The sequence below is a fragment of the Nesoenas mayeri genome, assembly GCF_963082525.1.
Source record: "Nesoenas mayeri genome assembly, chromosome: Z".
Classification (NCBI taxonomy): Eukaryota; Metazoa; Chordata; class Aves; order Columbiformes; family Columbidae; genus Nesoenas; species Nesoenas mayeri.
This window is the reverse complement of record NC_137542.1, coordinates 65,151,499-65,295,677: the sequence shown is the minus strand read 5'-3', so window position 1 is coordinate 65,295,677 and position 144,179 is coordinate 65,151,499. Positions and strand designations below refer to the sequence as shown.

General features: G+C 40.0%; 3 protein-coding genes across 5 annotated transcripts; 2 read left to right on the top strand and 1 right to left on the bottom strand.

Annotated features, from left to right (window-relative positions):
- Positions 1 to 5,645: 5,645 nt before the first annotated feature.
- On the top strand, positions 5,646 to 30,970 carry LOC308051760 (zinc-regulated GTPase metalloprotein activator 1A-like). 3 transcript variants are annotated; one of them, XR_013923528.1, is made up of 16 exons: positions 5,646 to 5,709; positions 5,844 to 5,990; positions 8,076 to 8,162; positions 8,993 to 9,089; positions 10,287 to 10,378; positions 13,661 to 13,720; positions 14,792 to 14,829; positions 17,167 to 17,213; positions 18,022 to 18,108; positions 18,931 to 18,975; positions 20,637 to 20,693; positions 23,243 to 23,294; positions 26,791 to 26,859; positions 26,959 to 27,024; positions 27,966 to 28,040; positions 28,878 to 28,891. XR_013923528.1 is itself a non-coding variant. In XM_080362387.1 (16 exons), exons 2-16 carry the CDS (start codon positions 5,879 to 5,881, stop codon positions 30,153 to 30,155), a joined length of 1,077 nt encoding a protein of 358 aa, XP_080218513.1. In that variant the 5' UTR covers positions 5,646 to 5,709; positions 5,844 to 5,878; the 3' UTR covers positions 30,156 to 30,970. The 3 variants fall into 3 exon arrangements, 2 of the variants coding, with proteins under 2 accessions (XP_080218513.1, XP_080218512.1); XM_080362387.1 differs by lacking the exon at positions 27,966 to 28,040 and adding an exon at positions 30,118 to 30,970 and having other exon boundaries at positions 28,878 to 29,007; XM_080362386.1 differs by lacking the exon at positions 27,966 to 28,040 and adding an exon at positions 30,114 to 30,970 and having other exon boundaries at positions 28,878 to 29,007.
- Positions 30,971 to 46,823: 15,853 nt separating this feature from the next.
- PGM5 (phosphoglucomutase 5) lies at positions 46,824 to 116,394 on the top strand (the record flags this gene model as incomplete). Its single annotated transcript, XM_080362791.1, has 11 exons — positions 46,824 to 47,084; positions 53,698 to 53,860; positions 56,389 to 56,535; positions 58,650 to 58,775; positions 61,624 to 61,814; positions 62,721 to 62,875; positions 86,773 to 86,888; positions 97,518 to 97,653; positions 98,653 to 98,836; positions 105,057 to 105,191; positions 116,305 to 116,394. 11 exons carry the CDS (start codon positions 46,824 to 46,826, stop codon positions 116,392 to 116,394), a joined length of 1,704 nt encoding a protein of 567 aa, XP_080218917.1.
- A 6,506-nt stretch (positions 116,395 to 122,900) lies between these two features.
- Positions 122,901 to 124,673, bottom strand: TMEM252 (transmembrane protein 252; the record flags this gene model as incomplete). The annotated part of the gene is made up of 2 exons (XM_080362667.1): positions 124,345 to 124,673; positions 122,901 to 123,261 (listed from the first exon to the last, which is right to left on the bottom strand). Exons 1-2 carry the CDS (start codon positions 124,617 to 124,619, stop codon positions 122,901 to 122,903), a joined length of 636 nt encoding a protein of 211 aa, XP_080218793.1. The 5' UTR covers positions 124,620 to 124,673.
- Positions 124,674 to 144,179: the final 19,506 nt, after the last annotated feature.

Sequence of the window (144,179 nt, the reverse complement as noted above, 5' to 3'; positions counted from 1 at the left end):
CAACAAGAAACTGGTGACCAAGAAACTGACCAACTGTGTATAACATTCCATTCACATGAATACTTCATATAAAAGTGGGAGATCACGAGGATCTCGTCCCTTTTCCCTTCTGCTTATGGCCGACATTAGGAGAGGACCTTGCTAGTCGTCCCTGCAAACTGAGGCCTAGTGACAGACTGAATCCAGCTCCGGTTGGCTGCAGAATCCAATCCAGGACTTTGGGTGCCCGCTCTGCAGTTGCTGAGACTTTCAAGATTGGTTTTGTATATTTTCTATTATTTTCTCTATTCTTATTAGTAGCATTAGTAAAACATCTTTAATTTTTCCAACTCTCTTCTCTCTGTCCTTCTTTTCCTCCTGATTGCCTGTCCTTAGTGGGAAGGGGGAGAGGGAGGGGCAAAAGGGGGAAGTGGTGGGAAGAGGAGGTTAACAATACATCTGCCAGGGTTTTATTGTCACCCCGCAATCTAAACCCTCGACACCACCAATACGTTGTTCAAGCACCCTTAGGATTCACAAGAGATGGAATTTAACAGGAATCCAAAGAATTAATGATAGCATAGGAAAACCAGATTCAGACAGTAACACAGAGAGTGGCAGGAATACAGAGGCTGGCCTGAGGTCAGGAGGCAGGAGCTGCAAAATCAGGAGAGAGGCTACAGTACAAAATGCAATTGTTTTAGGGCCCTACAGAAGGATACAAGAGAAGGAAAAATGTCATGTGTAAGAACAGAGAGAAGTTAGAGGAATTATTAGGTTGGTGCAAAAGGAACTGCGAGTTTTGCATTGTTGAAATTTGCTCTTTGATATTGGAATATATTCTTAAATAAATGTGGTTACTTTACACATCATTTTAATGCACTTTTCTGACTTTATGGGGTTCTGCTACTGACTTATAACTTGTTCTTGAATCCAGCTCCGGTTGGCTGCAGAGTCCAATCCAGGACTTTGGGTGCCAGCTCCGCAGTTGCTGAGACTTTCAAGATTGGTTTTGTATATTTTGTATATTTTCTCTATTCTTATTAGTAGCATTAGTAAAACATTGTTAATTTTTCCAACTCTCTTCTCTCTGTCCTTCTTTTCCTCCTGATCGCCTGTCCTGAGTGGGAAGCGAGGAGAGGGAGGGGAAAAAGGGGGAAGTGTGAGGGGGAGGTTAACAATATATCTGCCAGGGTTTTATTGTCACCCCGTAATCTAAACCCTTGACAACATATCTATATGCCACCTACTGGGGCACTTTTTTCTGTTAAGATACACATTTCCAAACATCCTTTTTCTTAGAAGAGTAGATTAGCAGTCACTTCTCCACTAGCAGTGGTATCCCTGCAAAGAACACTATTGCATGATGGAGGATTATGGCATCACGCTCATCATGTAAACACAATTTTGTATCCTACTATAGTAATGGATGACAAAGCTTTGTTGAATCTTTAAGTGTCACCTGCTTAGTTGTAGAGGATCTACCTTTGATGCTCGACCAGCAACTGAGTGAAGTCCATGGGAGATTTTTCAACATCTTTTATAATAGTAAATTTGCATCCATGGCAAAATACGCCAGCAGTACCTTGGTACAGTAATGAGTAAGTGTTATTTGATTACCTTGTAAAAATACTCAGAGGTTCACACCAACAGGAAGACTGTGATGATCTCAGTACCTGCCAGCAACACACAATGGCTGTTAAAGGTTGCTCATATTCCACCTTCCTACAACATCACTGGCTAGAATAGTACAACATAGCCAGTGCAACTAGATACTCTCTCCTTAAAGGAAGCTGACATGCCATCAACTTCAGTGCTCTCACTGGCATAGATCTCTACTGTATCCAATAAAATTTAAATTATTTATTCAAGATTGCTTTAAATAAAACACATTATATGAAGTTTAGTAGGCTAAATCTCAGAAAAATAAGTGCAATTTTCCATTAGTCTTACTGATGTATTAAATAGATAAGCAATGGAATACTGAACCTTCCTTAAAAAAAAGACGAAAGTCACTCCTAGGTTTGAGTTTCATTTCTGTATTGGTGAAATAGCAGAAAGGGAACTTAGATCATATTGCAGCCTTGTTTTTTCACAAAACAAACTTGACTCTAAAAAACACAAAAAAGGCTATGTGAGAGCATATCTTCTTATTCCATTTGCCTGTGAAAATTCTTCTGGAGAAATAAAAATGTTACTGGTCAGATCCTCAGCCAAGTGTTTATCAAAGAGAAACATTTATTTGCTCACCTTCACAGTAAACAGAAATGAACATCACTGACTGATAGAATTTTTCTTTACTGTCACCACCTTCCTACATAGAATTACACAACTTTTTGGATGATGTATGTTAATATTTAAATCCTGACTGTATGGCATGTCATTATTCTAATGTTCTCAGTTTCACCAAGTTTCACATTGTAACAGCATATTGAGCATGTAAGTCATAAAAAGCAGCAGTGTTAAAAGCAGGTGTGCTGGCTGAGGTAGGATCTTCCTTCTCTTACATGACATGTGAATAACCCTTCTTCTTCAAAGAAAAATCAAGTCCAGTTGTCAGGAGAAACTGTCAGTCCAAGTACAGATCAGGAGATAGAGAGAATTTAATATAGAAATAGGTAAACACAGATAACAGACAAAAAAATAAGTAAATGTACCCAGGGGAATATGCAAGTCATACTGAAGTTATGCCTCTGCTTACCAGCTTATATTCTGAGATATTCATGGACCTGCTCGGAAGCTACTGAGCTGATCACAACTTAATTTGTTTCCACACTCTTTTGCAGGTTAACTACCATTCAAAAAATCTGGCATCACTGTATGAATTTGCAGCAGCTCCTTCCTCTGTGATGCTGAATTACATTGTACTATACAGACTAGTAGCAAAGCAACTTCCTTCTCCAGCAGCCATGATGCTTTAAGACTGTTACATTCGGCATAATCTTAAAATGACATTGATTTTATTTTCCTAGTGTATCAATCAGATCATGTCTCCCCTCACAACTGTATCAGGAATCAGTAAGTTGCAATGCTTTTCAGTGCATTCTCTTTCTCATTTTTATGGCTCTTAAAGTCTTCTTCCCCAACTCTCCTCAAAGAATCTTAAACTCTTTTGTCTGTCATCCAAATTAGTCCAAAACAAACGCCTGTGCTTGCACTGAGATCTTCAGTATTTGGGAAAGGACTAGGTTATTTCCATTGCAGCCACCTAAAGTGATAATTAAATAAGAGTTCCTGGCACACATCAACACTTCACTGCTTTCTGTTGTATGTCTAATCTACAGATACCTTAGAATAAAACACTACAACTGTGCCACCCAGATTCAGGTTCACTATGCTCATTTTAGCTGCCACCACAATAAAATACGCAGGTTTTGCATTTATCTTTAAATGTAGGCTTTATGACACAGTTCAGTAGAAATGCAAAGATAGTTAAAACTTACAGCAAAATTCTAATGTTTGAATATAAACTTTAAAGAAACCAAAAGGAAACCCAGAAACCACAGTATTTTTTTAGGTATTTTTTGTTCAAAAGAAAAATAATGAGCTGTATCATGTGAACTGATGAAAAGCAGAACAGCTTAAAGAACCAGGACACTGGTTTCATCACCTTTTTCTTCCCTCAGACCAGATGTCTCACTGACATGTAAATGAAATTTCAGTATTAGAAACAGTCTCATTTTTGAAAGACAACTTATAGCCTTTTATATGCTCTGTGATGCTAAGCTGCTAGTTCCCAAGACCTGATTTTTTCTTCCTTTACTCCACAGCTTTCTTGCAGTGAAAAACCTAAATGTTTTCTTAATCAATCCCTTAATAACTATGTAAAGTTGAGCAGTCTCAGGCCAGCAAAGACATGTATCATCAGTTAGGGTTCAACAGATGAAGCTTTGAAACACTCATCAGGTTTTTCCTTTAAAACAGGATGTGTCATATAAGGGGATGACCTGAGTAGCCGAAATAAAAATGCAAAAAGATGCATTTTAACATGTGTTAGTCCTAAAACTTTACAAATCAACAGACAATATACTGATGCTCTGTAATGGATGAATTTAGTGCCTTCCACAGTTAAGGAAGTGATTCTTGTCAGCTACCCTTATTTGCAAAAGATACCTAAGCCTATGGTGTTGCTAAACTCAAAAGTTTCACGCTAGTGCCACTGCTGACATTCCACAGAGCTGGCAGAAGATTTGTAGTGTAGGACAACACAAGTTATTTTAACTACAACCAAAGGAAAAAAACCACATTTCTCTCACAAATCAAATTTTAATAATTTGCTTTTGAACTTTTTATCTGGACTATCATGTAGCTATTGATATTTCTGTTGGAATAAGTACAGTTGTATCTCCAAGGACAAGCCAAATTAATTGATTATGTAAGTTACTTGATAATTATTTTGCATGGGACTTTTACAGGCAGACTTTTTACATTCTGTTATAATCAGAATGACTGAAAGCAAACCATTTAGAGTGGAATATCATTCAGTATCATTGGTATTAAAGGAATGTTTTAACCTACGAAAGTATAAAAAGATTCAAGGATAAATACAAGCCAACAAACATACAAACAAGTTGAAGCTCAACATACTTCAATAGTCTGTGCTCAAACCTGTGTTATTGGATCTTCTATTGAGTGCAGAGGACCACACCTGAGTTTTGAGGAGTACGCATACATACATACATACGTAAGTATGCATCAGGCAAATCTCCATGCCTCCCCCAACACTACATCTGCACCTTTTGACGTGAAAAAATGGAACGTTTTACCAGTTTGCTAAACCTATGTTCCACAAGCTAGACAGTCTGTCGTGATTAGGATGGGCAAATGTCATAGACAAAGTTCTTCTTACGTACAAACAGCATTCTCCATTTATTGCCACAGACACCTTTTTATATAGTCTTTACCAGCTCAAGTGTCTTTTTGCGATTGGTTACAGGCTGCACATCATTGGATAATTTTGCTATCATCAATGTTACTCTTTTACTCTCTTCTTTCTCACGCATACATCTTAGTATCTCCAGATACTCCTTTACTCCATTCTTCCTCATGGGTACACCTTAATATCTTCAAGGTCAATGTCTGTCCCCACACCTTCCCCGTCAGGGAATCCACAGACCCACCGTGGATTCCCCACAACAATTCACACCACTTTTACAATTAACCACAGATACGTCTTACACACATACCTGCCTCCTCATAACATCTAACAGATAGATGGAGAAAGCTAACATTCAATCTGTAGCTTAATTTTATTTGACTTTAAATAAGAGCGCATCCACTCCGCACAAGGCTTGCTGACTGGACCGGGATGTCTTTAGCCTTCTCCGCGGATCGGAACCGACATTTTTGAGGAGGCGGAGCAGGCGGGAGGACGTGTCCCCTGAAGTCGCGTCTGATGGGAGCGGCGCCACCGCCATGACCCGCCCCGGGCCGCCCCATGGCCAGCCGTTAACGGACGGCTGACAGCTAACTGACTGACTGACAGCTAACGGACAGCCCACCACCAGCCAACGTGCCCGGCCCCGCCTCCCTTCCTGCTGCGCCTGCGCGTCAGAGCGCGGCGCGCGGCTGCCGTCAGGGGCAAGGCGCAGGCTCCGTGGGGCGGGGCTGTGGGCGGGGCGCGTGCCAGCGGTGCGTCGGGGGCGCCCGGTGTTTCGTGATGTGTTTGACGTGACGTGACGTGACGTGACGTGACGTGACGTGACGTGACGTGACGCGAGGCGGGCACAGGTAAGGGGCCGCTGGGGCTGGGCCGCGGGGGCCTGTGGGGAGCGGGCAGCTGGCAGTAGCGCGGGAACGCGGCTGAGGGGAGGACGGCGCCGCATCGCCCGCACTATGCCTGTCTCTCTTCCCCGCCGGGGCAGGCTGAGCTGCGCAGAGCGGTGGGGCCCGCGCTCCCATGGAGGACGAAGACTGCCCCGACCTGGTCCCCATAGACGCCATCGGCGCTGAGGAGACTGAGTCCAGCCCCGGCGGGAAGATCCCCGTGACCATCATTACGGGCTACCTAGGTGAGAGCGGCCCGCTGCCCTTCCGTGCCCGCGGCACGCCGCGCTTCCCGGCGCCGGGCGGAGTCGTGTGGGGCTCAGGGCTTCGGCTTGGGGGCGTCGGGGAGCGCCGATCTGAGAGGCCGCAGGACGGCTCGCACTCCTGTCCTGGCAGATCTGGCGTCGGTGCCCGCGAGTTGCGTGGGTGAGCCGGATCCAGCGTCGCTGGCGCTGCACATGCAGCGCTTCACCGCGTTTCCGGCGCGGTGTTCTTGCAGCGCTCCCACAAAGTGCTGTTCCAGTGAGATTTGCAGAAGCGTTTTGAACAGCTGTACAGGCTTTTGTTGCTGCTTTTACCAGCCTGTTTTCAGGGCCTCATTTTTGTGGTCGTGTTTCACAAATCGATTAGCATAAAATGTTTGCCTCAGTTAAATGCAGACTGAATTGCAGTCTTACAAATGTGAGGTTTGGCCTTTCTCCCTTAAACCAACATAGTTGTTTGGAGCTTCACAGAATCACAGAATCGACTGGGTTGGAAAAGACCTCAGAGATCATCGAGTCCGACCCTTGGTCCAACTCTAGTCTGTTTACTAGATCATGGCACTAAGTGCCATGTCCAACCTCACTTTAAAAACCTCCAGGGACAGTGAGTCCACCACCTCTCTGGGCAGCCATTCCAATGCCTGATCACTCTCTTGGTAAAGAATTTCTTTCTAATATCCAGCCTAAATTTCCCCTGGCAGAGTTTAAGCCCATGCTCCCTTGTCCTATTGCTGACTGCCTGGGAGAAGAGACCAATCCCCACCTGGCTATAACTTCCCTTCAGGTAGTTATAGAGAGTGATGAGCTCACCTCTAAGCCTCCTCTTCTCCAGACTAAACAACCCCAGCTCCCTCAGCCTCTCCCCATAGGTCTTGTGTTCAAGTCCCTTCACCAGTCTTGTTGCTCTTCTCTGGACCAGCTCCAGCACTTCAATGTCTTTCCTGAACTGAGGGGCCCAGAACTGAACACAATACTCCAGGTGTGGCCTCACCAATGCAGAGTACAGGGGAAGGATCACTTCCCTTGTCCTGCTGACCACGCTATTTTTGATACAGGACAGGATACCATTGGCCTTCTTGGCCACCTGGGCACACTGATGGCTCATGTTGAGCTTCCTGTCAATTAGTACCCCCAGGTCCCTTTCTGTCTGACTGCTCTCCAGCCACTCTGTGCCCAGCCTGTAGCGCTGCAGGGGGTTGTTGTGACCAAAGTGCAGCACCCGGCACTTGGCCTTATTGAACTTCATCCCATTGGAATCAGCCCATTTTTCCAGTCTATCCAGATCCCTCTGCAGAGCCCTCCTGCCTTCCAGCAGGTTGACACTCCTTCCCAACTTGGTGTCATCAGCAAATTTGCTGATGATGGTCTCAATCCCCTCATCTAAATCGTCAATAAAGATGTTAAACAGGACTGGACCCAACACTGACCCCTGGGGAACACCACCAGTGACTGGCCGCCCAAAGATCAAGTGAAATTTAGGATGGCTAACACTGTTCTAGGAGTTTTAACTTTGTACTGCATCATACTCTCTCAAAAAACCCTAAGGGCAGGGAAGGAATGTTACTCTTCCAAATTTCCCTAGTTGTGATCTTGTGCATGGGATGAAACCATAATGTGGTATTACAGAAATTCCGAACACCTTGCTTAACAATGCCTCATCTAATGCACATCAGTGATTACTGATGACAAAAGAGCTGGTCAGAAAAGGCAGTGGGAGGGAAAAGAATAAGTACTGCTTTTGTTAAGAGAGCCATAATGAGTGTTCTAGGAAAGGACTGCCTAGCTGGTAGGGGACTTGTAAGTTTATCAAGCCCTGAGACTTACTTGCTGGAAAACTGTGGGTCTTTTAATGCTGAGATTTAATGTTCTGATAGTTCCATGGAGTCAAATATCTATACAAATTGATTTTTACAGTGTTATAACAGAATACAGGATACTAGAATGGAAACATGTATTTCAGAAGAGAACAGGTTTGTCTGAAGTGTGCATGTACACAGTAGTATTTGCTTTTTATTTGAAAATTTAAGCTTTTAAAACATTTTAATAGAGATATGATCTGTGTTCTAGGAGCTGGAAAAACAACTCTTCTAAACTACATACTGACAGAACAGCATAATAAACGAATAGCAGTTATTCTGAATGAGTTTGGAGAAGGTATGTAAACCTGCAGAAACATTTTTTAACTGTAAAATGACAAGTATGTAAAACTCCTGGAAATCAAGAACATTGTAGTTTTAAATCCATTACTGAAATTATTGAAATACATCATAGTCTTTAGAAGGGCAAAACGTTCTTTGGCTGTTGTTCATGAAATAATTCTGTGCATTAATCTGTTTTGTACATAAATTCAGTCCCTCAGAATCAAGTAAATGAATATATCACCATGTTAGAAATGCTACACTTCTGTTCGTCCTATTCAGTTTCAAGCAAATGGAAATTAAAATAACACGTTCCTGGATATTTTATTTCATTTCCTCACAGACACTTACGGATCAAAAATTATCTTAGACCAAGAGAATGGGGAGGTGTGTGCTTGCTGTCTGTTTTTCTTTGAACTCTTTGCTTTTCTTCTCAGGATTTTTAACTGTTATGGCTGTAATTTCATATCTGTACCATAATCAGCATACTTAGAGTTTGCACTTTGTTGTTGGTGATTTCTTTTTGTTTGATTTCATCAACAAAGATGCCTGTAATTTTTCTGGTCATGGAGCCTAAAATAAAATGTGTAGACAGAGACTTTATGTGATATGGAGGTAAAGGCCGGCTTCCTTTTGTTTTAGCAAAGTTTATGGAACTTATGCTGTACTTACATCCTCTGAGTTTTGGTCTTTGTAGAACCAACTTGACTTTGTCTTTTAACTTTCCCATAAAATGGAACAAGATAATTTCTGAAGAACATATCAGCTTGAACCTTTCATATATCTTTTGCAGGCATTGTCATGTAAATTTTTAGATTAAAATTATAGTACTACTTATATTTCCAGGAAGTGCCTTGGAGAAGTCCCTGGCAATCAGTCAAGGAGGAGAACTCTATGAAGAATGGCTGGAGCTCAGAAATGGCTGCCTGTGCTGTTCAGTAAAGTAAGAAAAGACTATTGTACAAGTTCTTACAGTGGGTTTGTGGGGAACTGATGAAAGGAAAAGACTACATGGGTTTGATTCCTAAAACTGATAGTGGTATTGATGACTTCTTTTGTCAGATATAACAAGAAATGGAATTTGGGAGATGTAAATTTGTTTCCTTGTGCTGCCTTATTGCATTTGGACTTAATGTCTTTTAGAAAAATGGTCTAAGTGCCACCATATACAACACTGGGGTATTGTAGGGTAAGGAGCTCTCCCTCTTCTGTTGGTATTATATGCTTTTATGTAGATAGCCTAAGATTCAAGGAGGCTGGAACTAGGACTCACGTTTCCTAATTTCCACATTGAATACTTACTCTGTGGTTGTTTTTTTTTTCCTCTGTATGTTGATTAATACTTGAATATTGTATACCTCAGAAAGGATGGAGGGAGAACCTTTTGGTGACTTAATGAAACACAATATTCCGAATTGTAAGCTGATGGTCATGTTAAAAAGCAGGAATGTATTTGTTTCTTCTTCCTGTTTGTTAGAATGCTGGATAGTTTATGCTAAGTTTATAATAAAGGTGATGGCCTGTTTGTCCTGAAAAATTGGAAGAACTAGTTCTGTGCCTTTAATTGGGATAGTAAGTGGTAAACTGAAGACTATTGCATGGTGTCTTACGGGGATGTAAGGAATGCTGCCATTGCTGCTATGTTTTCTTTATGTCAGTTTCCTATAAGAGGTGCCATATTTCTGCTTCAGGCTGACTTCATCAGCTGAGGTTTGAGTAAATGGCACATCTTAATTTTGTTGTAGGGGACATGGAAAGGCAGGAGAACGTGGTTCAGTTCCGTCACCTCCCTCCACCCCATCCTTTCTTTTTGTAATCTCAACTGCCAAACCAAATAGTTACATATTTACACAAACTGACAGGGTTTTCAGTGTTTGAGAACAAATCATCATTTAACTCACCTTTTTTTATGCCTGTGAGGAGTAAGCAAATACTATTTTTCAGACTAAAATTAAAGAGAAAACTACAATTTGCCCAATATTAGAGCAGCAGCTTGATAACTGAGTTTCCTTTGCAGACTCTAAGTTCTGACTCAGGCTGTTGCTTTGATGATATGGCCACTGTGTTCTGTGTCAGAAGATACATGTTTCTATGTGTTGTAGCTTGTTTTCTCTGTTCTCAGGTTTGTTTCTTCTTACAGGGACAGTGGTGTGAAGGCTATTGAGAACCTGATGCAAAAGAGAGGAAAATTTGACTATATATTGTTAGAAACAACTGGTTTGGCAGATCCAGGTAGTTCACGTTACTGTTTTCATAACCATGATCATTATTCTGTTTTTATGAAGTGCTTATTTGCTCACCAGTCAGCTCACTGTGCAAAATGTGTTACAAAGTGGTGACCTGTCAGGCACATGCTTTAATTGCTATGTAGACTAAAACTGAATTAGACAAGGTGCAAAAGCAAGGTTATGGGCTTGGTTGTTTGATTGTGTGTTGTGATTTTTTTTTTGTTTTGTTTCAACTTGCTCTAAATTGACTCTAGAGCTTTAAAGTAATCCAGTTAAAATATATTTGTATCAAGAGAAGACACTGGGCTTGGAGCAGAGGAGCACACTCTAAACCGAGTAGTTTTCAGTAGCCTTTTGCTGTTCTACATTACTCCTTCGAAGTTATTAGCATCTGATGTATTGTTATATTTGTTGTGATTGCCCTTATATTTTGTGAAGTCATAAAATACTCTGTGAAACAGACCAATACATTCATCTGGTATGTACAGGACAATAATAGATCTTACAAATTCTATTCATGCCCTTTAATGATATTTATTATAAATAGATGTTTAAACTTGAGCTCATGTTAGTAATAGCTATCTAAAACAATTTTCTCTGAACCATCTCAGTTAAAAATGCGGTGTTGATTGTGAGTGAATAAAATTAAGTTGTATCCCATTTAGGAGATTGCAACTTTCCAGCTCCAAGCTAAATAGTTGTCATAGTAAAGTAGTTTAATTCAAAATAAAGGACATTGATTTGGCCTGTGTTACACACAAATTCTATTTGAGTGTAATTGGAAAACGATGAAGCTTTTTGATAAAAAAATCAGTAGTTACCAGAAAACTTAGTTGTTATGGCCCTTGCTGTATCTTGCATGAGTAAGCACTGTGAACAACTGACAGGTATTTGGTGTTGATACCAAGTGATGTTTCGAGGACTGCATCTTGTTTCTTCAGGTGGGCAGTTTTAGGTGTTAGAATGAGCTTAGTTACCTGTCTTAGATAGCCTGCCAGTAACTAAGGTTTTGATAACTAGAACAAAAACGTACTGTTGTTGCTGTCAGCTCCTCTTGTCCTTCATAATGTTGCACTCATTTATATTAAGTTGGTTTTATTTCATAACAAATTATGATTTCTTAAAAATAACAGTCACAGCACATCCTGCAGTTGCTAGAAACTGTTTTACAGGGCCATTTTAGCAGAAAACAGGAGTAGCGTACTCCTAGGCCATATGTAGTATGCTGGTGTTGGGTTGCAGATTCCAAGTTCTTGATAGAATGTGGTCCCAGTTGTCCAAATACTTGCTAATTCTTTTTGCTCAAGACTCATCCGTTTAGTATGTACTGTTTTACATTCTGAAGAAATAGAAAAGACTATGCAAAGAGAGATTGCTATGCATTTCATTGTTCCAGAAACTCCTTATTTGGATAGAAGTTCTGTCGATAATGAGGCCTAGCGTGTAACAAATACTAGAATCGCCTAAGCATAGAATGATTCAGTTTGGAAGGGATGTTAGAACACCTTAGGTCCAACCTTCTGCCTCAAGCAGCTATAAGACAAGACCAGGTTGTTTGCCATATGCAGTCATATGTTTCTGTTGTCTGAGCATAAACATGACACAGCCTCTCCAGCAACCTGTTTTGTGCCTACCTTTTCATGGTGGGAAAAAAAAGAATTCTGATACATGTGGTCTGAACCTCACTTCACAGTTGTCTGCCATCCTTCTGCCACAACCTGCCTCAGTCTTCTCAACGACTCACCAGGGAGGTTGCTGTTTGATTCTGCAAAAGCTGTCCCATCTCCTGGCTGAACAAATGCAGTTCACCCACCTCTCCTTGTAGGGCCTATGCTCTGGCATCACCTGTCTTTGTGATCCTGCACTGATGTCTTTCCTGTATGGGGGGGTGCTGGCCACATGTGGGCTTAAAGTGCTAAATAAAGGAAAGCAACCTGCCTCAGCCATGCTTCTGTTCCAACAGCCAGGAGTGTTTTTGGCTTTCTCTGATCCCGGGGCACACTGCTTGCTCAGCTTGCTGCCTGCCAGGACCCCCAAGGCCTTCTCTCTAGACCTGCTCCCTGGCCAGTCCATATAATTGTCAGGGCTTCTTTGTTCTCAAGTGTATTTCTCAATGCTCTTTCTTGCTGAATGTCATTGGGTTCTTGTTGATCATTCCTTCCTGCCTGGCCAAGTCCCTCTCGAAGATAGCTTTGCCCATAGATATGTCAACTGTTCTTTTCTGAATTTGATGTTCTCTGCAAACTCTTCCATGCCCTTCTGGGTTCATGCTAGAGGTGCTGAACAGGACAGGTCTCAGGATAGACCCCTGCAGTACCCTTCTTACTGCTGCCTTCCGGGTAGGATAATGCCCTGTTAACTTCAGCCTTTAGAGATTAACTATCCAACCAGGTTTACATGGTTGTCTTTCCTTTCAGACTGGTAACGTCCCAGTTTGGTTACTAGAATATCTTCAAAGACTGTGTTGAAAAATTTGCTAAAGGTGATGTAAACGGCATAAAGTGCTTTCTCCTTGTCCACAAATAAAAGTATCTTTTCTCATAAGGCAAAGTACAATGTTCACAGATTGATTAGGCATGATTTACCTTTGTAAACTTGCTTTCCATGTATAACATCTGTTTGCAGATTGAACCTGCATTAGATACTTCTTAATCTATTTTAAAATTATCTAAAGCCAGACTTTTTCCTGTGTGGACCTGAGATAAATAAGGAAACGTTCTTTTCTATATGCAGTTATTCTTAACTTTATTTGTCCTATTGATTTATGATGGAAGAAACTGCATAGGAGAGTTTGTAGAAGCCAGTGTAGAAGAGAAAGTCCCTAGGAGGGAGCTGATTTCTCCCAAATGTCACAGTTCCACTTTTCTTTAACTGTTTTATCTCCTTTTTTAATGTCCTTTTTGTGTATACCATGAACTAGAAACAGTGTCTGAAAGGCGAAGAGGGGCAGTCTAGAATGTTTTAGAAATTAGGGACCCTTAGAGTATAGTAATGGCAGGTAGTTGATATTACTGATTAGAAGTAATTTAGACAACTTACATGCATCTGGAATAGTGAGATTTTGAAAGCTTTTTATAGTCATAACTGTGGATGTGCACACAAGCATAATACTCTGGTAGCTGTGGTTAGGTCAAACGTGTGGTTGGGTATTTGACATCTATGATGCTTTCTGATTTGGAATGTAGGAGTTTCAAGTACAGCACTACAAACAGTTTTCTTATGACATGTCTGAATATTGATTACTGGAAAATGTCAGTTTTGCAACTAAATGTACTGCACGTCTTAGGAGCTGTGGCCTCCATGTTCTGGGTTGACTTGGAGCTGGGAAGTGACATCTATCTTGATGGTAAGAAGTGCAAGCTTGTTTTCCAGTATATTGGCATTCCGTATCTGGATTCAGTGTGATGTTTTCTTATCATATAAGGCAAGGTTTCAGAAAGTGTTTGAAATGTATAATCTTGGTTCTCACATCCCCAGATTTGACCACAGAGATCCACTTGCTTTTTCTAATGCTTCTTTATCTTGCTGGTGAGCTGTTCCAGGTTGCTAAATCCAGTGAAAGTTGTGAAATGCTTTATTCGGGTATCAGATATGAGGAGCACTTGATTGTGGTGTAAGGAGGGGACGAAAAAACCTTGTTAGTTAGGTGTTGTAAAACGTTATTTAGGAGTTATGATACAGCTCTTATTGTTTTTTCTTCCTAATGCAGTGTTCCCTAAATTGTTTCTTTTTTTCTGAACTCTTAACATCTGGACTCTCCTGCCTTGCCTTTTGTTTTCTGCCTTCATTGCCTTTGTACTATTGTTAGCTCTAGTATTTGCTCTGTTCCAATAAAAATCTGAATTTACTGTAATATAAATCATCACAATATGTATTTAAGAGTGTGGTGAATGCTGATTTATTTTTATTTTTTTTTTTTAATATAAGGCAAAACCTTACGTTTTGACTTTAAAAATTACCCTACTGACACTTTGGTCAGTGAGTCAGATGCCCATCTAGCCAAGGAAACATTCAGTTGAATAAGTAATGCTTCCTGAATCTCTGTGAGAGAATTGTAGATTGCTGGTCACGTAGAATCACAATAACTGCATACCTCAGTCAGTCCCCTTAATTTGTTTTTATAACCTTTAAAAGTATACCTCTGTCAATTTGACATTTCAGAAGAAGGAGGAGAGGCATTCTCCTTGTGATAATTTCTCTCACCTGGGTCCGTAGACATTTTTTTACCACAGTTAAAATTTACAAATAAGAAAATCGTTAGGTGATGAGTTTAATGTTCTGATGCCCTGGAAGCACTGAAAGTATTATAACCAGTTGTAAATGTGTTTTACTTTAGTAGTTGTACAAGAAGTTTACAAGTTGTTAAATTGTTAGCTTCTTCAGCATATTGCTATTCCATTGTAATATTCTCTTTTAGGTATTGTATCTGTTGTTGATGCAAAGCATGGACTGCAAGTAAGTTACTGGCTTTGTTATGTGGTTTAAAACTGCAAATTAGAACAGCTGTAGCAATAATGTTCATGTGGATGAATTACATTTTTACAATAGTTTTAACTCTTACAGTGGATGAGAATATATTTCAGTTTCTGTGGTCATTAGTGCTATATTTTGCATAGGAACAAGGAAGTACAGATATTCATAGGAATTGAGATTCTTACTAACACAGCAGCATGTCTCCTCAGAGTTGTCAGGTTGCTAGATTCCTTCTAGTTCCATCACTTCACTCAGGAATCTTGGTCATATTCCAAATTGGCATTTGGATTACTGTGAAAACAGTGGAGAAGTTTGTCTGACAGAGTGTAATTGGTCCATGTTACTTGAAAAGAGAGGAGTAAGAACAAACCTTTGTAAGATTTTGTTTGGTTTGGACAATTTAAGTTTCTTGTTTCAGTTGAGCTGATCTAATAGCTGATTTACTGAAATGGGACAGTCCTGTCCTCTTCTGAATTTGTGTTGCACTGGGATGGAACTAGTCTAACCCCATAGCGAGCCAGTTTGGCAAGTTAGGCCATTATGTTTTGCAAGGACTTCTGTGGAGGAGTTGGTAGAAGAATGAGGACAAAGGGCTGAGAGCTGTTTTGCTGTTTTGAGCAGGAACCAACTTCTAAATCAGCTCAACTATCACAAGAAACCATAGCGTGTCTTAAGTCAACCCCTTTTTCAGCTGAGTGCCCTCAAACTAATTCAGAGGGCTTTTATTGCTTGCAAAAACGTTGTTCTGTTTCTCTTAATGCAATGCAGGTTATTGGCTTCAGCCAGACATAATTGTGTTGCAAGTAGTATTTCAGAAACAACACAAGGAGGTTTTGAAACGTTCAGCTTTTCTGTCAATCATTATTTTCGGCAGCTCACTGAAAACTCTTATTTAATCAGTAAGCTTATACAAAACTGACATCCACTCAGAATATTAGAAACTTCAGACTTTCTCAATTATATGCCAAGTAAACAACTTTTGCTTCGTATAAGGGACTTGTTAACTTGTGCAGTTCCTCTGGTTGCAGAGTTTGACCTCAACAACTTTTTGTGATTCAAAGAATTTTGAAAGCAATACAGATAATGACATTGAGATAATAGGCAGCAATTTAAGGGCGTCATGCTTCAAAGAACCAACCAATCATAAGAAAAGCTGACAAATAGTACCCTGTGGCCAGTCAGCCCAAGTGAAACTTAAGTTACAATTGAAATAATGGGTTATCACTGTAATGGATTTGTCACCCATCTGAAATACCTTCTTTTTTTTTTTTAATCAAGGGCAAACATTTGGACAATTTGAAGTGACAGTTCTCTACTTTCAGAACTTGACATCTGGACTAATGACATTTTTTTTTCAGGGCAACAGATCTGACAACATTTAGTTCAGTAGAATCAATACAGAGAGCATTATAAACAGTGGGAGAGGTTGTCTCCCATCATCCTGTTGTATGCTGTTTATGTTGTACAGAAACAGGAAATAGTTTCGGGGTTTTCTTTTTTTTTCCTTTTTTTTTTTTTCTTTTTTTCTTTTTTTAGGATGACAAACTGACAGTATGCAATAATCTACTTTTGTTTTTCAAGTCAAATAAAGTTAGATGCCTGATACTTCCACTTGAAGAAACAAATCAGTTTTATTTTTAATTTATGTATTTCCCATGACATTTAATTCCACTTTCATTTGGTATTCCTTTGTCTTGAAAACCAAGTTTCAAAGTAGTCTTGGTACATTTAGACCTGATGAAGGAGTTCACAGGACTTTCTATTCTACCCGAAGATGTAAGGCGTAAGTGATGAGTTCTTAATAATATTACAACATCAGTTTGAAGTTTTACTGCCTCCAGGTGTCTGCGATGCTTCTGCCCTGGAGATTTCTGCCTTCATGGCAGAGTAGACAGAAAATTATTTATAGCTGAGCCTTTGCTGCTTCAGTGTAGTCTGTTGCTCTGCCTAAATTAAGTAAAGCTCTCTGTTTCCCTTTCATTAATTCTTCTGTGAGGACATGAGCTTGGGCGGATAGATGCAGCACAAAGCTGCAGATGATACTGAACTACTGCAGCATGACCAGAAGCTGCTGCTTTTGTCAGTGCTGACTGACTCTTCTGCCCAGTTACAGCTTGAATAGGCTGCAAACACTGATATTGTTGAATGTGTAAATGGACTTTTTCACCATCATTTTACAGAAAAATCCTAGATGCCATCTTCCTCAATACCATGTTGAGAAACATACCTCAGCTGAATTGGTTTTGACTTCCTCTAATTGCAAATGAATTTAAATGCCATTTAAATATATTTAATTCAATTGTTTTAATTTTTGTCTAGCACTTGACAGAAGAAAAGCCAGAAGGCCTTGTCAATGAAGCTTGTCGGTATGTATATATAAATTATTTTTGTATATCATAGTTAGGGACGGCGCTGTATAGAAGGTCATTAGAAATGGCTTCTTTTTTAAGTGTTTTTTTCTCCTGCTTTGCTTTTAAACCAAGTTAGATTGGTGTAAAGAGGATAAAAATAGAAAAATGACTTCATGCTCTATTTGGTCTTTTTGCCAATATCTGACTTTTCTAATACATATTTTAAGAGGAATGGGATTTTACATAAGTGAAGGAGAGCCACCTGTGCTGGAGGGAAGAAAGAATCGGGTGCTAGAATCTATCAGATGCTCAAAGTAGAACTGGAGACAGAGCAATATTTTTTTCTAGATGTGAAGCCACAATGATTAGAAGTGATTATAACAACAGAAGTCTTCGTTAAGCAAAGAGACTTCAAGTATGGCTTTAGAAATACCACATGCAAGAGAAATAGGAGCTTGTGAAGTTCATAATCACCAAACACTTCAGATTGGATGACGTGTGAAAACAAACCAAAACCTCACAAACAAGCAAAACAAACAAACAAAACAACCAGTCACCACTAGGCCCACCAAATGAACAAAAAAACAACTGGCAAGCCTTTGTAGCTTGGTAGACTCCTTATGGCATAGGAGAGCACCTCAAGGAGAAGGCATTAGTACTTTAGTGATACTCCATGATGTTCTAGTTTCATTAATGTTTGCCTTTCTGTACTTACAGTGGTCATACTATTTTTTTGGTGCTATGGGAAAGATTGTGTTTCTGCCTTACAAAAAAAGTAATTTTTTTTCATGTTGTCTTTTTTTTTTTTCCTCTTAATGCATAGGCAGGTTGCATTAGCTGATCTTGTAATCATCAATAAAACAGATTTGGTTTCAGAGGAAGAATTGAATAAAGTCAGAACATCTGTCAGGTATGAAATTTTTGGCATAACTGTGACACTGTACTGGTTCAAAGTATTAATTTAAACATAGCTCCTTCTTGCTGTTAATAAAGAAATTAGATTTCACGATTACATTGACAAAAATCGTTAGTTTAGAGTGGAAAAGAGACTGCCCCTTCTAAAGGCATATCAATACTTTTATGTGCTTACACAGTCTTTGCAGTTTGCTTATCTAGGTAAGATTTGATGTTGCCCACTAAGGACAGGCCTTTGTCTTAAATGTCTGTACTCTTACATTTTTTGGGTAGCTGTTCCCATTTTTCAGAATTGGCACCAGGGAAAAAAAAGTCTGCTGGTAGATGTGAGTTCACTAGCAAATGCAAAGATAAATGAAGGAAGTCCCAAATAATGGTCATGGGTGTAGGACAGCCAATGATCTGGATCAAATCAGTGATTAAAGACATGCCCCATCTTTTTCTATCAATACCATGAAAACCGAAATGAAATATGAAAATTTTTAAATAGTTTACAACTCTATTAGTATTTTGAATTCTAAAAGTAAAAATACTTAGACCCAACAGAGTGTGTCTTGAGTAGTCTTGGATAGGAAAATACAATTCTTGCAGGTAGTATTTTGTTGTTGGATCTTGTAAAGTTCCCCAACCCTTACTTAGGAGATGAAAAGTCAAAAAAATGAAATCTGGTGGGATGTCTATTGGTTTGTTCAAGCTGGCAACAGAGTTGGGGTTGTTGTGGTACTGTTTTTCATGCTGCTTTCCGTGGATAACTTGTTCAAGCAATATATTACAGTTGCATTTTCATCTAACTTCTGTTTTTTCTATTTGATTTTAGGTCAATAAATGGACTTGTTAAAATTCTAGAGACGCAAAGATCAAGGTATTAAATGGCCACTGTTAATAGGTATCACATCCTGCTTCTTTTGTGACAGATTTAAGTATGCTGTTAGACTAGTTTGCTTAGAGGAAAGCTTTTGAAGTAGAAATATTTAACTCAGGATTTATTTTACTAATAAACATTTAGATTAAAGTTTTTTTTAAAGAAGTAAGCATTTTTCTGTTCTTTGTTACTGTTCACATTCTATACTCTAGTGTATAAGTATTTTTAAAAAATGACTGTTTAGATGTAGCTTAGTTTACAGAGCTTACCACTGGTGGGTTTTGCTGGACTTTGCAATTTAAATATAACTATTGCTTAGTGGTTTTTACAAAAGCTTGGGCAATATTTTTCAAAACCTGCATTTTGTTCAAAGTTTAATAAGAATACGGCTTTTAATTACTGAAGTTGTATTGTAGTCATGTTGCCATTTGTGGAGTAATAGCCTTTGGAGAGTTTCCGAAAAATGCTAATACAGATGTAGTTTAATCGACTTCAGCATATTACAGAAATGTAGCAGATTTTTAAGGGAGTGTTACAGGTAGAAATGTGAAGTTTCTTGTAATTTGTGGACCAGATCTTGCAACTGAAGAGTAAATTGCAAGGCCTAGTTGTCTCTAATCTAATTATTGCTTACATGCACTATAATGTTTTCTTTCTGTTCTGTCAGCTTAAAGATTTTTCTCACTTGTGATGACTGCTGCAAATAAGTTGTTACTGTAAAATTACTTTGAGAGCATTGTAAGGAAGGTTATAGGAAGAAAATGTAATTGCATTGTACTTGCTATTTTTTATTGAAATTCTGACTCAGATTTCTTCTTTAATAAGCAGCTAAATGAAAATGGTAATCCCAGGTGTTAGGAGAGCAGTGTATCTTTTGGGCCGCTGGGACTGATTTGTGTACTGTTACATCAATTATTTGACTATATTATGACAAGTGTTCCTATAATAAAGGTTTATGTTTTAAGCAATTTTTGAAGGGAAAATAGTAGACTTGGCTTTTCGAAGTTACTGTCAAATGTAATTGGAAAGTGTAGTCTATATTGCTTTGATTGTAAAAAATGTTTCTAGTGCAAGTATGTAGCTAGTGGTTCTTACAAGTAAATATGATCAGTGCTGTCTGTTCTGTATTACATTTTTCATTTGTTTGTTTCAGTTGTTAGAAACCAAATTCTTCGTAGTAGCAGTTACCCAGTAGTGTATTTCAGTTTCTTTTGCTAACATTATGTCAGTGTAAGCTACGAGGTTTGTATGATCTTCCAGGGGATGTGTGTGTGTATGTTGAGAGTTTATACTAAGGGTGCCAAATAGTTGCTGGGAAGAACTTCAGGGTTCATTTTCCCATTTAGGGAAAATCAGTTATTATTCAGGCATTCAGTATGAGGTATTTTATAGTCATTCGTGGAAGTACCTTGTATTTTACTATATTTTTTTCAAGTTGTGTTTCTGTGCTTACATATTACTGTGTAAATAAACACTGTGTTCCTTGTAGAAGACAGTATCAGCCACCAACATCCAAAAATAAGGCTAAGGACTGATTACGTTAGTATGATAGACAGGAAAAAAAATAAGCTTCAGTGAACTATTTTAAAAATAATTATTTAAATATACACAGCATTTGAATATAGCAGAAGTACAAAGCTTTCTTTCTTCCCTCTGTTTAGAGTTGATCTCTCCAATGTCTTGGACCTGCATGCTTTTGACAGTTTATCTGGCATAAGGTATGGTGATAATTTTGGTGTCTTTCATTAGAAATAATGTCCATTGTATAAATACATGAACAAAATAGACAGACTGAAATCCTGGCTCAGATTTGCATCTGAGTTTCTGTTGGAAATTCTAGTTTAGTCAGTTGTTTAAAATTTTCACTTTGTAAGTGATATTCTGAGATTGCACAAATTTCAAGTAGAAAAATTCTCAACAAAAGCCTTTCGACCTTGTAAAGTTAAATAAGCCAGAGTGTGCATGGTTGGCTGGTGCTTTTTTTTTTCCCCAATATACAAGTTCACTCTTTTTTGGTGCTCTTAAAGGATTTCAAAATTTTTCTCACTTCACCTGATGATGAATTGGAGACCTCCATAGTTTTCACAGAAAACGATGAGTGACTGAGGTTCCACCACAAATGAAGCCACTGTGAATTCCGGTTACTGAGTTCCATGGTGGTTTGGTTGGTTGGTTTGTGTGGTTTTTGGTTTTGGTTTTTTTTTTTTTCCTAATACCAAATGTGTGCTTCAGCATGTAGTTGGGTGGAAAAGTAAAATGAGGTGAGGGGAGAAGGAGTTTCTGTTCACCTTGTGTGCTGAAGTTCTTCAGCAAAGACAGTAAGGAGTACTGGACCAGTCATAAAAGAAAGGAAGGAATGTGCAACTGAGGGCAGTATCAGCTTCATTTTTCTTCCTGGACACACACTGTTAACTTCAGAGAAAGGAACATAAACATTTTCTTGTTCACAGAAGGGAGAAATTGCAGAAGGTGCAAGATAGTGACCTCTAGTAGATGAGATGTGCTCATCAGATTTTGCGGAGAACTGATGCAGTACTATCCAAAGGATAACCTGCTTTTCCTGAGTCTCTGCTGCCCTTTCTTTTTGCTGGCACTGGCTTTTGTCTGATCTGCGAAGCATAGTGTTTGTTTCTTTTGAGCTGCTGGTATGTACCGATTAAATTGTACCAAAGGCAGCATCAGAGAGGTATCAGAATAGGCATTCAAAAGGAAGTTAAGGGAGGAGGAAGGCAAATATATCCTTTATGGTCAATAGATAACTATTAGGTTTATAAACCAGATCATAAACCCATGTCCTGAGTTCTGATGATGTATTAGCTAGTTAAACTGTCTCATCTTGGAGCCACACAGCAGAGAGAAAGTAGTAAGAAGATGTGAACCAAAAGGGGATTGTTCTTCATAATGGCAATCTACAGTTAGATCTGATTAGCTGTAATATTAGGTGGCATTCTGCAAGGTTTACTAAGAAGTGCTATGCTCTAACAAATTTGAAAAAGTTCTTCAGGAGCTGATCATCCCTTCCCCTTCCTTTCTCCCCATAGTGATGACTTCTGCCCTGTCATCTGTAGCAGAAAATATCTGCATCCAACACCATTTGAGCACAAATACACACCAGTGCACTAATAAAATTGCTTTTTAAACTGTATATTATAGTAAGGATTTCTGCCAGTGTAGCAGATGGACATAACATCTGATGGGTGTGACTGTACTGTTAGAACCTTGTGGTCTATACATGCCTGAAGTGACAGGAAATGCATCAAGAGTTCAGGATTCTGTGGAACACAGTATGAGAAGAAGACAACAAAACAAAGATGCAAGGAGGAGTTTGAAATATTATGCCAATAGCAGACAGTACCTTTTCCCCCTGTTAAAACCTTCTTCAAATTTACAGTCAGAGTAGAAGGAGCAATTTTGATGGGAAATCTTCTCTGAAGTAGCAGAGAGCTGTCATCATAGTGACTTTTGCTGTAGTATTCCTTTTCTGTATATTGGACATAAGACAGAATGTTCTCTGGTATAGAAACTGTATTTCAAGAAATCTTGCACTGTCTTGGTTAAAGAGATGTGGGTGTGGTATTAAATCTGCAGTAAAATTTTACATTGTCACACAAAATGTTTTGTAAACTAAGATTCAGGGTCTTACTGTATCAAGTCGCCACGTTCATTAATGAAGTAGAGGGAACCAATTTTGAATTAGCAGATACACTGCGCAGTAGGAATGAGCCGTGTGTACAGCAGAGTTGGAGTGGGAGCTGTGCATATAGTATTTCACTTAATGTTAACAGATTTTATTCTCATAAATAATGGCTTTGTACATCTTTTCTTGCTTTTCAAAGAATTCTTCCAAAGATGTGGTTTTTTTTTCTTTTTAAATGTAATAATCAACAAATTCTAGGGATTGATTTTTTCCCTTCTTGCTTTAATGATGCAATTTGCCTTTTGTTCTTACTCAAGGGACTATCAAGCGTGTTGTTCTTGAAGTATAAATATTTAAAATCCCAAAGATACTACAAATAATTTCCATAATCATGTTCATATTTTAGAAACTAACATTCTAGCACAAGTCATTAACTAGATCAAACTAAAATGATTAAACATTTCTGTTTTGAGATTAAAATTGAATTAACAGTTGAGGCTTATTTTGAGTATATAGTCTTATTTTTGTATTTTAGTTTTGCTCTGCAGTACTGAAGTTTATTTAGATTTTGAAACAATGACACTTTGTCCATTCTATTAAAATGCAACATCTAACTTCATTTATTTTCAGTTTGCAGAAGAAATTTGAGCAGATGAAGACAACACATGCACATCTAGATAAGGTAATTACCAAAACTACTGCTTCAATCTTTCTGTAGGAACAAGATTGTTCAGGGTAATTGCAAGCATTGCATGCTAATGATGTTACCTGTTCAGAAGGTTTCAGTTAGGGAATAAAGTGTTTCATGGTATTTGGAAGATTACATTGAATACATGTAGGAATGTGCTTTGTCATAGACAGATTCTAAACGGATGTAGTAAGTCTTACTTTCAAAAACAGCTTCCATGGCTCCAGATAATCACACCATTCATTGATTCACATGGACAGTGTTACTGAAACAGACAAATAGCACTACTCTTTCTCATACTTGCAGAATCAAGTTCTACTTTTGTAGCCAGTCTTTATCCTGTAGTTTTTCTGTCCAATTGTTGTCTGTATATGTAGATAATAACGAAGATGTTATTCATGACTTTGCTTTCTTTAAAGCTTTAATAAAACTTCACTGAGTAGTTAAGCAGGTGTAGATTTCTGTTCTGTGAGTGCTTCACATTGTTTTCACAAGAAATAACAATTTATGTTTTAGCAGTGAAATAGATTCAGCACTATAAACTAGGTATCAATCCTGTAAACACATGTATGCTAAAAAAAAGAAACGATTCTGTTGATATTATTTTTAGTATGTCAAATTAAACTGGAAAAAAGTATTCCTCGCCCCACCCTACACAATACTCAAATCAGTGTGTGTTTGTATCAGAGTAGAGTCTTCTCTCTCCCTGTGTACAACATACTGATGCATAATGCAGCTGCAAATAGCATTTCTGCCTTTGTGTCTCTGATGTGAGCAAATACAGTATTTTTTGTGATCAGCATATCTTTTTCCCTAAATTTGTCTCTGAAATTAGTCTGGTCCAAGATCCCTACAGAATATAAGTGGTTCTATGCTAATCACAACTTTTAAGCATCTCTGTTATCCATGATGTACAGCTTTTACTAGAAAGGCTCCCTTTTAATTTTATTTGTTTGTTTTCTAAATGTTATGATCACAGTATCATTTTCTGCTTAGGCCCTTCTCAAAAGCAGAACAGTCTTAAGTCAGGGAATTACTGAATTTATTGCCAGGCAACAAAAACTTGTAATTACTGATTTGAGTACTGAAAAATGCAAAACAATTACACAAACACTTGCATGAAATGATTGGTTTTGTAGTGTGGAGCTGTTTGACCAGTAGGAAACAATGATAATTAGTTGTTACTATCCCTGTTTAATTCAACACCCACATTTTTAAAGATGATTGTTGAGACAGATGAGGCATAAATGAGAGCAGAACACTTCAGTTGTGGTAGGCTGCCAGTCCTTGTGGGGTGATAAAGCCTGCTTATTATCTTCATGTGGAAGGTCAACATAAGCCAAACTACACTGCATGGAGCACAGTGAACTTTTGTTTGTCTTGTTTTGAAGCTGCTTGAAGTGTTATCTCTTGGTTGTTTTGCTGAGTTTACTTAGTCATTAGGTAAACATTTAGATTTGCTGCCTGTTGCTTTTGTTTTTTTTTTTCTGAAGTTAAAATAATAATCTGAAAGCAGCAGTAATTTCAAAGAATTTTAGATTGTACGAAAAGTAATTGTAAGTTCTTCTGTGCCATTGAGAGGTTATAGTGACAAAAATAAGTGTAAGACACATAAATTCCTTTATTTTTTAATAAATTAATATTTTTAAACTACACATTTATTTTCATGTTCTGGTTTGATAACTGGTTCTGAGCAGTAAGCTGGTGGTTGCTTTGGAATAAGACATTACCTCAGATGCCTTTTTTTTTTTTGAATCTGTTCCTACATAGTCTTATTTCTAAAAAGCTTTTCCTAGCATGAAAGTATGGATATGTGAAAAATATGTTGATTATTTTTTTTGTGATAGAATTGAGAAGAATATCAGAAATTGTGACAAAGATAAGTATGCCAAGAAAACAGCCTTCTTAAACATATTTGAAAGATTGAGTTTACTAACCTGTAATAATTAAAATTATTAGAATTTCTTTGAGAACAAACATCAACTACAGCAAAGAATTACACAGTAGAAATTCATGGCATTAAACTATTAAATGTACTGTGTATGTCCTTAAGTGCACATCTGTCGCGGGGGAGTGGTTTACAGTTCTGCTTACTGCAGAACAATATTTAGATTTCTCAAAGAAAAGTGAGATTTAAAAGAGTTTGATAGTTTTACTGTATTTTTTACCGCATGGAGGAAATATACGAAGCTGAATGCTGTTGACTTTTTCTCCAGGAGCCTGATACCTGTTAGCAGTGCAAACTTTCAGGTGTCTTCTCTCCCTTTTAACTGTTTGCTTCGGAGTCTGTATTTTAGAGCTGTGAAGGCAAGCTTCCAGGTGAGGCCTGATAACTGTATACAGAGCACTCTTTCATGAAACAAAATTCTCCAAAGAAAGAAAAAATTAATGGAGTAGAATAGCAGGAGGGCTGGCTCAAGCTGGGTACCTGCACAGAGATCCAACCTGAGTATAGAAAAACATAGACTTTTATATCTTTACAGACTATTCATACCATGATTCAGTTCTATAGCAATATTTCACTTTGGGGTCTTCTTGCTTCTCATTGGATCTTTTTCACTGATTTCATATGTGCTGATTTCAACTGTAGACATTGTTTATGGTCCATAGCCTTGCAGGTACTGTTTGTCTGAATAAATCCCTTTCTTTTTAGCAAAGTGAAAAACAGGCCCTGTTTCACAGATGTCTGTAATGTCTCTGCGTTAGCCTTGAAATTTATTTTTTTCCCAGTCAATTCCATTCTTACCAGGAAAGTTCAAAATTGACCTTATCTTGCAAGTGTTCAGGGTATGTTCAGGGTAGTTTACAGTTACTTTTGGTAAATATGAGCAGAATTTTACAGCTTAAGACTTCAGCAAATCCAGCTTACTAAGTAATGTGAAGCAGAGAGTATACTAAAAATCATACAACCTTACACTTCTAAATGATTTGTTGTATTTATTGTGCATTTACTTAAGCTAAATGATTAATATTAAACTTAAATTGGGCTCATCCACTGACCTATGAGTAATAAAACCATCACCATACAGCCCACTTATTTAGCAGGGAGAGCTCAAAGTGGGCTCACTTGGGCTGTCGTATTTATGGAATGAAGTGGTTGACTTTTAGTCAAATTGCATGGAGTAGGAAAAGTCTGCATGAGACTCCCTGTGCCACAAGTTACCAGTGTTCAGTGTGCCCTTCTGTGGGTTTCCCAAAAGGAGTTCTTGGCCTGGCTGTGGCTCAGGCCTTTACCTCTTCTGGAGCCTAGACCAAATGGCTGCTGGTTTGGTTGCAAGGGAGTTGAGTGCATCCACCACAACAGCCAAACAGAACCAAGAAGTGTAGCATAATATAGCAAATTAGAGTACAATAGATTTTTTTAAAAAAATTTGATAAGGGTATAAAATTGCTTTTTAATGAGGCCAAGTTATAAAGAACACTTTTTGAAATTAGTGTAATGATATGTTTATTCAGTTTGGTAATAATAAATGGGTCTTTCCACTTACAGGGTATTATTACAGTAACATTTGAAGTTCCAGGAAATATAAAAGAAGAAAACTTAAATCTCTTTATTCAGGTAAGTAATACATCACTGTGAATGGAAAAATCATTGTGGCTTTCTATAGAAAATTATCCAATGCCATTCTGTTTATCAAAACACTTTTCCTTTCCATAGAATCTTCTGTGGGAGAAGAACATTAAAGATAAGACTGGGTGCACCATGGATGTCATAAGACTGAAGGTTAGTCAGAAATTATCAACTTTTTTGTTTTGTGCTTTCTTCTGTTATACCTAAAAAACTGTAGTGTGCTGTCAGTTACAGACCTATCAAAGGCGCTGCTAGATCATGGGAGAAGAGCAGACAAAACGGAGAATTGCAATTTATTATTGTTCCATGTAGAGAGTTTGTTATCTACTGGCTGGTGGGACAACTTTAAAGGAGATAACCGTCAGAGAAGCAAAGATTGGTCCTCTTTGTTTTGAATTGAGAGGGAAGATGTGCAGTCCTAGACATCAGTGGCAAAGTTAATAATCAGGACACACTTAAATCACTTTCTTTTTTTGACCTTCATTGCTTTGGAAGATTATGTCCATCTCATTAAATGTTTCCTTATCAAGATATTGGATACTTTAGATTACGATCTGCAAATATAATTGTTGGCGTAATATGCGGAAGTTCAATTTGGCAAAACACAGTAGCACAATACTAGTTGTAGTCTATGCTTCAGACTTTTTGAAGTATTGTCAGACAGCAGTTTTAAAGCTGCAGCCCATAATTACTCATATTAATTCGCACTTCATTGGTTTTTCAGTTGCATGGTTTTGAGAGGACAATTTAGGGTATATTTTCATTCTCCTTATACCAAGCAGCCATGTAAATCATTAAAAAATGAGAATCAAGTTTGTCATTTGGTAGGCTGAAAGAAATAAAAGAAAATACGCTCTGGTTTGTTTTCCGAGAACACTTGTGCATCGTGGATAGTGACATAATTATTTTCATTTCATTGGAAGAAAGGTTGTGTTCTTGCTCCTTTGGCAACAAAACAAGAATATCCTTGTCTTCACCTTCCTGACAAATAGAATAAAGTAGCCACTGATGCATCTTATGCTGTCTGAAAACAGTACTGCTGTGCACAAGTACATTTTTGTTGTATTGAGTGTTGGAATCAAGTAATTCGTTAGGAGATCCGAGGCCTGTGATAAGCTGTGTGCTGGCCCTCAGTCATGGACAAATACACCAAAGAAAATGAGCCCCAGGTAATTATAGAATGGGTTCAGAAGTTTATTGCTTTTGTATTTATCTCTTACCTGCAGTCGTAATCCTTTTGGCAGTGATAGTCACAGAACTCCAACTAGTCTGTCAAATACAGACTTTTTCATGAAATGTCTTTAACTCTTTTTTTAAAATTTGATTTTATTTTTCCTGTGTGTAAGTGTAAGACATTTTACAGAACATGTTCCACTGAAATATTTTACAAAGTTTTATAAAAAATGAGGAAAACTCTTTTAATGTAACTTTTATTATGTGGGTTAATGGACTCACTCTGATAGTAATCCCTTCTAATTCTGTTGCTAGTCATTTTACTTCACAAATGTTTGTTCAGTCTCCAATATTCAAAGACCCTGCTTCAGAATAGTGCATATACTGAGCATGAGAGCTTAATCAGAATAATCTGAAATCAAACATTTTTGCTTATTTTACATCATCTTTGCTGACAAGCAGTCTTTCATGGACAGACACGTCATACAGCATATACATATATGATGTGTATTTATATATATTCAAAGTAGCGTAGTAGCTGCTGACATTTTATTTTTACTTGAACACACTAGATACTGAGCAAATGAGGAACAGAAGGCAGAGTATGGCAAAGTGTCATTATTAGTCTTTAACAAAAGAAACACATGTGAGAACAGATGTTATGAGTGGAAGTGATCATACTGCATGGTTATTTTGACTAACTGGTGCATAGTGGCCAGAAATACTTTTCCCTTCTTGGCCTAGTTTCAAAGTTGTTGGTTTGTTTTCTCTCACTTAGATGTTTCATTTTTAAAGGTTTGTTTATATATCCTAACAGTTATTTTTCTGATAAGGGACTGGTATCTATTCAAGGCAAATCTCATCAGGTGATAGTCCAAGGTGTCCATGAACTCTATGACCTGGAAGAGACTGCAGTAGAGTGGAAAGAAGATGAAAAGAGAACAAACAGGCTGGTCCTAATAGGTAAGAAATTATGTACCTCCTTATTTGATTTCAAGAAGCTGCTCTTTCAGCAGGCAGTCCTATGTCTTTTCCAGTGAAAAGCAACTGACCTAAGCTGGCCTGAGTAATAGCAGTGAGTATGTTCAGTATGACCTTGAGTCAAAGGTTTATCCATCAGGACCTCCTGCAGTTTTTATATTCCAGCTGAGAGGAATGTACACAGAATCACAGACTGGTTAGATATGGAATGGACCTCTGGAGATCATCTAGTCCAACCCACCTGCTAAAGCAAGTTCACTAGAGCAGATCAGACAGGATCGTGTCCAGGCGGGTTTTGAATGTCTTCAGAGAAGGAGATTCCACAGCCTCTCTGGGCAGCCTGTTCCAGGGCTCTGGTACCATCAAAGTAAAGAAGTTTATCCTCTTATTCAGATGGAACCTCCTGTGCTTCAGTCTGTGCCCATTGCCCCTCATCCTATCGTTGGGCACCACTGAAAGGAGTCTGGTTGCATCCTCTTGACACCCACCCTTGAGATATTTATAAGCATTGATAAGTTCCTCTCTCAGCCTTCTCTTCTCCAGGCTGAACAGACCTAGATCTATCAGTCTCTCCTCACAAGAAAGATGCTCCAGACCCTTTTAGGGACAATAAAGTAAACTACTAAGTATTTATAAATTATATGGGCATATTTAATGTTATTTTTAAAATTCATAATTATAAATGTGATTATGGGAATAGTTTGAGTGTTTGATCAAGTTTTCAGTAACTGTAAGGAACGGGATTATAGCCATTAAAATGTGTAAAATCTGGTTTGTTTCTGAAAAGCTTGTAATGCTGAGGTTGTATGTTTCTATTTCCTACTTGTTACTCTCTGCTTTGCAAAGTGTTTTTTATGACCCAAAAGCTTCCAGTTTTCCTCATTTCCCTTTTAGAGCTTGAAGTCTGTTGCTGCATGTAAAATCTGAAGTTACCTTGTTACTGCCAGCTTAATTTTAATATTCCTCTGCTTTCACTCATTAGCATAATAAACATTTTATTTGCAGAGAAGGCTTGCAGGTTGCTACTTGTATGCATTTTTTTGTAATACACTGTAAAATATAATTAGCTAATTTATTTCTCTTTACAGGCAGGAACTTGGACAAGGAGACCATCAAAGAAGTATTCATAGCCACTGTGAGAGAGAAACAAGGAAATGGTTGACATCAAAGTACAGAAAAGATGAAATGTCAATGCTTAACCCTGCAAACTTTTTATCATAGAAAAGGCCAAATGACATGCAGTATAGTAGTTAATTTTTCCTCTTGCATTTTACACAGCAGTTAAACCCTGAAGTCCTCCTAAGAATCTCAGCTGCCCTATTTTTTAAAGACTAGGTTTTGTGGTCTAGAATCAGACACAGGGAATTCTACTATTTTGGATTGGGCTTAAGTTATGTCAGTAACATAATTTACCTGTACAGAAATGCAAATAGGCAAAAGGCTGTTGTTTATGCTGTAAACGAAGCATGACATGTTAGAAGCCTAGTGATTTCTCCAGCTAACTGTCTTTTACTACCGGAAATGAAGCAACAGTGTTTATTGCCAGGGATGTATCACAGTATCACACAGTATCACAGTATGTTTGGGACTGGAAGGGACCTCAAAAGATCATCTAGTCCAATCCCCCTGCTGGAGCAGGAACGCCTAGGTGAGGTCGCACAGGAACATGTCCAGGCGGGTTTTGAATGTCTCCAGAGAAGGAGACTCCACAACCCCCCTGGGCAGCCTGTTCCAGTGTCTGTTACCCTCACTGAGAAGAAGTTTTTTCTCAAATTTAAGTGGAACCTCTTATGTTCCAGCTTGATCCCATTACCCCTTGTCCTATCATTGTTTGCCACCAAGAAGAGCCTGGCTCCATCCTCATGGCACTCACCCTTTATATATTTATAAACATTAATAAGGTCACCCCTCAGTCTCCTCTTCTCCAAACTAAAGAGACCCAGCTCTCTCAGCCTTTCCTCACAAGGGAGATGCTCCACTCCCTTAATCATCTTTGTTGCCCTACGCTGGACCCTCTCCAGCAGTTCCCTGTCCTTCTGGAACTGAGGGGCCCAGAACTGGACACAATATTCCAGATGTGGTCTCACCAGGGCAGAGTAGAGGGGAAGGAGGACCTCTCTCGATCTACTAACCACCCCCCTTCTAATACACCCCAGGATGCCATTGGCCTTCCTGGCCACAAGGGCACAGTGCTGGCTCATGGTCATCCTGTTGTTCACCAGGACCCCCAGGTCCCTTTCCCCTACACTGCTCTCTAATATATAATTTCCCAACCTATACTGGAACCTGGAGTTGTTCCTGCCCAGATGCAGGACTCTACACTTTCCCTTGTTAAATTTCATTAGGTTATTCCCCGCCTAACTCTCCAGCCTGTCCAGGTCTCTGGATGGCAGCACAGCCTTCTGGCGTGTCAGCCACTCCTCTCAGCGTCATCAGCAAACTTGCTGATAGTACACTCTATTCCCTCGTCTAAATCGTTAATGTATATATTGAATAATACTGGCCCCAGTACTGCCCCCTGAGGCACTCCACTAGATACTGGCCTCCAACTAGACTCTGTACCATTGACTACCACTCTCTGGCTTCTCTACTTAAGCCAGTTTGTAACCCCCCTCACTACTCTATTGTCTAGACCACACCTCCTCAACTTAGCAACTAGGATGCTGTGGGAGACTGTGTCAAAGGCTTTACTGAAGTCAAGGTAGACCACATCCACCGCTCTGCCATCATCCATCCACCTTGTTACATTCTTATAAAAGGCTATGAGGTTGGTCAAGCATGACTTACCTGTGGTAAAGCCATGCTGACTGCCCCTAATAACCCTCTCATCCCTGATATGCCTTGAGATGGCACCAAGGATAAGCTGTTCCATTACTTTCCCAGGGACAGAGGTGAGGCTGACTGGTCTATAATTACCCGGGTCCTCCTTCTTGCCCTTTTTGAAGACTGGAGTGACATTTGCTTTCCTCCAATCCTCGGGCACCTCTCCCGGTTCCCAAGACTTTGCAAAGATGGTGGAGAGCGGTCCAGCAATGACTTCAGCCAGCTCCCTCAGCACCCGCGGATGCATCCCATCTGGACCAGCTCCCTCAGCACCCGCGGATGCATCCCATCTGGACCGATGGATTTATGGATGTCCAGTCTATTTAATTGCTCCCTAACCCAGTCCTCATCGACTAAAGCAAACTCCTCCATTGACCTGGCTTCATCCGGGGTCTCAGGGGTACAGGGCTCCCCAGGACAGCCTCTGGCAGAGTAGACAGAGACAAAGAAGGCATACAGTAATTCTGCCTTCTCTGTATCTTCTGCCACCAGGGCACCCACCCCATTCATCAGTGGGCCTATATTGCCTCTGGTATTAGTTTTATCTGCTATGTATTTGAAAAAGTTCTTTTTGCTGTCCTTGATGCCTCTCGCCAGCTGTAATTCTAAGGAGGGTTTGGCTATCCTAGCTGCCTTCCTACATGTAATCACAGTGAGAAGTATTTAGTGTTTACTATTAAACTGTATTCCATCTCTTTCCACTTAGTTTGTGATTTTTGAATGTATACATCCATCCCAAGTACCACTAAACCTGTTGCATAGGTGAAACTAAAGATACATTGATAGTAGAGGCTCAAGACCACATGGAATATGTACTATCTGCATAATAACTATGAATGCATCATTTAGTCACCTGGCCAATATGTTGAAAGGTGTAGCTGACCTCACAAATCACAGAATGGTTGGGGTTGGTAGGGACCTCTGGAGATCATCTAGTCCAACCCACCTGCTAAAGCAGGTTCACCAAAAGCAGATCACACAGGAATGTGTCCAGGTGGGTTTTGAATTCAGTTATTGCTGTTACTTTAGGCTTCACTCTACAGTTCATCTCTGTTTCTAAAGTACGACGAAGCTTCCTGTCTTTGTTCTATCTTCAAGGCCATGACCCTGCCAGTTCAGGATTTAGGGGACTGGGGACAGCACATTTTCACTGTGTTGTCTAAACTGCCCTATGTGATTTGTTATGGAGCTCTCTGAAACTGTGTTTGGGTGCTGTCCTGAAAACTTTGAAGCTTTTATCTCTGTGCTTGATACTTTTACAGTTCAGAGTTGAACTTCTTGCCCTGTACCTTCTCCAGTAGTCATTGTTCACCTCTTAGCTTTAGAGGGATGTGTTAATTACAACTGAGTGAATGCAAAATGGGTGAATGCAAAAAGGTGGAATTAAAAATGTTTCAAAACATAATTCTCGGACATGCAGCAGATATTCTGAAGAATGGACTCGTAGCTACAACGCTTCATGATGCGTCTGGATAAGTAGAATTTTTTTTTTTCACTGTTAGTGGAGCGTTAACTTGTCACATACCTAGCATTTGCTTTGGGATAAAAGGTGCATCAAATTATGGGGGGAAAAAAAAAAAGTAAGGAGGATGTTCCTTTATCAACCATCTTAAAAAAATTATTTTTGTTTCTACTAAAATAAATGAAGTTGGAGTCTGTTTCCCAAGAGCTGAGGAAGAAGGCATTGTTAATCTTTCACTTACAGGAGATGATGTCTCATTTGTTTAATACATGAAGTCATGTGTCTAGTAAGATAGAGAGATCTTCTGTCTCCCAGTGGATTACCAGATACATTACCAGACACAGCTTCATTCCTCACCTTGTAAGTAGTTTTAAATAGTTTGAAGAAGTTTCCAGAAATTAAGTGTTTCTATAAACCAAAGCAGAGTTAAAAGAAAGAATGTATACTTAGAATGTTGCTTCTGTCTAGCAAAGCATTGGTGGCATTCGACTGAGGTGGGTATATTGTTGAGCAACATTTTGACAGTTTCCCATTTGTTTCTTCATTTTGAAAACCAACACCTTCTTGCACTGATACATGTTTTGGATTCACAGAATCATAGAATGTCCAGAGTTGGAAGGGAACCAAAAGGATCATTGAGTCTAACTCCTGTCCCTGCACATGACAACCCCACAGTTCACACCATGTGTCTGAGGACATTGTCCAGTCTCTTCTTGAACACTGTCAGGCTTGGGGCCGTGACACCTCACAAAGGTGGCACTGTTCCAGTGCTCCACCACCCTCTGGATGAAGAACTTTTTCTTAATGTCCAACCTGAAACCTACCCTGGCACATCTTCCTGCCATTCCTTCAGGTTCAAAGAATCACAGAATGTATGGGATTGGAAGGGACCTCAAAAGGTCATCCAGTCTAGTCCCCCTGCTGGAGCAGGAACACTTACATGAGGCTACACAGGAATGTGTCCAAGTGGGATTTGAATGTCTCCAGAGAAGGAGACTCCACAACCTCCCTGGGCAGCCTGTTCCAGTGTCTGTCACCCTCACTGAGAAGAAGTTTCTTCTCAATTTTAAGTGGAACCTCCTGTGTTCCAGTTTGAATCCATTACCCCTTGTCCTATCATTGTTTGCCACCAAGAAGAGCCTGGCTCCATCCTCATGACAGTCACCCTTTATATATTTGTAAACATTAGTGAGGTCACCCCTCAGTCTCCTCTTCTCCAAGCTAAAGAGACCCAGGGAACACCCTACAGAGAAAGAATGAGCAAGAGGACCCATACAGATTCCCAGCTGCGGATATGCCCCATTACAAAAAACAAACAACAAAAAAGCAAACAAAAAAACAACAAAAACACACACACATAAAAGCCAAAAAAACCTACAACCAAACAGACAACCCACACATCTACCATCCAAACCAGTATATATCAACAGTAATTATGGACATTTTGGAGTATGTAGTTGGTGAGCAAATACAAAAAAATAAGCACCTAAAATATGACAATAAGTGCATTAAGACTTCTATAGCTTGTTCCTTTATGACTCATGGTTTAAGTTCTTATTAAATATCTGAACTTTTTTTTTTTTTCAAATGGGAAATGAATGATCAGGTAGGCAGTTCAGAGATTAATGTTTTTAAAGATGGAAGTTCATCAGTTACGTTAGGCATTTAGAAGTGTCATGGAGGCACGCTGAAGTCAGTTTAGGCAGACAACAGGAGGGAGTCCCAGAACTGAATGCAGTACCAAGGAACTGAAGTGGGTTGAAGTCAGGTTGGGCAGGAGGCAGCAGGCAGGCCGTGCTCAGTCATGTCCCGTGGTGGTGCTGGCATGGACAGAGGGGTGGCCAAGGAATGCTCAAGGGAGCAAGAAGGGGTCTGGGAAGGAAAAGTATTAGTACATTTTGCTAGGCATGTCGCAAGAGGGGCAGAGTGGGAAGCAAGCTGCAGCTTCTCATGAGGAAGGGATGGCCATCATGGCTGTAGGGCCACCATCCATGTCTGGGCCCACTTCTGAGCCAAAATAATGCTCGAGATAATAATACTTTCCTCCCCCTGCCAGCACCTGAGATGTCCTGAGCCCTAGACAGATGCCCAGCATCAGTTGCATTGACAAAAATAACACGTTTTCTTCCTTAGCAGAGGCACAGGAGTTTCCTCCATAGAGGCAAAATTCAATGACTTGATCATCCTCCATGCCCTCACTAACTTTGAACATCTATAGAAATTGCCTTTCCAAACCAGCATTTTTTTTCCACTGTGTTCTACTTTCCCCATGTTATTATAGGCCCTGTTAAGCCTGAAAATGAACAACAGAAATTACCTCTCTCCTTGCGTGAAGCATCACACCATTCCCTTATACCACCTGTCATGTTTAATTTTCAGGAAATTATCAGTATTTACGAATCCCAGGGAGACAGAGGTTTACTTTTTCTGATTGATGGCATCCTTTAAAATTAAAGCAGTTCTGAATTTGCTAGATTTTTGGTGGATTCTTACTTTCTGATCCTTAAGTATAACAACCTTCCTCAGCGCCCTCCTGCCCCACTGGGGCAGGTGGTGGCAGTGTTCATCCGTGTCCCATCCTGTCCCCCACAGGCAGGATGTGGCCATTTGGGACAGGATAGGTCAGGTGGGGGTCCCAGCTGCCCATTGTCCCCATGAGCGCTCCTGGTTCACCGCCCTCCCCAGTCCAGCTGCCCTGCAGAGCCCACAGCAGCAGCACCTGCGTGCACCATTTTTGAGCATAATTTTTGTGTATTTGCTACCAGGCTTTGCTCTCCATCACTGCTTCGCAGCTGCACTTTGCACCCCAGTTTACTATATGTGTTTACACATGTGAGATACCGTGCATTTGTGCTCTTTATTTTACCCTTAAGCCCAGTTTTAGCCAGGTCCAGGCCTGCATTGTTTTTACTGACTGTGAGTGAATCACTATGGGGTCTCCAGTGCTAGGCCTGTGCCCCATCTCTTAACACCCCATGCCTCTTCTCCTCTATCCCACATCCTTGTCTCCACTTCTCAAGGCCACTGATAATGTATCAGGCATGTGTTTCCCTATGCTGCTTCATTGCATTACAGTCATAAATATTTCATTCTTCAAGGAATGGCACTTAGTTACTTCTAGTTGTAAAAATCTGTGGTTGCAACATACAAGGACAAAACAGTAAAACAAATCAGCAATAGATACCAGGTCAGTTAGAGAAACTGCTGTTGCAGGTAATCCAGACAACACACAGCTGCAGGAGCGTTCTGAGCTGGTGTGACAAACCTCAGCCCTGAGGGTCTCCGCACTTGCTGCAAAGCTCACAGCCTGCTGCTGGCAGAGGCAGTGCCACACTGGAGAGTAACGTTACGGTCCCATCCCAGTGCCCTGCATATGATTGTTCTGTTCTTCCTGCAATGGACACGTGGCGAGCAAAGGGAGCAGATAGGAAGTCTGAGTCTGGTTAGAGGCATCAGCTTCACAGAGGCACCAGAGCTCCAGAGCAGCTCAGTCTGAGTCCTGCATCCATAGACATCCATGGAAATTTGGGGAAAAGAACTGAGCCATAATGGATCAAGTGTCAAGCAGACTAGGAAATGTATTGCTTTTTAAGAAATGAGTAAAAGATTTGCCACTTGCATTTACTCATAAATGTTGGTCTCAAATATACATAAATGCTTCCAATCTTTGAGCATAGTGGAAAGTCTCAGTGATTTTACTGTCCTTGCTTGGGTAGTCTGAAATATCTGCTAGTTTCACATGACTCTCTTAACGGGATTTCAATCCCATCTACAAACACAGCTTGTTTTTTGTTTGTTTGTTTGTGGGAATGCGGATGTCCTATGGATGGGTTCCCAGATTGCGCTACAGCACAAGTCTTCTCCCAGTGTTTCCCCCATACAACTACAAGGTATTTTTTTTTGTGCTTTCCAAGGGAAACAGCTCAGTGGTTCAAATTGTCGGGAGTGAGTGCACAGAGCCTGATTTCCTTCCCCATGTGACCGGTTTGGGGCAGCAGTCATTCCGCACTGCCAGCAGCACTTTCCCAGAGGAAGCCCAGCCAGGATTTACAGCCAGCAATAGCAGGGCAATCCTTTTCATGGTGTCCTTCTTGTTGCTGTCATCCCTGTTGATATCCTGTACTGTAAAGTGGCAATTGAAAGGACAGGGCCCGTAGATGGATAAGTAAAAATTTAATCTTCTAAAGCACTGGATGCTTTACAATGTTTTTGTTCCCAATTCCACGCTGCTTTTTTCTTCAGCAAATCTCACAGGAATTCACACACCTGGCATGTGTGACTTCAAAGCCTGCAGGACACAGGTAAAGCCCAGAGTCCCTTCCCCTTCCCCTTTCCTTCCCCTTCCCCTTCCCCTTCCCTTTCCCCTTCCCTTTCCCCTTCCCTTTCCTCTTCCCCTTCCCCTTCCCTTTCCTCTTCCCCTTCCCCTTCCCTTCCCTTCCCTTCCCTTCCCTTCCCTTCCCTTCCCTTCCCTTCCCTTCCCTTCCCTTCCCTTCCCTTCCCTTCCCTTCCCTTCCCTTCCCTTCCCTTCCCTTCCCCTTCCCCTTCCCCTTCCCCTCCCCTCCTCTCCCCTGTGTTGATATAATATTAAATCTGTATTTTCCAGTGAGAGTCATAGAATAGTTTGGGTTGGAATGGACCTGATAAGGTCATCTAGTCCAACCACCCTGCAGTGAGCAGGGACATATTCAGGTTGCTCATAAATAGCCTGAATAAACAAACCGTAGTTGTAGTATTTTCATTCGCTTCTTTGTAAAATCACTGATTGTTCCTGACAATGTCTTGTGGTTTCAGCTTCTGCCTTACAGGAACTGAAGAATGTGAGTAAAAATCAAACTGACACAGCTTCTGGAGTTCTGGTTCAGAAACCAGAAAATCAGAAAAGCTAGTATCTCAGAGGACATCTCTTCCAAGTTATGACTATGAAGCAGCATGCTACTTGGGCTGAAACAGAATTTACAGCCCAGTAAGTGAATTTTACTCAATGAAGAATTTTGCTGTTGTCTCCAGGGGAGACTGAATTTGTTTCCAAATGGGGATTTATCCCAGTTCCTCCCCTAACACAGGATTATTATTATTATTATTATTATTTTTTTTTGCTGCCAAGTAATGGAGCTGCTCACAGACATGTCACCGAAAACGAGTATTTGCTGCCATCCAGTGATAATATTTATTTTAGCAACCGTTTGTGCTTCACAGCAATGCAGGTTTCCTTTTCTCGTAGGAACGTCTATGTTTGATTCTGGTCCTATGCTCTTTTCCAGCTAGTAAAGGAGAAGATTTATGAAGAATAGAAAACCTTTATCCTTTTACTGATGGTTCAGTCTACAATCATAGTGAGATCTATTTTTGCCAAATGCTTTACTCTTTCTTCTAAAACTAAGTATTCTGTCTTCATTTTTTTAAATGAAGAACTTTGCTGACATCATTGAAGATTGAATAATGACATCAAACATGCCTAAGAAGACAAGTGTTAGCTTCCCACCCACACAGCCATAGGAAGAGAGATAACTTTAATAATGTTCTTCAAACACAGTGGAGAGAGTATTAACTTTATAGTTATTTTTTTTTCCCCTAGGTATTCTTAGTGCTACAGGATGGACAGTGATGCATGAAATCTTGAAGTGTCACTTGCACCTGCAATATACCATGCTTGGTGTGCTGAGTTACAGCTGCTATTGCTCAGTTTAGCTCTGTAGATATCAATAAAGCTGCATCACTTTATAATCTTTGAAGAACTGTCAAATAAGGCACCCTTGCTTTGCATCGTTTAAAGGTAGTTACAGTGACAGCTGTTAGATGACACGTGCGCCGGACAGGACTGTCCAATAAAGCAGCAGAATACCAGGAAAACCATGAGTGTTAAACCTGAGATGCTGCATTCTGCCCAAGGTTTGTTGTGCAGAAAAGGATCCATCCAGCATTGCTGGGAAAGGGCAGGATGGAAGACAATTGAGGGTGTGCCATAGTGCACCTCTGGTTAAGAGATAGCACTAAGGAAAAGTGATGTGGGGTCCACTTCCAAGTTTATGTGAACCTCTTTATAACTATCTGTGTTATAAAATAGGTAGTTATTAAACTGTCATACATTTTCAAGCATGCTTCCAGCCTCTTCCACTTGAATGTGATCTTAGGAAGGCTGAAAGAGAAGCTTGTAAACTTTGGGCTGAGATCACCCCAGAATAATAATTTTGCGTTAAGGCATTGATACCTTCTACACTGGAGAAAAGCTGGAAATAAAGGTCCAGAAACCCCAGGAAATGGCTCCTTTGGTAGGGTGTTTGCTGGTTAATGTGGCCATGGAAGAGGCTGCAAGGGAAGTGGCATCATTGACATAACCTGATTCAAAGTAAAACCCAAGAGGTAAAGGCAAACAAAAGCAAGTCACACCAGCACCGTGGGTAAAAGTGATATGTAGAAACAACCCTCCACTTCTGTGCAAGGGGAGCTTCCTGGGAAAAAGAGCTTGTAATTCTGGAGTGAAGAAATGAAGTATCATGTTGCTTTTCTAAAAGCACTGTGATCTAAATAAGATGGACTTGTTCAAGCCAGTTCCACGACAGATTCAGTTCTGCAGCAGTAGGCTCTGAAAACCTCAACCTGGTTATGGACTGCACATGTAGCTACATTAACTCAATGTCTCTGGCAATCTTAAGGAAATACCCTACTTAACACCTGCAATTAATACTTTATTTTATCTAACTTTCAATTGCATCTGCCAAGTACAGCTACAGCAATTTTCCAGAGTGCAGCAAATTTTTGTTCCACTTCCACTTTCACATAATCTGAATAAGAAAATCCGAAGTTACTCCAGATTTGTCTGAGGCCAGATGAAAGGTCAGGCAAGGCCAGGAGGAGAAGACACATCAAAACTGAAAGGCTATTTTGTCTGACTACAGGTGTCTAAAGACAGCTACACATCCAAATGGATAACCCTAATTAAACACCCCTCCTGGCTTGCAGGTCGTGAGAACCGAGACCGAACTTCTCAGAGATGAGGCAAAGTATATGGTAGGTTACAGAAGGGAAAAATAAATCAGACTTTTCCGCGGACAGACTTTCAAAGAGACTTGAAGATGGACCAGCCATGCCCACAGAAGGAGGCGCTGCTCGACCACTTTCCACAGGTAGCACCTGCAGTTGGGTGAGGTTCTCAGCCACAAACAGGACTTGAGGCATCCTGAAATTACACCTTTGGCTTACTTTGTCTTATTTTCTTTCTGGATTATTTTTATCCATATACAGTACTGCTTTTATGTCTATCTAACCTCCTTGGCAGCCAAAGAAACAATCAGAGCCACTCCAATATGGAGAGGCTGTTTAGCAGGCATTTTTCTTTTCTCCATCAACTATAGCCAGAAGACAAAATAAGTTTCCTGTCAAAATCAATTTGTCAGCTAGAATTTAAAGTATGCACGCTGAAAAATTGCTTGACCCTTGGTATGAGAGGGGAACTCTTAAATAGTGTTCCCTAACTCGCGGAGCCAGAAAGAGCAGATGGTGAAGGGTGAAATTAACAATGAATATTTCAGTGAGTGTGGGGAAAAAAAAAAAAGGAAACCTTTAAGCAACTATGCAAATTGATCAAAATTATGATACTTACACTAATTAGGGAATTGCTGGAATTCTGTCTGGAACCTTTTCTTAAAATAGGGCTTTTTAATGCCTGGGTCTCATACTGCTTTCTGAAAGGCCAGTGAACTTGTTTGGTGAACTGAGGGACTTAAATATATTGTGACTCTCCCAAAAACTCTGAAAGAAAATTGTTATTGAATTTCTCTCCCCACTGCCATTCCAAGGAGCTGTTTTTCCATGCTGGTTTCTTCTTCCATGCTTGTTGTATTCCTGAACAGTTTCAGTCTTGAGTCCTAGACAGAAACACTGTGACTCAGGGTCAGGGTGATGACAGTTTGCTTTTCCTACCTTGATATATAGTTGAGGAAGCTGGTATATATAAGACAAGGAATCATTGTATCATATCACACCCATATCGAGTGTGTATCTTCCTTCAGATATGTTTGTTACCAGAAGGGGTGTTGGGGAACATTTTCTGCTCTGTGTTTTTACTCTTTGCATATGCTCTGACTTAATGTCAAAAATCCCAGGCTTCTTAAATGGATGTTCAGTAGATCTGTACTATAAATTCAGTCTCTGCTTCATGTACCAATCTGTTAGTATCAGCAAGAACACCATCGTTTTCTCTGCCACCTTTACTATGTAGCATCCCTGGGGCTGGTAGATAGACAACCAGCATGTATTTGAGAATGTATGTTTCACTTCTTTATTACTACTGCCCATCTCCCAGGACCAAACCATTGTGCCGCAGCTGAGATTTTCATTTCACTCACTAATTCCACCACTGAAAAGGATAAACATACATAGACAATGTGGTAACTTATAAGGAGTGGACTTCAGCCCATGAAGTATTTTTTCTGCCAGAATTCTGCAGTACACAGCTGGGTGATCATGTGGAAGAGGCCATTTAGTCGGCAGTATCTGTAAGGCGTATTTTGTCACGGTTACGGAATGTGATGTCACCTGAACACTACAGCCTGGACAGCCTAGTCTCGTGTCACTCTCACTATGCAGTGGTAGTACCTATTTCCACGTTTTTGAGAATAAGACCTGAAATCTGCAGGACTGTGACAGTAGGACTGGTTTGTAGGTTGTGTTTTATTCTTTGCATATCATGTGCCAGAATATTAGCCATGTGGATGCACATTCCACTCTTAACTTGTGACATAATTGATAAATACCCATAAATGGAAGTATAAGGCTTCCACAGTGCATACAGAATAAGCTACTGCTAAATCAGGCCTTAACGACACGGTGCTTACTTGGCAATACAAACAGCTTCTTAAATAGAATATATCTGTCTCCATCACACAGTCTAGCAAGACTGTGGTGACTGCACACTTAATATTACATATAGTAAGATTATTAACTTACTTATTTGCAGTTAGAAAAACAGTTCCTATCTCCTGGCAGTGGGCAAAACCAAGGGTGTAATGCATCCTTCAACATCCATCACTTCCACACAGAGCTCGTGTTGGACTCAGAGAATCTGTCACTTCCTGAGCAGGAATTTAGTTAGTTAATTACAAAATGTCAATATTCAATAATGTTAGTATTTTAGATGGGTTAAATATATTTCCAGATTTTGCAAAGAAGTCACATGGGATCCAAGTCAGACATCTTTCGCTCTTTTTTTAGATTGCATCTCTGCTACATTCATTATGGGCATTAACTGTGCTGAAGAATATTTAGGGGTAGTGTGAGAGAATTGTACTGCAGAGTATCCTCTCCAAATGTGTTCTGCTCCCACGGGAGCGTCAGCCAACCACCAAGGGACCTCTTTCCGGTCCCTTGCTTTTCCCTTCCCCAGTCCCATCACCACTCTTTCCACCCTTGAATCGTGTTCTTTCCCAATGTGTAAATGACAGCAATAAGCATTGTGTATGTTGACAGTTCATCATTCTATCCCGAACTTTCTGGTATTAATTTATTTTTAATTCCCAAACAAAAAAAAAGGATAACCTCACATAACAATCCCAACATGAACTCAAGTGAAAAATACAGTTTCTTCTCAGAAGGTGCTCTCTGCAGATGTCCTAACTCCTAATATTGGTAGCCAGCGTGTGCTCAAAGAATTGTACAAATTTTACAGCTTATTTGAATGATTGAGTCTAGCAGCTGCTAAACAAGAGTTACTGAACAGTACTGGGAAAAATTAGAGTCATATATTACTTACAGTGTTTTTATCAATGCAGCATTTATTCTGCTCCCTGTTCATGCCTGTGCCAATTCAGATAGGCTGCCTAATGAGAAGTTGTTATTTATGTAGAAGCATATCCTCTGTATCCTGGATTTCAGACATCCAGCAAAAGCTGTTGCACAGCAGTGCCTCTTTTGGCTACACAGCCATTTAGCAAACCTTGCATGTGGAATAAGACTTTAACACATCTGGTTTTGTTTCCCTTAGGCTACAAGGAGTGGGTAACGGGTGACGGACCTATGAAAGCTGTGTAAAAAAGTAGAATAGTGCTCTCACTAGCGAGGTGACATACACCAAGAGGCATTGCATGCACGACTGGAGAGAGGGCTCACTTTGACTTCCAGGAATTATATTTTGTTTCCTCTCCTGTGCCGGTGAATCACATTCCAAGCTGCTGTTAAGGCTACAGGAGAACTAAAGTGTGAGCTGCTTCCCCTGCTGGTCCCAGCGCTGGCAGCGGAGCCCAGACCAGCGATGGAGCTGCTGAAGTCTGGCAGGACTGGAGCGAGGACAGGACAGCTGGTTGTGCCCATGTTCAGATGCTGCTTCTTCCTCACATTGACAAGAACCGTCATGCAATGGATCTGCTGTTCGTGCCCCCATGTACCACCTGGGCATTTCTATGGAATCGCTTGCTGAAAACAAGAGTGATGGGACTGGTCTGCCACTAACAGTGGAAAATGAAAAATTGCTAGTGATTCTCAGACATCCAAAGCACTAATTTGAGTGGGCATATTGTTAGAATTCTGAAATGCATATTTATCTCTATGTTCCCTGCTATGCACGAAACTACTTGAATAAACTTTCTGCAGATGAGTCTTTGGGCATTTGTGGGTTCATCCTTTTTACAGAAGTTGCTTTCTCTGTTAGTTTAATGACTGGTGATCTTCCGTCCTTCTTTCCTCAGTCCCTTCCTTCCTCCCTGGTTTCTCCTAATTTGATGGATAGTAACAGGCAATTTTATAAGCCAGACCTGATTTATAAAACATCACGAGTTGCTGACATAACAGTAAATCAATCGGCAATTATGAGAATTATGTTTTCGGGGATTTTTTTCCTGATTGGGCTTTGTTAATCAATTTGCATGTAGGTTTGTGCGAAAATGTTCCTTAGAGCAATCATCCTGTTTCACAGTAATTACAGACTTACAGCTGTAGTGAAATACAGCCTTTTCTGGTGATTAAGTGCAATTTCCTGAAAACAACCTCACTGAGTTCAAGTATCCACCAGATCATAAATACTACTTCTCAATAAAGCTCTGCTACGAGGGAATTAATTTTCCTATACAAGTATAAAACACACTTTCTCTACCTTTTCTAAACAGTTTATCATAAGGCTTACACAGAAAAGCTTTCATTTGTGAACTGAAAGAGAAGACAGAACAAGTCATTCAACATATTGAAAAAAAAAATCTCTTATTTTTTTAAACTCCTAAGAAATTCATGTTTTGAAACAAAGTCATCACAAGTCAAAGAAAACAAAATTTTCATGAGTAGGAAACACCTCAGTGGAGGGGCACTGGGTTTTAAAACTATTTTTGCTTTTATTAGCAAAACAATATATTAACTGAAATTAGCCATTTTCTTTGAGTAGGTTTGATAAGCCAACATTTTATTTTTAGAACATTTTGCAAAATGCTTTTTTCAATAGCTCAGGTTAACAATCGTCCTCTTATAATAACTCTACTGTACGCCATTCTTCAAATGATAACTGGCAGTTCAGTGGCAGAACAAGAATTTGAACTGCAACACGTGGCACCACGGGGAATGGCTGAAATAATTTTGAGTATCCACATTTCTATCACAAACATATATTGTATGAAACAATTGTAAAACTATGTTTCCGTCTGAAGCTCAGGTACTATACTAACACTGAATTGTGATCTTAGCAGTGCAACTGAAGGAGCAAAACTTGCTTATTTAATGGTGCTTGTACAGTTCTGCTGCCACATTTGCAAGCTGATGCGGAAGATTTTTCCTTAATAGAAGCTCCGTGGCCCAGTATACAGGCGTTCCTTCCAGGGAGCTAGAATTCCTACTAAGTGGATTACTGAATTCCTGTTAAGTGGATTAGTTTATTTAAACTAAACTGTTTGGCCTTGCCTAATGTAGTGTGTAAGGCAGCGGTCACTGTCAAAGAGATGAACAGCAGACAATTGTATCTTAAACAGTCATACTCTCTATCTGCTATGAACCACTACAGAGTCTGCAGAGACAGGGCTCAAAACCACTACAGCGTTCCTTTGGTTACTGTTCACCAGGTGACTTTCACTGACTCTTAATGAGCTCTTAGTCTATGGAACAGACTAAAGCATTTTACCCCATGTTTGCTTGGCCACCTCCCGTCATGCAGCAAACACATTGTCTTGCTGAGCCGTGACACTGTTGTGCTTTTGAGCAGTTTATGAGCAGACTCCTTTGTAGAGACCTGAAGAATGCCTTACAAAGTTATTTTTGTCTGCTCAGGTGCAGGTCTACACCAGGGATTTCTTAGGCACAAGAATGACATCTAGGTTCCACGAGTATTTTTTCCAACTCTACAGCCAACCGTTGTCCCAACAAAATATTGTTGTGTGTGCCCAGTGCAATACAAGCGTTTGGATGGAAAATTTCAGCTGATGTTTGACAGTCACAGGCATCTGTAAACACAGCCTTTATACTGGGAAATGTCAGGCATCTTTGCAGTTGCCAGTTGCAACCTCTGCAGAAGGAACTGAAGCAGAATGAACACGTATGTCAATGAATTCAGTCTCACCACATCCCTATGAAATACCTTACAGAATTTCAAAGGGAAAGACACCTTCAGAGGGTTGCTCAGCCTCACAGGGACTAAGACTGGACAGAAACGAGCACGATCAGTCAGACCAGAGCCTTCCTGCAGAACTCAGCTCCTGCTGTGAGAAAAAACCAAAACCGACCCCCCTCGGTCAGCCTACTTGCTACACAAAACCTTTGCTTTCGAGCAATATAGTAAAAAAAAAAAAACAAAACCAATCGATTCCCCTCGCTTACGGTACTAGTAGTCAAAGAACTTGTTCATTCTTTAATTGCCCGTTCTTCCGTTTTCTCGCTCGCAGAACGGGCCAGCGCCAGCACCACCTCCCGAGCTCACTCCAGCCCGGTGACTGACTCTCTGCCACCCGTGGGTGCTGCTCCCGCCTCCCGCGGGCGCTGCTGCGCCGGGCAGGGCCAGCGGCCGCTCGTCGTGCCGCCCGGCGGGGCGCGGCTGCCCAAGCACGGCGGCTGCCGTTCCGCCGGTGGCCGGCGGGGACGGGACGGGGCGGCTGCGGCTCTGACAGCGCTGATCCCCCCCGAGCAAGTGTGTCGCGCTGGCTCGCCCTCTCCCCCTGCCTCCAGTTACAGCCCTGGCAGGAGACCGCGAGTCTCGGCTTCGCTTTCCAGGGTTATTTTTGGCCGGAGCCGCCGCATGCTGATGGCAGCGGACTGGCAAGCCCCGGGCGTCCTCGCGGGCGGCAGGCGCCGGGGGGTCCCGCCGGGCGGGGGAAGGGGCGGTGCGCACCCCGCGCCCGCCCCGGCTGCCCCGCGGCGCCGGGCTCCCACCGGCGGGCCGTCGGGGGCCGAGCGAGCCCGCCTCTGGCCCCGCGGGGGGCGGCCGTGAGGGAGCCCGGCCCCGCGGCAGGGAAACGCCTCTCCGCTCCGCGCCGCCGGCCAGGCAGTCTGCCTGAGGGGCTGCCGCTCCCCAGTGGAGCCACAGCCGGGCGGGCGGCAGCGGGCCGCCGCCATGGAGCGGACCCCCATCCCGGTGCTGACGGTGCAGACGGCGCCCTACGAGGACCAGCGGCCGACGGGCGGCGGGGGGCTGCGGCGGCCCACGGCGCTATTCGAGAGCCAGCGCAACTACCTGCCCAACTTCGTGCAGAGCCTCCTCTCCTCCGTCGACCTCCGCGACCGCCAGGGCTGCACCATGGTGGTGGGCAGCGACGGCAGGTACTTCAGCAAGACGGCCATCGAGATCGTCGTGCAGATGGCCGCGGCCAACGGGGTAAGCGGACCCCCTCACGCTTCCCGCCGCCCTCACGCCGTCCCCTCGGGGCGGCCGGAGCCGGGCCCCCTCAGCCGCCCCCAGCCCCTTGGCCGGGCGTCCGCCTCCTGTCAGCGGGGTCCGCGACCTGCCCGCTCCGACGCCGGCGCTGAGGGAGCCCGGAGCAGCCCCGCAGGGAACGGGCGAGAACGGGTTTGTGTCGTGACGCGGGTAGCGCGGAATATACAAATAAAAGTCAGACGGACTTCGCGTCCCGCTGCCTGTGAGCGCTCTGCGCGCCCGGTGACCGGGCCAGCCCGGTGCCGGCTCCTGCCCGCTTTAGGCTGCACCGCCGGGCTTCGGCGCGGCTGGTTTTGTCGGTGTGTAACAGAGGTGATCGCGATGATCTCAGGAGACTGCTGACCATGCCATGCTGTTTTACACCTTATTTTAGACGGAGGCAGGAATGGGAGCTGATAAACACGGTTGACTCGGCAGGAGAAAATACAGCGTAATTAAAAAGCATATGGGAAACTTAAGGTGTCGGACATGTATATGCAGCTCAACATCTTTTAAAAATATTCAAGGAAAGTGGTATTATTGAAGCATGAGAAATTCAGCATTTTGGCTGCATCTTAAGAAAAGAGTTGTTCTTCTCCATTGTTCACTTGCAAACAAATTACAAAATGCAGGAAGACAACAGTTGCAAATACCTCTGTGATAGATGGGTTCCAGCTTCTCTTGTGTAGTTTTGAAAACAGGAAAGAACTCGGGAAGAAAACTGCTGTCATAGATACATACATATTCATGTATTAGTGTGTAGGTACAGAAAGCTGGAGATACTAGCTAATGTAGGCTTGAGGTTTCTACTTCAAATCAGAGTTGAAACAGCTGTCTCTTGTTAGGATGGCTAAATTGATTCTCCAGATCTGGCAAAAGAAGTGATTAAATTTGTAGAGGCTTTTCTAGTGCATTGTATTTACCTTTTTTTTTTCCTTCCCAAAAGCTTCATTCTTTAAATGCAGTTCTGTTTTACAACTAGATCTTCCAGTTTTTTAATATGGGTCTGAATTTTCCGTGCTGATTTACTGTCATATAGAAGCTAGATGGATTACTCAGCCTGGTATAAATAATGAGTATTTTAATTTTTTCTAAAGCATGCTCTCACCTTGCAGATACTATTGAGACACTGAGTGACACCTGCGAATTCAGAGACAGGCTGCGTTACGTATTTTTGGAAACTCACCATTCATGCAGAGGATTGGTAGAGGCCAGGGCTCATGTGGTCCAGGGTGTACAGGGGCTTTCTAGGGGACAGTGGCAATGGTGGGGATGCTGGTGAGGGTGTCCCAGTGGCGTTCCCTCCGCAGGAGCAGGGAGCAAGCACAGAGCAGCGCGAGCAGGCTGCTGTGTGGGGCGTTGAGAGCAAGGTAGGACGGCTGCTCCCTTCCCTCTTCCCCATGTAGCTTGCTGTAGGAATCCACGCTGCTGGAATCGTTCCTGTTGACCACGCAGGATGAAGCACAGCGGTGGCTGAAGTAAGAGCTTGCCTGCCGAGGCAGGCTTGCCTGCTCTTGCGCACCGGTAGGAGGTACTGAGAGGGTTAAAGCCACTGAGTGACCACAAGGACTGAGGTGCTAAAGAAGACAAGAAGTTTAGGCTTTAGGACACCAGGATCTTGTCAGCCGGGTTGTGCTGTATTCAGGACTCCTTCCTGACTAATTTTGCCTGTCAGCTTACTGCCTTCCTGCTGCTTCTGTCATGTTCACTGTTTTGCTCTATTTCCCCTGAAGATCAGGTCTTCTTGACCTCAGAAGGTTTCCAGACATGTTTCTGGCACCTTGCTGTAGCAGTGCTTCCCCTTTCTTAACTTATTGCAAGTTTCTTGGAAACACAGTTTCTCCCTCGTGTTTTCTGAAGCCAAAAACCCAAGCTTTTCTGCTCACAGTTCCCACAAATTTATGAATTCAATCATGATACTCTTACTGATGACACAGTCCTCACAAATTCAGCAGGCCAGCTGGTGGAGTGCTACTGACATTGAAAAGGCTTCCCATTTCCATGTGTTAATGCTCCATCCCCTCTCTACCGTCCTCACCCCACACACCATCACTCCTGTTTCTCTCAAGGACACTGTAAATGCATAAGCCTCACATTTACTTAATGTATACTGTTTGTATGTTTTATTCTTTGGCTGTTAAAATACACCTGCTGGGAAAATATCTAAAGCTCCCTGAAGGTGTTGTTTAGTGCTGTGCTATGGGAATTGGGGGAGAGGATGAGAATACTCTTGAGGACAAAGATCTCTGTCTGTGGATGAGGTTAATGTCACTAGAAGGCACGTAGCCATAAGTGAGCTGGCATAGGCAGGTTCAGTTGAAATGTGTGCAAGCCTTGAAGTTGCATTCACAACTTTTAGCTGCCCCAGGGTGCCAGGAGAGGGGTAGCCACATAGTGCTGCTAAAGTCAACTTGAATCTCCTTCCTGGAAGACACATACCAAGTCTTATGTTTAATTGTGCCCTCCGAGTACAAAAATAGAAGGGATTTTCTATTATCAACAGTAAGTGTATTGCCCTTTAGAGCCACTAGGTTCCCCTTGTTCTAATTCGGTGACTCACCCTGCATTCCCCCTGCGTTAACAGCGTTGCACAGTTGGCATAAGCCGCAGTACAAGGAATGAGATGAGGCCCCTGCCCGTTGAGCTGCCAGTGCTCGCCCTGCCGCCCTCTCATCTCCAGCCCCCCTGGCTCACGCCCTCCAGCTGGGGGTTGCAGGTACACACTCCGCAGCTACAGCCTGTGCAGGCGTCTGCTGGCGGCAGCAGCTACGGGCTGGTCCGTGCTGTGCAATGTCATCGGCACATGCTCCGACAAATCTTTCTGTCCAGAGCTGAAGGTGGCTGACAGGGCTCACCCCTCCATGGGTCACACAGCTGCAGCTGTAGCTAACATGTTTGGGTGAGAGACTGCATGTCATGGGAAGGTGGGGTAGTGTGCGGGAACCAGGCAGAGGTCCTGTGCTGGATTTCAACAAGCAGTTTAGCACAGTGGGGTAGGAGAGCATCTGAGGCTCTGTTTCCCTTTTCACCTGTGTCCTATCAGCAGCAGTGTCCTTGCACCTTAGTGTCTGGAAAAAACGAGGTAAAAGGTTCCATCATTTATCACACAGTTCCACTACAAATTAAATGCAAGAATTCCATTAGACCCATCAAGTGGATGTGGTCTCTCATTTCTGATGCAAAGTTTAGGATAAGTTTAAATAGGTATAAAGCTGCTATGTGTGGGTGTCAGTGACAGATCAGAAGCTGGTGGTCATGCTCTGAATATGGAGAGGCACAGCAACACCCCAGATCATGCTGTATTGCTAGCAATGCTGTAGAACTGGGAGATGACAGGGAGTTTTTCAGCTATCTTCTTTATAATACCATGTTGTTTTCATTTTCTGTGGTCTTCCATGCAAATCTTGCCCTCCATCTGTGGACCTGTGTGCCTGATATATTTGTTTCTACGTTCAGCATAGTGCTCAGTCATCTTCAGGATACTGCAGTAAAAGATAGGAAGGCACAGCCTCGTGCTGTCCAGAATCTAATCCACTTGCTTCATGCTCTTTCAAGTTTAATTGACTGAGGCATGTGAGAGATTACTGGGAAAAATGATAAATAAAAAGCATTAAGTGATTCCATGATAATCGACTGAATCGTCTGAAAATGCACAGCTGCAAGTGGTGTTGAATAAAAATGTTCTTGTAAAGCCCTTGTTAGGGTGACTATTCTTTCAGCTGTAACAGTTTGCTGAGGATCATAGTCTCTGTTTCTGCTGTTACTACTAAAAGCCGAGTGACACAGCATGACATGGGGACACAGTATTAGAAGAGACATTACATGCCTGTGATCTCATAGCCATGCAAGTTTTTGAATTCCAGTTTTTGAAATCCAAAGATAATCTTTTCACACTGTGAAACTGTCCAAGATTTCCAGAAGGTTGTTACTGGAACTTTGAGTCAGCACTTGGACATTATTTGGTTAGTATTTAAGCTCAGATTGCAAGAAATCTGTAAATGTGTGAATTCGTTACATAAAATAATTTAAATGTCAGTTTAATATTTGATTCAGAAGCAAAATGAACAGTGTCTGGGCCAAGAGAGGATGAGGGTGTGTGCTCGTCCCACCGAAACGAAGAGAACAGAGGAAGGTGGGTAGCATGTGTGCACTTCTGAGGTCTGCATTGTCCTTGGGGATTTTTGTAAAAGCACTGAAGACCTTCACATAAAGTGAAGCTCTTGGCAGTAGTCACTGTAAATAAAATACCTATGTGGCATTCAGGTAATTTCATTTTCAACATCCTTAAGTTAGAATGCTAAATATTGCAGTATTTCTAGATCATATAAATTAATGTAATAAATAGCATTGTGACGGATGTTGAAGGCAAGGCAGATTCCTCCTGTTCCTATTAATATTGAGCATCCAAAAAAAGGGAAAACTGATTTCTGCAATGTCTATTGAATGGTAAAAAATGAAGATATGGTGAAGAGGTAGTGCAAGGTGATTTGTGCATTCTGAATAATCTAAGGATTCTACTTTAAAATAAAAACAATTTTGGTATGCATAAAGGCAAAAATCTAAACCTCAGTAAGAAGAGAACATGTGCTCATTATAAGCCTGTGTGCAAGTATAAATGCATTTATACCTGAGTTCCTTGAGGTAGTTTGGGTGTTATTTTCAAGCACTTTTCAAAATGTAATTCCTGTCGTCTTCCTTGTGCTTACCCATACACAATACTGTTTTAAGAGCTGGCACTCTTCTCTGACAGCTGTATTTGGAAGATTGAGTCATTGCCCTAGCTTTCTACATGCTTCATAGTTTAAAAAAGGGAGAGACAATATTCAAAACAAACATTTTCAGTATTAATTTTCATCATGATTTTCTTTCCATAATAAAGGTACATGGACAGACTGTTGCATAGGCTGGAAGAAAGTTTTTTAAAGTCTATTTCCCAATGTTCTGTGTTTTTTCTAATGCTTCTGTACAATTGGCAACAGTGATTAAATGACAGCATTAATACAACAGCCTTGCAAGACATGGCATGTTGTCCAAAAGCTGCTTTGTGGACTGAAAATAAACCATAAAAGGACACACTCAAATTCAAAACAATTTGAAAAAAAAATCTCTATTTCTCTTTCAAATTATTTACATGGCACCGGTTTAAATTAAACAGTAAATTGTGTGGCTAATGGAGAGTTTTCTTTCTTGAGCTTGATTCTTAAAGTGTGTCAAGGCATGTGCTAGAGCTCCCAGTGATTTCAGTGCCTATCCTGATGGGTGGAGTTTTACCCTACACATTTTCTGAGGTAAAAGTGTGTCTGTTAGTTGTCAGCCCACAAAAACTAGAAATGCTTCTTCTTTAAAAAAGACTCGTCCTTGTTCCACAATGTAGGAATTGCATTTCTGTGATGAAAAGTAGGGTTATATAAAAAGTATTTTTCAAGTAGTTTGGTGTTCAAAACAGTTCAATAAATAAAGTGTAAAGGTGGCATTTTGAGATTTAAAAGAGTTTTAAAAGATGGGAGGAACATTACATAAAGCTGAAGAAATCTGATCAGTAAGAGAGATACCCATTTTGTTCTCTAATCAATGAAATAACATTTAATCACTTGCTTCACTTGGCTTGGAGCTAGGCATGAAGAAAATATATAATACCTTTATCTTTGTTCCTAAGGTCTGTAAATTATCATAAATTGAGAGATTTACAAATACGTACTGTTTCCCAGGAGCTGAAACTCTTCCATATTTCTTTGTAAATACATTTCTGGTTGGCGCCTGGATTATTTATGTTGAGCTGAAACTGTAGTATCTGTGTAGGGCATGAAGGCAAGGTTTTGAAATAGGAACCTTGCAGTGGAACTGCACATAATACCAAACACATTGAGTCAGTGTTTAATAACACCACCTGAAAGCTTTTTTTCCTTTGAGATTGGTGGAAACTTCCCCTGCTCAGCTGTGCCCAGGGAAACACACTCTCTTCATCTGGGATGGCCAAGGAGTCACCGATGGCTGAAGGAGGAGCTCTATAGTTTCTATAGGGCATGACATCCAGGGGTGTCTTAGTAACAGAGGGGTGTCTCACCAAGACCGCAGCTTGTGGTACATAGTGATGTTCGTGGCTGCCATGAAAGGCTGCTCCATGAAAGGCAATCTGGTTGCTCTTCTCTTTTATGCTAGTTAAAACCCAAATCTTGCAAACTGTATCCACACAGGCAGCCCTAAACTATATAGATATGTGAGGGGAATTTACTTGTTTGTGGGTACACCTGGAAAGGTTTGATAGCAGAATCATAGACCATTGCTATTCCTGGGGGCTTTGCAAATCACCATCATGTCTGTGCTCTTGCTTTACTGTCAGTACACAGGCCGCTGCGGTTGAATTTGCCAGGATACAATATTTTTTGTCAGCAGTCCAGATTTAGCATGCAGGCAACTCATGTACATACATTTCTCTGCAAAAGAACGGGTTCCATACTGGGAGTTTAAAATTTCTACCCAATACATGTATACCTATATATTGTGTGTGTGTTTGTTTTTTAATTTTCAAAAATTTAGTGCCATTCAGAGTACTTTGATTTCCTTTTCCACCTAGATCGGCAGATTGGTTATTGGACAGAATGGTATCTTATCCACACCAGCTGTTTCATGTATCATTCGGAAGATCAAAGCAGCTGGTGGAATTATTCTGACAGCTAGCCACAGTCCTGGGGGACCTGGAGGGGAGTTTGGAGTCAAATTTGAGGTTGCCAATGGAGGTAGGTTGTCTTTTTTTTAAATAACATATTATAACATTGCATCTTGGTGTGGTGAAAATACTATGACAAGGATAACTAGCTAACTTTAACTACTATGTTTTTAATTTATTCTGTTAAAACTATGACAAATACATGCATATCTGTGTTTTTTTTCAGTCATAGGAATGTATTTGTTTACATCGATCTGTACAGTAAGCATTAAATGTTCACTGAATACCTTGTGGTAGCTGTAACGTTTCTATAAATAAGGTTTGCCATCCCATTTTTATAGCAATTTATGTAGTCTGCCAGATCATTGTCACAGTTCTGATCCTTTTATAAAGATGCCTATGAGGGAGCTCTGTTTTGCTCATATTTCTGCGTTGCTTGTCGTGGCATTTACTTCAGAGCGCATAATTTCAGAAGTGCTGTAAGCAGTATAACTCATTGTCTTGTATGGAAGAAAGCACTTCGCATGTTTACCCAGGAAATAACTGTTCTTATCCAGGGAGAGGGTTGTGCCACTTTAACTGTTGCAATTCCGCTACTGAATAATGCAATTTGCATCTATAGCTAATGTCTTGTTTTCCAAAATTGGCAAGCTAACACGTGTAGGTATGTTATACATTATGTATGTTTCGTGTTATAGATGTGTGCATACGCATAAAATGTCATGGTGACGGTTGCTGACACCTTGTATACCTCACATGTAGAGCACTTTCCACATGAACAATCTGAAAGTGGTTTTGCAATGTTTCCTTCCACCTTTTGAAGGTGAGAAAGCTTAAGAAGGGGATGCTTCTCCCTTGTCCCTTGTTTAGCTGAAAAATGTGCATGGTGAAACCAACGTGATTTTATGAACAGAACAATCTTGAATCTCAGAGAGATTAAAGGGACTGTGTAAGGTCAGGCAGTGAGAAAGCCAGGGTCACAGCACACGCATACCAGCGACAAACCATTAAATCCATTAGCACTCTGTAAACTTTAGAACACCACATACACCTAAAATCTGTGTGATAAATGGGTAACAGTTGGTGGGACATTCTTTTTAGTGTGCTTTGCCTTTTTAAAGAAAATTCAAACAGGCTATTAAGCTTTAAAATATGAAACACTCCTCAAGCACGGGTCACAAGGTTCAACTATTTGTGATGATCTCTAGGGACAGAATGAAAAGTAGTGGGTTTAAGTTGGAGCTGAGAAAATGCGGGTTAAGTATTAGGCGAGGATTTAGAGCTAGCAGAATGGTTAGGCAGCACAACAGGCTCCTAGGGAAGGCTGCTGTTGCTGTGCATTCTTGCCCAGTCTGTTTTGCAGATCCATGTGGGTTTGTTTCTATAGCAGTAAGAGAGGATGCAGAGCGGTGCCGTGGGATCTCCTTTGCTGGGAATACCAGCAGACAATACATCCATCTGTCAAGGATGATGTGGAGCTGGTGAAACCTGTCCTCACCCCTTGGATGGGTTTGGACTAGATGAGTAAGAAGTCATTTTCTAAGCTAAATGAAGAGTTAAGTGGCTGTGACTTGTTGCACTGCCTCAGACCATCTGGTACACTGCATTTGAGATGGAACACGCTAATTCACATGGCAGAGCTCGACTGGATAGAGGAGCATTGCTAGAGGAGTGGGAAATTAGCACTGAAAAGGCAAAGGCTTTGGATTAGAAGAGAGAACAGGTAGAAGAGAATAAAGGGAGTAATTTTTCAGAGTGGAGGTGTGACTTTATTATGAACAATAAAGAGTTCAGATAAGCCAGAGAGGACTTGTTACTCAGACTTAACTCTTACACTACACATGGCATAGCTCATGTGGTAATTTTTGCATCAAGCCTGCAACTTCTATTTGATTGACAGTAAAGCTTTAAAAATAGAGCCAATCCTCAGGATTTGGCAATAAAAGTAACGCAGAAGTAAGATGCGATTTCTGTTTCTGAATGGCCTAACTGTTCTGGATCATAATTGCTTGTTAAGTAATTAAGGTATTTTGAATTCTAACAAAGGTACATTTCATTAAGCCATTGGAGAAAAACTGTAAGAAAACAACACTGGCAAACTGGTAAGACTTTTGAAAATGATAATTATGTCTATTGAAATAATGTGAAACACTGGCTATCTCAGCTTCACAGATGTGCATTTGCAGAAAACCCTATGAAACACCAGAAACTGCAGCTGAAGGACAGGCTTTCCTTTAATATATATGTTGAGATTCTGTGTAGAGTAAAAAATGACTTTGAGCAGTAAAGCCAAACAAAGATGGCTAGGGCTTTTTTCAGGTCCCTCATCTTGCTGCCCTTGAAGATGATTGATTTAAGTTCTCTCTGTGACTCAAAATGATGTGAGTAATGCACTGTATTTCCATGTTATTTTTTTTTCAAAATATGTTTTAAATCTGTCTTACACATAGGGAAAGACCTTATTTACTATAGTTCTTTGTTTGGGTTTATTCCTTAATAACGCCAATATATTCAGAAAAATGTTTGCAATAGCACTAACTTTTCAAGTAGGGAACCTTTGTTTAAAAAAATGTCCCACCACATTTGTTTTTCTTCTAGGACCTGCTCCAGATATGGTTTCAGATAAAATCTATCAGATCAGCAAAACCTTGGAGGAATATGCCATTTGTCCCGATCTCAGAGTTGATTTATCCCGCCTGGGAAGACAGGAATTTGACCTGGAGAACAAATTCAAACCTTTCCGAGGTGTCAGTCTTTGCTTTTATGCATGCTATGTCCATTGATTCTAAATATTAGAATTGCTGCAGAATGATAATGGGTAATTATTTAAACACAACTTCAGTTCTCCAAGATTTTTTCTACAAGTTCTCAAAATATCAGGCAGTATCAGTAAGTGATGCATTTGTTTTGCCCATAAGGAAGCCAAGTTAGGGACTTTAAATGCATCAGGCCTCACCATTTAGCCAACTATCTTTGCCAAGACAATATTTCAGATACTGTAAAAATTTGTGTGGTCTCAAGAACTCTTCCTCATTCTTGATGTCATAGAATTAAAGCCAGTTTATTTTCCACCAAAATATTAGTTTTTGATACAAAGTGCATTTTGGTGAGCAAAGGACGTACTTGGTGTTTTAGACAAACAAAAAGCAAGGAAAATCCAACTCTACTACCACTCTGGAATTGTAGGATTGCCACAATTTTAAATTTTGCTTTTTCAACTTTTATATCTCTCCAAATTGTGTTTTTCTAAATGAAAATGAGACACGCTCCTCCAACAGGTAGTATAAAAATAGAGGAAAAATCATTGCAATTTGTTTGAATGTTTTTCTAAGGAAAATTCATTTCCTAATCATCTCTTTCCAGAGTGCATCATCCTGGCATAGTAGAGCTGCCAAGGAACTCTACTGAAGCAATGTAATTGGCTTACAAATGCATGAATAAATAAGAGTTTACACAGGTCTGAATGCACACTGAAAGTGCAGAAAGAATGAAAGATTTTAAAACATATTTTAGGATACTATCTGATGTATATAAAACTCAGTTGTATGAACTAACACCTGTGAATCAAGGCTACAGAGATGTTGAAGCAACTGAGAGCTAGATTTGGCAGGAGCTAAAATAATTTTTAGATTTTAATTCAATGTGCATTTTATCTTAACATGTGTGAGCAGCTCCACTGAAGTTGAGGCATTTGTTCATACGTGTAAAGTTTAGAGCCTACTTCAGCTGTGTTAGGAGCAAAGCATAGAAGATATATAGTAATGTAATTTACTGAATCCTTGAAGCTTTGAACATGTACCATGGAATGAACGAATTTTCAAGTAGTTTTTATGGGCTGTTTTTCAGCCTTTATAATAGTTTTTGATTCTCCATTCAAGTGTATTTTCCCGATCTGTTCTAAGCATTTTTCTCAGGCTCAAAAAATGTCTGTGTCATCTTCATGTTATCCTAAAGAAGAGCATTAGGGTGAGGTCAGTGTTTCTGAAGAAAACTGGCTGATATTCTAAGTAATAATTTATCTCGTGACTAAAATATTTTAAGATACTAATTTAACTAGATACAAAGACGTTTGTATAACATAGGCTTTTAAAATTAATCAGGAAAAGAATACGTTCCAAGATAACTGAGAAACATGGCTTTTGACAGTTGTTTGGTAACTTCTTTCATTATGACAGACTTACTTTCATTAATTCATCTTAGTTTAATATTTTGCATCCAAAATAACTCAAAAAATTGTAGCCCTCTACTTTGATGAATTTAGAATTCAAATTAGCAAGACCTTAGCAAAAAGCAGATGTATCTGAGCCTAATTTTCCTAAGTCAGTGGGATATAAAATCCAAAATTGCAGTGGTAGATTGACAAAAAACTGGAGACAGATATTCCGTGCACCAAAAATTAGAAGAATAGGATGTATGTTTCCTGGTGGAGTGGTGCAGATGGATCCTGGTGTCAGATAGAAGATTAGAACATGTGGCTTTATCTCAGCATGGACTTATTCATTCCTCTGATAATAAACCTGCTTAAGCTTGAACAGTTTTTCAGTGATGTTGTGAGTGACAAATAAAGAATTTACTTCGATATAATGTACTCCCATGAATGTTTTCAGTGAAATAGGAGCTGTCACCTTGTCTCTCTGCAGTTCTTTTTGGGGCAGAACTGTTGATCTTTGCACGGCCTAAAGCTTGATGGGAGCCATAGTGAGATCAGTGGAAGTGTTGTACTTTGCTGCCGTGGGCTTCAGAGCAAAATCATATTATGTAGAAGTTGCATAGTCTGTGCATGGCTAGTTGAAGTATGCTGGGAGAGATATTTTCCCATGTATGACCCGTAGTGTTCTTTTTCTACTTAATTTTTCTAGTGGAAATTGTGGATTCTGTGGATATCTACCTCAGTCTCCTTCGAAGCATCTTTGACTTCAATGCGATCAGAAGTTTGCTGACTGGACCCAACCAGATTAAAATAAGGATTGATGCCATGAATGGAGGTATGAACTGAAGTTGTTATTGGGACAAAATCATAGCTACACTACAGTAGTTTCCCAATAAACACAGAACATATAAAGGTCAGACATTTTAGAAAGGTTAAGGGTAGTAAGAAAGAGTTTGAACATTATATTAGTAACAAAGGCAAGCTTAATGAGTTAGGTCCCTTATTGTGCAAAGAGGTTTATCTTTCTTGATAGAGAATAAGTGAACTGTCCAAGAAGTGTTATCTTTCTGCATTTGGAAGCAGGCAAGATGAAGTAATCTTGCAATTGGAGAGTGATGAAGTATGTTGCAGTGTGTAGTAACCAAGGAGGTTACAGTGCAGTCTCTACTAAGGGTGAATTCTAAATGGTATAAAATCAGTTAAATGTGAAGAGGTTGTAGCCAAAAGTCCTTAAAGAGTTGGCTGAGACCTCTGTCTCACTAGTGCTGTTAATGAATTTCAGTGTACTGGGGGCAAGACGAAAGAAAGTGTCACAAAAGACAGCAAGAGTACTACGTTAGTGCCAATATTAAAGAGTTAAAAGCTGTCTCGCTTGGGGAAACATAAGTCAATATGAGATCCATTTTAGGCCAAATAATGAACAAATAAATAAAGATTTCTACAGGTAATGACTTGAAGAATAGGAAGGTTAGCAATGCTGTTCAACATTATCTTACGGAAAACAAGTTCCATCAAATAAACCATGTTTCATTCTTTAATGGGATTATGAAATCAGACTGATAAAGGGAGCTGGATAGACTTAAGAAGCTTTTGTAAAGCATTTTATTTAGTACAATTTGATAATTACTGTTCAAAACATCATAGTGGGTGCACAATCAGTGTGAACACTCACTTTTGCCAGGCTGTGTCTGTGAACCATGGTGAGGAAGCAATGAGGAAGGCACTGCCTCCTGTCAGCTACAGGACTGGAGGAAATGTTACTCAAATAGTGTGTAGAGCTTTGATGTCCAGATCTATAACTGGGTGTTGAAAAATCCTACACATGGTCAAAAAGATGCGTAGTCTTGCTCAGGGTTAGAGAAACTAATGCAAGACAAAGAATTTAAAGGACAGAATTTGTTTACTTTGTTTACAAGGTGACAGAGAATTGATTTTATGACTTTGTATCTTAGTGGCGAATAGCCATAATATACATAGTAAGCGTATAGTAAGTGTATACAAGAATGATTGTACAACAAAGTAAGCTTTTTTTCTGCAGAAGAATTATTTCTCAGTCATCTCTTCCCAAAAATACAAAAAAGAATCAATAGTGAGAAGTTCAGGCCAGATAAATTCAAACTGAAAGTAGCCCATGTATTTATGGGTGACTGTGATTAAGCACTGGAACAAACTACCAAAGACAGTCGCAGTTTTTCCTTTTCTTGGTGGCATCAGATCAAAAGCTTTTCTGGGTGAGATGCATTAGGCAAAAGTGAGTTATTAGCCACAATATAGTTGTAACTATATGAACGTTAGAGAGGGCCGTGTGTATACACAGATAAACTGTGTTCCTGAGTTCTAGCTCTGCAACTCTGGAATATGCTTTTATGCCTTTGTATGTTGATAGCTTAACATTGGCATAGAAAAGAGTTAATTTGTCAGGAGTTTACTATTGATAACAATCTTAATTGTTGTTTATTGTATAATTTTACCTGAATACAAGTTTCTCACATCTGGTTACCTTGGGTTGCATTTGCTCCCGTTAGCAAGATTTGGGAGTAAAGTAGGAGAAGAGAGAGCACGAGAGAGTGAGCTGTCACTCGGTATTTTTTTACCTCTAAGTGACCTGTTCACATCTGCCTTAGGGATGCAGAGAGGTCAGTCAGTCTGTTGTTGGTGTCTGCTCAGCCACCAAGTGCACAAGTGTAAATTTCATACACAAACAGTGTTGCAGTTTCTCCACAGAAGCAAAGGGTTTAATTGTGTGATTGAACAATGTTCTGCACCGTTTGATCATGACTGCATCTCAGAGTACATGTGTGTTCAAGATCCTTTTATTTCTGTGCTGAAATGATGTAAATTTGCCATTAATTCTTATAAAGTATTCCTTACACTTATTTAAAATGAAAATTCATTGGTTGAAGGATACAAGATTATTTACTTCAGTGGTTAAAATTGGCATGGGAAATTCCTATCAGCACAGAAGGAAAAGGCCCAAGATGTCAATCTGGAATGCAGGTGAAACAAAATGCTGCACCAAAATGGACGCAAGCGATGTTTTTGGATACCCCTCACAGCATTGCATATAATAATTACAACCTATAGTATCATGAGCTGGGGTCTTAGTTGGCCGTATCTTTAACAAAGTAAAATGATTTTGGAGTTAGTTTTGAGAAAGCTTTTATTTATTATCTACATAGTAGTAACTAAAATGTGGTAAAATTATTGGCGGACAAACCTATTGTAATTTTAATATGAATTAGAAGGTTGAGGTAAGTTTATTTCCCATTTTTATTCCCCTGCTGTTTACTTTTCTTGCTAATATGTGTTAAACTTTTATTTGCATTCCAGGACACATAGAATAGCATCTTATTTTTATTCCAGTGAGGAGAACCCCTCAATGTGTATGATAATTCCTTTACTTAAAAATAGATAAACAAAAATTGCATCTTTCACAGTTCAGTGATTACTCTTTCTCTTTCACTAGTGGGGAACTTTGTTTTTAATGCTGGATTGCCAATTGATTATTTACTGAGAGGACAATCACATACTCTGCTGTGAAATAATAACTTGTCTTTTGTTGCTAGGACAGATGTGTAAAATTACTGGAAGTACGTTTTGTATCAAGACTTCACAGTGCTGTGAAAAATGTGAATATCAAGCATATGCTTTTGTGATTTCATGGCAGATTTCTGTTTTCGCAGTTATGGGACCTTATGTGAGAAGAATCCTGTGTGATGAATTGGGAGCTCCTGCAAATTCTGCCATAAACTGTATTCCTTTGGAGGATTTTGGTGGGCAGCCTCCTGATCCCAATTTAACGTATGCAACTGCCTTGCTGGAGGCTATGAGAGGTGGAGAGTATGGATTTGGAGCTGCTTTTGATGCTGACGGAGTAAGTGTTTTGATCTATCTTGAGGATTCGCCATAGTTATTTTGTCTGGGGTCAGATATGGGACATTTAATTCTAATTCATTTGCTTTTCAGTAAGCCATTGAAGCTGAAAGCAATATCACTTTCAGGTACAAATTATAGCATTTGCAGCCCATAGGTCAGACACATATGTTGTAATTTGTCTCTGCAGATGACTGCAAATTGAGCAGGAGTTGAATCCAGAATGAGTATTCTTTAAATATTAGACTGCTTTTATCTTGGTGCAACACTTTGCTTCTCTGTGTAGGGAAATACAGCCTATAGAGATAATATGGGCTTGTCACAGTAAGTAGTAAGGACGTTAAGTCCGTTTTGATTAACATCGTAATTTGAGGGATTTTTAGCTAATGCAAGCACTGAGCCATAATCTCCGTTTTAATTTTTTAATGTTGTATTATCGGCATTATAAACAGTGAAGTATTTCCGAAACAACTTTCTGTCCTGACGGAGTGGGAGAAAGATGGAAAGATTCTGAAGAACAGAGGCTGTTTTCTGTTGTCAGAAAAGACAAAACACCCTCCTACTCCCTGCATAGCTTTTGTCCTTCGCAAAAAGATTCACCTACACAAGCATTCCCTGGCAGAAACAGGCCGACTGAAGTAGCATGGAGGGGGTTGAAGCTACTATAGAGTGGTCGGGAACTTTGATTTGCAAGGCTGGGGGAGTGGTGGTGTGATAGTGTGACAGTGAGATTATGAACCTGCCAGGATGCCAATAAATTATTCTGCCCGAAGAGTGACGTGAGTGAGCAAACCCAAAGCCTGTTATTTTTTTCTTTTTCCCTGTCTACAGTAGATCTAATAAAAGAAGTTACCACTCTGCAGAATATAGGATTTAAGATGCTTTCTTGAATTTCTTGTCTTCCCAGGACCGCTACATGATCCTTGGCCAAAATGGTTTCTTTGTTAATCCGTCGGATTCTTTGGCTATAATTGCTGCCAATCTGTCTTGCATTCCATACTTCTGTCATATGGGTGTCCGAGGATTTGGCAGGAGCATGCCCACCAGCACAGCCCTGGACAAGTAAGATTAAACACGTATTTGTATCACCTTGGTCATTACATTATTTATTTCCCTGTTTTTTTTTCTTAGCAATTACAAAATTGTGAAGTCTTTTGATAAGAGCTTCTAATATCACAGTCTTTATGTGTTTCAGTGTTTCAACTAGTTTCAATGACATTTCGCTCTTACCTAGACTGATTTTACCAGCCTTTACTTGAATGAAAATAGTTTAGGTCAGCCTGGGAAAATAATCGAATAGGTTAAATCTTTTCAAGACTACAAATACTTGACTGGTAATTCCTTTTCAAAATAACTTCACTCTTTTTCTTGGTAAAATAACGCTTTACAGCCTAATGTAACAGCCCTTCTTATGAAAGTCATGGAAGTTTAAAACAGAGAAAGTACTGATTCAGCACTAAACAAGCATTAAAAAACCCAAACAAAAACTCCCTCTTATTTTAATCAGTTGAAATATATCATCTCTCATGATACAAAATTCCCCAGAGGGGACTTCAAGAAGTCGTGGTATCCATTTCCAGTTCCAGCACAGGTTAAATGTGTATCTAAGCTATTTCTGCAGGTCCAGCCTGCTCTTAAAGGATTTACTGAATGCGCATCCCGTGTTAGCTGCTGAATTTTTTCAACAGGCCTCAGCCAGGCCTTAGTGTTCGGTAAATATCAGCATAAGAGGATTAAGCTAAATGTTATTGCCTTATATATTCTATGTGGAAAGTGTATTTGCTGAGGTAACTGTGTCTCAGTGTTGGTCTGGTTGCATAGCTTTACGACCACAAGAATGATTTGCTGCCTCTGTTATACGTGTCTAATCAGGAGACAGTAGTTTCAAAGTGAAATATAGCTTGTATGAGAAGACTGATTGTTCTTTGAAAAGGAAGGATTTCAGGGTGCTTCCCTCTTCAGGAAATTTCTAAAATTTACTAAATTCAGAGTTAGCAGCTTCCTCTAATGCTTGGGAGTCTTCAGGGAAATATTCCTTACTTGTAGGTGGATGGCCTATTTTAAGGAAATATGATATGGTCAGGGTTTATTTGTTTTATTTGTTTATTTGGGTTTTGTTTGTTTATTTGTTTAAACAGAATTTGTTTATTTTGTTTAGAGATCCCAGAATCTTGTAGATTAAATGAAAGCTGCTCTTACATTGAAATACACTATAAAATAAATAGGGGTTAATTTTGGATATACAACCCAGGATGTCTGCATTCCTATAAGACTTGAAGACAGTGACATTTGAATAGGTTTGTCTGTCTTATTTTGTTAAAGTTGGATAAATATGTCAGAAAGTAGTAATGTACTGAAGTTCCCTTCAATAACACTGTGGCTATTTGAATGATGTTTACTTGACCTTCTGGAGCACAGATGGTCTTGTAGTGATTGCTGCCTTATTTAGTTCTGTGGAGCTATGTCTTATTATTAAATAAAAATGAGCAATTGATAATGGTGGAAGGATGTAATTATTTTCCCATCCATCCTTGCAAGTATTTAGTGTTATGAAGTTTGTTGTCTGTATCCAGGACACTTGATTTTTTTTTCTTTTTTCTTTTTTTTCTGTTGTCCAGAAAATTTAAAAGTTGCATGTTTTCAAAGTTGCTTGATTTTGGTTTTTGATTCACTTGTATGCATGACAATCTAAACTACCTGAATTTTAATTTTCTTTAAAAATGCTATAGTTTTAACTAGAAATTCTCATACTTTGGTGGCCAAAATTCTATAACCTGCTTAACTTATGACTGCCAGTGCTGAACTCACTCACTGAAGAGCCCAACTTAGGCTTGAAATCACATTTAGTAGTTCATCTTAAGCAAGCTGCTTTTCCTATATATTGGCTAGCTACATGGACTCGAACACAGGAGTATAAGAACCACTTCCTCAGGAGTTCACTGCATGAATTATTGAGCCATCATGTCTTCCAGGTTTCCCATTGAAGCCCACCATAAAGAACTGATGAACTTCAAGGAAAGTTGGTTGTCTATAAGAGGTATTTTTCAGTGAAATCATAGCATGTCATTGTCTAAAATCCAGTGTATTGCCCGAAGGAGTGGAAAACAGAGAGGTTGATTTTCAGTGTAGGTTTCATGTTGTACTGAATTCCAGTTTCATGTATCTGTAAACATAAGGAACAGTTTGACTAGTGTCAGTGAGATCTTACAGTGGATGTAAAAGAATATGTGTAAGGGATTTTTGATTCCATTCCCATGGACTAATTAGCGAACCTGCAAGAAAAAAAAAAGCCTTTTGGAAGGACAGGAATATTTCCATTGCAATGAAGCAAAAAGAAAAAAATCAAGATTAAGCAACTCTTTATTGAATTAGCACTCTAGTATAAGGCGTAGTATTAAACTTCTAAACTCTCAATCTGTACTTTTGCAATAGGAAGGGAAATCCCTTTTCTTCCAAAACGTGATGTCTGATACCAGACAGCATGTTGTTTAGTTTGAAGGGACAGCATCCTCTCTGTGTTTGCTGCTGCATGTCTCAGCTCCAGTATAGTAAAATAAATAAGGAAAATGTTTTGTGCTCTGAGTAGGAAATGCAGGAAAGAATGGATAACACTGCTTGCTTAAGTTCTGCAGTAGGTTTGAGGTTACTGTTTACTAGCGTATGCTTTAAATCTGTTATCCTTTCTGTTTCGTGATCTCTTTTATTCCTTTCTGATGGACTGCTCTGATGTGCTCCAGGGACAACCATCATCGAACCCGTTTGTATATCTACCTGTAAAGCTCATGCTTCAAGCTCATGCACTGGAAATAAAATGTTAAAAATTAATTTAGAACTGTACTAGGAATGTTAATTCTGGCAGAAAAGAAGGAAGTAGTCGCAGAGTGGTGATGACTAGAAGAGATGCCTAGACAACATCTAGTTCAGCACCCTGGTTCAAAGCAGGATCAACTAGAGCAGATTGCTAAGGGCCATTTCACTTGTGTTTTGAGTATCTCCAAGGATGTAGACTCCGTGGTCTTCCTGGGAAACCTGCTCCAGTATTTCACCCCTCTCACAGTAGAAACGTTTTTTGTGAGCAGAAATGTTTTTTGTGAGTAGAAACTAAATGTCCTGAATTTCAGTTTGTGCCCACTGCATCTTGTCCTGTCACTGGGCACCATTAGAAGAGTCTGGCTCTATCTTAAGTCTTCCCCCAGCCCCCCCTACATTTGATGTTTATGCACATTGATGAGATGTCCCGCCTGAACCTTCTCTCTTCAAGGCTTACCATTCCCATCTCTCTCAGCCTCTCCTAGCATGACAGGTGCTTCAATCGCGTCGTCAGCTTTGTGGCCCTTTGCCAGAACTGCTCCATGGGGTTCAAATCTTTCTGGGAAGCCCAGAACTGGACTCAGGGCCCCAGATTTTCTCACCAGTGATGAGCAGTCAGGAAGGCTCCATTTCCTTGCTACCAATTCATTACTACCAATGCTCTTCTAACGCTACCCAGGATGTTGTTGGCCTTTGATGTAAGGGCTTATTGCTGGCTTATGGTCAACTCGTGGTCCACCAGGACCTCAAGCCCTTTTCTGAAGAACTGTTATCTATTTGTCTGGCACCCGTTATGTACAGGTGCCAGGGATTATTCCTTCCCATGTGCAGGGCTTGGCATTGCCCTGTGTTGACTTCCTGAGGATCATGTTTGCCAATTTCTCTAGCCTGCTGAGGCATCTCTAAATGGCAGCACACTGATGGTGTTGTATCATCTGTAAACTTACTGAGGTTGCACTCTGTCCTATCATCCAGGTCATTAATGAAGATGTGAAACAGTACTGGCCACAGTATGGATGTATGGGGGACACCCCTGGTGTCTGATTCCCAGCTGGATTTTGTGCTGCTGATCACAACCGTTTGAGCTTTGGAATTCAGCTGAATTCCATCTCACTGTCAGCTCAACTATTCTATGATTCATTATTTTGGACATGAGGATGTTACAGGAGGGAAAGTTGAAATCCTAAGTCAAGGTAGACAATATGCGCTGCTCTCACCTCATTCAGGGAACCAGTCACCTCATTGTGGAAGGCAGTCAGGTTGGAGCTGACTGGAACTGGCTGTGTCGAGCATGGGGCAGCCCCGGCCTCTCCTCACAGAGGCCACCCCTACAGCCCCCGCTGGCAAACCATGCCATGAACACCCAGTGCAATATCTAAAAGAAATCCCTTAAATATTTCAGTATTTCTTCTCTATCTAAACCATCATGCATTCAAATTTCCATTTGGGGTGGTAGATGCACAGTAGACCTTCCTATACACAAAGATTAAATGGTAGGTTTTGTTCTTATTCATACCAGTCTACATCCATGGGCTTCTTAGACATGTCTCACCTTGCTAGATTTAATCTTGAAGTATGACAGCTTGAGTTAGTCTTAATTTGACCTTTAATGCATGTGCAGTACCGTTCTGTTCCATGGGAATGGTTGTTTAAAATACTTTGAAAAGTCTTTTTTGTTAGTGAATTAGAAGAAATAAATAAAGAAAAAGGACTTTCAGGTCAACTGTTATCTACATCATGCAACAGTATGGACAAGAATAAGGACAACACTTGATAGCAAGGCAGGGAAAGCACACTAATAAACAGAGTACTTAGAAAAAGGTTTCTGCTGTTCTATTGAGTGCTGATATTACTTATTTTCTGTATTTTTTTGTTCTAACACAAGTAATAGAGAAAAGGACATGGCAACATTTGTAATACTACTTGCAGTAAGATAGAAGAAATAGTACCTAGTAAAAGAAAATAAAGACATTCTACTTGTCAGTCTTCCTGAAGAAGTTGGGAAATCTGAACTTCAGGTACATCTAACTGGGATTTAATAAGTCACTGCTCTATAAAAAATTAAAACACTTGGAAATCTTTTCTTAACAGATGTTACCAGAGTAGGGAAACGGAGATAATGATGGTCAAATGGATCTCGTATGTGAATATTCCTTAATTTTTTTCATGACAGAAAGATGGATTGTGCAAGAAATATTTCATTGTGTTTGATGGTGTCATCACAATGTCTCTGGGATAACATATCTTCGGTTATCAGAGCCCTGCTGTTGTCTGCAAAGTGTAATTTGATTTGTGTCTACAAAATTAATCTCCTTATTGTAGTGTACTCCACTGCTTCTGGACTGCAGTAATAGGAGTAGCTCTCATGTGATAGAATTGGATCAATTCCTGTTCACTTGACTACTGTCTTCTGAGTTCGTGGGCCTCTCTCCTGAAGTCTGTGCTAGAGAGCAAGTGAAAATCATCTCTTCTTATGGTGTGTCCCTATTGTGTGGCCATAGTTTAGCCTAAGTCATTGTACTAGAGTTTTCCTTAGCTATAAGAAAAAAATCATACAGAGTACGTGCATGTTGATATGTTGTTTAATAGTTTTTCACAGTGAATTGTTAAACAGAAGGAAACAATAATCCAGAGGGCTCTAAATGCTGCTTAGGAATAGAGCATTAACAAATGGAGCAGAGGATTACAAGAGAATTCACTCAAGATGTTTAACATTTTTATGTGTTTGCTTGAAGTGACTGCTGCAATATACTAGTATGTACTGTAGGGAGAGTGTAACACTTGACAGGAAACATCTGCTTTAATATGCTCCAATATCAACAGGACTGTGGTAGTACGTCTCCAGACTTCAATTCTCTGGTGATATGTACCCTTAGGTGGGTATTCTTTTTCTTGTGGGGAATGTGAAGGAATGTGTGCCCTGTCCAACAAAGCATTATTTTTTCATATCCTTGTATTCTGATTTATCTGATGTTTGCAGAACAGCAAAGGAAATGAAATACTGTGATGTTAGCCAAGGGGCTGCAGAATGAGAATCACAAGAACAAGTAAAAATTGTTTCTGTAGGAATTATGAAGCTGAGTGTGTGTCGAAAATAGCAGTCAAGTTGGTACAGGAAAAGAGGGTTGCTGAGAGAATACTGCTGTGGCTAGCATTATCTGAGACCTTGGTTCTACAGCCAGGTAATTTCAACAGCATTTAGATGCTCTGATTATATTATTTATATACTATATATGTAAAACACATATTGTGTATCATTATATTATATACTACATATTATTATACTAATTGGTAGAAGGGTGAAGAAAGAAGGGCTGACTGTTCCTCTCCAAGTGGTTCCCAGGGCCTGGCACCAGCAAGGGTCGTGCTGTTGGGCATCAGTTGTCTAAACCTGCATCTCAACCAGGGAATGCATATCCAAGGAGACCTGCTTTTCTCGAAGCACTGGACCCTTCCTATATGCTTTTGTTGAGAAGTGTATTGTTCAGTGTAAGTGCTTCTGCTGCTTCTTCCTGTCAAGTTTAGTCTTTTCTCTGCAAACACTGGAAAAAGCTTTTGGATGAATTAATGGACAGTGCCTTTATTGCTGTTTAAGCAGTAGCAGTTAAAGAAACATATACCTCTGGCCAGGGAGAACAGCACACCACGTTCCACTTGCGCTTTTGTGATTGTTTCCTTGAATTCTTCATTTACAAATACCGCATGGATTTTTTGTCTGTCTTTTCTTGTGAATCCGTAGCTTATTATTTCTTTGCAACCATTGGCTTTTCTTCTGAATTATTGATTGTCTGTTTTAATGAAGAAGTTTGTGCCAGAAGCAGGATAGGCGCTGTGCATTTCTTTCTCTACATAGGCATCCTTTACTGTTGAGTTGTAAGGGATTCTTTATGCTGGAAGACTTCTCCAAGTTATAAATTCATCTTTCTACATAGTTGATACTGCATTCACTCTGTGACTCTGATTTGTTCAAGTTATGCCAGTTGTGACCTCGCCCTTTTTATCTTCCTTCAGTAGGGTAAGTCAGTCTCACTTTCTCTTATCTGGAATAGGCTTGCTGTGAATTTTTTAAGACACCTCTGTCAAACTAAATCCATGTCACGTACAAGCAGTTTTTAAATTAGATGGAGCAGAAGGACAAGTTCTGTTCTGGAATGCTACAGAAGGGCAACTGCATAAAGCCTTCATGAATATAATTTAATATATTTGAAACATAATACAAAGTTGTTAAGCGCTGTGGTGGGAAACTTTCTCAGGATTTTAAAATTTTGAAATAACATTGCAATATTAAAAATAGCAATATATGTCCTCTAGTATATCTAGTAAAGAATGGTAGTTTCTCTGTATCAGCTTTCAAATACTTTATGCCCCTAAATGGTTTATTTACACAGATATGACATGTTTGAAAAGATTTGTGGATAAAAAGCAACTATCATTACAAGTCATTTATGTCCATTAGCTGTGCCACTTAGTTTTATTTCTACAATGTGCTTGTAATCTAGCTTTTTGCCCTTCATCCCTGGCTGTTTTTTTAAGCACTGGAGGTGATTTATCATTGCAAATATTTTCAAGGATATCTTTAAGGATCTGTCTTTGTGTTCTTGGTATTTTCTTTGATGCGGATTTGATATGCTTTAGTATAATGTGGTATATTTGGCTGTTGCCAGCCCACCGTATTCTTAGCTATCCAGTGTTTCATTATCCCAGCCTGCAGTGATGAAAATGTGCTGCCCACTGTTGGCATAGCAGGCTAAATTTTACATATATGTAGGGTCAGTGTTTATTCTTAACACTTTTCAGGACAGCAGTAGTCGGACTGTCAGATACTTTCTCAGCCAAAGATGGGAATGAACCTCTCTCAATGTATTGAGTGCTTTTAAACTTTCCAAGAGAGGATGAATTGATACTGCATCTGATGTTCTTTAAGGGTCGCATTTCATTGCTCACGAGAAAAGGACAGAAAACACGTCGGTGTCTTGTGAAATATCAGTAGAAATCTCTGTGTTGTCCTATATGGAATAATGGCAAGAGAGGCTGGGCAGTCCTGTGGCTTACCTCCATTTACTTGACAAAAAAATCAGTTTTAGGTCTGAGAGGGATTCACTGGCCCATTGTGATTCTGCAGGCAACTGATCCCTATTAAGAATGGCAGGCTGCAGAGCAGCCTTGCACAGCATACGACTCTTATTTGTAGTTAGCTGCATGCTGCCCTGTGCCAGGAGTGGACAGCTATGGCTTCCTAGCTTAAAATGAGGAGGTTCATCAGTTGTGCAACTCGCAGCTCTCAGCACTGAGTGCGGAGAGGTGCATTGAAAGCTCTCTTGATTTAAAAGGAAAAGATGAGTTGAAAACTATGAAGTGCTCTGTTTCCAGCTTAAGCTTTGGCTGTAAGTGAGGTCATTTTGTCCACCAAAGTTAGAGAAAATGAGATTTAGTCCTTGGTGGGACATAAATATATCTTGTAAACTTGATTGTCTTATTAAGAAATAGATTTATTTGCAGTTCTCACAAATAAACATACTTTTGTCAGTGCTTAAAATGCCATGTGTGAAAAAACACCTGAGAAAAGCTTTTTGCAAAACATTCTGAGCCAGCCTTGCACTGTGCAATACACAGGTGCTGGATAACAGAAAGCCCACAGTTTTCTCAGTGCTGCACTGTCTTATAGCTCAAAAGTATACAGCTATGAATAAACAACAGGAATTCTTACAAATGTCCTGATAAAAAAGTCCAAAAGCATGAGGAAGTTTGCAGTAGTGAATTGCAGAAGACCTTGCAACTACTCAATGGAAGTTTGAAATAAAGGCCCCTTGTTTTTCAAAGGCTTATGCAGTCTTATTTTTTGCTTCAACCTAGAAAAGCTCCCATGTGCATTTGCGTGTCTGAACATGTTTTGCTTGTGCTGGACAGCACAGCTGGTGTCAGCTCAAGAGCAACCTCTCCCATCAAAGGATTTTTCTGTAAGTGGGTGACCTTCATGGAGAAGGCTTCCTGCTGATTCCAAAGAAGACATCTCTGGCATAGAATTTCAAAACAGCGTGTTTAAAATTCTACATCTTATGTGTATTAAAGTACAATCTTCTGCTACGTTACTTATATTGTTTACACATTAAGAAGACAGGAAATGGTTCTTTACATTCTGGATGTTTTGAAGATGATCTCTGACAGAGCCAGGATACTTAATATTATTTGAAGAAATTTGAGAGTTCTGTTAGAACTGTTCTTACTTTAAGTCATGTTAACTTGAATTGTCAGATTAATTTTGCAGGAGAAGAAACATTGTCTTCTCTTTTCTTTTATGGGGAAATGAAAGAGACCCAGGATCTTTCCAATCTCAACCATTCTGTGATTCTGTAGTAGCAGTCTGCTTCTGTAACATATTATATATCTTTGTTTTAATTTTCTTTGTTTCTATGAACAGTATCATAAAGCTGTGAAACTGCTTTCTTTCTTTCCCTTCACAGCCAAGTATCGCAACCACAAAGAACACTTACTAATTCTCACTCTCTGAGATCCACAGAGCAGTTTGCAAGAGAGAAAAGGCAGAACTAGCGTAAAGAAGGAAATCAGAAATCCAATTTTCTGTCAAGGAGGAGTTAACTTACTCTATAGGCATATGAATGCTGAAATAGTATTGAAAAGTGATTCTTGTGTCTCAGCCAGGAAGGGCATGAATAACCTTAGGGATTACTGCGGAACATCTGGAGAGCATGGCCACATGCTTGCCAGATGGTTGGACTTTTCTTCATTAGTATTATGAACTCTGCAATCAGACCTCAGATAGTGTGTGGATCTACAGTACATATGTGTGCAATTTGTCACTGGAGCAGGCTCCCCAGGGAAGTGATCATGGCACCAAGCCTGTCAGAGTTCAAGGAGTGTCTGGATGATGCTGTTAGTCATATGGTTTAGTTTTAGGTAGTCCTGCAAGGAGCTAGGAGTTGGACTCAATGATCCTTATGAGTCCCTTCCAACTTGAAATATTCCGTGATTCTAATTTCACCTCACAGGGACTCTGAGCACTGTGCCAGCTGGTTTTATTATGTGAAAGACAACATTCTGTTGGGGTGTGTTGCTGCCAAAGCACATCTCTCCTTCCTTGTGTACTCATAGAAACGCTTGTGTTTGCTTGTTGTCTTTAGCAGAGCAGCTTTTGTCTCTCGCTTTGTCCTTACTTTTAGCACTGCCATATCTAGGTACTGTGTATGTGAACAGCTGTTTCTAATAATTCTGTTAGAGCTCGTGTGAAAGGAACATGAAGTTTTCACAAGGAAGGGAGTCACAGGCACTCTGTCCTAAAGGTTATGCTTCCTTTGGGAGCTGACTCTTGAAACATTTACAAAAGAGGGTGCGAAGTTATGCATTTTGGATTTGAATCTCAAACTGATGACTAAAGCAACATGAGAACAGCATTTGGCGTGGAACATTATGATGAGTACACCTGTTAGCATCCCACACGCTGGAGAAAACAAACCCATAATAAGAAAGGGTTACACAGACCACATCTTGTGCAGAGCTTTCCAATACATTTGTAACCAAGAGAAACAGTTGAAAACAATGTCAGTTACTGGAATACTTTTTGTTAGAAGTTTTGAAACTTGTAAGTTTGGGTTCCTTGAAAAGTACAGTTCAAAGGTGGTGGTGGCATTTGCATATTATGCATGGGGCATGTGTGTGTTATATATATTAAACAGAAGAAAAGTAATTTCACATGTATTTCACACATATATATAGCTTGCAACTGTGATGCATGAATAGTTTTTTACCCTATCTGATTTGGCTGGGAGACCAGTGAGAATTTTCGTGTTTTCATCACTTATATCAATTATATCACTCATTTGAGTTTCTGAGAAAAACTGTGGACTTCTTGTTGATGTAACTCAGGGTTTTGCTGTCCAAGTAGTGTTTATTACCACTAAAACAACATCATGCCAAAATGTTACAGTGTGGGCTAAGCCACAGACTATAGATTTCCTTTAAGGATTTCTCTTTTTTGTATGTTTCATTTGGTAGTATGGATCTCAGGTGTGGTATGTGTAGGACTACTGCACCATTGGAACCTGTGCTCTGTCTGTATGTGCTCTAGGAGGGATTTATTTCCATTTCTAACTGCCAACGTTCAGCAATATTTTCCTGGTACTCCAGTAGGTCCTGTATTGAAATGTCATGAACATTACTGATCATTAGAGGTAGCCCAGGTTAAGAAACATCCATAATCACTGTAACTCTTACTGTTGAAGGCATTTTCAGTGCCATGACTGTTATTTGCTCCTTGTTTTCATTTTCTTAAAATTTCTCACATTTCCTTTCAACTTTTAATGTGTACTTCTCATCTACGGATAGTGAGAGAGCAACCACACGCTTTGGCTATTTCCCACCACCAAGCACTGCAATACTGTGGCAAAATTTTCTTCCCCCCTGCCCAAGACTGACAGAACTGAACTGTGTCTGTAGTTGGGGTCTTGGGTGGCATGCTAAAGGTGCCACTCCCCATCTGTTTTTCTGCAGTAACTCTTACTGTTCCTCTGACAGGTAGACTCACAGCATGCTATAAGTCTCCTGTAGTGTGCTAGAGAGATTCCTTACTTAATGTCGATTTGCCAGCCTTACAGGTGGTCTGACTGACCTGCAGAATCTTTTTGTCATCCCAGAAAGGAATAATGTAGATGTAGCAAATGTCTCCATACACTTACTGTTGGCTTGCGTTAGGAAATTAGCTTAGTCATATATTTGTTTGTAAATTGGGGAATTAAATTCTTCAGTAGCTCTTTGTGCTGAGGTAGGCTGCTGGGTTGTTTTACCTCTGCAATCATCCAGTGGCATATTTTCTCAGTATCTTTCACTGCATGTGAAGATTTCCTAGGGAACACTGGGCGTGATGTGATCACAAGGATAGGTCCTTTGTGGGCCAGACAGCATTTTTTGTCAGCCCTCATGCACTGGTCCACACCAGCTCTTGGTTCTTGAGCCTCCTAGAATCAAGAGCTAAACACCCCTCCTAGTTACCTGAATCTTGCTTAGTTCTTCAGAAACACAAGAAATTGTGGTCTACCTAAAATCATATGAGTCCGTATGTTCTCAAGAGGCCTACTGTGAGCTGACGTATCTATAAGATTACTTCCTCGTGTTCAAATCAATCAGGTCCCCATCAGATACACCTAAAGCTCTCTTAGCTTCTTTTCGTCAGAACTCTGTACAAACAGGGTTTCTTTTGCTCTTTCTCCTGTAATTTAGGAACCCTTAAGAGGCCTGATTCATGCTTGCCTTTGCCAGTTCTAGGATCTAACTGACGTAGCTACCAGTCTGTCAGCTGCGTGCTCCTCATCCAGTTTAAATGCTCCTTTGCAAAAATTGTCTTTCTGATGGGTATCAACTGGCATAATTAGAGAATGAAATTAGGTTCTTGTAACTCACTGGAATAAAGTATTGGTAGAATATCCTACTGAGTTTACTGTAATAATATCTACCTGCAGCATAAAGTAACCCATCAGACTCTTTTCTATCCTTACAGCCACAAACATGGGATAAATCAAGCTCTACATGTCATACGCTTTCAGAGCGCTTTTTTATTTGTACCAGATAAATCAATTATTTGTGGAAAGCCTGGCAATATCTTTTTGGAAATTCTTCAGCTGGATCATTCAACACATTAAAAGTTTGTTACTATAATGAATGGATGAGAGTCTTGGCAATGCTCTAGCATGCATAAGAGTATTCCCATACCTGAGACAAAATGGGCAAGGAGACTACTGAATTCCTCCTGTGCCTGTTGCTCCTACCTCAATTTAAGGAGAGCTGTTTACACACTTTATTTAACCAGCTGTCTTTAGGATCTTTCAAACATCACTCTGTGACTGAGGAGGCTGCAGGGAAGTCACCGTGAGTGACCTGAATCCATATGGGCAGACTCAGAGAAGAAAAAGGACTTCTTAACATTCAGTAGCTTTGTTTAGACGGTTTAAGAAAACCCCTGTGTGGATCTGATAACTGTCTGTCCTCCCATGAGCTTTTGAGTCTGTCTCAACTACAATTCGTTTGTAAGTGAGGACTGATAGCTGGTCAAGCTAATCTGTTTGATGGGCCTTGAGTACAAGGTTGAATAAAGTCATAAAAAGGACAGAATTTTCATATTACTACTTCTGGTTAAAGTCAAAGGAGCATCTGCAGAGGCTAGGCAGGAGGAACACATGCAATTTGTAGTCTCAGCACAGACAAACATCTCAGCTAGCTTTAGTTATACTGAAGAACTACTTGGCTTCTTTATAGGGTGTGTCTGCAACATCCTGTTTTTCTATATAGATGTACACAATGAGGAGAAATTAGAAGCAAGAGGATGAACACATCCATTTTTGCACATTGAAATTACTTCTTCCCTCCCTTTAAAATAATAAACCTTCCAACTTATCTTTATTTACACAGACCTATCCACCTTGGCATCAAGTTTTTTTCTCTTCATAAGAAACAGTATTTGTGTCTGCAGGGTACTGAATTTGTTAGCAGATTTCTTGAAAACAGGTATTACAGTGCACATTCTTGCTTTATAATGGGTGCATAATACTCAGTAAAGCAAAATAACTGACTTTTTGCCTCTTGGCACCAGTTCAGCCAAATATTTAAGCACACTAAACTTCTGAACTCATGAGAACTCCCAGAGATCTGAATAGAATTTTGAAAGCCTTTTGTATTAGTTTCTTTCAAAAAAATGAATGTAGAATATAGAAAAAAGAAATTTTGCACAAAAGTACTAATTTTTCTGTTACTTCAGTGTTTTATCTTTCCCCCCCATTTTATTATGTACTGCCCTCATTAGTTTTTGGTGCTGTGTGCCCTTGTATAAAACACTTGTTGTCCTGTAAAGGAGAAATTAAAGTTGTGCTGTGACTGAGTCAGCTTTCCCTAGCATGAACCTCCTAGGTTGCTTTTCTTCATAAATCTCAGTGTGGGTGGCATGCTGGAGCAGGGCAGAAAAGAGATAAGACATGGAAGTGGAAGAGGTAGGAGGAACACAACTTACAAGACTGTACAAGTACTGCAGTTTGAAATTGTAGAAAGCTTGTGAACATTCCGGACACTCTTGCAGGTAAGGAAAGCACACTGCAGTAATTCTGCAAAGCCTGGATCATGCATACCATGCACAGTGCAGTGTTTTTCATGGAAGCCAGGATAAACCCATATGCCTGTGTGGTACAATACAGAGCAGTACACAGGTACTATCGAGTCCCACTGCCCATGAGTTTGTGCTAGCAAAGCACCAAACCTGGCTTGTGAAAGAGACCAAAAAGCGGTGGCACAGTGCCATACCGGTGGGACCGGGCTGCTTCCTGCTCTACAGAAAGCTTCTTTGCCATGAGGTCATAGATCCCCTAATGGTGCTCAGTTGCACAATGTGGTGCGTGTTTTACCATCACTTGCACCTTTGGAGCTGCCTGGGGTCGGTTAGTGTCCAGCAGGACTTACGTCACTCTAGTCCTCTCCTCTCACAGAAATATGGGCTATGAGTTTGGTGGAGCTGCACCTGAGCAATGCTGCAGACTTGTTCGTGGTCTCCTTTCTTGGTTCTTCTTATACAATCACGCCTGTGTTTTCCCTCCCATGCAGCAGGAAAGGACACTACTATAAATACTGTACTTAGAATAAACTCTTGCTCTTAGCAAACTCAGTCCAGATACAAGCATTCAAGTTGGCAGTGTGAGTTAGTTTTAAACACAGTGGATTCATTCTGACGAGATCATTTAATGAGAGAGAAAGAAAAGCGTTGCTCATGTGAGGAGTTCAAATGGGTGAAATTATTAGTAGTTTGGAAACAGAATTTTACACTCAACTAATTCCTAGTAAAAAGTAACTGAGAAACATTTTTAGCAGTTACATGTGAATGCACATAATAACTGATTCCACTACCTATAATAAGAGCACAAATACTTTTTCTGGAATTAAAGTTTTCTCATAATGATTAACTGATTTTTTCTGTTAAAAAAAGGCAGGAAGATTTTTTTTTTTCTCTTACAGGAGAATTCCCATGTCAAAGGCAATGTCCAGAAAGTGCTTCTTAGTAGTTCTACTCATAGCAAACACTGAGTCAGTATTTATTCAATTCCATTTTGTTACTATTTTGCAAAAGTCAAGCATCTAGCAGTTGTATCCATTTTTGATTCCTTTCTGAACATCTGCTCCATGCTGAAATCGGTCAGACTCCTGAGACTTTTTAAAAGCTGACAGAGGGGATTTCATTTTTTTCTCTAGAAACTGCAAAGAATCACATGTTTTGTAGACTGAGCTCCCTTGGTTTCATGCTGACAGCACCATTCGTACCATGACAGTCTTGCTGAGCAGAAACAGATGTCATGGGCTCACTGGCCAGTTTCCTGTCTCAAGGAGGAGTTTCTGATAAGGTCCAGTTTTTCATATTGGGATTTCTTTAAGGCTGTATTCCATTGAAGAGAAGGAAAGCTCAATTAAATTGAATTAAGCACTTAGCTCTTCAGAGAACTTTTTTCTCCCATGGAGCCTCATTGCTAGGTCTCTATGTTACCATCCAGACTTCAGAGCGGAGTTTATAAGCTAAAGCTGTACTCAAAGCCTTAGAACCTAAGCCTGTGTGTGGGGTCACCTCCAGTGCAACTTCTTAACAGTCATTTTACTTCTCAAAAGAAGATTCTTTAATACCTCATAGTGCACACACATTTGGGATGGCTGTGGTAGTACATCTGTAACTTGCATGCTATTGATGGTTTTAACAGTGGCAGTAATTTTGTATCTTGATCACTACAATAACCTACTTGCAGCACCTGCAAATATGTGGTGAAAAATTCCAGCTTTGCATGCTACCTGTTTTGTGTATTTGTTAAAGGTGCATTTACTGTCCTTGTTCACCAGTGAATTCTGCATCAGTGGCAGTTCACTCCATGGTGAATTAGAGAGACTAGGCTAAAGTGCAGTGTCCACGGAAAGTGTCCTTACACCTTCTGCCCATAGTGGACAGGATTATCACATTAGTTTCGAAGGCAAAGGCAGACTCAGCAAGGAGCCGTGCTGGCTATTTTTGCTTTGCTGACTCCCTGAAGAGCAGGGAGGAGGCAGAGGCGTCTGCAGCCCTTTCTCAGAGAGCTGGAGCAGAGCTGGGCTGCAGCTGTTGGTCTGCTCACAAGTGCACGTCAACTCCGCGCTGCTCCCCTGGCTCTGTAGCTGGCTATGGAGATACACACGTTAATTTACTTTTACCCCTGCGACTGCTGAATCAGTTGCCTGTTGGGGCTGGGGCACAGATTAGTCTACCATCGTTCTGTAAGTACTTCAAAAAGTGCTGCCTTTTAGGTATGTTGCACAAGGTGCCTGTAACATTTGACAGAGGCATTGCAGAGCCTGTGTGCAGGTAAATGCCTCTGTATGGAACATGGAGCTGTGTGTTTGCACCGTGACCTACAGGTGGCAACGAGGAGTGTAAATTACAGGGCAGCACTGTATCTGTGCTCCAGAGCCAGAGTTCCCCAGTGAGTGTTGTGACTGCCCTTGAGATGGAGAAAGCCTTTACAAGTCTACTTCTACAGGAATTAGAAGAACTCCAGTGAACTTGAAGGGCCTGAAGGGAGATACAGAGTTCTTAAATTGTTTGTGTTAGGAATTTAAAGCTAAAGGGCTGACCTTCTGCACAATAGTTCATGTCCTCGGAGTATAGTGGTGATTGTGCTGAACTTGTCTGTATTCCATGTAGCTCAAGTAAGTTTCTAGTATATATGGTTGCCATGTGTTACAAGGCATGAGCAAGGTATGTTGTGTTTATAGGAACTCGCCTTTAAGCTGGGGTAATTTTTAGTTCTTGCTATTGACAGATGTCAAACATGGGGAAAAGCCAATGTGAGACCAGGAGGCAGGAGAGAATATTGGAACAGTTAGTTGGCACTACAATTGTGTCGCATGGATGCCAGGAGGTTCCATTGATAGAAAGGGAATTTGAATTGTCCTGCATAGAACTTAACAAGGAGACGATTTCCATAATCATCCTCAGAACTATTGCCAGCTAAAAAAATCCACCTGAATTACCAGTTTTCCAAACAGCAGCTACCCCTGAGCACCAGACCTTGATTCAGTGTACCTTTAGTCTGCCTGCAGAACCATTTTAGAGTTAAAACTTTGCAGCGGTGGAGAGGAAGCAAAACCAAAGAAGCCAAATGTTTTTAGAGTCTTTGTAGCTAAAGTGTCTTCAGATGCTTTTTTGTTTATTGGTTTCTGTTACTATGATCTTTTTTCTGTCAGATGTAGCATACTAGAAAGCAGAAAGAAAAGGAACTTGTTGTCTAGTAACTGTTTTTTTCCTGCCCTGTGCTCCTGACAGCCTCTCTGCTAGCCATGCCAATTTACATCTTATCTTAGAGAAATGTCCTGGTTATCTGTGTTGTGTATGAGGGCTAAGCATTCCACTGCTTTTTGCTTAATAAATTAAAGATGAGGAAGGAGTAACACTGTAATACTTGACCGTATAAGGGTGGTGACGGCTGTTTTAGTTCTGCTCCTTGCACAATATGCAGTTGAAGCCTTTTAAGGGAAGGTGGTGCAGACAGAGTGAAAACATCCAGAAGCAGAACATTCATTTCACATTATAGTTGGTGCCAGTGCTGGTGCTCTCATTGCTACTGCTGTGAATTTGTCACAGGCTGTTGGAGTTTCGTAGTTAAAAAGGAAAGATTTACAGATGAGGCTGAAGAAAAAAGTTAAAACCATTTAGTTCATGGCTCCTGTATCTTAATAAATAATAAGAATGAAGAGGGAACTGACCAAATGTGAGCTGAACTAAACTCCTAAAGTTGAGAAATGGAACAAAAAAGAGCCCTTCAGCATCAAGAAGAGACCACAGAGAGAAATGGAAACATACAGTGAGAAAAGGATAGGGACTCATTGGCTAAAAAGCCAATGTATAGTATGTCTAAATTTTAAATAAAGTTTAAAAAAAAAGTTTCTTTGCAAAAGAAATTTGAATGTTAAAGAAGGAATGAGATTGCTAATTCAAATGATTGGATGGAAACAATACTGTGGCAGCATGACATCAGTCCTGGATGTCATCTTAGTACTTCAGAAGAAAGAACCAAAATTTTAGGTCTGGTTGCAACTACACTTAGTAAGTCCATCAAGGCAATGACCATATTATATGGTTAGATAATAGCAAAAGCAGGATCTCTAATAAAGGGATGGAAAAATAAATTTAAGCAAACATAAGTCAGTTGTTTTGACCTCAGAAATGTCCAGAGTGTTACAAAAATTTTTAAGCAACTCAGGCAGTAAAATGTCAAATAAAACACATTTGTATGCCAAGGTTAGGCTGTGTAAAGACTGTTATTTTCAGCTAGAGAAATGGTTTCTTGATAAATAAGATGCAGATCTCTATGAGATACTAATTCTTTATGTCAAGAAATACTACCAAAGTGGAAAAACTAGTTTTGTTTGTCTCAGTCAAACCATAGGCTTGTCTTTAAAATAAAATATTATTCAGGCCTTAAATCAAATGAGACTTTTATCAGCTGAAGATTATATAACACAGTCTGCTTCAGTTGCATAAGTACAGATTTAGAAGACCCAGTGTGAAACCTTTTTCTTCTGTAACTAGTAAGTCTGAAAGAAACCATTACAGAGGCTTGATCTCTTGTGAAATGATGATACCACTCACTATCCTTTGGTGGCCCACATGCCTGTCCCACAAATCCCTTCAATTCCTGTTTGTTAGGGCCAGAGAATGCTTACCCTTCTGCAGAACTAGGCTTGTTGCTCTCTGAACTATGGCAGCTCAGGGCTGGCTCCACAGGGAGGAGCAGGATTGAAACAAAAAATTGTCTGTGAAACACCAGGCTGTGTTTTGAAGCCTGCTCACCCAAGTGTGAGCATCCTTCATGTATGCAGCTGATACCTACAGGTGGTGGAAGACAAGAGAGAGAAGCACAAGTGATAGCAGCAAAGAAGCTGCTAGGAAAGTCACTAAAGAAAGTGATTCTTTTGTTAGTATCTCTTTCATCCTCCAAGTTAAGGTGACAGAATGAATGTGATGCTGCAGTTCACCCTGGCCACCATTTCACCTACAATGCAGAACACCAGCAAGTCACTGACATGAAGGCTGTCAAAGGAAGCCCTTCCCCCCAGTGTCGTGACCTTTACCTTTGTGATGAACAGGCATCACAGCGTTGGCAGGATAATTTTGTTTGATTGACTGATCTGTTCTCAAAAGTCATAAAAGTTTAACCGGGCACAAGAAAGTTAGCTTGCTGCTGTCCATGTGTTGTATCTGAATGATGTGTATACATCAGAACTTTGTGGCATTGTAGAGAACAGGTTGGAGCTAACTTCCCTCTGACTTCTGCTAACGTTAAGTCAGGGTAGTTCTGCTGATGTCAGTGGTGTTTTGCTAGTGCAAAACCACAGTGACTCGGAGACACCTTCAAGGACCACTTTGCTTTATTAGCCCATCTGTGAAATATAGTCTTTGTCTCCACTGGGTGGAAAATTGAAGGAAAGATATCACAAAGATATTCCTTTAACCCTTTTAAATAAAATAACCTTTCCCCGCCTCTGTGATGGAAACTTATCTTTTTATGCAGTTTAAGCAGGATAATATTTTTATTGAAATGACAGGGAAAATCATCTGAGCTATCAGAAGTCCTGTACCTTCTGTTTTCCTAGTTAGGTGACATACATATGGCTATGAAGTGTAAGGAAGAAGATCTGGGATACTCATATGTGCAGCTATGAATTAAGTAGTCTGGTTGCCTGGTGGAGAACAAGAAGGTTTTCCACATCAGTCTGTTAAGGCTTTCAGAAGCAATTTTAGAATTAGCTGTTATATTTATTTTTTTCTGACAGGAAGTTTTCAAAAATCCTGATCTTCATTATGATTAGTGTGATCTTCATTATTACCTTTATCATTAACTGGCTGTCTCATGCTTTGATGAGACTTATTGTAGAGTTCAAGAATTGGTTTCACAGTTCTGTGTAGATACTAAACTCTCCAATAATTCTGTTTTCTATTGATGAATTAACTCAAAATGCTTCTCCTGGTCGTATTGTATGTGTTCTCCTTATGTTGCAATAAAAAATGGGTGGTCAGTTTATGTAGCGTGAGACTAGCTCTTCAAGATAGAAATGAGAGTGAAGTTGTCCAATAGGAGGGTAAACTTAGCTATATAACCTTACAGTAATTTATATTCTTATTTTAATGCAGTTTATTATCTGCCCATTTAAAACAGCTGCTCCATTTTTTTTTTAAATCACAAAATATAGTCTCAAATAATGTGTGTAATTGCAAAAAGTACAGTCCACTCTTCTTTGATTTTTTTTTTCTTTTTCCCTTTAATGAGTATTTCAGCATATTGGGAACATGAATACCTTTAGCTCTGATATGGGCATATAACTAAGGTGATTGCCCTTCAGTTTAGGTCCAAGTGTAAATACCCCATTTCCCAGTCTAGCAAGAGCTGACTAGTTCTACGCACAGACAGAAGAAACTTCACTGTGTAATCTCATTGATGTAGTGAGCGCTTACGCTGAGAGAAGGCAAGCAGGAGTACTGTTTGAAGTCAGTCCCATTAAATGTCTGTGGTGATAAGAACCAGAATGTCCATGGTTTGTTCTGTTCATTCTACATAGTTCATACTCATGGAGCATATAAACACAGGTATATCAACTGTGTGGTTAGACATAAATAGAATTCCTTTACTTCAAGCAGACTAGGAAAATGAACCTATTCATATAGCATTTTTTTTTTCCAGTTTTTAATTTGAATTACTCTGGAAGTATATTCCTTCCATCAAGTCAGGCCTTTTAACAGTTAGTACCTTCACCAAGAGAACTCAGAGACTGAGGTATTGCCCTTACAGGAGCACTACTACATCAGTATCTTGATGCTGGCGCCTTATACATATTTATGAAGACATAAAATTTACTCTGAAGAGTGAGACCTCTGCAAGATATAAACTCTTTGCAGCACCGATTCCAAAACTCACTTTCTGAGAGAAGTTGTATCCTGTCTGACCAAGAGATCTCATAGAGACAACAAAACCACTTGACTTTCCATTTCTAACTCTCCAGATTTAGGGACTTGGTGTAAACATATAGAGAGAAGAGCAAGTTAAAAAGCTGTGTATATACAGACTTGTTTGGGCTATCTTGGGAAGGTAAAAAACATCATCGCTTGTAATTAATTTATCTGTGATTTGTTATAGATAAACCAAAAAGCTTTAACATGGTTCACCAGCAATTGTTCTTGCAGAATTAAAGTTCCAGAAACCCTGATCCTAAGCATTTTCTACCTAGAATATTTCCTTAGTATCTTTCAAGCTTGTCATGAAGTCATATGCTGCATTAGGTAGTGCTGGAAATCTTCAGTGGTATATAGGAACTGATTTCTGAATTTTGGTCCACAAGTACCCTTTTGTACTCTTTTGAGTACCCTTTTACTGGCACTTTTAAAAAAGAAAAAAACCCGAACAATGTGACTACTTGGCGTAGCAGTGACTGCAGCTCTCATTTTGTCATTTTCTCTACAAGAGAGCAGACTGGCAAATGAAAAGTGAAAAAAAGAAGTTTTGATAAATGAAGATTTTTTTTCCACTTTCTCTGCACTGAAATCATACCAGTCATATTTCTTGTTTGAAAAGAAGTAGATGCATTAAAAAACCCTTCCCCTTTCCACATTTGATGTCTGTTTTCTCTGGCTTTGAAGATCTAGTAATTTCCCATTAACAGAATATTAATTTCCTTCCTCTGAGGGTATTTTCCTGTAGTTTGCATTGTTATTTGTTTGATCTGATGCAGCACATGATTTCTCTGAGTCTGCAGCTTTGAGAATTTTTTGCATCTTCCCATGGGAAAACCTCTCATGTTTCCCAGGGTGATCGTTCGCCATAAACATCAATAGGTCTCATAAAGGCACATTGTGCATTTCTTGAGACTTGTAGTAACGATTCTTTATTTCACTAAAATGACGATAAAAGAAAGAGTATGCCTTATTTTCACTGTGCTTCTGCTTACTCTGTTAAACCAAGAAAATGTTGCAAGGAGCAGTCTGTCATATTTCACTGTAAACCTTGTATTTATATGTTTATATCTATATTATGTTTGCTTATTTCTTTGAAGGGTTTAGTATAAAGTAAGCCAAGTGCCACTGGAATTAACATATGTATTTTCAGTGTATGCCTAGCGCACAGAAATCTTTAAAAACCATTAAAGCCCATAGAAGTTTTGGGGCTGGTCAAGACAGATTTGTCCGAGGCTGTTTGTCCTCAGACTCGAGGAATACAGAAAAGTGAAAGGGAAAGGATTTCCTTCTCCAAAACCAGTACAGGATGTAGGAACATTTCTGCAAGCAGAGATATTCCTGCTGTATTGTTAGGCTCCCTCAAGAGAATTGAGTTTGCTCTTCCAGCATGTTAGCCATTGTTTTCTGGTTGATTGTTTTCTGCTTTTGACAGTATGGTCCTGTTCCCAGCCTGCAGTTACTGTCACAGAGAGATTAAATCCTTTTATGTTCTTGACTTTTTGCAGAGCTAGCCAGAAACCTGTTTAGCTCTGCACTGTATAACCTCCCTTATTCAGCAGCATTTCTAAGGGCTAATAATATAGCTAGTGCTGTATAAACACAAGGACACATGAACTTGCCTCTACTTCTAAACTAGAGACATGAAAACTGAGTTTAGGATCAAACATTTTTATAATATTTCTCTCTACAGGTACCTCTTTAGATCTTTTCAAGTAAGAATTAGCAATTCTTACTCCATGTAAATTCAAACCCATTCTTTTTAGATGCCATATGTCACTACAAAAATGAACATCTGGGCTGAGTAGTAGGAGACTTGGATGGCAACCGATATTTACTACATTTTAAAAAGTGGATTTGAGGACTTAATATCACTGCTGATTAACTATTTAATTATTTCAGAGAGAGTACTTAATGGTTAAACTGTCATTTAGGTATATTTATGTACCAAGTATTGCAGGGTCAGTATTTGCATGTTTGGACAGTTCATTCTATCTACCTTACACACCTATTTTAAGACAAAGTGATGGGCTATCTGAAAATGGGTGTCTTTTGATTAGAGAGGTAACTGCTTTCGCCTTGTCATGTAACTTCTAGGTAGATTGTGTTAAGCATGTTGAATTCTGCTTTGATTGATCTGCTTTGCCTGGGCATGATTGATGTCAAAATTATGTGAATTGTCTTATATAAAGTATTCTTCTGTGGAAGTGGAATTTAGGAAGTGTTTGTCAGGTGTGATTGTTGTTGCAGCAGCTCTAGGGAGATCAGAAGGTCCTTTTTTAGTCAGATTGCTCAACTATATTTCAAGTCTTATTTTTCACATTGAAAAAAAACCAGTTTGCTCTGAAAATCCTAGCCACACCATGAAAACAAACAAATATAATTAGAAACCAGAAGAATGGTAGTATTCATTATGCATAAATCCACTTAGTAGTGGCTTCCTTCGAGAATTTGTAGTTTGTTTTTTTTTTTTTCTTTCTTCGTTTCTTCTTCTTTCTCATTTTTCGGTCCAAGAAAGGATTTTTTCTTTATAGTTTATAATAGGAAAAATGACCAGTGGGCAATCTGGGGAAGAGAAAGCACATCCAGCTTATATGGTGGTTTATTTTAGTTCTTGAAAATACTAGCAGATAAGCCAGCTGTTTGGGATTATTTCATATAGGTGCATCAGAGGAGACAGGGAAAGTAAGTTCAGACTCAGGTTGAGACTGGGAAAGCTTTTTAGGGGAGACGCTGCATGATGGAAACATTCCTGAATTGTCTTGGCTTTGAACATATGAACAGAAGCAAAAGTATCTTTCAAGCGTATCAGTGTTGGCCGCTTGGGTTTTTAAAGGAAGGTACTTCAACTTGATGCTTTAACTTTCATTAAAATATAAGAAAACTGTGTGTTTCTTCATAAGTAACAAGAGAAAGATACTGGTAAAACCTATTGGGCTGAGGTCCTACATTTTCCAAAATACCACATTTAGTGGGTTCTGGTTGAAGTCAGGTTCTGAAAAAAGGATTAGTTTTGAATACTGCTGTTGATCTGTTCAGCTGTCAGATGTAGCGAGACCTAGAATATTCCTTAGCTGATCTCAGACCATATATAAAAAAAGGACTGTCTCAATCATGTCATGTTTTACTGTGTCTTTTCCAGAGTGGCGAAAGTAATGAAGGTTCCTGTGTATGAAACACCAGCAGGATGGAGATATTTTTCCAATCTCATGGATTCTGGACGTTGCTCACTTTGTGGAGAGGAAAGCTTTGGCACTGGTAAGTAATACATAATAAAAAGTTTCCACAGACTTTTAATGGCAACTTTTAATTTTCCTGAGTGCCTCAAGTCAAAGCCAAAAGAATCAGCAAATTAACTCACTCTTGTGCTGAAACAGAGAACTGTCAGTTGTTCACATCTTAAGGTTCTTCTTGCAACTCTAGAGTCCATTACCTTGTGGTATGAAAAGTGTGGAACATAGACAGTCAGAACCCAGAGGCCGGTTTCTTACTGCTCGGACAGCTTTTGGAGGTGCCTGACACTCTCTTCTGAATTGAATATGATGCAGAAAGGTCTCACTGGTTCCACTGCAAGAGTCTTTTCACAGACTTCAGGAGCATTTGGAGGGATTTCGCCTGTATGGAAAGACCACATGGTTTTTCCTAATGTGATTCAGTGTACGAAGTATGAGGACTGGTATGTCTAATGGTATGTCAAACAGACCTGTTGCAGGCTTTCCTTTTTGGAACATCAGAATTACTCTTCATTAGAAGAAGTTCAGTTGTGTGTCAGCGTCTGTGATTTCCCTATTTCTCCCTTATCCATCCCAAGAAACAGTCAATGAGTAGAATGCAGAATGAAACACAAATTTGAGCACTCATGAATTCAGTACTGACAGGAAGCATAAGAACAAACTATTAAAAGATGTAGTCTGCAAATCTGCACAATGTGGGTTTGGTTTATGACAAAAACTGAATAAATTTCACAGTGTTTCTTTTGTTTCCTTCCTGGATTCTTTCTTCTTTTTGTTTATTATTGAGGTTATATTACAAGTGCTTTTGAATCAGCACATATCAGAATAGCTTAACCATTTGCCTGGTGAATAATTTATACTGTATTTTGATGTGAATTCCATGGAGTTCTTTATTTTGGTGTATAATTAGTTTGCTATAGCTTTTCATAGACAATAGTTTATCATCCAGTGAAACCTGGTTACAAATTTCATTTTGCTTTGATTAAGTCTAGTTTTAAGTTTGTTGGTTGAGGTTATTTAGCACAGAATGCTGCTTTTTTTAAAAAATGACGGTACCTTTAAGCCACAGACATACTGCTTTATGTGTTAGCCTGTCATTAACCTTTCTGTAACTATCTGAGTGGACTATGATGGAAGAACCAAAAATGTGTTAGATTTCTTTGGATGTGCATTTGTAAAATTCCTTCTGCTAATCCAAACCCAGATATTTCCATAAAACTTGGGTGGGTCTTGAGACATTGGTTTAACCTCATTAGCACCCAAATTATTTGGAAAAAACTCTTGCCTTCATCATGATGCTTGAGAAAAGGAAGTGTGGTTTTTGACTGGAAGGAGTTTGTAGGAGTTTGATGGTGAGTTCCCGTAGGTTGAAGGACATCTGGGTACCTTAATACACAGAGTGCAACATCTCCTAGTGCATGGAGTTTTATCTGTAGAGGTATGTAAAGCAAGCAGGGGTGACCTCTGTGTGCCATATGCTGTGACAAACCACTGCCTCAGGCCTGTTTCTAATGGAGAATTAAGGCTCCTAAACCATCTTCCTCTGGTGATGTTGAGTATGAGTCTTGCAGATGCTTTCTGCCTCAGGCAGAAGGGAAGAATGTTTGGTGGCTTCATATTAGGTTGGTGCAAAAATAATGGTGGTTTTGGACTGTGAATTTTAAATCGTTATAACTAGGCTCAAACACATCTTTATTAATCAAAATAGGAACCGTTACAGTCAACACATTTTTGCCAATGAGAAATAAGTTTGTTAATTCCTGGGGCATAAAAATCTGTGCCTTGAGATTTGACGAACTCTTGGAAACCTTTTTCTGCATCCTGCGGGTCATGGAAATGTTTTCCCTGCAAAAAGTTGTCAAGGTGCTTCAAGAAGTGGCAGTCGGTTGGCGACATGTCAGGTGAATATGGCGGATGAGGGAAAACTTTGTAGCCCAATTTGTTTAACTTTTTAAGTGTTGGTTGCGTGACGTGCGCTTGGGCATCGTCATGGAGAAGAATCTGGCCCTTTCTGTTGACCAGTGCTGGCTGCTGGCATTGCAGCTTTCAGTCCATCTCATCGGTTTGCTGAGCAGATGCTCAGATGGAATGGTTTTGCCGGGATTCAGAAAGCTGCAGTGGATCAGAGCGGCAGCAGACCACCAAACAGTGACCATGATCTATTCTTGGTGCCTGGTTGGCTTTGGGAAGTGCTTTGGAGGTTCTTCTCGGTCCACCCACTGAGCTGCTCATCACCAGTTGTCATATAAAATCCACTTATTGTCACATGTCACAATCCGATTGAGAAGTGGTTTGTTGTCATTGTGTAGAGTAAGAGACGCTGACATTTCAAAAAGACAATTTTTAAAATTTTTGTTCAGCTCATGAGGCACCCACTTATTGAGCATTTTCACCTTTCCAGTTTGCTTCAAATGCCAAATGACTGTAGAACACTTGATATTGAGTTCTTTGGCAACTTCTCATGTAGTTGTAAGAGGATCAGCTTCAATGATTAGTCTCCATTGGTCGTTGTAAGCTTCTGATACCCGGCCACTTCACTCCTGATCTTCAGGGCTCTTGTCTCCTTTGTGAAACTTTTTGCACCACCACTGCACTGTATATTCATCAACAGATCCTGGGCCAAATGGGTTGTTGATGTTAAGAGTTGTCTCTGCTGCCTTATGACCCATTTTGAACTTAACAAAGAAAATTGTTCAAATTTGCTTTGTGTCTAACATAATGTCTGTAATCTAAAATAAACAGAAAATAAAGAACAAGTTATAAGTCAGTAGCAGAACCCCATAAAGCCAGAAAAGTGCATTAAAATGATGTGTAAAGTAACCACATTTATTTAAGAATATATTCCAATATCAAAGAGCAAATTTCAACAATGCAAAACTCGCAGTTCCTTTTGCACCAACCTAATAATTCCTCTAACTTCTCTCTGTTCTTACACATGACATTTTTCCTTCTCTTGTATCCTTCTGTAGGGCCCTAAAACAATTGCATTTTGTACTGTAGCCTCTCTCCTGATTTTGCAGCTCCTGCCTCCTGACCTCAGGCCAGCCTCTGTATTCCTGCCACTCTCTATGTTACTGTCTGAATCTGGTTTTCCTATGCTATCATTAATTCTTTGGATTCCTGTTAAATTCCATCTCTTGTGAATCCTAAGGGTGCTTGAACAACGTATTGGTGGTGTTGAGGGTTTAGATTGCGGGGTGACAATCAAACCATGGCAGATGTATTCTTAACCTCCTCTTCCCACCACTTCCCCCTCTTGCCCCTCCCTCTCCCCCTTCCCACTAAGGACAGGCGATCAGGAGGAAAAGAAGGACAGAGAGAAGAGAGTTGGAAAAATTAAAGATGTTTTACTAATGCTACTAATAAGAATAGAGAAAATAATAGAAAATATACAAAACCAATCTTGAAAGTCTCAGCAACTGCAGAGCGGGCACCCAAAGTCCTGGATTGGACTCTGCAGCCAACCGGAGCTGGATTCAGTCTCTCACTGGGCCTCAGTTCGCAGGGACGACTAGCAAAGTCTTCTCCTAATGTCAGCCATGAGGAAAAGGGAAAAGGAAAAGGGATGAGATCCTCATGATCTCCCACTTTTATATGAAGTATTCACGTGAATGGAATGTTATACACAGTTGGTCAGTTTCTTGGTCACCGGTTTCTCGTTGCCCCTCTCGCGAGATGTCCATCCATGCTTATCAATAAGTTTGCATTCCATTGCTAGGTTTACCAAAACATGTGTCTGGATCTCCAGGAAAATGCAGTTAATATGAAGGCTTTAGCTGACAGGCAAATTCACTAAAAGAGAAATTTGTTTTTAACAAAACCAGGACAGGTGGGCAGCAGGGAGAGCTGCTCTGCAGCAATGTTTAATCTGTGTATCCTGGTAACTTCTGGTCAGATGAGCTTTGTTGGACCTGCAGCACTTCAATGTGGAAAGCCTCCTGACCTCCTGTTTAAGCCAATACCATCTAAAGGCTGAGCTGAACCCTCCAAGATTCAATCCTATGGGTATCCAGACAACCTGAGCACTGGGTTTAAATTCCTCAGTGCATATGTAGTTGCTGTGTAAATGAATCATGACAGTGTCTACAGGGCAATTACGCAAGGACTGTGATGCTCAAAGTTTGTTTTTCTGCCTGCCTCAGTTTCCTTATCATCTTTCAATTCAGTGCAGCTGTCTGAAAATATATTATATTCCAGGAGGCTTATTTGTAAAATGCAGTCTGTTCTGTAGATGACCAATACTTTAGCGATGTGAGCTGGTTTTAGCCATAAATATTTACCTTATTGCAAATCTTTTAGTAATGTCCCAAGCTGCATGACCCTCACAAGTTTCTGCCAGTATAGGGCATTTGAATCAACTTTACAGCTTTCCCCTCAATCGTATCTATTTAGGGAACTTCAGCTTGACGTTTCTTTAGCTTTCAGCATGTAATATTTAAAGAAATTTACCATATAGCTGATCAGAGTTGGAAACTTGCTGTTCTGTGCAGGAGAAAGGGGTTTTACCGATCCACATTCTGTTACCACACCATCTGAGCAGCACTGAAGACCAACTGCTTGTGTACCCAGGTAATCCAGCCCAGCTGGAATTTCCAAATAATACAGAGCCTTGGTTTTATAACGTAAGGGATTTTGCCCTGGCAAGTAAATAAAAGCAAGTTTTCTGCTATAAAAGGACAAAAGATTTTGAAAACATCCCATAGGGCTGTGTTTCCCAAACTTGTTTTCTGGCAGCTGATCTTGGAGCTCAACCAATGCTTTAAAAACTTCTTCCATTTTTGTAGCAGTGTGGGGAGCTTGTCAGATGAGGTTAGTAGCTTTCTGATTCTATGACTAATGTCCAGGACACAGTTCAGAGAAGGGCGTCAGCAGCGGCAATTTGTTTCTAAATTTCATCAGCAAATTATTAATCAGGATTAGAAGAGTTCTGTGGCTGATTTATCTTTATGCAGTTTAAAACACTTCAGTAATTGATACATCTTTCATAAATTTGCATGCTTCATCTCCAGATTTCCAGATGCTATTAACTCTAGCCATCTTCTCCTGCAAGATTATGTAGAAGAAAAACTAGTGGAAAATATAAAGATGTGCTGCTGCTGAAATGAATGAAAGCCTTGAAAGAGTTATTTGGTGGTACCTGTTACAGTAACACAAATCTAAAATAATCTCATTAACTTCAATAAAGGAACAGATCAGGCTGCCCCTAAGTCTCCATTTGCCTAAAATATCATCAAGTTTCAGATCGCTGGGTGATAAATTTGTAAGACTGAAAGAGCATGGTTCAAACAAAATGATTTACTGTGGGTTTGTACACTCACTGCAGTCAGATTTTTGTTTTAAAATCACATTTACAGAATGCAATACACTAGGCAGAGCTAACTTCAGTTTAAACCTGTTTAAGCTGAGTACTCCTTTATGAATGGGAACATGCTCTGAAAGGTTTTCCCAGATTGTTTACTCTGAGTCAGGCCATAGCAATTGGCTGTTGCAGTAGTAAAAAATAACTTTTGCTACTGTTGTATAGAGAAATATGTGACAAATTAAGGTAAAAATAGGCTGCAATTAAGTAGCTGCCATTATTATAACTTCCCTTACTGATGGCAAATCAAATATAATGGGATAATCAGAAGAATGTTTGTTGACTCCACTGTTCTTTTGCCTCTTTCTGCTTCAGCTCCTTAAACAGAGGCTGGAATTCATTAATGCCTTGGATGTTGCAATTAAAACTTACTGAGATTGCTGAGAGCCCTCAGCAAGCCTGTAGGACTGTTAGTATGACAATCTCAGCGATAGGTACTTGCGAGGCAGCTTTTACTGGATCCTTTTAGCACAGGGCAGCTCTGCCTCTGCAGACCTGCAGCAGCAGATGTGGCGTCTGCAAAGTGAAGGAGAATGCTGGTGGTGGAACCGGAGCAGCAGAATGAGCTCCCTCCCGAGAGGTTCTGCCGTTTGAGCTGGGCAGTAGCAATGAGCGAGGGAGAGCAAAGCCACCAGCAAAGGTACGGGAGGTGAAAACCAGAGCTGATGAACAGAATTGTGGTAATGAGTTTTAATTTGCTAAAAGAAAGGCAGGCAATAAATAGTGCAATATATATGTGCGTAAGGTAGCCCAGTTGATGGATATGCTGGTGAAATGAAAGAAGTGGGATAAACAGGTTCTGAGAAATCTCAGTTGTTAATTTTTGTCCTATTAAGAATAATGATTTGAGACACTTCTTGTGCACACAGGATTAATTGTCCCTATACTCACATTTTTAATCATCGATTTTTGATCCTGGAACAATTGGGTTGTTTCCAGCTTTTCCATCCAGACTTTTTCCTCTAGATTACTTCCTTGTAATGCTTTCGCCTTCCAGAGAAGCAACAATCTGCCTGTGCCCATGAAGGGCACACAAGGACACAGCACTTGCCAAAGCTGCTAAATGGATCAAAAGAATGATACGTGCATACACTCATCCATCTTCATAGAGATACATGAGCTTCAGTCATGCCAGAACAAGGCTCAGAGCACAACAGAGGCCCTTCCAAAAATTCTTCTGTCCGTGTTTCACTGGACCATTTTTGTTCAAAGAAACATACTCAAAGTGTGTTTTAAACCAAAATGCATCTCTCCTTTGGTGTTCATTTCAGACAACTGCCCAGTTGTCATGAAGTACAGACCATTTTGCTGATTCAGTTCTGTGCCTTTCACTGTACGATTTGATGCCTTGCGGTCTGCAGAGTGTTACAGCAAAAGGATAATAAATGATAGTTTACATTGTAACATTGCTGAAGTGCTTAGCTCAAAACCCTGTCTGCTTCTCCCTGGTGTGTCTGTTGAGTCACTTCAACAGTTCAAGTTGCTGATAGTATCACTTTTTAGGTGAAACTGAGTTTTTCAGTGGTAAGTGAAAATGGCTGAAAGGAGAGGCAGACAGGTTAAGAAGGAGAGGAACAGTCATGATGGGGGGATCTTGCTGTTTCCAGGGCTCTGCCCACCCCCACCCCAGGACTCCCTCACCCTGCCCAGGGTCCGGGACTCCATTTTCACGACGTGGGGCCATCAGCTCCTGCTCCAACGATGCCACAGCAGGGCTGGTCTCCAGCTCCCCACAGCCCTGCCCTGCCATGGGCCTCCTAAGCCAGGCATACCCACAGGCCCACCTCCTGGCCAGCCCCAGCCCAGCCACTTCCCCAGGGAGGTGCCTGACGCCCGGGCGTGGGGGCTGAGGTGGTCCCGGTGCTCACCCACCTGCCTGCTCCTGTAGCAGTAAACAATACTCTGGGACAGGCCCAGGATGGACACCGGGAGCCCCTACTGCTCCTGGTCCCCAGGGAGCCCCCAGCCCCTGTTGTGACCTAACAACTTCTGCTGCTGCTACCAGGGGAGTGATGGACGCTGGTGGGAAGTGACAGCTCTGTTCTAGAGCTCTCATTTGGTGGCCGTGGCAGAAATCTGCACCAGCGCTGTCATCTGCGAACAGATGCTTAGTCTGTGATAGCAGTGATTGTGACCCTACCATCTGCTTGGCCTACGAGCAAAGCTGACTTTATTCATAGGCTTTATTGCTGGTGTTTCTGTGGAAGGCATCCTTCAGCTGCTCTGGAGCGTTATCACAACAGCGCAGTAGAAAAGGTGAAGGCCTGATTGTCCGAAGGGCTGACTTCCTGTGGAGGGACATTTGTTTTCCATTTTTATCTGAAGCTATTTGCAAAGCTGTGATAGCTCATAAATAACCCTGCCCTTCATTTTCTGATTAGTTGACACTCTGTGCTTTGGCAGCACCGGGACTCAAGCAGGGAACAGAGTGAGCTGTTGCTCTTCCTGCAGCTGCTCCTGGAGGACCAGCCCATACCCCCAGGAACTGTAGTAGGAGACTTAGCTTGTTGCAGAGAGCTTGCAGATTACAAGTCAAGGCAGATGACAAGTGTCAGAAACAAGGTATTCTTACTATAATGACAGCTACTTTGCAGATGCAAAGGAACATTACTATCTCTCAGCTCTTAAATCCACCTACAGTATTTTATGTCCTTTTCTTCTGCATTACCTAGGTCATAGACACAAACTTAATCTTCATGTAAGGCTTTTTCCTGTTCACAAATCTTCAGTATTCATTCCTATACAACTGGCATATTGTGCCAAAATAGTAATTTGCATTTAGTTAACTCTGTGGTAGCTAATTTGCTTAATGTTAGATTCATAGTGTTGGAGGTCCACACTCCCAGGGTTGGACGTAACACAAGAAGTATAAGTGGCAGACAGAGCTGCGGCAGGCCAGCACAGTGGGCTCTTAGCAAATGTGAGCAAGTAGCAAATGCTGCTGTGACTGTATCTCTCTCCCAAGACAAGGGACTGCAAGTCCAAGGCAGCAGCAGTGACGAAAAGATGGATATCCATACTGAACTCCAGGAATTGTGGTGACTCTCTGTGCATCTTACTGTTTTCCTTATATGTCTTTAATATTTTGTTGACAGTTTCTCACAGGATAAACAGCATCAGTGCATCAGTTTATATTATGGGAACCACGTCCTCTGTCAGTAGCAAAATATGGCTGTTCAGACAGATGGCTGTGTAGACCTTGCAGGCTATTATGTAAAACCATGGCACTGCAAAGCATTCTTGCTGCCATAGGATTTGTGTGTTGGAAGAAGGAAGATATTTCATAAAACAGGTTTTCAACCTAAGACTTTTTAGCTTCCTCTCTGGAGGATTTTGCTAATTATCTTCTAAGGGCACAAATAGTTAAAGTGTTTGCCTCCCTGACTGACAGGAAAAAAACCTTATGAATTGTTGCACTTGCTTTGTATTCAGGGTTTCAATAACATGTGGCTAGGCAGAAAATAAGGAAATAAAAGAAATTTCAACCAAATCGAGTCTTATTTTGTCAACAATGGTGACATGTTTGATGTCTCTTCAAGTTTCTTGAGTCTCTTAGCTTATGTATCTGTCATCAGCATCTACTGAGTGTCAGGTATCTTGGATTTTACTCTGTGGCATGCTTCTTTGTGATTTTTTTTGGTAATCTGGGTTAGATACATATTGCCACAAAAGCTTGTTCTAAGTTATCCAAAAGGAGAGAACACTTGCTGAGATAAGCAAGAACTTTCCCATGAAACAGACTTTTGCTGGAAAAATACTGATTTCATTGAAACGTTTTGCTGATTGACATATTCCAGTTTGTCATGGTTTAAACCCAGCCAGCAACTAGGCCTCACACAGCCATTCACTCACTCCCCGCAAGTGGGATGGGGGAGAGAACTGAAAGAGTAAAAGTGAGAAAAGTCTTAGCTTGGGATAAAGCCAGTTTAATACATAAAGCAAAAGCCACGCACACAATCAAAGCAAAACAAGGAATTTATTCACTGGCTGGTGATGTTCAGCCATCTCCGGGACAGCAGGGGTTCATCACACATAACAGTGACTTGGGAAGATAAACCACATCAGTCCAAGTGTCCCCCACTTCCTTCTTCTTCCCCCAGCTTTACAAATTAAACATGACACCATATGCTATGGAATATCCCTTTGGTCAGTTGGCGTCCGCTGTCCTGGCCATGTCTCCTCCCAGCCTTTTGTGCACTGGCCACCTTCTCGCTGGCAGGCCACTGTGACAAGCTGAAAAGTCCTTGACTGCTTAGCCACAACTAAGACATGTTATCAACATTTTTCTGGAATCCAAACCACAGCATTGTACCAGCTATCAGGAGGAAAATTAACTCTATGCCAGCCAAAAGTAGGGCTCAGTTTTAACAGGCAGAGTTTAGCTCAGTAGAAATATTTCTGGTTAAGCTATGTTACAGGTCTATTGCAGAGCAGGCTGTTATCCAAGTTGGCATCTTTGCTTAGGACATTGGAAGTACAAGATCAAGTCTGCTCTTTTGAGTTCAGATGGTAAACTTGAACTTGTGTCTCCTGTATCTGAGAGTATGTACTAAATCCTGTGGGGTATTCCAAAATAGTTCTTAGTCTCCATTGTTGGATCAGTTTTTCTCTTCATAAATATAAACCCAGGAAGGTATTTAGATCTGAGCACCCAAAAGTCTTTACCACTGAGAGGAATGGAGAAATACAGAAAGGGGAAAAAGTACTATTTTCTGGTTGTGTTTGTTTTGTTTTCCAGAATAATTTTTTCAGGCTCTTGTTTTTTGTCCTTATGGTAGGTCGTGAACATTCTGGAAACCTTCATTTTTCATGGAATGGTGAAACTGTTTCTCTGCAGCTTGAAAGATGAACATCTGCAGAGATAAGGAGATGCTGTTGAACTTGACTCACATAACTCAGAACATTCTGGTTCGTGGCCAGGGTTTTGCGTATCTAGCCCAGCTCTGGGAAACAGTACCAGAGGTGTGAAAACACCCTGTGTGCTAGTGAGCAGGAATCATGACTAAAATTGTTGCAACTCTCATTTCTATTAAAGTACTGCCATTTCTATTCAAGTATTCTATTGAAATCTTTTTATTTAACCTTAGGAGTATAGACTTTGTCATATATAAATAAATAACGTTTCAAACATTAGTTCTGATTGTCCATCTGAAAGATATCAGAGTTGCTGAGGTTGGTACTGTCAGTTACTGTTATGTGACATACAAAGTTAAATGAGGCATTTGCCCAGCCCCTTTACCTTGTTTTCTGATTTGCAGTGATACCAAATAATGTGCTTTATATATGTCTCTTTAGGGTCTGATCACCTTCGGGAGAAGGATGGACTATGGGCTGTGCTAGTTTGGCTTTCAATCCTAGCAGCTCGAAGGCAGAGTGTGGAAGAGATTGTCAGGGATCACTGGGCAAAATTCGGGCGGCACTACTACTGCAGGTGAGAAAAATGAGGAAAAGGCATAGGAACTTATGCAGTTGATAGGACAATTCTGCTACAACCATGACTTGTTTAGCTGTGCTCAGCTGCATTTAGGTGTGCATTTGCTGTGTCCACAGAATGAATATCTGCCACAGATTGCCACTGTTCTGTAGGCAGTTTTTTTCTCTTGAGTAGGTGGCAGCAGAAATTATTTACTTTCTGAAGGAGCAGTGTGTATATATCATTTCTAGTACATGAGTAATTGAATTTTCTGATATCGAATGGCAAAGGATTTGGATTATTTATGTGTGGAATTTGTAGGCATAGCTCGTTACATGGTGCTGGAAAAAAAATCAATCTCAGCAAGATTTACTCCTGCATTTGTTTCTCTATGTGCTTCTGTTTGACAGTGTTTTAGTGACAACTGGATCTACACCTGCTTTTAATTCAGGAGAACTCCAAAGAGGAAAACATTTACTTATTTTTATTAAGGTCTCTAAAGAGTGACTTCTAACTTGTCTTTTACACCTTAGCTCCTGCCTCTCTCTTTCTCTCAGCATAGACATAATCCAGAGGACTTTACATATCCATAAAGTCTCCCACACACAGCTGTTCCCCACAATTTGTGGCAGCTTTCTCTATTTCACTCAGCTATTACGCACTGCACTGATTGTGTCCTTAGTCTTGGAAAGCTAGCTGTGTATTGATGATGTTTACTATGCTACTTTAGAAACTGTGTATTTTCTGTATGATTGCTGTTGACTCAGAGTCAGGTGGCCAGTGCAGAACTGTGGTGCACACACACACTGGTCAGATTGCACAGGACTTGCACGGATGTGCTGGTTTAATTTGCTATCAGTACTTCAGTGGTCTACCTCTAATTTTTGAGCTAAGCAGTAAATTGCTAATTGAAAGTATATTGAGTTCTGTGAAAGCTGAACTGTTTTCTCAGTTGTAGGGGGCTTACTTCTTCATTCTACTTTTTTCTTTTTTTTTTTTTTTTTTAATATGTGCAAGGTTTGATTACGAAGCACTGGAACCCAGAACAGCATATTTCATAATGAGAGACCTGGAAGCTTTGATCACTGACAAATCCTTCAGCCATCAGCAGTTTGCAGTGGGTAACAATATCTACAGTGTGGAAAGAACAGACAGCTTTGAGTACATAGATCCTGTGGATGGCACTGTGACCAAAAGACAGGTATGGCTGTAGTGATGGAGTAACAAAGTTTTGCAACCGTCATGTTGTCTCTAGCAGTGATGTTTGTAATGTTCGCTGGCAAGCCTCTCCATTTATTTATAGCATGGTGTTTTCTTTTCTCTGATAGATACCACATTTCCTACTTAAGGTTAGCTGGGTCTGGATAACATAATCTACCTCTGTTTTAGTCCTTGTTGACAGCAATGCACACACAGGGACGGTTCCCTTTCCTGAACAATGTAAAATGTCGTGTAGAAAGGCAGTCTTTCCTTTTTCTATTTTCTGTTCTGAAGTCTCCACTTACTTTACATTACAGAAAAAGTTAATTTTTTTTTGTTTTTGGTAACCCACAGGCTTTGCATAATTAAGGCATATTATCTGTTATAGACAATAACATGCAGAAGACTTTAGTGGATTGTACCATATGTGGGCACATTTGACTTCTCTAGCCCAAATGACCAGTTCTGTGTTCCTTCTGGTCTCTGTCCTTGATGAGACTCTGTACTATCAAGAACTGCAGTTCAAACCAAGCCGCCAGTGTTTTGAAGTTCATGATGTGCTCAAAACTAACCATGTACTTTTTCCAGGTATAAATATATATTCAAACATCTTGAATATGAGCTGACTCATATTAAAATGCGTTCTGATTTTATGCTGTTTGTTTTTATTGTCCTCGTTTCTCTGGTTTATAAATTACTTGACCTGACCAGACCCTAGCAAATGTTATTACAAGCCATTAGAACCATTGTCATGCCATTCTGCTCAGAGTCTTTATAGTTTCCATTCATCATTGCACCCAGATAATATGAGTAGCCCACCTGCCACTGAGCTACTCTCTTTGTGCATATTACTGCCGAAACAAGATACGAGGATATTGTCTTATCTAAGCCCACTGGAAAATTACAGGCATAGCAGACCTGTGGCCCTTGTACTTTTAAAAAACAGCTTGTGAATTTTCAGTGCACTTTTCTTTCCCTTGATTTTAATCCAAACCCCTTGTCCTAAATTGGAATATAATTGCTAATCATATCACCATGTAACACAGACAAGAGTAACATGACTTGGGCTGTTTTCAGATGGACTCAAAGTGAGCCCATAAAACCAGAAAGTATATCTTTTCTTAGGGAGAAGCATGTATTTATTGAGCATACAGTTCAACCAGTTCATCTTTTGGCAAGGACACATTTCTAGGTCCATGTGCCTGCAGCCTCAAAGGAATTCTCCAAGCACAACAAAATGAGAGGACATTAATCCATGCAAATGAAACAAGTCTACTGCTGCCATTTTCCTTGGGTAGCTTCCTCTTGGTGCAAATGCAGATGTTGCTTTCTGACTGTCATGAGCTTCATGCAGATTTTCCAACTATGTTTTTGGGAACCTGTTCGAAGTTTTGTTCCCCAGTAGGCAGGAGAGGGAGATTTATATTCAGTGTAACTGCACTATGTTGCATGAATGAGAAGCTGGCCGTAAGATAATTGATCAGTGTTAATAGACAGAAAACAAACACAGCACTGCGAACAGTATGCCCTGACTCTATCTTCCAATCCATTCTGACTGTTTAAACCCATTAATATTGTTCAGTAATAAGGCATAAAATTAAATTAAATGTTCTGCTGGTCCTGAAAACTGTTTTCATTTTTTAAGTCCGGTTGTGTTATCTTTTGTGCACATGAGCATATAACAGTGCTGCTCCTGAGGATCCTGAAACAGGATCAGTTGTATTTTTGTGTGAAACTTGAATTAGTAGGATGAGAAGTATGCATTGCCCATTATAATGGTTAACTTTCAGCTCTTTAATGAAGGGTTTTACATTCTGAGATTCACAGAATAAAGCTGCCGCTTTGAGATTAGAATTTTATTAATGTTTTCTTGTTGTCTCATTAGATTTGAGCTGCAAAGGAGTCTGCATGTAATCTTGGGTTTTTTGCATTTCAGTTTGAGTGAGAGGCAGGAAACAGGCATTGGAAAAGCTGGAAAAAAAGTTACTTCAGATAACTCTCCAGAGATAAAGCAAAAATCCCTCTGTGTGCAGAATGATATTTCAATCATGTATCAGCAATAAAGTATTTCCTGTCAGAGTAGTGAGTGTGGCCTGCTGTGCCTAGAAGACACTCAAAGGTCCAGTAGAGGAACAAGTGAAAATTGTGGTAATCACAGTATTTTGAAGTAAGAGTATAGCCATTTTACATGCTTCTAATTTTTGTATATGTCTCTGTGTCTGATATATTGCTGCTAGACTAGATTTTCTACTAGTGTTACTCCTCGCCATTATGCTTTTATAATGGTTTCAAAATCCTAAGATATTTTGCTCTAAGTTTGCTGCTTACTCTTGTTCATGCTACCATATTATGCTAATTTATTATTATTCATTTAATTATGAAAGTGCTAACTGAAAAAAAACCCAAACTACTGGAAAGCAAACTATGTAGTACAATGTGTAGTAGGTTCAGTTTTCTCAGTGCTTCACAGATACTAATACATTAGTAGGCTGTTTACCTGGTTTGTAGTGTAAAAGACAGAAATCCCTGTGAATCTCCATCTCTGTCACATCAGCTTCAAAGTCAGGGGGTTAACCATGGAACATAATTTTGTTTCATAGTTTTCACACAGTTCATTAAAATCCATTAAGCGGGCCCAATTTGCCTAAAATAAATATCAGCAGATGTTCAGTGTGGGAGCTGTACTGAATCTTTTCATCTGCTTCCTCCCAGGAAAAAATTATCTGTTCCCATAAGAAAACATTATTCTTGCTAGTGACAAATAAAGTGTCCTGTTTTCATAAAACAGGAAGTTATTCTGTCCTGTGTGCTTTTCTGTGTGTTACTCTTTATTCTTTTCCTTGTATGTCGTTTTACAAGTTCTGCATACAAAATTTTATGTTTCATGGAGCTGACACCTTCTATATAATAAAGAGCAAAAACATGGCTTTAAATCAATGACCTTTACGTCAGGTAAAAGAATGTCATCATGACAAACAGTTAATAGGCTGCTTGCAACTTCACCAGCTTCCTTTGACCTTGCTGGCCCCAAAAACTCAAAAACACCAAAAAGGAAAACTTTTGTATGTTAGACTGGGTATTCTGTAACAAGTGGTGAAAAACAGTTGAGTTGTGTCTTTACAAAAGATGTGGAGTCACAGGTTATTTTCCAGGCAATTCTTTTTCGTATTTGTTTGGTAACAGTGTTTTTGGCTGGGTTTTTTTGCCTTCAACAAATGTTTGTAACTCACAGCTTTTAGGTATTTCCAGAAAACAGTGAGGATATACAAATTTAATCACTCTTATTTTATTTTTGTGGCTTTTCTGAGTGAAAAGCTTTGCTAGTACTTAAATCACAGTTTCCAAGGGAGAGTCAAAAGTCTTTTTTTTTTTTTTTTTGCTGCTGGGCTCTCTGAAAAATGAGTTAAACGAAATCTCCAGGTGCAAATATCTTGACTTTAAGGTCTGATTTGACAGTCCAGCTCTAAATGCCATTGTTTCCCAAGCAGGTGATTTCTCCCTGGCACTAAGGATTATTGGTTTTAAGCAGTACAGCCACTGTGTCTCTGTAATTCCCTTTTACAGAGTATTTTCAGCTGTATGGCTGGAATCCTGGTCTTACAAACAAATATTAGCTGTCACTGCACACGTGTAATACTGTCAGTTGTGTGTCCCTGAGAAATGTAAAATGAAGAAAATAATAATCTCAGAAATAGTACAGTGAGCTGCTAGTCATGTGTCTGTATACGTTGCATAAATATCCCAAGCACTGTATCTGGCTACAGATGCTGTAGTTTGGTGGAGCATTTTTGCATCTTAAAGTTATGGGAAAAGTTCTGGGGGGTGTTTATAAATAGTTTTTTTCTGAAGATCACAATTTAATGAGTGGTGAGACTTCAGATGTGCTAAACTGAGTAGCAATGTGTTATTGTCACTATTGCTAGATAAACATGGAGTATGTAAAATGCCCATTCTGTCTTTGGAGAGGAATACACTCATGTGTTCTGATGTTAATTCTTTCATTTTGTGCAGATATGTTAGACTCCCTTTCTTCTTTCTTAAAGCTGGTTGACATTAATGTTCCATATTTCGAGCTGCTGGTCCTGGGTTTGACAACCATTGGAAACAAACTATATCCAGAACTGTGAAACTCTTCAATTTCTCTTCTTTCTTTTCACTGTTATAAATTTAAGTCAGTGAACAATCAGCAAAAGGCAGCCCCTTGCTTATGGGATCAGATCACAACAAACTGCCTGTATAATTCTAAGTGTCCAAGATGAAATCTTGATTCCATTGAAATCAATGGCACAACTCCCATCAGCATCAAGTGAACCATCACATTACAAAGTTGGCTTAATAGCAAATGTTAGAAAAACAGGCTCTAAAGCTCAATCTCACAAATGTAAACTATTTCTGTTGGTCACTTAGGCTGTACTTTTTGAGACTACTAGATAAATTTCTAGATAAATTGCCAATACATGTTTAAATTAATAGATAATAAATAGATAATAAATAGATAATAAATTAATAGATAATAGATAAATAAACTAGCAGCTTAAAAAAGTGTCAGGGTATCACCAGAGTTAAAAATGGAAAATATCTCTTAGGCAATCCAACCCTTAATCCATGTGGAATATTTTCCTCTTGTATATTTTCTAGTGTTAATGAACATTTCACAGGAAAGACATGGACCTGTTGGACAGGGTCCAGAAGAGGCCACCAAGATGATCAGAGGGCTGGAACAGCTCTCCTATGGGGACAGGTTGAGAGAGTTGGGGTTGTTCAGCCTGGAGAAGAGAAGGCTCTGGGGAGGCCTTGTTGTGGCCTTTCAGTACTTAAACGGGGCTGATAAGAAAGATGGGGACAGACTTTATAGCAGGGCCTGTTGGGATAAGACAAGGGGTGATGGTTTTAAACTAAAAAGGGGAGATTCAGATTAAATATGAGGAACACTTTTTAAACAATGAGGGTGGTGAAAACAAGTTGCCCAGAGAGGTGGTAGATGCCCCATCCCTGGAGACATCCAAGGCCAGGCTGGATGGGGCTCTGAGTGACCTGATCTAGTTGAAGATGTCCCTGCTCATTGCAGGGGGATTGGACTAGGCCTTTAAAGGTCCAACCCAAACCATTGTATGATTCTGTGATTACCAACCAAACAATGCAAACAATACAATACATGGTGCTGAAGATGTTTTGGCATATACCTGAGGAGACAAAGATTTCTAGTTAGGAATATTGGACCACTGTGCTGCTATCATCAGTGTCTTCTCAAGCTGCTGATAAACCTGGAAGAACAAAATGCTTCTCTCTTACTTCTCTCATTTTTAATGGTTTACTGCCCCTTAAACAAAAGTATCAAGGATCTCAGATTATGCGTTAGGCATTTGCCAACAGCAGGACTAAGAGGGGAAATGAAGTCCAGTGACACAGCAGAGGTGTCACTTAGCCTAAAAGTGCCATTTACAGGAAGGGAACTGTGCTGTTAGTGCAGAATTGTTAGAGTATCAATACACTACAACTATTTACACTGCACTTCAGTCCTTCAGTCTTAATGGCCTTCCTGTAAGGCAAGTCTGTTTACTGAGGATCCAGGTATACGGTCTGTGGTCTGTAAAAGAATGTATTAATGTATACAGTATGGAGGCGAGGAGGAGGAAAGAAGAGGTGAAGATGGGAGCAGAGAGAAAATTCACAGTTAATAAGAAATCATTTTTATTCTACACACAGTTAATGTACATTAATCAGTGTACATGAAATTAATTATCACTTAAAGTTAAATTTCCCAATTCATACTACAGACTCTTGTTGAAATGTTTGTAATCAGACATTGGTGCATGGTCTATGAGGGGTCACAACTGATTCTGTCTTTTGTATTCACTACTGACAACCTTTTTTTGATCCTGGGAGACTGCAGCTATTTCTTAGGCTCCTGATCCTTATTGATCTTATAACTATTTCTCTGACCATTGATTTTATGCTCTGCCACATGGAACAAGATCGAATCAGCTAAAGAAAATAAGAACAGCAGTAAGAGAGTCCTTGTTATGAGGATGGAGAGGGAATACACAAGATCATTTCTAGTCTTTAGAGGAGAAAAAAGAGTAATAATTTGTCTGAAGTTACAGGGAAAGAGGAATTGTATCCTAATGACTCTTCCTTTCACTTTTCATTTTAAGGCAGTGAACTGTGGTTTGTAAAGTTACTGCTGCCTTACATATGTGCTGTTCCTTCTTCTTCCATAGGGGCTGCGGATTATTTTTTCAGATGCTTCCAGGCTTATCTTCAGAATGAGTGCTTCTAGCCATGTGAGAGCTACTCTCCGGATCTATGCAGAGAGTTATGAAAAGGATCCCAGCCAACACAATAAGGAACCACAGGTAATGCAATAGCATTGCAATAGTCAAAGTTGATAAGTAATGCACTTCCTCTGTAATAGCAATGGCTGTAGGTTTTCATCTTTAATCAGAAGGACCACTCAGCACTTTGACCCCTGTTCTTTGTGGATGATGTTCCTAATCATGTGACTGTACACATCTTGAGGCAGGACGAGGAGTTTTAATGTATGCTTGTATAATGTCTAACACAACAGAGATGTCAAGGGCTGAGATACTGGGTGATACCTACTAAGAGAAGCCATCCTAGTTTATTTTTCACTTTTTGTTTTTTGTGTCATAGTCTGAGTTACTGAACAATATTTAAAGAAAGAGATAAATATTTTTCAAGGAGGTTATCTGAAGATCACTCAGTTATGGCAACCAGGGATTCCTCACAATGAGAGCGGAGTTAGGAAATACAGATGACAGAGTATAAACTATATAGGGATTCCTTGTAAGGGAAAGACCTGTGGCTGTCTGCGAATTATTTTGTATCATAACCAGACTCTTTCCTAGGAAGAGTGAAGTTTGAGTACAAGTTGCAGTATAGTCCAACAGATGCCTAAACCAATTCATAATATAAATCACATTTTGAACTCTCAGATTTTTCCCAGTAAAACACTTTCATGCTGTGATATACAACAAGAGACGACTAAGAATGCTTCCTGGAAGAGAGGATAAGCATTTGGCTTTTAGTAAATCAAAAACCTGTAGTTTGAAGTACCATCTAGTTGTGTATTCAAAACTGAAACACAAATGCAAATTTCCCAAAACATAAATGCTGTCAAATGCATTTGAAGCCTAGGTAAATGTTTGACATTGTTTTTTTTTTCACCAGATTTCCACCATATACTTAGCTAGTTTCTTTTTATGCTATTAAACAGTTACCTAAGTGCTTCAGTTTTTCTAGAAATGTTGCAGACTCCATCTCTGCAGATATGATCTATTGATTTTACTTGCTTTTTATTAAGTAACAGTTTTCATCCCCAGTAAGTCGTCAGAATATGTATAATGTTAAACCTCCAACAGAGTACAGAACTATTCTTTAGTGATTTTAGTATTTTTCTGTGCATCCAGGGTTAGTCAGCTAACAGGGTCATAAATACTTTTTGACTAAAGAACAACAGTGCTACAACCCCATTTGCACTTGCTACTGAATCGGTTTTATGTGGTAAGGTTTTGGTAGCAGGGGGACTGCAGAGTGGCTTCTGTAAGAAGGCACCAGAAGCTGCCCCATATTGAACAGAACCAGTTCCAACTGGCTCCTAGATGGACCCACCACTGGCCAAAGCTGAACCAGTCAGCAATGTTGGTAGCCCCTCTGTGTTAAAATACTTAATAAGGGTAAAAAGTACATCAGCAGGGAGAGAGGAGTGAGAATGTGTGGGAGAAACAACTATGCAGACACTGAGGTCAGTGAAGAATGGGGGGAGAGTGATAGAGTGGCTTGGTGGACACCTGGCAGCCACCAGCATCAACCCTCCACAGTCAACCCACCACAGCTCTGTCCCGTTTTGTTACGGCACAAATCAGTTGCAATTAAGCTGACTATTTTAAATATGGTTCTTTGTGCTATGTTGGCTAGACATAGATTAAATGAAACTAAGTCATGGTAAAAGGCAGCCTGAGAGTCAGTTTTAGAGGTTTGCAGTGGACTTACAGTAACCTTCTGATAATGTAGCACAAAAATATGATCTGAACATATTTCCTGTCTAAGGAATCCCAGCAAAAAAATACTAGAAAGCAGCATACCATATACTTGCAGCATTCATCTAGCCTAATTTTGACTATTTAATTACAAATGAGCATGTGCCTTTTATAATGAAATCCTTTTTGCATCAAAGGGTTGTTCTGCTTTTTACAAGGTATGCAATATGAGAGAAAGGATATGCTGGCAAAGTTCAGGCTTGTGGGTCTCCTGAAGTAACGTACAATCAATGTCCAGTATTTAACACTTGTTTTTTAAAATGGGTGGAAAATAGCAGATATTCTTATTGAATTTTACACTTGTGAAGAGACTAGATTGACTAGATAGACTCAGAAAACGAAGAATATGCTACTCTACTGTTCCATTTCATCCTTGTTCTGCATGGCTTTGCTTAAGAAAGGTGCATAAAGTCACCTGCAAGCTGTAGTGACCTCCCTCCCCAGAAACACAGCCTATGTCCAAGGAGCAGGAAGAACGCAGCTGCTGCACAGGTTGGTAGGAGCCAGGAACCCAGAGCAGCTACAGGACAGGCATGCCCTCCTTGTCCTGGGCACTGTCTCAAAGCAGGCCAAGTGGAGCAGGAAGATCAAGGCTCTGGTAACAAGGCAAAATGAGGCAAGCGATGGATCAGGTTCAGGGTCCATCTGGAGCAGCAGGATATGGGACAGAAGACAGGGCTGGTGACAAGGCAACAGTGTGGGTTTATCCAGGACACAGGGTAAAAGTGAGAACCAAAGACAAGCTACAATGTACATCCAAGGAGTCCTTCAGGGAGGGAGGCAACCTGTAGCACAAGTCTGGGGTCCACCCAGGCAGCTGCACCAAGGAATCTGGAGAGAAGCACCCCTAGGGCATAGAACCTGCAGACTGTTACACTTTTGGCTGCTCATCCATGGTATTCGGTAGTGAACAGATAATCGCAGGGGTAGAAATGTTGTTGCCTTGAAACTTGTTGCAGGGACTTCCCTGCATTTTTTAGTGCAGGCAGACATTTTAACATCCAGGCTGCCTCAGGAGTTACATAGTGCTGTAAAGACCCTCCTCATCTCTTGCCATGTGCACAAAATCTGGGACAAATAGCAGTTTCATCTCAATTAATGCAATAAATTCTTTCTCTGGTTTCTTATTTCACAGTATTGCACAGTTCCCACCTCTTATCTTTCCTTTCTCTGACTGAACGCGTTGCCAACAACATGAGGGCAATAGGAGCTGCAAGGTCATAGATTGTATACCGCAGGCACATGGTGCATTTCAAGGAAGTAAATAAATTTGATTTCAGGAGATCCTCATCTTAGTACAAAAATAACTAAAAATTTCTCAGGAGAACATCTGATAGTCAGTGAAATATGTGGAAGAGAGTGAATAGCAAACCCCTTTATCAGAAAACAGCATTGCTGAGAAGGGGTGGCATAGTTCTGCTGATATTGTAATTCCTTTTTTGTTTTAGTTTCCTTTGACATTCATACTGATGTGAACATCTAGAAGAGCTATGATGGATTTGGAGTTTTAAGTGCTTTGTTTCCTCTTTACTTTCAGTAGTAGGGGCATAATCAACATACTCCTAAGTGACCAGTTATTCAAAGAGTGCTGACATAAAGAAGTATGTAAAGTATACACCTTATATATAGCATTTAAGGAAACTGTTATGTTTGGGATAAATGCTTATTTTTCTTTAAGCGTAGCTGGTCTTTGTAACTGGGTAGATGACTACATGTAGCTTCTGTATTGTCGCACTTTGCCTGCAACTACTGATCAGGAAAAACTCTCTTCCATACTTTTTATATCATAAACCAAGACATAAAATTATTTTATGATTGGCTGCTTAAGTAAATATTTAGTTGCTTCTGCCTTATTGGACCACCTCCTTCCAGTACCTTGTTTTCATTTTTTACATAGACAAATGGAAGATGAATGCTTTGCATTGCTCCATGTTTTTGCCTGGTGACAATTCCAGTCAATACTTGAAATGAAAGGCAAAAGTATATTGAGACATCTTTTTGGCTCTTTTTCACAACAATTGATTCTTGTTCTGTGGAATCATTATGGTGACTAGGTTGAGTTTACCTCCTATCAGGATCCTTTGTTTTCCCTTTTCAGACAAAGCCTTTTCCGAAATTAATCAGCCAACTTTTCAGCAGTTTTCAAGTTTTTCTAGTTTGCTTGTGTTCTCTTTGACAGTGTTAACTGCTGATGGTGAATCTTCCACATATAAGCAGAAAACTAAACCACACCTTCTAATATGCATGATGAGACATGCATATTGTCCTGAAACACCAATATTACACTATAACGCCTTTTGAGTTGTGTTAACTGAGACATATTTTAAAGGCAATATATACAAGTACCTTTATTTTAAGAAGAACTGTTCACTTGAGGTGGACAGAATTAATTGTTCACATTAGAGGTGATGTACTTCTCTGGATGATGGTAACTTTATTTCCCACAAGACATTCAGCCAGATGATCTTTCAAGATCCCTTCCAACCTAGGCTGTACTATGATGAACCCTTATCCAGCATGAAATTTGGACAAAGATCTGTGTCAATGCTCAATATCATCCAGGTTCAACCACTGTAGGTAGCCGTAAGCCCTACTTTGGTTTGATACCCAGCAGAAAGCCTGAAAAGCTTGAAGCTGCTCAATGCTGCCTCTTATTTTGACCTCAGGGAGCCATTCAAGTGAGTGTTGCTCAAGTGAAGCTCTCCTCATGCTTTGTTGTGTCTCAATAGTGTGTAACTCTGCATGAGTCATACAGGAAGAGCTAACTTTCAGGCCTTATTGTCTGTATGTTTTCCTTCAGAAACATTAGAGCTTCCATAAGAGCAGAGTAAATGAAGACAACTGCGTGATTGACAACATAGTAGTCCAAGGGAAAGCAGTTAAGTACACCAGTAATTAGAAGACTGAGGTTATAGATAAATGTGAATTGGCTTCTGGCCATTGAACAATCCATTGAAGGAAACTGGCAGAAACAGCCTCGTTATCCCCTAGGAGATAAGGAGTGACTAATTTTTTTTTCTGTGAGTAGTTCAGGTCTTCCTATAAGCCAGTATCAACATGAGTGAAAATCAGGAGCAATAGAGAAAAGTGACCATCATGCTCTGTGCAAAGTATATTAAAAACAATCCAATGTAAGCACTTGAAAATTATGTAATATATAGGGGTGATGCCTTCTAGTTATAAGGAGGCTAAAACAAAGTCTTGAAAACCATGCCCAAGGCTTTTCTAAAACTGTATTGTTCCCCTTAGAATGGAAGACCACTGTTGATTCTCATTGCCACTGCTGATGCCCCTCATCACTCTGCATTCCTGGCAAAGTTGCTTTCCAGCTAACTTGGAAGATTTCTTTAAAAATATGATTTTTTTGGTTTATACTATGCAAATAGGCATTCAGGTAGCAATTTCAGAAAGTTCAGTTCTTTATAGCAAACAACAGACTTCTGCCTGAAGCTGTGGGCCTTTATGCATTAACATGTATCTTTTCCTAAGGTTAATAGAGTTATTAGCTGTGCTAAATTTAACACAGTTGGAAAAACTAGAGATATGTCCAATGAGCATGAAGTACTAAAATAAGAGTTTATTGACCTTTAGGCTCATTTGCAGCCTCATTTTATAGATCAACTCATATTTCATTATTTCCAGATCCTGATACATAGTTAATATCTTCTCATCCTTTTTCTAGCCACCTGAATATACTATTGAACTTGGATAGTATTCAAACAGGGAGTTTCATATGCGAAGACCAAGAAAGAAATGACTTGTTATGCTGAGTTGTTTTGATTGGTTTTATTTGTAAATCCAATGTGTTCTTCAACAGCAAGTTTGTGTGGCTGTTGCAGGATAACTGTCCTGGAAATAGTGTAGTAAATAATCTGGATAGCTCTGAATATGGACTAGCTAGCTCTATTTTATTTAGGATGCAGTGAATCACAAATTCTGCAATTACTTTTGCCAAAGTCTAGTGAACTACGTGCTAGTTAGCTACAGAATCATTAGATTAGCAGCAGCCAAGTGAAGGTTTCAGGGCAGTAGTTGTTTCTTTGTGGTTTTGTCCAAAAAGGCATGCCAATCTAAAAAAAAAAAAAAAAAGGTGATAAAAAAGAAAAATTGGGATAGATCGTCAAAGACTGGATTTCTGAATCAATTCTTGAATGGCAAGTAGCAGAGGAGAAAAAAAGCCAATTTTCAGGTGGACCTTGGTTGTCATATGAAAGGATAATGATTATGTATGGTTGTATATCTAGTGATTATATAAAGTGATTGTTAATGGTGTGAGTTTGTCCAAGAGGAGGGAACTGAAATCAGTAACCCAGAAGTCCTTGTGTCCAGTATCACTTAATAGAGATAAAAATTAAAGTTTTCTGTGTGATTATAGACACTCCCACAACACTAAGCACAAGTCCAGTTTGCTAGAGAATAATTACCTCTTCATTTGTTTTTGAAGCATTGGGTGTTTTAGCATGGCTCTTGTTGGCTGTTAACACATACAGTATAGTGCAGAGAAATCATGTGAAGTTTTGCCTTTACTATTAAAATCAATTAGATTTTCTTTGAGGGGGTGTGAGATATGGAGATTTCCGTCTGATCACACTCTTTACGTAACTTAATGTGTGTGTACCATTCAGGTAATTTAGCTTCTAGTTCTGCACGAAAGATGTACAGTGAACACATTTAAAATCAGCTATTACATAGGAAAAGTACTTCATGTAACAGTAATTATAAAATCTTTCAGTCATAGTGGAAATTAGTTCATTATACCTAATCTTCACTCTAAGCTTTTTGGGCACACTAGAAAGGAACTAATCTGTTACAAACGTAGAATTTTTCACACAACACTCAGTTTACGTTTTCCTCTTGTCTTTGTCACCCATCTTGTCTGACCTACTCTATTGCTAGGGTCAGAACAGCTGGCCTTTATTGTAATTTTATTTGAGTTAGCAGGCAGACCATGCACATGAGTAGAGAGGCCAGTTTCTTTTTTCCTGTGGAAGTGTGCCGCTTCATGGTAACAAAGTGAGCACCACCAGCGCTGTGGCTGTTGCAGAGCCAGCCCAGTTTGTTCCACAATGAAAACTAGGCCATCCACATTGCTTAGGTCTGCTGGAATGGGTGGCCATAGCATAAACCTTTCCAAAGCCTTCTCTTTTATGGAATGCAAGACCCAAAGAGACACGCTGAGCTGTGTGTTGAGCCGTTATGGCAGAAGCCCTGCAGGAGATCACTGCTGTGGTGCCAGCCTGTGTGGTCTTAGTGCTGACCTCACTTCGCACTTATTTCAGTCCATTCTTCATGTCTATTCCACCACTTCAGCGTTGCTTTGTAAGTGTATTGATTTGACTTGTAAAGTACACTGGAGCCAAAGCAGAAGCTCCTTCTGATAGGTAAGGCCATCAAAACATGTTTTGTGGGTACTTGCTCCTCTTTTCTGACATTCATTTCCTTTCCCTTAGTTCATGTTCTGGTGATTCTGTTGCCCAGGTTACAAAGGGCTAAGAGCAGCTTCAGATAGTCACAAAAATGACGTGGGAGCAGGAAGAAGTAAGTCCTTGTTACAGGACTTAGAGCTGTCTGTTACCCTGACATCTCAGAGCAGCCTTCTGTATAACGTTTAAATAGTAAAAATAGAACAATTGAGAATGAATTTAAGTGCCAGAAGAGAAAAGGATATCTAGCCCGTGCCTGAAACTTTTAAGGCTTATAATAGTTTTTACAATAATAATACCACCACCTAGCAGTTACAACTTTTGGTGACTTCAAAGCATTCTGCAAGCATGTTTTTCTCAAGGCAAACTTTAAGAACTGGAAAAGTGCTTTGATACTAAATCTGATAGACAGGCAGCTGAGGAAGTAGAATTTGGGGTTTGACAGCAATTTTTAGAGAGGGAAGATGCAGAGATGGAAAACATTTGACACATCTGTCTTTACAGAGCTCTAAAAATTAGGCTGTAGCTTGTCTTTGATGACTTCATGCTGTACTAACCCACTTGTTTATCTCTCTTTAATTTTGAGGCATTAATAATTGTTCCAGGGAAGTGAACTCTTCTGGAACATGTAGTACTATGCCAGCTCTGCTTAAAAATCTGTAGCAAGGTCTTGAACTTTTGTTCTGAAATAGTCACCATCCAAACTGTAATTTTGTTCATCAGTAATTCAGGTGCCTGAATGCCTGGGTGACAGTCACACAAGGTTTAGCCAGTTGATGCTGGATCTTTGATGACTGGCTAATTCAGATGGCCTTTATTTCAGTCCGTTCTTCATGCTGGATCTTTGATGACTGGCTAATTCAGATGGCTTTCCATTACCTCTCCCTGTGATCCCAGAACACAGGGAGCAAATGCTTTAGTATTTAATGTTTCCAGTTACTGACATATGTACAAATAATTGACCCTGTGTTCCTAGTGTTCCATCCTGTATGTTCGCCTGGGTATATGTAAGGCTGAGGGAGCCCCAAATAACACTGGTGGACATGATGCTGAATGAAAAATGCGGATCAGTATAGTAAGAGAAAACAGAGCAAATGTTTGTGAACTGTAAAAGGAAGCTGTAGTCATCCGTTGTTCACTAAAATGTGTGAATCCTGTTTGATGGTATTGCCATTCTCTGAGGTTTTTTTTTTCCCCCTCTTTATTTTTTCCAGATAAATTCTGCAGAATTCTTTTCACTGATGAGATTGATGGGGAAACTTATTTTTGAGACTTACACTGGGCAAAGTGAATTTGAGACCTGTGGAAAATATCCATGCTCTGACTGTGTAGAACTCAGTTACATTTGGTTTTCCTAACAAGGCTGAAATTCAGTGCAGGCTGGGGAAGAGACTGAAAGAAAAGATTCACAAGCTTTACAGTCGAACTCTGGACAGATGATTTTGCATCAGAACTGCACGAATTTTTGATGAAAGCTGGCAAGTTTTAGCTTAAATGTGACACATAGTACGTTTTCACAAGTTGTTTCTTGACATACAGATGGCATTTGTCCACCTATTCTGTGGAAAAATATTTCTAAAGCCAAACCTTAGACTCTTGCTGAGCTTTTAAGCTGCAGGCAGGTATATTTCGACCTTGCCTGAGCTTTTGATAAACCAGGTGCATCATAGTGCAAATCTTATCTGAGAACCTGACTAAAAGAACTGGAACTGTATGGATTTTTCTTGAAAGCTCACAGAGGGAAAAAATGCTACATGAGCCAAAGAGAAATGATACACCTCTGACAGCTCTGGTACAGAGTATTCCTGAGCAAAGGGCTTTTGATCTTTATTTGTACTATGTTAGATGTCTGCTTGTTTGATGTATTTCCTGGTATGAATAATCTTCCCTACCAGTTATTTCTTTAGAAGTATAGCATCTATATTATTACTAAAGCAAAATTCTGATTTAAGTTTTTTCTGTTCGTTTTCAATTCCTAAATTATATGTGTGGGATAACATGGCATATCTCCCACACATTTTGCAAGAGTTTTCTGTATTAACATTAACATACAGAATGATTGTAATTGCCATTTTGAGTTGACATGTCAATAGTAAAGTTTTACAATTTCTGAAGCAGAAGAAACCATTTGAAAAATATTTTTAAATCAAGATCTCTTTAAAATATATAACTCTTTCTAGAATTGTATAAACTGCAAATGATTGCTGGCCAGGAATCATCTTTTGCAACTGGAATGTAAACCATTCATTGCAGAAATAAAGGAGTTTCAAAAAAGGCATATACAGCTGTAGTTCCTTGTTGGTCTGCTCTGTTCTTGCCATTCCAAAGAGAATGCTTTTTTGGTGTTGTTTTTTTTGGTTTTGATGTTAGTTTTGTTTTGTTTTTCACCTGCAGGATGAAGGAAGTATACTTTAATTTAAAGTGTGAGAGGACAGAGCTAAAATAAGAGCATGATTATGACAAGCAGAATACTTAGTAGTAATTGGAACAACTTGGCAAAAGAGCGGCAGCTAAGTTGTTTATATAAATGGGTGTCACATAAACTTGTTTGATTTTGTGTTTTGTTCAAAGCATTGTATAGAGCTTTGTTTGGCCTTTTTTCCCCTTTTCTCTTCCAGGGTGCATTTGTGGTTTAAGAAAGCTGGGTCAAGTAAAGCTGGTTGGCAGGGTCGCTTGTTACATTTTCCTTTGCTTTTTCGATTAACTAGGAAAGAGGTTTCTTAGGGGAGTGCCAGAGTTCTCCTTGATCCTTCTTGTTGAAGGGAAGGAATGATATGGTCCAGACCTTATAAATTGGCACATTTTATTGTTTTCTCTTGCAATATTTGCCCACAGATGCAAGTTTGTGCTCCACATGTTAATCTCCTCTAAGCACATTTGACTCTAATGGACTTGTATTCTGCTTCAATGATTATTCAGTAGATAGATACCTACAAATATGGAGCTTTTTTGAGCAATAACGTCACACTGCTCACACTTGTGCATAACTAAATTTGACACCAGTGGCATTCAGTGTGTTACTCCCTGACTCTACTTGCACAATTAGTTTGTCTGCTCACTCTTTTAGGTGTCTGGACATTTGTATAAATAAAGCAAACACCTCATACTGACAGAACTGTTAAGTGGCTGAAAGAGATTCGAGGTATTAACTATATTAATCTCATAAAAAGATATCTAAATTTAAGCTCACCTGAATTACAGTTTTGTTTGATTTGGTTTTTAAACCTGACAGGTTTGAAGCCAGAATGTAGTTTATTTGAAACATGTGGCAGGCGAGAGTCTTGACGAATTTGAAAACCAAATAGATGATTCTCTGAAAAGAAGACTTTCACACAAAACTCAACTCTGCCAGTTTATCTTTACATGTCATTTAATTAACCGAGTGAAGGTTCAGTTTCCATTTGAAAAAATATATTTTACTTGATTTTCATGTGGTACCATCGTAGTTGTTGTCTGCACCCAGCTGTCTGTGCAGTGTTATACATATGGCCATTCAATAAGGACTGTAGCCTGAAACATGAGAGTTCATGCTGCCTCTGTTGGAATTTATCCTATTTAATATAACTATAGGTGGTACTACTCAAAACATACTTCTGTGATTTCTGTTAAGGTAATTGTTACAGTACCTTCCAGCTCTAAGCTTCACAGTTAAAGTGTGCATCTCATGTACATGGCTCCCACTCAGCAGAATAGAAATAATATTACTTTTGTGATTTCTAGGTTGTTTTCTACATTATCAGTGTAGCATACTTATTGATTTCTCTTTTCTGCATACCTTAGGTATACTCGGTGTAACACTGCACAAAACATATACTCAGCATGATACTTCATTGTATCAAGTATGACAATGTACACACTGTAGCTGTGTCAGTGTTTATTAAATGTTTTACTATTGTTATATAATACTACAGTTAAAAGGAGGATTTATATGTGAAATCTGTTGATATTTCTGCTTTATGTAATTCAATTTATTTCTTCTTCTTTAGGCTGTGCTGAGTCCTCTTATAGCAATCGCACTGAAAATATCTCAGATTCATGAGAGGACAGGGCGAAAGGGACCCACTGTCATCACCTGAAACCAGAGAAGATTGTAAAACCAGGGCCAAAAGAGGAACAGCAAGGAAGAGAGAGGACCTTGCTGAAACATGTTAGCCATTTGTGCCTTGTATGATTTTAAAAGTTGTCTTGGGGATAAATGTAGGGTGGGAAGAAACATTCAGTATAATGTTGAGCATATTCATTTGCATTGATCTCCAAATACAATAGTATATTGACTTCTTTGTTTTACCTGCAATATCTTAATTTCAGATCACAATATAGCCAAAGAAAGAGGCCTTAACCTTCACGTGTTGTCAGCAATGTGGCAGAAAAGGAAAACTCCTTGGTTTTGAATGCTCTTATAAAGGCTGGGGAAATTTCAGTTAGAGAGGGAGTTGCAAAGCAAAGACGTGCTTGGTGAATATTGTTTGAGATCTTTGTCACCTTCTTGATGGTTTACAGAGATGTATACAGAGCATGTCTGAGGCATCAGGGCTGCATAGCGACTTTTGCAAAGGGTGTATTTCCTCACCTGACACCTCTCCAGTCTCTCCCATTGCTCACATGTGCACGCTGGCAGCAGTGTTGCGTACACACTTGCACGTGCTCCCAAAGAAAGGGTTATCCCATATTTTATTTTACCCCTGCTTTTAAAGCATATCCATCTGACTTGTGCCTTTAGATTTTCCTGATTTTTTGACTCTTTGTGTTTTTTCCTCCGAAGGGAGGCTTTTGTGCTGTAGAAGCTGATTGTGTCCTTTCAACTATATGTCGGGTGTGGAATCTGGCTGTCTTTTGCAATATTTCTCATGTCAGCAGATTATATTGGTGCTTACTGCATTTGAAAGGTTATCACTGCAAATTCAGCAATTTTTTCACGAAGGAGTTATTATGGAAGTTTTTCAAGCCTTTGAAATACTCATGCTCCACTTAGCACAAAGTGGTTAATTGAAGTGTGTAGTGAAGAGGAAATAAAAACAGATGTTAATGAATTAAATAGAGATACTCCTCCTTATTCATGGGCTGAATGCAGTTTCTGTTAGGTTCTTTGTAACAGTGGATCATGGAATAAAAATCTGGTGCGTGCAAAGAGAGATGTCCCGGCATTGATCTGAAAAGGATATTGGGGATATGAAGATCAGCATTTTTCTGCTTGTGAAATGATTCTGCAGTTCTAGCTACAATCCTGTGCTCTGAAGAGGAACACAAACACTTCATGCATGTGACATGTTTGAAAGCTTTGCTTCTTTGGGAACAGTGTGGTCACTTGTATCATGTGTCAAGGTGGCTCTGTGCAACTTGCCTCTTTGCAGTGTGTTTCAACTAATTGTGGTTGTCAAATTTTAGTGCAATTTATATGATATTGCAGCAAAAGGAAAGAGTTTTGATTTCTTTCAACACTTCTGTCAAAATTGCTATGGCACTTAGTACACAATAAAGAGTAATGCTGTATTTCTGTATTAATACATGATTGTTGACAAGACACACTGCCTTTTCAAGCATCCTAATAAAACTGCCTTTAATACAATTACGTTATCTGCTTAATTGACTCTAAACAAATGAGGTAGAAATGTTTTCACACAGTATTCTACTTTGCCATTAGGTGTTTCTGTAAACCAAATGAGGTTTTAAGGATTTGGTTCTTTTTATAAAGATTTTTTTTTTAGATGACCATGGCATTCTCACACAGTTTCAACATCTACTTATGAATGTGAGAATATTAATCTTCATCCTAGGTGCAGGATAGTAAGCTTCTAAGTAGTGGATCACACATGCTCAAGCATAGACATACTCTGGATTGCGACAGTTCAAATTACGGGGCTGCATGAAAGAACATTCTAAACAGCAGGCCAGGAACTTCTAAAATCTCTTATTTGTTCTTTGACAATGAACTAGCCTAACCCCAGATCCACTCACCATCCTTTTTTTATGATACCTGGTGATATTGATAAAATCTAATAACTGGTATTTTTGACCAGTTAACTGCTTTTCTCTGCAAGAAGGTGAACAAAACTTCGTAAGCCTGAAGTACAGTGTGTATCTTTATATCTGATATGTTTGGGGAAGGACTGTAGCAACAATCTCATAAAGTGTGCTGCATTTCCTGAGGTCTTTCACTTACTAACATGAGAGATAAATACTTGGAAAAGATGTATATGTATATGAACTTAAACAAAGATGCAAGGCTTCTAAAAACAGACTATGCATCTAACACAGGGAAAACTGACACCATTTGCCTTGTCACAGTCTCTAGGTATTGTGACAGAGACCCAGACCTTTCTGTGACTGTTGTTGGTTTAGAAGCTTTATAAAATCTGCAAATTGCAAGATTCCCATGTTGTTCGGCTGTAATTGCACTAACATTTACTTGGACTTCCCAAACCCTCAAATTTTTCTGTGCCCCGCAATAGAAAGATACACTCCTAATACACTAGAGGAGAAGGAGAAAGAAGAACAGAGAGATAGCAGTGAAAGGGAGAATGATTTCAAGGTACATGAGCAGATGGTTGACCAAGACAGGGCTTGAGTGGGGCCCAGGAACAGAGAAAGAGGCAGCAGATGGTGGGGAGGATCAGGAGAAGACAAAGCGCCGGATTCAACTGGAAAGAGATGTGATAACACTAATAACCTAAAAGTGGGTTTGAGAGAGGGAAAGAGGGAAAAAGGAATTAAAGGTGGGAAGGGAGCATGGTCTAAGAATGACTTAATAATGTTCAATATTAAATAAAACTGTCTATAAATAAATTAAATAAAACTGTCTATAATCTCACCTGTTTAGTATTGTAGTAACTGCTCTCAGGATCAGAGATAAGTAGCAGTCTAAACTAGGAGGAAATAACAGTAAATTTGGAGCAGTATGAATTGGTGACTCTGACATAACATTTTACAGAAACACAGTAACTGAGACCAAATTACTAAAACTGATACAAGAGTAGTGCCAATGTGATTAGAAGCGACAGAATGTTTGGCATAGTCTCATTGGGGAGCACAGTGGTGGCTCAGAGCAGGGTCAGACAGGACTACGTCCAGTTGGGTTTTGATTATCTCCAAGGTTGGAACTCCAAAACCTCTCTGGGCAAACTGTTCAAATGTTTGACCACTCCTATAGTAAAAAACCCCCAACCACTTTCTTGAGTGTTCAGGTAGAATTTTGTACATTTCAGTTTGTGCCCATTGCCTCTTATCCTGTCACTGAGCACCACTGAGAAGAGGCCGCCTCCATCCTCTTATTTCTCTCCCATCAGGTAGTTGTAGACATCAGAAAGATCTCTCCCAAGCCTTCTCCAAGCTAAACACTCCCAGATCTCTCAGCCTCTTGTCATATGACAAGTGCTCCAGCCCCTTGAATTTTGTGGCCCTTTACTGGAGGAACTCCGGCATGTCCATGTCCCTTTCGTAATGAGGAGCCCAATCTGGACCCAGCACTCCAGGTACATCTCAGCAGTGCTGAGCACAGGGGAAGGATCACCTCCCTCCACCTGCTGGTAATGCTTTTCCTAATGCAGCCCAGGATGCCACTGGCTATCTTTGCTGTGCAGTTGAGTTGCTGGCAAATGGTCAACCTATTGTCTAGCATCTTATCCCCAGGTCCTTCTCTGTGGAGACGCTTGACAGCCCATTGGCCCTAGTATGTATTGGTGCCTGGTTTTAGTCCTCCCCAAGGGTAGGACTTTGCATTTCCCTTTTCTAAACTTCACGAGGTTCTGGTTGGCCCATTTCTCCAGCCCATTCAGGTCCATTTGAATGGCAGCAAACCTGCTGGTGTGTCAGCTGCTATTTCTAGTGTTATCTGCAAAACCAATGAATGTGCATTCTGTCCCATCATTCAGATTGTTAAAGAAGATGTTAAGCAGTATTGGCTCTAATACTGACCTCTTGGGCACACTACTGTTGACTGGCCTCCCCCTGGACTTTGTGGCAGTGATCACAACCCTGTGTGCCCAGCTGTTCAGCCACTTTTCAGTCCACCTCACTGTTGACTTACCCAAACCATATTTTGTCACCTTCTCTATAAGGATGTTATGGGAGATGGTGCCAAAAAGCCTTACTAAAGTCAAGGCAAACAACATTCATGGTTCCTTCTCATCCACCAAGCCAGTTGTCTCATTGTAGAACATCAACAAGTTTTTTGAGCGTCATTTCACCTTCATAAATCTATGCCAACTACTCACACTCACCTTCTTGTCCTTCATGGGTTTGCCAGGAGTTTCCAGGATTAGTTGGTCCATCACTTTACAAAGGACAGAGGTGAGGCTGACCAGCCTCTATCTCCCCAGATCCCCCTTCTTCTCTTGAAGACACGAGTGGCATTTGCTCTCTTCCAGTCATCAGGAACCAATCCCAGTCACCACAACCTTTCAAAGATAATGGAGGGTGGCCTTGCAATGGCATGGCCCAACTTCTTCAGCACCATGCATGAATCCCAAGTCATCCCATGGACTTGTGTGGGTGCAGTTTGTTTAAGTGGTCCTTAACCTGATCCTGCACCACCCAGGGTAAGACTTTCTTGCTACAGACTTCTCTAGTCTCAAGGACCTGGAATTCCTGAAGGCTGGTTTTACCAGTAAAGATGAAAGCAAAGAGAGCACTGAGCACCTCAGCCTTTTCCATGTCCTCTGTCACCTGATGTACATGTAGAAACTTTTCTTGTTGACCTTCACATTCCTCACCAGATTCAATTCCAGGTAGGCTTTGGCTTTCTTGATCTTATCCCTGCATGATTAGACAGTGTCTCTGTATTCCTCCTGGGTCACCTGTTCATGCTTCCACTTAGTATGAATTTCCTGCCCATATCTGAGTTTAGTCAGGAGCTCCCTGGTCATCCCTGCAGGCCTCCTACCGTCTTTGTTTGGTTTCTGCATGTCAGGATGAACCATTCCTGAGCTTGCAGGAGGTGATTCTTGAAAGTCAAACAGCTCTCCTGGACTCATCTGCTCTCCAGGGCCATAACCCATGGGGTTCTTCCACACACACCTCTAAAGAGATTAAAGTCTACTCTGCTAACTTTGGTCCCACTTTTTGCTCTTGTCCCTCCTGTCAAGATCCTGAACACCATCTCATTATCACTGCAGCAAAGACTTTCACATGCCCACTCATTTCTTCTGGTGGTGTAAGTATCAGGACACACACCTTCTTGTTGGCTCCTCAGTTGCCCATGTCATTACGTTGTTGACAATGCACTGTTGTCTTCTGAAGCCTTAGTTTGACCTGTTCATATCCTCCAGTCCAAAGAAAATTAATTTTAATCTAAAACTTCCAGCTGCTGTTCCTGGCAAAGCTAACTTCATGTTAGTAAGTTGGATCAAAAGGAAACCATTTAAAAGCTTTTATTGCTTTAAGAATGTTGAAATTTTGGAGCTAATTGCCTGTAGCTTTTTCCATTAAGCTCATAGCCAAATAGTTCATTACTTGAAAAGACAAACTAAATAAGTATAAAATAAAATATTAGATATTAACCTTAATTTTCTACTTATCTCTATAACCTTTATGTCCCAAAACTTTCTTCCAGATTGCAGGTTGAAGATGCAGTTATCTTCAGTTTCACATTTCTGGATCCACTGAGACCTCACGACATCTGCAGAAGGCTGGAGCTAAAAAGGGGCACAGCAGGACTTCCCGGGGACTGGGGGAAAGGAAGAGAGGATTAGCTCTTCCTCATTGGCTATAAACCTTGTGGAAAGAATCTCAGTGTCATTTCCTATAGCAAACTGGTCCAAAACCAACCTTCAGCAATACGCCTGCAGCACTTGCTCTCAGAGCTACCTGTGTTCTCAATCATTTCCCACTGGTGCTCTTGCTTTAATAAAAGGTTGAACTTGCACAGGAAAAGCATTTTGCCACAAGAGATCTCCTGGTTAGCCAACCTCATCCTCCTGCAATTTCTAGTTCCCTTTGAGAAGCTGTGGTATATCCAGGGCTGTCTGTTTAGCAACTTGGAACTGTATTGTGAGTATTGTATTTTGTACTTATCATGAATCACGGACACCGTGTATCATATGGGCAAGTACATGGCATTTGTTTTAAATACAAAACATAGTCATTAATTCAATAGTAAAATACCGACTATTTGTGCCCCAAAATAAAACAAGTAACTTCAGAAGTATATGATACAAAAATAATCAGTTACAACAAATAATTTACAAATTCCAAACGAAAGCTGAGTTAATAAGTTTCCCAAGTCAGCTAATGTTACAAAAGTACAAGTGAGGACTTTCAGTCAAAACTCCTTATGAGGCACAAGACATTTAAGATTGATAGCAGCATGATGCTTATCTATCTGGCAGCATAAGAAACTGCTGTTGCCAGTGATACTGACTTTTATGAGATACAGCCTGATTATTTCTATCTGTACAGAAATTCATTCTGGTTTGAAACACCAAGCACCCCGATATATATATATATATATTTATATCCCCTCCAGCTCCACTCAAACACACAAATGATCAGTGCTTCTCCTGGGCAGCTTCACCCTAAGTGATGTACTGTCAGGGATCACTGACACACGTCTTCTTACAATTTTCCCTGTTTCACAGTTGCAGGATTTTTACCCACTGCCTGTCTCAGATGTTCTGACAGGTGTTGCTCTTTCTGAGATTCCCTGGCAGTCTGTATCCTGTTGGTAACTATTTTCTTGTGTGGATGGATTAAAATTTGACTCTGTTCTTCTGAGGTTTGAGCGTTGGTCAGTTGTTTGCTGCTGCTGTAGCCACTGCACAGATAATTCGTAAGGTGGTGGCTGATCCTGCTCATCAGTGAAACTGATGAGCTCTGCACTGCTTTCACTATATGGAGGTGGAGGGGTGTTGATGATTTCTTCCTGTTTTATTGTGGAGTCAGCCGGCAGCACAGAGGACTGTTTTTCAGGATCTGTGCTGTCTTCATAGGAGGGGGGATAGAAGTCAGGCCTGAAAAAAAGCAAATTAAAAGGAAACACAAAATGTGAAATGTGATTTATCTCAGAGAGCTTGTTTAGATGCTTTTTCTGTTATATTTTCAGAGTTTAGAGGAGGCTTAAACTGTAAATGGAAACCTAAGTAGGTTTAGATCAGTGGAATATATGAATATAAAACAGCTGTCTCGGCTGGGCTCGTCACCTGTGTCTTTCTGCAAAATGTTTTATTAAAACAAAACGTTCTAAAAAGACAAGTCTTCCATATGAGAGTTCCCACCCATGGCACAGAAACATTCTCTCTTCTGAGTATTTCAAAAAGTACCTGAGAAATTTAGATTTGGAAGGAGAAAGAGATCACTGCCCAAAGTAGGTTAAATTAGTGAATTATTTATTATTACACTTCTCATTGTTTTCCACAGTTTTAAAATACATTTTGCATATTTCTTCTTATCTAACCAAAATTTGCTGAATGTTGTTTTCCTAGTGCTTTTGAAGCACCCATTGCCAGTGTTTCTAGTGTGGTTTCCACAACAGTCCGGGAAAAGTCATTTACATCCAGTGAAGCTGTTAAAGACTTTCATCAGGCATAGTGCCAATCAGTTTAAGAAACTCAAAGCATCGGACTTTGCTCAGAAATAACAGGGGTAGTTACACAAGAAAACTTTAGCAGGGACCATATAGGGAGGTGAAGCTGCCTGCATACCTCTTTGCTAATGAGTAGAACGAGCACATATGCCACAGCAGCACATATGGAATTGTCTGTTGACATGGAACCAATGATGCTCCTGCTCTGGGAAGTTGACACAGCTGCATCTGGCCCTTCCATGCATGGCTTTGGACCACTCTGTGCAACCTGCTATGTTTCCTGTAGAATACCTTTCCTTATTTATTGTTGGCACAAATTGCTGTTTACACATTGCTGCTTGCTCTAGCAAATCAAGTTTCAGACAACAGTTGTCTCCATAGAAATATAATAAAATGGCTACACGTTTTTTTATTTTGCAAAAACCTTGTGTTGCTTCTATCTTCTTACAGTACATTTACAAAACAGCATCCCTCCCTCCCAATTCGTCGTCAGCAGTACTGCAACACATACCTGTCTACGGTGCTGATACGTAGCTCCCTATGGCTGGGATTTTGAATGAAGATGGTGCTGAGAACCCTGCATTTCAAGACCTCATGGAAAGTGCTCCAGAAAATGCCAGCCACAAGGAGGAATAACCCCAAAGCTAACAGGCAATAAAGCATCAGCTCAGTTTTTCCACATCTGCAGGAGGAACTGGAGGAAACGCAGAGAACTCCCAGACAAATAACTGAGAAACCGAGTAAGAGCACAAAAAGACGAATGAAGGTGAAAACAGCTTTTGGCATCTTTCCTGGCAAACACAGCACTTGGTCACTGTCTGCTGTTTGTTTGCTGGCTGCCTCAGCTGGGCTTTTCCTCTTCATACACTGGTATTTTATACACTCCAGGATCAAGTGGCCTTTGGACAATTAAGAGAAACAGGCAGTTTTAAGATACTCATTAACTCTTTAGGATACTCATAATCTCTTTTGAGATTAATTAGTAATCTTAAACTGACTTTGAGGAAGGAAGCAGAAACTTCCTACACTATTTCTTTGCTGCTATAATCTCTGGAGTGCATATTGAAGTGCTGCATTTGTTGCATGTTACAGTTTGCAATGGTTTACACACTTTGCTAGTTTATGAATGACACTTTGTTTGTCTTGAAAAAATCCAACAAACAACAAAACACTGTTCATAACTCCCTGTTAAAAAATTTGAAAGGAAAATATACTTTCCTCTTACTTATGCATTTTCATCTGTCACTGGATTTTGGCCTACTTTTGCCTTTAAAACATTATTCAACTGTCTTGATATTTTCAACAGTCCTTTGAAAACTTGTCAATTTCTAGTTTGCAAGGTGATATAATGGGTGAATTTAGCATATAAAATGCAAGAATTAAGATTGCATAATGTCAAAAAAATGGTATAAGCATACAAGAAATCTCCTTTTTCTTCAGTTTCAATTGCACTCCAGTTCCTTTACTGTTATTCTCTCTTCCAACAATTCTTATTAACTTATTTTCAAATGGGTCAGAGCTCAAAGCTGTGCAGAAACAGCTACACTCTATTTTCCAAATATACTTAGATATCTGAAATTCAGAGATGTTTGTTGCAAATAGATTTTAGGCTTAAATATTGCTACCTCCAATGAAAAAAATAATATCTTTATAATTAGCCTGTAGATTTTGTCTTGGAGAACATACCCACTAGTTTTTGACAGGGCACAGCAAACTTCATAATCAGGACTTGATTTGTCTATTAATGCTACCTTATTTGAAACATTACTAGTTATGTTTCTGAATATTTTCAGCAATGGAGTAATTAACCAGACCCTGTCTAGGTTTGTTGTAAATTCTGCTGTCCAGGAGGAACCCCAGATCCCTTTCCACAGAGCTACTCTCTGGCCAGGTAGATCCCAGTCCATGCTGCACTACTGAATTATGTTTCTCCAGGTTCACAGTATCACAGTATCACAGTATGTTTGGAATTGGAAGGGTCCTCAAAAGATCATCTAGTCCAATCCCCCTGCTGGAGCAGGAACACCTAGGTGAGGTCTCACAGGAACATGTCCAGGTGGGTTTTGAATGTCTCCAGCGAAGGAGACTCCACAACCCCCCTGGGCAGCCTGTTCCAGTGTCTGTCACCCTCACTGAGAAGAAGTTTTTTCTCAAATTTAAGTGGAACCTCTTGTGTTCCAGCTTGATCCCATTACCCCTTGTCCTATCATTGTTTGCCACCGAGAAGAGCCTGGCTCCATCCTCGTGGCACTCACCCTTTATATATTTATAAACATTAATAAGGTCACCCCTCAGTCTCCTCTTCTCCAAACTAAAGAGACCCAGCTCCCTCAGCCTTTCCTCATAAGGGAGATGCTCCACTCCCTTAATCATCTTTGTTGCCCTACGCTGGACCCTCTCCAGCAGTTCCCTGTCCTTCTGGAACTGAGGGGCCCAGAACTGGACACAGTATTCCAGATGTGGTCTCACCAGGGCAGAGTAGAGGGGAAGGAGAACCTCTCTTGATCTACTAACCACCCCCCTTCCAATACACCCCAGGATGCCAATATGTAATTTCCCAACCTATACTGGAACCTGGGGTTGTTCCTGCCCAGATGCAGGACTCTACACTTTCCCTTGTTAAATTTCATCAGGTTATTCCCCACCCAACTCTCCAGCCTGTCCAGGTCTCTGGATGGCAGCACAGCCTTCTGGCATGTCAGCCACTCCTCCCAGCTTAGTGTCATCAGCAAACTTGCTGATAGTACACTCTATTCCCTCGTCTAAATCGTTAATGAATATATTGAATAATACTGCCCCAGTACAGACCCCTGAGGCACTCCACTAGATACTGGCCTCCAACTAGACTCCGCACCATTGACTACCACTCTCTGGCTTCTCTACTTAAGCCAGTTTGTAACCCCCCTCACTACTCTACTGTCTAGACCACACCTCTTCCACTTAGCAACTAGGATGCTGTGGGAGACTGTGTCAAAGGCTTTACTGAAGTCAAGGTAGACCACATCCACAGCTCTGCCATCCTCCATCCACCTTGTTCAAGACCTTACACTTGTCCTTGTTGAACTTCATAAGGTTCTTGTTAGCCAGGTCATTCTGCAGGGTGACTCTCCCATCTGAAGTGTCTACTTACCCTCTCAATTTGATGCCATCAGCAAACTTCATCAGACTACATTGATCCCATCATCCAGATCATTTATGAAGATGTTAAACAGTGTTGGGCCCAATATCCATCCCTGGGGCACCATGCATAATAACTGCTGCTCTCTGAGAGGGGATATCACTTTTCCTTCTGTCTTGTCAAGATAAGGCAGCACTGAAGAATATCGGTGTCTGACAGGTATCAGGCTAGATCCAGCAAAGGATTTACAAGTTTAGGCACTAGGTGTTTTCATCAATAACCTCAGGGCAGTAAGCCTAGGAAGCCAGCATCAAGCTGTTGTGTGCCATGCACAGCCCATGAAGGAGTCAAGAACCTTGGACCAAGAGCCAAGTCGGTCCCAAGGGGTGCCCGGGAGTTTTCCAGAAGAGGCAACAGGAGGCCGTACATCTCTCAGTGTGCAGCTTGTCTAGACATGAGGCTACCCCAAAGCTATACTTGGCTTTGAATATCACTTATAGGTTACTCCCCATCTGCTTAACCTGGGACTGATGGGTATAACAACTTGCAGCTCACATCTCCCTGTATTGCTTAGTAAGGTTCAGTCTGCAAAACACAGCAAAAATTCACCTGCAAAACCAGCTGGTGAGCACAACAAACAGGTCTCTTCCCTTAAAATAGCTGCTTCACTGGAGGGGACATAAAATGGAGCAAATTCTCACTGTCATGAGCTGCCATTTAGCACGCAGGGAGGTGCAGGTTTGTCAGGGACCAAGGAATCAATGTAAAGCTGCTAGTTTAGCCACCGGTTTCACAAATTTCAGGTCTCCGAAGGAGGTGGCCCATTTGTGACAGAGGAAGGCAGGGACCAGGAGGGATAAAGCCATGTGCTGGGGCTGGGAGTTTGTGCAGGGAAGAGGAGGGTGGAGACTGGGGGCACAAAGGGCAGAGGGGGCACAGGGGACCCCTCGGAGCCACGGCAGAGCTGGCGTCACTGTGTGCCACCTCACCAGCAACAGCTGCTCTTCCAGATGAGTAAACTCATGAGTGTAGGCATCTGACAGAAACACATTAAAATAAACGGTTTAAATAGGCATGTAATTTACATCTGTCCTTCTTAATATGAATTTCACCAGTTCATCTCCCTATTTGTGCACAACTGTCTCCCAGAGCGCCTTTCCTTCTTGCTTCATTGTTTCAAACACTCATGAATTCTCTTCCAGCAATTTGTTTTCCTCATAGACTAACAGATCCGGCTCAATTTACAATCACATTTTTCCTGTATAATTTGTAATTTCTCAGTATTTGTTAAACATACTTTACAAAACAATTTTTCTTACTTCTGTTTTTTTTTTTTTTTTTGATGTTTCAGATCTTCTAAACTATACCCACACATATAAATAGAAACAGTGAGTTTTTCATGACTACTATCAAAAGTTCAGGAAATTACTGTAATTCACATCTTGTGTACTACTTGCGCTGCTGCTGCCGCACAGTATTTACTGAAATAATTATGTTGATGAAAAGACCTTTTACTTCCTGTTTTCTACTTACTGATCATACTCATTGATCTACTTATTTTCATTTTATAGATGGAACATGATGGTCTCATCTGTGGTGATGCAGGCTAAGTTAATTGCTACAGAAAAAGCTGCACAGGAAATTATATTCTGGCTATGTGAAAAAGTTTAAGAATGCAGATACATTCCCTTTCCATACTAGGAAGAGAAATAAAAAGAGATATTCTGAAAAACATTTTTAAAAAAAGCTACAAAGATTAAATGATCTTTTTAAGTCTCAGAAGAGTCAAGAGCCAATGAATAGGCTACAGCTCACATAAGGGGAAGAATTGGTTTGGGTGATAAATTCAGCCTCAGAAAAATAAACTGACTTTCTATTACAGCCGGTTCCCTAGCATCTCTAAGAGTGCAAAAGAAGCATGCAAGACCTGTTGGTGGCAGCTGCTGCCTCCACAGCACAGGGAATGCAGAACCTGCATGCCTGGGGAGGCAGCAGGCTGGCCAAGCGACTGCAGGGAGCTGCTTGACATAGCACTAAAGCTGCAGATGGAGGGGGACCAAGGAATGAGGGGTTAATACCTTTTGGTGCTGTGAGAGAAGAAGCAATAAAGGAGCTCTTTCTTATGGGGAAGCTACATATGTGCCAGCTGTTTCACATTTGCAGATCTTCCTATTTTTGCAAGCTGTGGAAGTTTGGTGCTTTCTGCAAGAGGTCAGTTAAGTCTATGACAATAAGCTATGGGTACTTACCCGTGGAAATTGCACGCAACTTCAAACTACTGCATCTCATGTAGTAGGTAAATAATCAAAAAGAAGAGAAGATGAGAAGCTGAAATCGCCTCATAATACAGTTTCCAGGGTTCCATTATTTTCCTTATTTCCCATCACTTAAGATTCTATGTAATACTGTTCTTGGCCTTTTTCTACTCCCCTGCAATTTTGCAGTTAGATTGTGTTATTGGCTGTGAGAATCTTGGAGTGCATCAGGCTGGATGAGCAGATTTCCTGTTTCTCATACAAAACAGGAAAAGTTACATATAATGAGTATCAGGTGGGAAAAGGGAATAACTAACATGGTATAAAGGTTGCTGAGTAGAGCTGGCTGCAGACCAAGGTCAAAAGGTAGCAGTCCAGATGGACAAAAAGCACTTCTGAGGAAATCTGACTAACGATGGACTTAATGGATGTTCCACTGGATGATTTGGCGACTGCAATTGTTTTGCAATTTTCATTTCACTTGAAAAGGTCGTTGCTTATCCTGTGTCCTGTTGCAACCTGTAAGGCAGTTTTCTCACAAACCATTTGCTACAATTATGCTGCTCAAGAAGAAATCTGTGAAATCGTGCAAGTTTTTATTAAAGTTGTGAAACACAAATATATTTTTAAAATACTAATAAAATGGAAAACTATAAAATCAGAAAATTAAAACCCGGATATTTTAGTGCAGATATATGGGAAACAGCAGTACCAGCTGCATATCATATGACAATTCATAATACAAGATAATATCATATTACAGGTCACATGTGCTGCTGCTACTAAAAAGTGATATGAGAAATTTCAAGATAATCTGTTTTGCTCTAGTCTAAAATCTATTATTTTTAATGAAATTTAAAAATAGAATTCAAGCCAGTTATGTTTTTCTCTTGTGTAATAAATGACTCAAAGTATATTGTACATTGTTGTCAATAATTCAGTGCAGTTTTACCAGTGGGCCTTTCTATAGAAATTCTAGTGTTCATTAAAAATTTGCACTTGAGGTCATGGGAAATTATTTTAAGCTTTGCAGGTATAGTCTCTTCTCCACATGAGACCTGAATTAATTACAGTGGTCTTGACAGCATAGGAAAGTTTAAAAGTGATGAGAGTAGAAGCAATATGAACATCAAAATCATATTCCACAGATCAGTTCTCAACCTGTAGGTTTGATGATTCCTATGCAAACCTAGATGTGTGAACACAGTCAGAGCTACTCTTTGTCTTTGAAGACATTGTAGTGTTAGGAGGTCTACCTGCTATTTGGGAATGAATGATTATATTGCATGAAGGAAACTGAGTTTAATTTATTCTACAAATTCTTGCAGGGAGCAGGCATGAAATAATTTGGCTGCAAAGAGTGTACTACAGGATTTTTATTGAGAAATTTTCCTGAATGTTTGAGAATAGCTATTGCATTAAGAGGGCTAATTTGGCAGAAGTTAAGCTCCCTTTTGTTCCAGTTTGTCCTCAGTATTTTCACTAGGGCTTGGGGGTGGCTGAGCTGAACTCTTTAGTGATGCCCAATTATATAACGGCCTCAAGTCAGCACTATAAGTCCATCTGAGCTCAACTGCCAGTCTGGTGTTGTGGTGAATTTGCACAATTAGATTCACTAATAGTGTGGGGCAGTTGCCACCATTGAATTTACGTGCTTGCACAGATTCATGAAAAGTATAATGTATACTACAAGTCTGAGTGCATTCAATGAGAAATTTTCATGACTACATCCACGAATAATGAGGTTTACTAAAGCAACAGGTGCAAGGTCTTGTAGATGCTGTTGGTAAATTCACTGTCTGCAAAAACACGCTATAGTTGCAAAATATACTTTAGTTGTAAAAACAAAGGTTAGTTACAATAAATAAGTATTGATACCAAATGTATACAAATTCTAATATGACTATATAGCGCTATTAATGTGATTACAAATACAATCTTGAAGTCTAAGTTTCCTGGGGAAAACTTGGTATAACCAGGTGCACACATCTTACCCAAAACCATTCTTTTGGCTGGAGAAGGTGGCCTCTGCCTGTCAACTGATCCTAGAAGTCTTATTATGCTCTTCCCTTGACACCTCAGTGATAATGTCTTCCTCCACCTTTTGTCTATTGTTAAGTTATTTTATACTATTTTCTACTTTTAGGTGGAGTTTGAGTGAATCTAGTCATACGTGTCTTTGTTACTAATTGCTGTAAAAACACTTGCTTTGATTTTTAAGGTAAAAGCTTAACTGAGCTTGCTCAGAGGTCCATAGTAGGTGTGATGGAGGAGTATACCCTTTGAGTTAGAGTTGTGTTTTGGTATTATAATGGGATTTTAATGAGTAAAGTTAATCCATCGAACAAATTTCTGGCTCTGTAATGAGTGTTTTGGACGGAATCGAACATTTATCATTTTTAATTGACAGCAGCTATACCTTATCTTCTAAAATTGGCAGCAGCTATACCATCTGGTTCTTATACCTGCCGTGTTATACAGAGCCTGACTGTGGCATCTTCGTACCACTTCTCACCCATATCTTCTTAACTGGCAATACACTGATCTTCCCCATGCACGGCCATCCAAGAATGCAGGCCATGTTGGAGAGGGGGTTGAAACAACACAGAACAGATTTCTTCCCTGTTATGCAGCTGCCTTATATGCTGAAGTTGTGGATATAGCTTTATTCTCAATAAGTGTATCTTTGATGATTAATTTCAATAACTTGCCCCCTCAGTAATTATTCCATAATAATCTACCATGGAAGCGAGCAGAACAGACAAGTAATAAATACTAATGCTTAAAATAAGGAGAAGTTAGATATTATGTTTTAAAATCATTGAGATCATCCTGAGTTTTAACAAATAATATTTAAACAAATATTTAAATTTGCTTTTTCCTAACTCACACATTAATCTTTTTTCAGATACACTTTCAAATTTTTACTGTTTTATTTATTTACTAACAGAATGAAATACAGTAACTGTGATAACTTTTTAATAGTTTAGAGTGATGTGAACTGGCTAGTCAGAAATAAATCACAAAGAAAATGGAACAGTTCCCTAATGAAAGTGGAATTACCTTTGGCCTAGCAGGCTGTTGATCAGTCTATCGGAACCTTTTTTTTTTTTTTTAATTGCAATGAACATAAGGGATTCTCAACAGATATGATTGCTTCCCTTTTAATTTATTTCTATCAAAACCAGAAAGTTAGCTCCCTGTGTTTTCATTAGACAACGTTCTTCTTCTTCTGCCTGCAAAAAGTTATAAAGAAAGGCTCTACCAGTGGAAATACAGCCATGCTGTATTTGTCTCATACTCATATCTTTAAATATATCACATATTACATGACATCCAAGAGCCTGGGATAGCTATGAACAGCACGTACATTTCTATTGAACCAGATTCTTTCTGTAGAATTAAGGGCTAAAAATTGTCACGTGTACAGTGGAATAGAAAGCTTTTAAAATGAAAAAAGAAAATCAGCAAACAAAAGGCTTTGCTGTATGTTTACCTGGTCATAAGAATCAGAGCCACAGGTAAAACAGGGTGACTCTGACTGTACTGTATGAACGATATGTACGTAGGGCGGTCATTTCCATTTTGCTCTTTACCAGTCATTTGCTACACAGAGGTGCCTCAAGGACAGTTCTGTCTGGACGTCTTCTGAGTAGGAAGCAATTTTTCAGCACTGGTACTTGCTACTAGCAAACATGGATTCGCCCTGCTGAATAAGGATCCTATGTATGGGAGACAAGTTCCCTTTTGTTTTTGCATTGGAAGTGTAGATGGTGTGCCAAACAAAGTGTTCATCTTACAGAAATTTTTATAATTCACCATAACACACGTAGGATTTTGGCAGACTTTTAATCATAAATCGGTATACAACCACCAGTTAGTTAGAAAGCCATGCTATCATGTGTAATTAGCTGATTATAGTGTTTATTGACACCATAAAACATCCAGGAAAAACTTTACTTAGGGAAAAAAGAAAGCAGTATTTTTCATTCAAAGTTTGCATCTCAGTTTGTCAAAAACATTTTCTTTTTCCCTTTCACTCTCCCTACATAATTAATTAACACAGAAGACAATTGTCCTAAGATTCAGATACTTTGTTTTTTCAGTTGAGATTTAAGGGTAAAATATGGTTTTTGCTCAAGGAATCAAGGCAAGACAGGGCTTAGATAACCATTCAAACATATGACATGTGTCATTGTCCATATGAACAGTGCTTCCCTCCTCTAGGAAAGGTGAGGACTACCCTGGGCACTTGTTTAATCCATCTTTAGTTTTATACTGAGGAAGGCACTGACACCCATATGCCATTGGCAGTAGAAACAAAAGCAAGTCTTCAGGCTTGGTAGTAAGACTTCAACAGTTTTGTCAAAAGCAGATTAAAATTGAACTTTGAAGGAACTGCTGATAGTTCTAACACAGAACAAAAAGCTTACAGCTAGCTGTTTGTCTGTGCCAAAAGGTTTAATATTAAAAGAAGAATTCCTATTTACTTTCAAATATGGTTAAATATTATAACATAATTAGATTGAACTTCCTGAAACACCTCTTATTTGACATCATTCCATTAGGTTGGCTAAGCCTTACAATCAAGTATCAGATACTAACAGGTAGTTATAGTTTAACTGTTGCAAGTGTAACTTTTCAGAATTTTAAGTGGGAAAGATGCAAAATCCCTTACATGAAAAAATCACAAATGGTTCCAGGTATCAGCATCTTAAAATAATTTTTACCAATTATTTTCAAGAGTGATGGTGCTGTCATCACTGACTAATATCTGAATTTGTTTCTGTAACCACAGTGCATACTTTAACATGGGCTCTTGTTTGCAATGGCTTACCCTTCTCTGTTTTGAACCATATGCTTTATTTAGATCTTGAGGAAGCCTCAACAGTTCATCATTTATGCAGTTAGGTTTATAAAGAAGCTTTTTTTTCTTTCAGCACTGGCAGCCTAACTGATTGGCCAAAGCAAATGAGGGAGGTGGAAAATATGAGAAAATACAAAACCAAACAAAAAAAGAGATGAGAGACAGGGAACTGCTGGAGGGAGTTCAGCGCAGAGCCACAAAGATGATGAAGGGAGTGGAGTATCTTCCTTATGAGGAAATGCTGAGGGAGCTGGGGCTCTTGAGCTTGGAGGAGACTGAGTGGTGACCTTATTAATGTTTATAAATGTATAAAGGGCGAGTGTCACAAGGACAGAGCCAGGCTCTTCTCGGTGACAATGATAGGACAAGGGGCAATGGGTACAAACTGGAACACAGGAGACTCTACTTAAATATGAGAAGAAGCTTCTTTACTTTGAGGGTGACAGACACTGGAACAGGCTGCCCAGGGAGGTTGTGGAGTCTCCTTCTCTGGAGACATTCAAAGCCCGCCTGGACACCTTCCTGTGTAACCTCATCTGGGTGCTCTGACTCCAGCAGGGGGATTGGAATAGACGATCTTTCGAGGTCCGTTTCAATCCCTAATATTCTGTGATTCTGTGATAAGCACAGTGGCATAAGCAACAGTTAATGCATGTGCATGATTGGGGAAATGTGCAAAAAAGCTACAGCCTGTAGCATGTATACAGCTTACACCATGTAAAGTTTTCACACTTTTGTGCAAATGAACAGGCATGCTTGAGGGAGAATTTGTCAACCATATTCAGAAGAAAGAAAAGAAGCCAGAATAATGTGGAGAGTCCTAGCAGGCAGAGATAAAAGATGAAGGTCTGCATTTTGGTGGGTGGACCTAGCAACATCAGCAGAGTGTCAGCAGAGCCCTAGTGCTCTTCAATTTTCAGTTCAGAAACCAGAGCTGCTGATACTGGCAGGCAGTAGCTATACAACACTCGTCATCAGTGTGTGAAGCAAGGAGGCCTACATCTAGATGGCTGTTGTATGGGAAAAAGGATTACAGGAAACTGATGTACTCCTGATGATTCAATGACAAATGTCTGTTAGGACTGCAAGATCTGAAATGCACCACCAGTGCATGTAGATGTTGACAGTCCAATCGCAAAAACTGACTAACTTCATACCTCTGGAAAGGATCTCTGTTCTCCTTGCAGGCTGATACAGCAAGCAGTAGTGATATTGGTTGTCATGATTTGAGGGTACCCTCCCTTATATGACACAGGAACACCTCCAGCTCCACAGAATGCACATGCAAACTCAGACTTCTCTGTAGATCAGTAATCTTACACTGAGGGAAGACTAATGAGCACTTCCCATCTCAGAAGAGGCATCTGTTAGGATGGTCAGCAATGGTCTACAAGAAAAATATGGACCTCTTTTGAAGTCACTGGCTAATCCCTTCCATCAGGTGTGGAGAAACAAAGGGAACACTACTTCTGGTCAAGGAGATGATACAGATTGATCTATGTATACCTAAGACGCAGCCTGATCTGCAGCAGCAGGGAGGTTCAAATGCATCAACAGCTCCAGTTGCTATCAGTTTGGCCTTGATGGCTTCATAGAGGAGGTAGAAACTGTGCTTATGGTGCAGCACCCCACTGTTTATCCATTGCTGGGATTTATAGCCACAGCGGAAGAATGTAGTAAAGCACCCCTTTATTCTTTGAGGTATAAAGTCTAGGGAGATTTTAAATAGTACAGGTGATGGGGCTGGTACTAGAAAATCTGAGTAGAATAAGAGCTGTTGGTGATGTTGGAGACATGGTCAGTACTACTGAGACTGTAGGGTCTAACATGGATTTTTGTTTTGCACAGATCTTTAAGGTATTTGATGTTGATGGATGATATGATGGCACACAAAAAGAAGTCAAGAAAGCCACTGCTTTTGGTTGAAAACACGAGGAACGGAAGGCACAGGAAAAAGAGTAACAAGTTAACAGAAAGTGGAAAGAAAAGAGGAATAAAGGAAAAGCGACTTTTGCTTTGGAAAACAGCTCAACAAAAAGCAAAGTCTGGATGAGTCAAAGAGCATGTCCACCTTGAACTTATGACTTAAGAGAAACAGAAGACTAAATGCAAACAGTATCAAACATACTCTTAGTACAGATCAGAGGAGGCAGGGAATGTATGTTGCACCAAACTGACTCAAGTTCCTAGGAACCAACAGGACTACACAGAGGAAGATAAACACTTCACAGATAACATTTATGGCTTCACAATAGAGAAAGGAATAAACTTGCAGTACTGCTGATGACAATCATGGCTCGGTGACACAACCATATTAGAGATAGATAGGACTATAGAAGGCATCAGGAAGGATCTCTTCTGCCGGGATAGAGAAGCATTAATGTCCATACTCAAAGGCAATGGTGCCATGCACAACTTACGTTATCCTGGCTGAGGATCCTTTGAGACTGTAGCAGATGCACAGAAATGCTATTAAGGTGAATCAACAGCCCATTGTGCAGGAGGTAATTGAAAGTGCTGGGCATATTGTTCTTGGAAAGATGAAAGGTGAGAAACAATATGGTTATTGTCTACAAACACATCAACAAGTGAACACCAAGGTGGGGAAAAAAGAACTATTAAAATGATGACCAATGGAAGCACAAGAAAAAAGGTATTCAAAATAGCCAGGAAGAAACTTAGCGTGGAAACAAGTATACTTAGAAGAGGGATATTCTTGATTCACTTCACAGTTAGGAGGGAAAAAAAAGTAACAGCTATCAAAACAGGTTAATAGAAAGGGACTAAAAGTCAGGGAATGTGCATGTGCAGTGACTAGATTCCTTGTCTGGTATTCCCAAGACAATTAGTGTAAACAGGTTTTCATAATAAAAACCTTGTAAAGATTAAGAAGTTAACTTAATTGGTATTAACAGATGAACCTGAATCACAGTTCACTGTCTTGTGAACTCATATAACACACTCTAACTGAAACAATGGTGTTGTCTTTGAGATAAGTCATGTCTGCCTTCCTCCTTCCTTCCCAGCCTGTTGCATCCAAAGCAGAAAGGTATGAAAGGCTTTCCAGAGGTATTTTACTTGCAAAGTTTAAGGTGAGCCTGTCTCTAGTTCATTGTGTCAGCAATTTAATTAGAATGTCCTGAGTTAGGAGGGACCCACAAGGTTCATTCACTTCTGTTGTTGATTGTTTTTGCTCTGGGGAAAGGAAAAATGTGAGCCTGTAGCCATACACCTGCAGGACACTTTGCACTAGTTTGACAGCAAATGCTTCTTTTTGCCAGCCAGCTCACTGGCAGCTGCCTCCCCAGCTCCCTCTTCCCACATGACAATCCTAGCTAGCACTCATCACTGGCCACTGTTTCTGTCCTCCTGATCCATGCTCTGTCTCATAAGTGATATCCCGTGCTCCTGATATCTGTTGCCTTTACTATCACATTCCAATCACTGAATCCATTCATTTGTCTGAAGCACACCAAAAGCTATTAAAAGTACAGCTTTGGAGCTGTAGTACAGCTTTTGAACACTGTCTTTATATTTTTCTTACTGCATATAGCCAGGACTGTTTCTTCTGTCCAGATTTAGCCTCTGGATTTTTTGGGGATCTAAATCCTTCAAACTCTTCAATAGTCTTACCTTGAAGGAGAAGCAGAATTACAGTCTTGTGTATTCACTCCTCAGCTTCTATTAAACACCGTGCTGAAGTTAGCTTCCACAATAATGTTATAGCTCTTCAGTAAGCACAAACCACTACCCAAGAGATTATGTGCCAACCTCTTAGCTCACAGTCATTGCCTTGTGTCCTTCCCAGACCCTTTTTTCCTCCTTTCCTGTTTGATCCAGCACTCATGTTCAAATGGTCACCATGCAAACCAGAGAAGGGAACTATTTTTTTCCTCTTTTCTTTTCTCCTCTGATCCCATTCACCTTGCAGCTGCTCCGCTCCTGGACCCAAGTGAAGGAGCAGCTAGAAACAGGCACGTGGGGTGGCAAAAGGGGCAGAACTTCACTGTTCGTCAGCTGTGTGCTTTGTGATCATACTCAGGAAAAATAGTTTATCTAAACATTCTGAGTAGGGCTTTTTATTTCTCAGACTGAAATGTTGCTCACTGCCTCACATTCTCACTCACTTTCTTTATTCCCCTTGTTCTTTGTCATCATCTTCTCACAGCTTTTCCTGCCTCTTACCTAAACCTCTTTGCAAAGCCAACTCCTTTCTTTATTGCCGCTGCATTGTTATTTGAAACCAGCAAATTCAAGTTTAACAGCAGTAAAGTGTCCACTTTTAGCTCCCCATTATAAAACAAACACCAATGAGTCCAGGCAAGAATGACGCAAATACTGTATCTGGAGCATGTGATGTATGAGAAAAGGCTCGGGGAGGAGTGCAGGTTCAGCCCCATGAGAGGGGGATGAGACAGGGAAAACAAATCAACCTTCCATGACCTGGAGGGAGCCTATTGAGAAGAGAAAGCCAAACTCTTCTCAGAAGTGAAACAGTAGAAGAAAAACAAAGCAAATAGGTAAAAGCTGCAATAAGGAAGCATTAGAGTGGTGCAGGTCTGGGGCTGAGGCTGTGCAGTCTTCACCCTTTCAGATTTTCAAAATTTGGCACCTGATTGAGCTTTGCAGTTAGCCCTGCCTGGAGCAGAAGCCTGGATTAGGTGATTCCGCAGGTGTCTTCTGGTCTAAGTCCTTCCTTTCTTTGGCATTATGTAGAAGGCAGCCAGCTATCACCTAGTTCTTTGAACATAATTGCCATTATTTGTCATGAGATACAAGAAGATATTTAACTCATATCAGTCTCCTTTTCAGAAGCAAGCACTTCTCTAACAGCACTCTATCATTTAGCACCAGGATTTTTGTCACAAGGACTGATGTTTGTTGGTGCAGAAAGGTAGCTGGCAATATTTTTCCAAATTTATGATGGTCGCAGGATGTCACATTTTATTTCTTTGAAATCATGTAATGTAAGAAATTGCTGTCTACTGTCATTAACTGAACTATTTAAACAAATCATAGACACATTACATTATGTTGTGTCACCTTTCCATTAGTGTCAAGCAATATGCATAAGCAGGTTTGTTATTTTTAAGCTGATCAGATAGTTTATTATGAACCACCTCACTTTGGAAAACACTGCAGACTATTCCTTCTTTATAGCATGTAAGTTGCTTGATGAAAATAGACTACATTTTAGAGGGAGAGAGTATCCAGCACTTTTATTTTTCAACTTTTTTCACTATTTTCCGCCTTTCTAGTTGACTCCATGTTGTCTGCTTGAAACCTCACTTTCCCGAACTCTACAGGTCCTGTTTGTGCTTACTGGAAAATGGAATGCTGCTTCCCTTTATGCTAACCCTTGACTCTACATATTACCCAAAGTTGGTATGGTCTCTTGTTCTTGACTTACACTTCAGTACCTCCTTCCTTTGCAATTTGCTTTGCCTTGGGCTTTGTTTAATCTCATTTTCTGGCTTTCTTCTGGATCATTTCCTCTGGAAATACTGAGGCCAGCAAAGTCAATCAACAAATTATCAGTGTAATGAAAAGCATGACGGAGAACATGTTCGCACAAGGAAGTGCACCCACGATCTTTACAGGATTTGGCTGTTGGAAACTTGGCTCTTTTCTTTTAATTTTCAGGTACAAAACACCTCACGATGTGGAGAGTTATTTTCTGATAAGCAGCATTTAAACTCTGCTATTATTCTTCATACCCATGTTGTTCCGTAAATGGTAATATTTGCTGAAAAAAAATACCCAGTGTTTTTAAGAGGAAACTGAGAGCTCTTTGAAATTACTTGTTGGCCTTAAATGAACAATGTCTGCACGTAAGCTGGAAGACTACCACACAGATCTGAGATTTGGATGAAGGGGAGGAAAGGGCATAAGATTGTATGAATATTTCAACTTTTAAATAACATTTCACTTCCCTAAATAATTCCATTGGTCAATAATTTGGTTCATTGCTGAAGAACAGACCCATATCTATCTTTACTATCACAATGCATACCTGCAGAAGTTTGCCGTCATCCAGTAAACGCTTAGGTTCTATGAGCCAGTGTTCTCTAAAATCCTGTTTTGGTGTAAGGCCAAATTTGAGAGCAAGGATATGAACACATGGTTGCAAGCTCTCCATGCACAATGGAAAGAAATACAGAAATACACATCAAACTAACTCAAACATAAAATGCATTAAAACAAGTAAGTTGTGTAGCATTTCTTAAATAGCTAATCCCATCAGAAAAGTTTGCCATCATCACAGCCAGTTGTATAAAACTGTTCAATTTATTATGTGAGCTACAAATTCAGAGTGAAGAAGTAAATTGCTCAGTACAGTCTCAGCACTAAAACTCCACCTAATACTTTATATTTTGAGTCACAACCAAGTGGGAATTTTGAGAATTTTAAAAAATATTTTTCTATTTCTTCTGGTTCTGGAAGCATGAAGGATATGAAGAAATTAGAAAATTATATGGTGACCAAATTTTTGCACACTGGGCACAATACATATGCACTTGGTCTTGTAAAAAAATGCCAAAAAATGCAAGTTTTCTATTCTGAGCTATGTAAGTCTTTGGAGCAAAGGTGATAAAATATTGTTCAACTTTGAGTGAGGACCAGATAGCATTTGCATTCTAAGTAAAGGAAAAATACCCTTCCATGAGGAATAAAAGGTGCAAAAAAATATTTTAACACAGAGATCTTAATGAGGTAAAAGAAAAATATGAATACTAATTTTGCAGTTGATAATGCTTAGGCATTTGGGAGTTGCATTGCCAGCTATGAAAAAAAAAATCTGCACTTCAGCCAAGATTTAGGAAGATTTTTTTGGCAATGTATGCCTGCGGTTGCAGAGGCATTTTGAGGAGTTGCTGCTTCCTGTTTCTCTGGCTGCCCATTTCTGCTCCTGCCCCTCATTGCCTTCTCCAGCATGTCAGCACACCTATTCATGCAAAAAAAGAAACTAATTCATGAGCTAAGCCAGCTAAAAAATAACTAGTGAAGCAGCTCTGCTGCCAAGTGTGATCGTCTGGTTTCACAAACATCTTTCCAATGGCAACATGGGCATTAGCTGCCACCACCACTGACCCGTGCTGCCCGCAGCAGTGCCAGCACCAGCACTCCTGCAGGTCTTCCCCAGGGCAGGCTGAGGAATGGATCGTACTCAGAATAACCTTTTTGCTTGAGTAATTTTTCATCCAAATGTGTTCCCAGCTCTGGCTCATACAGGCACTGACAGAGCAGGTGTAAACAAGTGACTGGAGCACACAGAGGACAGTCAGTCATTGCTCAGACCTAATGTTGGGGAATGTTCTGAGTGAGAAAACATGAAGATCAGCAAGGCCAAGGGCAAAGTCCCGCACATCACTTGGGGCAATGCCAAGCACAAATACAGGCTGGATGGAGTATGGATTGAAAGCATCCCTGTGGAGAAGTACTTGGGGGTGTTAGTTCATGAGAAGCTCAACAGGACCAGGTGATGTGCTTTTGCAGCCCAGAAAGCCAACTGTATCCTGAGGTACATCAAAAGAAGTGTGACCAGTAGATCAAGGAAGGTGATTCTCTCCCTCTTCTCCTCTCTGGTGAGACCCTACCTTGAGTTTTCCATCCAGCTCTGGGGCCCCGAACATAAGAATGACGTGGGCCTGTTGCAGTGAATCCAGAGAAGTGTTACAAAGATGACCAGAGGGCTGGAGCACTTCTCCTGTGAAGACAGGGTGAAAGTGTTTGGGTTGTTTAGCCTGGAGAAGAGAAGGCTCTGGGAAGACCTTATAGCAGCCTTTCAGTACCTAAAGGCAGCCTACAAGAAAGATGGAGAGGGAATTTACAAGAGCATACAGTGATAGGACAAGGGCTAATGACTTTAAATAAAAGAAGATAGTTTTATATTACATATAAGGAAGAAATTCTTCACTAGGGGGTGGCAAGGCAGTGGAATAGATTGCCCAGAGAAGCTGTGGATTCCACAGGCCTGGAAGTGTTCAAGGACAGATTGGATGGGGCTTTTAACAACCTGATCTAGAGGAAGGTGTCCCTGCCCATGGCAGGGGGCTTGAAACTAGATGGTCTTTAGGATCCCTTCCAACCCAAACCAGTCTATGATTCTATGTTTCTAAAATAATTACATTGTGTGTTGTTATTTTCTTGTAATGCAACTTTAATGATTTCCTGCACTCTCACCCCAAGCTGTGCAATAACAAAGCAAGGCTTTGGACTGTGCAGCCTGTGATCTCACTGTGGGAGCTTTCTCCTTTGATGTAAATCAAAACATCTGAACTGCTAGTGACAACTTTAATGTTAAGGCTCTCTTGTGCTTTATTTGCATATTTACTTGATGAAAGTAAGTAATCTTGCAGTGGTAAAGGAAAACCACCAGCTTTTGTGCTACATGGTAGATTTTTTTTCTTTTTCTTTTTCTTTTTCTTTTTCTTTTTCTTTTTCTTTTTCTTTCTTTTTCTTTTTCTTTTTCTTTCTTTTTCTTTTTCTTTTTATTTTTCTTTTTCTTTTTCTTTTTCTTTTTCTCTTTCTTTTTCTTTTTCTTTTTCTTTTTCTCTCTCTTTTTCTCTTTCTTTTTCTTTTTCTCTTTCTTTTTCTTTTTCTTTTTCTTTTCTTTTTCTCTTTCTTTTTCTTTTTCTTTTTCTTTTTCTTTTTCTTTTTCTTTTTCTTTTTCTTTTTCTTTTCTTTTTCTTTTTCTTTTTCTTTTTCTTTTTCTTTTTCTTTTTCTTTTTCTTTTTCTTTTTCTTTTTCTTTTTATTTTTTTTCTTTTTCTTTTTCTTTTTCTTTTTCTTTTTCTTTTTCTTTTTCTTTTCTTTTTCTCTTTCTCTTTCTTTTTCTTTTTCTTTTTCTTTTTCTTTTTATTTTCTTTTTCTCTTTCTTTTTCTTTTTCTTTTTCTTTTTCTTTTTCTTTTTCTTTTTCTTTTTCTTTTTCTTTTTCTTTTTCTTTTTCTTTTTCTTTTTCTTTTTCTTTCTCTTTTTCTTTTTCTTTTTCTTTTCCTTTTTCTTTTCCTTTTTCTTTTTCTTTTCCTTTTTCTTTTTCTTTTTTTTCCTTTCCCCCCTGTGGATGACTTCCTGTATATTCTAGCTAGTAAAGATCCTGTTAGTGCTCTGTTGGCCAAGTTCCTTAGTATGAAATAAAACAGATGTTAGTGATACATTGAAAGTGTATGATTCATAGTATCACAGTTGCTTGGGATGTGCTTGGGGATGCTGTTTTTTAAATATCTGAAATGGAAGAAAAGACTCTTGCTAAGTAGGCTTTGGCTCAGGCCCTTTATAGAATCACAGAATCAGTTTGGTTGGAAGAGACCCTCAAGATCATTGAGTCCAACCATTAAGCTAACTCTAGTACTAAACCATGTCCTTAAGAACCTCATCTACATGACCTCTCTTAAACACTATCAGGGATGGTGACTTAAACACTTCCCTGGACAGCCTGTTTCGGTGCCTGAAAATCCTTTCCATGAAGAAACTGTTCCTAATATCCAATCTGAACCCTCCTCAGTACAACTTGAGGTCATTTCCTCTTGTCCTATCACTTGTTACTTGGGAGACAAAAACCAACACCCTCCATGCTACAACCTCCTTTCAGGTAGTTGTAGACAGCGATAAGGTCTCCCCTCAGCCTCCTTTTCCCCAGGCCAAACAGCGTCAGTTCCCTTTGCTGCTCCTCATCAGAATTGTGCTCCAGAACCCTCACCAGCTTTGTCGCCCACCTCTGAACTTCCTATAGAACCTCAATATTTTTCTTATGATGAGAAGCTCAAAACTGAACACGGGATTTGAGGTGAGGCCTCACCAGTACTGAGTACAGGGGGCTGATCACCTCTCACGCTATGGCCACACTATTCCTGATACAAGCCAGGATGCTGTTGGCCTTCTTGGCCACCTGGACACACTGCTGGCTCATGTTCCCCTTACTGTCAGTCAACACCCCCAGATCCCTCTCTGCCAGGCAGCTTTTCAGTCACTCTTCCCCGAGTCAGTAGTGCTGCCTGGGGTTGTTGTGACCCAAGTGCAGGACCTGGCACTTGGCCTTGTTGAGCCTCATACAACTGGCCTCAGCCCAATGATCCAGCCAGTCCAGATCCCTCTGTAGAGCCTTT

What these genes read in the sequence shown, in the direction of transcription:
- LOC308051760 (XM_080362386.1), top strand. Translation starts at nt 5,879, where the DNA reads ATGGAGGACGAAGACTGCCCCGACCTGGTCCCCATAGACGCCATCGGC. An exon ending in AAAGTCAGAACATCTGTCAG is followed by an intron (nt 18,109 to 18,930) that starts GTATGAAATTTT and finishes ATTTGATTTTAG; the next exon opens with GTCAATAAATGGACTTGTTA. An exon ending in CTAGAGACGCAAAGATCAAG is followed by an intron (nt 18,976 to 20,636) that starts GTATTAAATGGC and finishes CCCTCTGTTTAG; the next exon opens with AGTTGATCTCTCCAATGTCT.